This window comes from Panulirus ornatus, chromosome 19, assembly GCF_036320965.1.
Source record: "Panulirus ornatus isolate Po-2019 chromosome 19, ASM3632096v1, whole genome shotgun sequence".
Taxonomy (NCBI): Eukaryota; Metazoa; Arthropoda; class Malacostraca; order Decapoda; family Palinuridae; genus Panulirus; species Panulirus ornatus.
Window position 1 is genome coordinate 19,341,020 of NC_092242.1, and position 101,456 is coordinate 19,442,475.

At 40.7% G+C, this 101,456-nt stretch overlaps 1 protein-coding gene across 1 annotated transcript; it reads right to left on the bottom strand.

Annotated features, from left to right (window-relative positions):
* Positions 1-3,529: 3,529 nt before the first annotated feature.
* thoc5 (THO complex 5) lies at positions 3,530-95,110 on the bottom strand. The gene is given in 16 exon segments (XM_071673722.1): positions 3,530-10,331; positions 10,457-10,653; positions 25,933-26,048; positions 43,742-43,929; positions 55,843-56,021; positions 57,339-57,564; positions 60,770-60,872; positions 68,942-68,981; positions 68,983-69,069; positions 72,692-72,838; positions 76,690-76,797; positions 89,327-89,512; positions 90,448-90,657; positions 91,192-91,272; positions 91,808-91,945; positions 94,831-95,110. Coding segments are annotated over 16 exon segments (2,265 nt in total). The 5' UTR covers positions 95,026-95,110; the 3' UTR covers positions 3,530-10,267.
* Positions 95,111-101,456: the final 6,346 nt, after the last annotated feature.

Genomic DNA, 101,456 nt, shown 5'->3' on the forward strand with positions numbered 1-101,456 from the left:
GGAAAAGTTGATGTCAAAATTTATTGCAGCATTATTATGATATTTTTTAGGTTTTATTCCATTCAGTGAGGTAAACCAATTTAAGACTAATTTAGAAGAGGTTGACCACATGCAAATTATGAAACATACCATCAAACCCTCCTCATGCTGTTACTTCCATCTCCCAGTATTGTTGAGAAGAAATAGAATATCTAGCAAGTGTTGAAACTTCTGTATTACCACCTAACAAAAGGAATAGGAGAAAGAGCTAAGCAAGGATTTGTCCTCAAAGGCTCAGGTTAGAGTGCCTACATGTGCATGGATATAACCAGGATTCTAAGTATGGTCAGAGAAATGTGGACGTCTTAGTTCTATGCAAAATGAAGGGAAAGGAGGATGAATGGTTTGGGAATGTTCAGGGGAGTAAAGATCAAAGTTAGCACAACAGTAAGAGAAGAAGAGAGGTGACACACCAGATGAAAACATGGGTGCAAAACTGGACTGAAGAGTGTAAGGGAGTTCAAGACTGACATGAATTAGAAAGAAAGTAGACTTTGAAATGTAGGTGATTTTTATTGCTTATGGACAAGATAGTGAGAAAGTAGCAGTTTTGATGCAGGTATGAAAGCATGGACCAAGGAAATCTGAATGGTGGAGCTGATGTGGCGATTAAAGGTATAATTGGAGGGCAGGGAGTTTCTGGTGTAAACATAATTGGGAAATGCTTGTGGAGCCATGCACTGAAAGAGGAATGGTGATTGGTAATATTTTGAATACAATATATATATATATATATATATATATATATATATATATATATATATATATATATTCTTTTTTTCTTTCATACTATTCGCCATTTCCCGCATCAGCGAGGTAGCGTTAAGAACAGATGACTGGACCTTTGAGGGAATATCCTCACCTGGCCCCCTTCTCTGTTCCTTCTTTTGGAAAATTAAAAAAAAAATATATATATATATATATATATATATATATATATATATATATATATATATATATATATATATATATATATATATATTGGTGAGTGGGATCAACAGGTTTCCCTGGTTTTTGATGCTAAGGTAATTGATGGGAGTATTAAGGGTAGGATGTTGGATATGAACATGCTGAGAGAGGCAGTATGTGCAATGTCTGATTATTCCTTGTTGGAAGCAAATGAAGAAAGTCTGTAGGGGTTTAAGAAAGCAATGACATGAAAGTGGTGAAAGTGAGCAACCTTGGAGGAGGCCTGTGAGCAGAGATACCATGAGAGACTGGGTGAAAAATGGCATAGGTTTAGAATAAATGAAATGAGGTCAATTGAAGGTATTTAAGTGTAAGCAGTGCTCATATGTCTGGGTGAAGTGTGTGGCACGTAGAAAGTTGGATGTGGAAGTGTGAGGAGTAGGGACTGGTTGAATGGGGAAACAGAAATTGGAAGTTTATGGACAACATTTAGGGAGGAGTCTGGTTGATTGGTATGATTGCAAGACTGCAGCAAAAGGTGTTGAGAATGATGAAAGAGCTGGAAAAAGAGGGCAAATGAGAGATGAGGTATGAGAGTATCAATGATCTCTGGAGTGAATAAAAAAAAATGTTTTGGAATTAGGTGAAGAGTGTGAGGAGAACAAATAGGCTAGAAAAGAGGGCAAATGAGAGATGAGGTATGAGAGTATCAATGAGTGAATGGAGTGAATAAAAAGAGTTTTGGAATTAGGTGAAGAGTGTTCGGAGAACAAATAGGGTAGTGATTGTGGTGTGTTTTGAATGAGGTGGGATCTACGTAGTGTAAGAAATTCATGGAAAATGATATTGTGAAGAGAAAGGTGGTAGGAGCCTTGCATATGATGAACTGTGGAAAAGTGGCAGGTGTGTCTGGAAAAGCAGTTGTATTTCTAAAAAGGGTGTGACACTGTTCTTGATTGGTTAGTTATGCTCTTCATTGTTTATATGGCTTAGGTAAAATGTTTGAGGACTGGCAGAATGCATGTATAGGGTCTTTATATAAAGGCAAGGGTGACAAAAATGTGTATTTGAATTACAGTAACAGGTACCTCGAATATATTCAGTAAGATGTATGGAAGAGTGGTGACTTGGGAGGAGCTATGTTGCTTCAAGAGTTAGAGGGTGTGTATTTATGGATCTGGAGAAAGTGTACAATAGGGTTGTCTAAGAGGTATAGGGGAAGGTGCTCCACATACATGGGTCAAATATAAAGTTAGTAGGTGCAGTAATGAGTTTTACTAGGAAAGTTGAGCACATGGATGAGGAAAGGAGTGTGGGTTGTTCCAAATGAAGGTTGGTCTTTGTCAAGGATGTGTGATGTCACTTTGTCTAATCTGTATAAGGGCAGGATGGTGAGGGAGGTAAATGCAAGGGTTTTTGAGTGAGCATTGGGTTTGAGTATGCAGGAGGATAGTAGAAATGGTAGGTGAATTGGTTACTAAGTGCTGATGGCATAGCTGTGGCAGCAAACTCCAGTGAGAATTTCCAGTAGTTGGTAACTGGGTGTTTGGGAGTGTGTGATAAAGATGAGAGTAAATATATGCAAAAGTAAGGTAATTAGACAATGAGGGAAAGAAATGCTTCTTTATCCATAAATGTGAATGGGGAGGAAGTGAAGCGATTTAGATACATAGCAAAAGATGTGGCAGTAGATGGAACCATGGGGCCTGGAGTGAGTCAGTGAGTGGAAGAGGGAGCAAAGTTTCTGAGTGCACTGAGAGGCATGTTAAAGGAAAGGTCAGTGTCTCTGGGCAAAGATGGGTATATGTAAAGGTATGGTAGTTCTGCCAGTGTTGCATGAATGGGAGTCTTGGGTTTTGAATACAAAAGAAAGGAAAAGGGTGGTTATGATATTCTTGGATTCATCAAGTAAAGAATAACAGTGTGGTAATAAGCACAGGGTGTGCTTAAATGGTTTGGTCATATGTTGTGGATGAGTGGAAAAGGCTTGATTTAGATCTGCATGTCAGAAGTGAAGAGAGCAAGAGGGAATATCTGTAATGAGTTCGCTAACAAGGCAGGTGTAGTGCAAAGCTCTCACCATACATCTTGCTTGTTGAGTAATACTGTTTTTCTATACCATCTTGTTCTTCATTTAACTGTCAATCCAAGGTTCAATAGGGACTGACTCCAGCCATATATTTAATTTTCTTTTGAACATGTCTTTAACTGTTCTATGTGATTATTATTTCTCATGGTATTCCACTTAATAACCTTTTCAACATTTTATGCTGGAGAGACTTAGTAGACAGTAGGATGGAGTGAAAGGGGCTTTGGGATATCAGAACCTGAACATTTGGGAGGCGAGAGGTGTGCATGGGTTAGATTGAAAGAATCCATGTGGAATATGGGATGGCAGTGACTTGCTATCAGTGAGCTGAATCACAGCATATGAAATGATAAAAGTAAACCAGGGAGGAGTTAGTGCGGTTTGGCTGTAGATGGTAGGCAGCTAGAGTGTGTGTGTGTGCAAATGAAGCTACTATTCCTGAAACTACCTTGCTAAGGTGAGAAATTCAATTAGGTTAAAAAGAAAATGAAGCTTGATTGTAACCTTTATTTTGGATGTTTAGTACACCCTCATTTTTTTGGAGTTCATACTTTTCCACCAAATCAAAAATAATCAAGGCAAGGAAAACTTACACAGAAGCTGTGTTATCATCTTGCATTTTTAACTTGTGATGGGCTGTGTGCACTTTCCTTCCTTGCTTCATAATGCTCACATGATGAGCCAGTATTATGTAAGCCTGGTAAATTCTGACAGCCAAGTTGTAAGATTATCTAAACATGGTGAACTTATGATTAATTGGTTGTGTCACTGCCCTAAGTAAGGGGCAGTCGCTTTGTTTAAACAGTCAGTATTTCATTCAGTGGTTGTCTAAATGCTATTACATGAAGATCAGTACATGGATGTGTCTCCAAAGCTGGTTTTCATATCCAGATTAATAATGCATGAAAACTTTTCAATATGAGGGCTGAGTTCAATCACGAAGCAAATTTCAGAAACAAAATTACCTAAGCTTTAATTAAGAAGTAAATTTCAGATACAAAAAAGGAAAAAGAAAATTGTTGTCTACCTTATCCACTGCTTTCAGTAAAAAAAAAAAAAATCCCCTTTTTGAAAGTATGTAAGGAGATTGAATCAAAAAAGATCTGTAACCAACCTTAACTAAAACCTAATACACACCTAACAACAGTAGATTAACACAAACATTTTTCATTTAAACCTACTGTAACTGCCTTTTCCACTTTAGTGAGGTAGTGTCACATAAAATCAAACAATAACCTCATTTGCACATATTCGATCCCTAGCTACCGTGAAAAAGTAACTGAAACCAAATACTCCCACCTACAGCCACATAATACCTTGGCTGCTTCATATGTTCTAGTTCAGTCCAGTAACAGCACATTGTCACCCCATGATTTACACAGTTCCAATTCAATCAAACACTTTTCAGCCACCTGAATTTTCAGGCTCCAATGCCTCAAAGCTCCCTTGGTCTCCCCATCTCCATTCCTCCCTCTTCTTCTGGCAAAGTTTCTCTTTTTTCAGTATCTCTTCACTCGGTATTCTCCATATGCTTATGCTATCCCATTCTTCATAACTCCTGTACTCCAAGCACCATCTTATCCCAGACACATCACATCCACTTCCCTATTGTTTCACACAATTAAGAGTTTTTCAAAATACTCACTCCATCTCTCACTTACTTTTGAGCACCACTTCCCGAAAAGTTCTCCTTACTCTCACTGCATTTGTTCTACTCACATTATCAACCTTTTTTCAAATAATTTTCTTGGTCTCTCTTAAATTCATTGATATCATCTCTTCCCACCTCTCATTTGTCCCAGCAGATGCTGTCTTTATACTTTCCCTTTTTTTGTTTCACCATTGATTTAACTTTCTATTACATCACTCACCACCCTTTTTCAAGCCACACACTTCCATCTGCATATAAAAGTATCACTTCTCTAAATATCTTCCATTCCCCTCCTGGGATACAGGAGTAAGAATCTCCTTGTATCTCTTGCATGGTATTCTCTAAAATCAAGAACAGAGGGATGAGCCAAGCATGAATTTTTCCTTGAAGGTTCAGGCAGTATTGTCTAAATTTACTTGTCACAAAGGTATAAAGAACGGACATGTTTTGTTTGTTGATACCTGTTGTAGCTTTGTACAAAATAAGAAGGGTAAAGGGGTTTAGTGATTTGAGTATTTCAGCAAATATGCACTACAGTTGGTGAGAGAATAAGTGAAAAATAAAAGGGTGGCACTTCTGATAAAGAATGAGCAGTGGAATGATGTTAAAATTTTGAGTGCAAGGAAATGAGTTAGACTGAAAGTAGACAATTAGAGGTGGGTGACTGTTAGTGCTTATGTGCCTGGCAGTGAGAAAAATGAAGAAAGGAATGGATTTTGGGTGAAGCCAAATTAGTATTTTAGCAGTTTTGATGTAAGGGTGTAATTGACATAAGTAAAAATGGGGAAAAGTTTGCCAAAGGTTATGTGCAGACAATGGAATGGTGGTCAGATATACATAGTTTAAGAAAAAGTGCATAAAAAATGTGTGGTGAGTGGCAGTGGGGGTTATGGGTATTACTGGACTATGCAAACTGACAAGTGTGCAACAAAAAGATGTGAATGTGCTGAGAAGGGCAAATGGTGTAATGTCTGATCATTTTATGGAGGTTAGTGTGAAACTTGGTGGTGAATTTACAAAAAGAGGATATGCTACATGTGAAGGAAATAGTAAAAGTGATCATGGTTGGCAAAGTGGCCTGTATAATGAAAAGAGATTGAAGAATAACACTGGGTTAGAGTGAAGAACACAAAATACAGCAATGTAATTAGACTTAGCACTTGGACAATCCAGCTGTGATGAAGCACAACTGTAGTAGGCTTTTTAACATCCTGTCATGTGGGTCTAGCAATATCATACTGTTAACATCCAACGGCACGGTGAGAGGATGTGGGCTCTACATTTTATTAATTTTCTCCATTATTTTTTGAAAATCTAAATAATCATTAACCCAAGAGTAGCTAACAACCTACTAAAGGGATCTATGTAGAAAAAATATATAAAAATTACAATTTACAATATTATTTAAGACAATAAGTTTAAATTCCCTGCTTGCTAGCCATTCCACTCCTGTCACTCATTTTTTCTGTTATTATTGTGGATTATGTCATTAGTAATTAGCTTATGAGTTAGGTAACAACCTACATAAGAGAACATGCATAGAAAAATATATGAAAAATACAATTTACCTTATTATATCTCTACCTTACCCATTTTCTCCCTTATTTTTGTATATATCTAAATAATTATTAGCCCATGAATTAGGTAACAACCTAGTCAAGGGACCTGTGTATAAAAAATACATATAAAAAGGCATCCATTTTTGGCATACCTCTTTGCTATGATTTATGATCACTTTAAGACTGAACAGGTATAACATGGTTTGATATGAAATATGCATCCAGTACAATGGAGTGTTAACTGACAGTGTAAAAGTTACACATCATTCGGCAGTAAATGTACATGGAAACTGTGCAACCAAACCACTGTAGCTTGCAACACACGTTTCTGAAAAATATAGACAAAAAGCCACTCTAGCAATACAAAAGAAAGACAATTTGTGAGGAATTATCTTAAACTTGCATAATATCTTGCAATGAACATACTATCCTGCTACTGTCCTATGTTGAGGCATTAGTTTCAATTAATTCTTGTCCCTCTATAGTAAACCCTCAACTGACTAGACTGGAGAACTTCTAGTTAATGGAAAAGTGTAATTAAGGGATGTGTTTTATAATGCTACATTTACGACATCTAAAAACCATACATAAGTATAATACTAGAAAAATTTACATTTTAAAGCCACAAAAATTAAAGTATGCAGATAAAATATAAATAGTATTGCAACAGTTAATAACTACTTTACTTCTTTCAACCTGCACCCCCCCCCTTTTTTTGTACAGTAGCCAACTTGGCACAGGCAAAAGCATACCCCAATCATGGCCTTCTTGATGAAAGGTAAAGTAAAATGGCATAAGGGAAAAGAACAGGTTTTGCTGAACTCTGCCTGCTGGTGTTACCGTTATCCACCTGTTTGAGGTTACACCACAAGTGAAGAGTAACTCTTGGTGAGGTTGTATAATTGGGAGTACAGTCTTATCAAAGAACTCCTCATTCCAAAAGAGTCTGCATTAAACAAACTGGAAGCAGCACAGCCTTGGGCTGCAGGAGCCTTTAGAAATATCTTGGGTAACACCAGAACTCTTTCACAGCCATTGGTTCCTGGGGTCATTATAAATAATAAAATATAGCAAAGAAAACAGTAAAGGAGGAATTAATTTGAGCTCCTCAAGTATGTGCAGACCCTTCTCTTAAGGTGGAAAGCTTATTGGAAAAGGGGAAGAGAATTACATAGCTTTGCTCTAAAAGAAAACAAGGTGTCACAATGGTCAGTCCACATGTTACTGGTCTCCAAACAGAAGCAATAGGATGCAGCAACCAGGTGCATGCTGCAGGTCCAGTTCACTATGGTTTGGACACATAAAAACCTTATGAGAACAATGGTTAAAATAATACCTGTAGAACAGAGGGAGGAATTCAACATCACAGCCGATGTAGAAGGATGGGAAGAAAAGTGATGCAAGGAAAATATATAAGGCATTTAATACCATTTTGGTTGAGAGAGAAGTGGAAGAAGAGCCACCTCAGACATGCAGGCAGTACTCCATACTACAGTGAATGAGACTCAGGTAAATACGAATAGTTCCTTGCAATAAAAATAACTACTATAGCAATTATATAAAAAAAAAAAAACTTTCAGGAAGCATATTTAGCAATGTTCATTATGTAAGGTTTCCAAGACAGAGTGGAGGATATGGTTATACCTAACATCTTTGTGACGTAACATCTTTATGATGTGAATAGTAAGGAACGAATGACATTTAGAAAGAGAAAGATGTAGGTATTTCATTTTGATACTGACAAGGTAGCTATCTTTTCTTTCTGCCTAATTAACATGTGTACTACTGGCATTCTGTCCACAAACATACAATCTCTCCATATCATATAAGACACTTGATAACACTTAACTAACACAGCTCACTTTTCATAACTGTAGATTTTCCTGCAATGAGCGCTATGCGCTAGCCCTGCCTTTTGGCAAAATGGTAAGAGCAGTAGACAGGAGTAGGTAGGAACATTTAGGCAAAAGCATTAGGTAGAAACATTAGGTAGTAGTAGTAGGCAGGAACATTAGATAGTTGTCATTAGAAACATTAGGTAGGAGCTTCTGCAAACACTGTGCTAGAGTTGTCCTCTGCCAGTGGCCTGTTAAGTGTGAGGCACTAAAAGCTGAGAAGTGTCAATGGAGTTCTTTAGTCAAGGACACTGTTGCTGTGGCCATCTCTTTGAGGATGTTCCAACTGGAATAGGCATCAGAGATAGATAGATAGATAATGTTGAATTTAACCAGATTATTGCTCCCCCCCATTCCATGATGTTGCACAGGTCTGAATTAGAGATGAAATATATTCAATGCAAGTAAAAGAATAGTTATCCGATTAAGGAGGTGAGTGAAAATACCACGTAGTGCATATAGTGTATAGAAGGGAATTAATGACATAATATACCAGGAAGGTATATCATCAGTATTAACTGCCTGTGTATCGGGAGGGTTTGAGACCTGCTTAAAAAGCTAGCATTTCAGTGGTTGTCAAGTTGCACTCCTCTGATCCAGGTAGCTGTTTTTCCCAACCCCACTAACATGTGAGCTACTGGCATTCTGTCCACAAACATACAAGCTCTCCGTGTCATACATAACACCTGACAACACTTAACTCACACAGCTCATTCTTGGTAACTCTAGACTTTCCCATGGTGAGCACCATATGCTAGCCCTGCCTTTTGGCAAAACCTTAACAGTAGGCAGTACCATTAGGTAGAAGAAGCAGGTAAGAGCAATAAATAGAAGTAGTTATTAGGAACTTTAGGTAGGAGCCTCTGCAAACACTGCACTAGAATTGCCATTGGCCAGTGTCCTGTTAAGGGTGAGGCACTAAAGGTTAAGAAGCAACAATGGAGATCTTTAGTTATGGAGACTTTGTTGCTGTGGCCACCCCTCTGAGGGAATTCCAACTGGAACAGGCATCAGAGATATAGATAGATAAATTGATAAAAAGAAGAGTAGATAGGGTTGGAGGTTGAATGATCATTTATAGAGAGAAGAAAAAAGGTAGACGAATGGAGGAAATCCTGAGAGAAGTAAGAGGGAGATGCTGCTTCATCAGTGACTACCATAATGGAACAACCAGAATGATAACTATGCATAAGAAAAGAAAAAAAAGCAAAATGGCCAAAAGGTTTAGTAAGCAAAGACATGCCATTTCCATGAAAATGCATTAGAGGTGATAAGGACCACAACAAAAGTTTCTTCTAAACCCTAAGAATGGAAAATGAAATGCAGTTACAAGGGAGAGATTATGAGTAGAACTTGCACTGTGAAAGGCATATTGGCGACCTAAAAGACTGAAATACGATTGTAAGTGTTTTACGAAAGTAAGAGTTGAAAATTTCAAAAACTTAAGAGATGAGAAATCTGATAACAGTAATAGTTAAGTAAAGGTTGATGTAAAGAATGCTTCCCAGAGGGGATTGTTTGAGTTTAGGCACAGACAAAATAGGTGAGCAAAGATCAGACCAATTACATTTGCACACTCATTTAGAACATAACGAGGTATGGCATGCAGTCCATAAGCCTGTGATTGGGAGACAAACTGGAAGATTGTGCATAAGAAAAATATGGGAGGGGCATAGGTTCAGGATGAATCAAGTAGTGGGAAGACTAGAAGTGTAATCATCCAAAGTAGAGTTACATAAACATAAGGAGTAACTTTGTCAACTGGAGAGTTAGCTATAGATTCACCAGGTAATAAAAGAAGAGGGAAGGTTGAACTATAGCTATTGGAGATATTCTTGGTTAAAGTCAAGAAACTATCATTTGAATAGATCACACCAGCGAACCTTCTTCTGAGGACATGCATGTTTACCATATTTCAATAAATATTCATTTTATCTCATTATCAGCTCCATTTCCATTTAAAAGGTATGGATCAAGTGCATACAGTCTTATTTCTCCATCTGTTAAATACTGTCCTTGGTTAGGGATGTCGACTAATTGATTTCTGAATAAAATTATTATTAAATATAACAAAAAATTCCATTTACAGCTTAAGAACATTGTATCAAATACGTGTAACATTCCTTCAACGCTGTGAGAAGACACCAAGTTTTGGGTGGTACTTGAAGGGAAAAGCTCTGTCTGGACCTCTGAAAAGAGAAATTTAGTATATGGTATTTATCTTTTGAAAGTAATTAATACAAAAAAAATATGAATAAACACAGTGTTAAAGAATTTTTATCTCGTTCACTCATAAACTTCACTTCCAAATTACCTGGCAGGTCTGAAAAATATCTTCTCCTTATGGAACTGTGCATCTGGCCCACGAGCATCTGCATGAGCACTGTAGGCCTCTGTGTAAACATCTAAACATACTGCCAAACGATACAACAGCAGTGGGAGGAGGTGGAGGCGTTCACTACGAGTTGATACTAGTTCATCCCAGTGTACATTTACCTCTTTTTCCATTTGCTGTAAATATATGTATTCAATTAGCAATCTCTTACTGTCTGGAAGGTTATCACACACAGTCACCTCCTTGCATCACCATATTTCCACAACTCCATATACTCTTCCTATCTTATACCCCTTCCATCCACATCTTTAATTTCTTCATCTTCCTTTTGCTTTTCTCATTCCTGAAACAATTTTTACTTTCCTCATTCTTGTAACCATGCCCCGCTGTACCTACTTATGAAAACAGAAGACATGGTGGCACCCTCTCTGACTTACCTTTATAACAATTACAGGTTGAGTATCCCTTATCTGAAATCACTGGGACCAGAACTGTTTCGATTCTTTTGGGGGGAATGGGGAGGATTTTGGAATAACTGCATATACATTATGAGAAATCTTGAGGATGGGACCCAAGTTTAAACACAAAATTCATTTACGTTTCATACACACCTAAACACAGCCTGAAGGTAATTCATAAAATATTTTTAATAATGTTGCACATGAAACAAAGTTTGTATAACAATGAACCATCAGAAAGCTAAGGTATCACAACCTCAGCCACCCATGTGAACATTCTGAGACTGTTTGGCATCACATTCATTCCTGACTGAATTTATATGCTACTGATAAGCAATCATTTTCTCAAACTTATTCACACATACATACTTAACAGATCCATAAATGCTACATACAAATCCATTTGCTTTTCTAAGTATTTCTCACATACATTCTTCAAAGCAAACACCTGATCCACACATCCTCTACCACTTCTGAAACCACACTGCTCTTCCCCAATCTGATGCTCTGTACATGCCTTCACCCTCTCAATCAATACCCTCCCATACAATTTGCCAGGAATACTCAACAAACTTATACCTCTGTAATTTGAGCACTCACTCTTATCCCCTTTGCCTTTGTACAATGGCACTATGCACGCATTCCGCCAATCCTCAGGCACCTCACCATGAGTCATACATACATTAAATAACCTTACCAACCAGTCAACAATACAGTCACCCCCTTTTTATGATAGAGTTGATAGAGATGCTCTGTGGAAGGTATTAAGAATATATGGTGTGGGAGGCAAGTTGTTAGAAGCAGTGAAAAGTTTTTATCGAAGATGTAAGGCATGTGTACGCGTAGGAAGAGAGGAAAGTGATTGGTTCTCAGTGAATGTAGGTTTGCGGCAGGGGTGTGTGATGTCTCCATGGTTGTTTAATTTGTTTATGGATGAGGTTGTTAGGGAGGTGAATGCAAGAGTTTTGGAAAGAGGGGCAAGGATGAAGTCTGTTGGGGATGAGAGAGCTTGGGAAGTGAGTCAGTTGTTGTTCGCTGATGATACAGCGCTGGTGGCTGATTCATGTGAGAAACTGCAGAAGCTGGTGACTGAGTTTGGTAAAGTGTGTGAAAGAAGAAAGTTAAGAATAAATGTGAATAAGAGCAAGGTTATTAGGTACAGTAGGGTTGAGGGTCAAGTCAATTGGGAGGTGAGTTTGAATGGAGAAAAACTGGAGGAAGTGAAGTGTTTTAGATATCTGGGAGTGAATCTGGCAGCGGATGGAAACATGGAAGCGGAAGTGGATCATAGGGTGGGGGAGGGGGCGAAAATTCTGGGAGCCTTGAAGAATGTGTGGAAGTCGAGAACATTATCTCGGAAAGCAAAAATGGGTATGTTTGAAGGAATAGTGGTTCCAACAATGTTGTATGGTTGCGAGGCGTGGACTATGGATAGAGTTGTGCGCAGGAGGATGGATGTGCTGGAAATGAGATGTTTGAGGACAATGTGTGGTGTGAGGTGGTTTGATCGAGTAAGTAACGTAAGGGTAAGAGAGATGTGTGGAAATAAAAAGAGCGTGGTTGAGAGAGCAGAAGAGGGTGTTTTGAAATGGTTTGGTCACATGGAGAGAATGAGTGAGGAAAGATTGACCAAGAGGATATATGTGTCGGAGGTGGAAGGAACGAGGAGAAGAGGGAGACCAAATTGGAGGTGGAAAGATGGAGTGAAAAAGATTTTGTGTGATCGGGGCCTGAACATGCAGGAGGGTGAAAGGAGGGCAAGGAATAGAGTGAATTGGAGCGATGCGGTATACCGGGGTTGACGTGCTGTCAGTGGATTGAATCAAGGCATGTGAAGCGTCTGGGGTAATCCATGGAAAGCTGTGTAGGTATGTATATTTGCGTGTGTGGACGTATGTATATACATGTGTATGGGGGTGGGTTGGGCCATTTCTTTCATCTGTTTCCTTGCGCTACCTCGCAAACGCGGGAGACAGCGACAAAAAAAAAAAAAAAAAAAAACATACTTAACAGTACAAAAATATGAAATACCATTAATACAATGAAAAAATCCCTTTCACCCCTATCCCTGGGGATAGGGGTGAAAGAATACTTCCCACGCATTCCTCGAGTGTCGTAGAAGGTGAGTAATGTGGCAGTTGAGGGAATAATTGTTATACATGGGGTGTTCAGTGTTGTAAGTGGAAATGGTGAAGAGCTTGTAGATTTATGTGCTGAAAAAGGACTGGTGATTGGGAATACCTGGTTTAAAAAGCGAGATATACATAAGTATACGTATGTAAGTAGGAGAGATGGCCAGAGAGTGTTATTGGATTACGTGTTAATTGACAGGCGCGCGAAAGAGAGACTTTTGGATGTTAATGTGCTGAGAGGTGCAATTGGAGGGATGTCTGATCATTATCTTGTGGAGGCTAAGGTGAAGATTTGTAGGGGTTTTCAGAAAAGAAGAGTGAATGTTGGGGTGAAGAGGGTAGTGAGAGTAAGTGAGCTTGGGAAGGAGACTTGTGTGAGGAAGTACCAAGAGAGACTGAGTACAGAATGGAAAAAGGTGAGAACAATGGAAGTAAGGGGAGTGGGGGAGGAATGGGATGTATTTAGGGAATCAGTGATGGATTGTGCAAAAGATGCTTGTGGCATGAGAAGAGTGGGAGGTGGGTTGATTAGAAAGGGTAGTGAGTGGTGGGATGAAGAAGTAAGATTACTAGTGAAAGAGAAGAGAGAGGCATTTGGACGATTTTTGCAGGGAAAAAATGCAATTGAGTGAGAGATGTATAAAAGAAAGAGACAGGAGTTCAAGAGAAAGGTGCAAGAGGTGAAAAAGAGGGCAAATGAGAGTTGAGGTGAGAGAGTATCATTAAATTTTAGGGAGAATAAAAAGATGTTCTAGATGGAGGTAAATAAAGTGCGTAAGACAAGGGAGCAAATGGGAACTTCAGTGAAGGGCGCAAATGAGGAGGTGATAACAAGTAGTGGTGTTGTGAGAAGGAGATGGAGTGAGTATTTTGAAGGTTTGTTGAATGTGTTTGATGATAGAGTGGCAGATATAGGGTGTTTTGGTCGAGGTGGTGTGCAAAGTGAGAGGGTTAGGGAAAATGATTTGGTAAACAGAGAAGAGGTAGTAAAAGCTTTGCGGAAGATGAAAGCCGGCAAGGCAGCAGGTTTGGATGGTATTGCAGTGGAATTTATTAAAAAAGGGGGTGACTGTATTATTGACTGGTTGGTGAGGTTATTTAATGTATGTATGACTCATGGTGAGGTGCCTGAGGATTGGCAGAATGCGTGCATAGTGCCATTGTACAAAGGCAAAGGGGATAAGAGTGAGTGCTCAAATTATAGATATAAGTTTGTTGAGTATTCCTGGTAAATTATATGGGAGGGTATTGATTGAGAGGGTGAAGGCATGTACAGAGCATCAGATTGGGGAAGAGCAGTGTGGTTTCAGAAGTGGTAGAGGATGTGTGGATCAGGTGTTTTGCTCTGAAGAATGTATGTGAGAAATACTTAGAAAAGCAAATGGATTTGTATGTAGCATTTATGGATCTGGAGAAGGCATATGATAGAGTTGATAGAGATGCTCTGTGGAAGGTATTAAGAATATATGGTGTGGGAGGCAAGTTGTTAGAAGCAGTGAAAAGTTTTTATCGAGGATGTAAGGCATGTGTACGTGTAGGAAGAGAGGAAAGTGATTGGTTCTCAGTGAATGTCTGTTTGTGGCAGGGGTGTGTGATGTCTCCATGGTTGTTTAATTTGTTTATGGATGGGGTTGTTAGGGAGGTGAATGCAAGAGTTTTGGAAAGAGGGGCAAGTATGATGTCTGTTGGGGATGAGAGAGCTTGGGAAGTGAGTCAGTTGTTGTTCGCTGATGATACAGCACTGGTGGCTGATTCATGTGAGAAACTGCAGAAGCTGGTGACTGAGTCTGGTAAAGTGTGTGAAAGAAGAAAGTTAAGAGTAAATGTGAATAAGAGCAAGGTAATTAGGTACAGTAGGGTTGAGGGTCAAGTCAATTGGGAGGTAAGTTTGAATGGAGAAAAACTGGAGGAAGTAAAGTGTTTTAGATATCTGGGAGTGGATCTGGCAGCAGATGGAACCATGGAAGCAGAAGTGGATCATAGGGTGGGGGAAGGGGTGAAAATCCTGGGAGCCTTGAAGAATGTGTGGAGGTCGAGAACATTATCTCGGAAAGCAAAAATGGGTATGTTTGAAGGAATAGTGGTTCCAACAATGTTGTATGGTTGCGAGGCGTGGGCTATGGATAGAGTTGTGCGCAGGAGGATGGATGTGCTGGAAATGAGATGTTTGAGGACAATGTGTGGTGTGAGGTGGTTTGATCGAGTAAGTAACGTAAGGGTAAGAGAGATGTGTGGAAATAAAAAGAGCGTGGTTGAGAGAGCAGAAGAGGGTGTTTTGAAATGGTTTGGGCACATGGAGAGAATGAGTGAGGAAAGATTGACCAAGAGGATATATGTGTTGGAGGTGGAGGGAACGAGGAGAAGTGGGAGACCAAATTGGAGGTGGAAAGATGGAGTGAAAAAGATTTTGGGTGATCGGGGCCTGAACATGCAGGAGGGTGAAAGGAGGGCAAGGAATTGAGTGAATTGGATCGATGTGGTATACCGGGGTTGACGTGCTGTCAGTGGATTGAATCAGGGCATGTGAAGCATCTGGGGTAAACCATGGAAAGCTGTGTAGGTATGTATATTTGCGTGTGTGGACCTATGTATATACATGTGTATGGGGGTGGGTTGGGCCATTTCTTTCGTCTGTTTCCTTGTGCTACCTCACAAACGTGGGAGACAGCAACAAAAAGAAAAAAAAAAAAATAATAATGTGTATTGGATAACTAAGCAGCACAACAGCATAACAGATTACCTGTATCGGCTGTTAAATAATACCAACAAACAATTGCAGGTTTTCAGTTTCCATTTACAATTCTGTGTTTGATTAAAAGGTTTTAGTACACAGCATTTTGATTTTTAGATTTTATTTGATAGGGGAGAAAGAATACGTCCCATGCATTCCTCACGTGTCGTAGAAGGCGACTAAAGGGGACGGGAGTGGGGGCTGGAAACCCTACCCTCCTTGTATTTCAACCTTCTAAAGAGGGAAACAGAAGAAGGAGTCACGCGGGGAGTGCTCATCCTCCTCAAAGGCTCAGATTGGGGTGTCTAAATGTGTGTGGATGTAACCAAGATGAAAAAAAAGGAGAGATAGGTAGTATGTTTGAGGAAAGGAACCTGGATGTTTTGGCTCTTGAGTGAAATGAAGCTCAAGGGTAAAAGGGAAGAGTGGTTTGGGAATGTCTTGGGAGTAAAGTCAGGGGTTAGTGAGAGGACAAGAGCAAGGGAAGGAGTAGCATTACTCCTGAAACAGGAGTTGTGGGAGTATGGGATAGAGTGTAAGAAAGTAAACTCTAGATTGATATGGGTAAAACTGAAAGTGGATGGAGAGAGATGGGTGATTATTGGTGCATATGCACCTGGGCATGAGAAGAAAGATCATGAGAGGCAAGTGTTTTGGGAGCAGCTGAATGAGTGTGTTAGTAGTTTTGATGCACAAGGCTGGGTTATAGTGATGGGTGATTTGAATGCAAAGGTGAGTAATGTGCCAGTTGAGGGAATAATTGGTGTACATGGGGTGTTCAGTGTTGTAAATGGAAATGGTGAAGAGCTTGTAGATTTATGTGCTGAAAAAGGACTGGTGATTGGGAATACCTGGTTTAAAAAGAGAGATGTACATAAGTATACGTATGTAAGTAAGAGAGATGGCCAGAGAGCATTATTAGATTACATGTTAATTGATAGGCACGCGAAAAAGAGATTTTGGATGTTAATGTGCTGAGAGGTGCAACTAGAGGGATGTCTGATTATTATCTTGGGGAGGCGAAGGTGAAGATTTGTAGAAGTTTTCAGAAAAGAAAAGAGGATGTTGGGGTGAAGAGAGTGGTGAGAGTAAGTGAGCTTGGGAAGGAGACTTCTTTGAGGAAGTACCAGGAGCGAATGAGTACAGAATGGAAAAAGGTGAGAACAAAGGACATAAGGGGAGTGGGGGAGGAATGGGATGTATTCAGGGAAGCAGTGATGGCTTGCGCAAAAGATGCTTGTGGCATAAGAAGTGTGGGAGGTGGGTAGATCAGAAAGGGTAGTGAGTGGTGGGATGAAGAAGTAAGATTGTTAGTGAAAGGGAAAAGAGAGAGGCATTTGGACAATTTTTGCAGGGAAATAATGCAAATGAGTGGGAGATGTATAAAAGAAAGAGGCAGGAGGTCAAGAGAAAGGTGCAAGAGGTGAAAAAGAGGGCAAATGAGAGTTGGGGTGAGAGAGTATCATTAAATTTTAGGTAGAATAAAAAGATGTTTTGGAAGGAAGCAAATAATGTACGTAAGACAAGGAAAACAATGGGAACTTCAGTGAAGAGGGCTAATGGGGAGGTGATAACAAGTAGTGGTGATGTGAGAAGGAGATGGAGGGGGTATTTTGAAGGTTTGTTGAATGTGTTTGATGACAGAGTGGCAGGTATAGGGTGTCTTGGTCGAGGTGGTGTGCAAAGTAAGAGGGTTAGAGAGAATGATTTGGTAAACATAGAAGAGGTAGTAAAAGCTTTGCAGAAGATGAAAGCCAGCAAGGCAGTGGGTTTGGATGGTATTGCAGTAGAATTTATTAAAAAAGGGGGTCACTGTATTGTTGACTGGTTGGTAAGGTTATTTAATGTATGTATGACTCATGGTGAGGTGCTTGAGGATTGGCAGAATGCTTGCATAGTGCCACTGTACAAAGGCAAAGGGGATAAAAGTGAGTGCTCAAATTACAGAGGTATAAGTTTGTTGAGTATTCCTGGGAAATTATATGGGAGGGTATTGATTGAGAGGGTGAAGGCATGTACAGAGCATCAGATTGGGGAAGAGCAGTGTGGTTTCAGAGGTGGTAGAGGATGTGTGGATCAGGTGTTTGCTTTGAAGAATGTATGCGAGAAATACTTAGAAAAACAAATGGATTTGTATGTAGCATTTATGGATGTGGAGAAAGCATATGATAGAGTTGATAGAGATGCTCTGTGGAAGGTATTAAGAATATATGGTGTGGGAGGCAAGTTGTTAGAAGCAGTGAAAAGTTTTATCGAGGATGTAAGGCATGTGTAAGTGTAGGAAGAGAGGAAAGTGATTGGTTCTCAGTGAATGTAGGTTTGCGGCAGGGGTGTGTGATGTCTCCATGGTTGTTTAATTTGCTTATGGATGGGGTTGTTAGGAGGTGAATGCAAGAGTTTTGGAAAGAGGGGCAAGTATGCAGTCTGCTGTGGATTAGAGAGCTTGGGAGTGAGTCAGTTGTTGTTCACTGATGATACAGCGCTGGTGGCTGATTCCTGTGAGAAACTGTAGAAGCTGGTGACTGAGTTTGGTAAAGTTAGTGAAAGAAGAAAGCTGAGAGTAAATGTGAATAAAAGTAAGGTTATTAGGTTCAGTAGAGTTGAGGGACAAGTCAACTGGAAGGTAAGTTTGAATGTAGAAAAACTGGAGGAAGTGAAGTGTTTTAGATATCTGAGAGTGGATTTGGCAGCGGATGGAACCATGGAAGCGGAAGTGAATCATATGGTGGGGGAGGGGGCGAAAGTTCTGGGAGCGTTGAAGAATATGTGGAAGTCGAGAACATTATCTCTGAAAGCAAAAATGGGTATGTTTGAAGGAATACTGGTTCCAACAATGTTATATGGTTGCGAGGCATGGGCTATAGATAGAGTTGTGCGCAGGAGGGTGGATGTGCTGGAAATGAGATGTTTGAGGACAATACGTGGTGTGAGGTGGTTTGATCAAGTAAGTAATAATAGGGTAAGAGAGATGTGTGGTAATAAAAAGAGTGTGGTTGAGAGAGCAGAAGAGGGGGTTTTGAAATGGTTTGGTCACATGGAGAGAATGAGTGAGGAAAGATTGACCAAGAGGATATATGTGTCAGAGGTGGAGGGAACGAGGAGAAGTAGGAGACCTAATTGGAGGTGGAAAGATGGAGTGGAAAAGATTTTGAGTGATCGGGGCCTGAACATGCAGGAGAGTGAAAGGCTTGCAAGGAATAGAGTGAATTGGAATGATGAGGTATACTGGGGTCAACGTGCTGTCAATGGATTGAACCAGGGCATGTGAAGTGTCTAGGGTAAAACATGGAAATTTCTGTGGGGCTTGGATGTGGAAAGGGAGCTGTGGTTTCGGTGCATTATTACATGACAGCTAGAGACTGAGTGTGAATGAATGTGGCCTTTGTTGTCATTTCCTAGCGCTACCTCGCACACATGAGGGGGGAGGGGGTTTTTATTTCATTTGTGGCGGTGTGGCGACGGGAATGAATAAAGGCAGCCAGTATGAATTATGTACATGTGTATATATGTATATGTCTGTGTGTGTATATATATATGTATACGTTGAGATGTGTAGGTATGTATATTTGAATGCGGACGTGTATGTATATGCATGTGTATGTGGGTGGGTCGGGCCATTCTTTCATCTGTTTCCTTGCGCTACCTCGCTAACGCGGAAGACAGCAACAAAGCAAAATAAATAAATAAATAAATATAAAAACAAATAAGCTTTCAATTTATGATCATTACAGATAGCTGTAAATGTAATGAAAACTAACCGCAAGAAAATTTCAACACAATTATCTTGCTGGTCATGTTATGCTCAAACGTGGCATTTTAGGTGATGAAATTCAGATTTCACATGAAAATAATGTTTTGCACTTACCTAAAATAACTTGATCTCTGCTTACAATAGAAGATAAATGCAGCAACAAATACTAGAACTACATATGGCCTGAAAAACTTGAGGGGGAGGGTACATCACAGTTGACATCAACGTGAGAAGGAGCATCAAAAAAAGTTGAGGGATCAGGAAGTGGGTTCTCCAGGGATGAGAAGGTATTCTGCTGAATGGCTTTTTAAATGTTTCCTCCACAGTTAACTGCCTCATTAACAAATGATTTTTGTCTTAGATCTCTCTCTCTCTGGTTTCATAAACTGACATGATTTCTTGTTATGAATGCACACTGCTCTAGTCCTTCAATAAGTCATCACACATTTTCACCATGTCACCTATAGGCACTTTTTCTGCAGTGTTAACAAAGTCATCTTCATTGTCTCTATTACCTTGATCACCTTGACTCAGAACCATTTCAGCTATTTCACAATTGGTCAGTGAAAGAACAACTGGAGCCTCATTATCAAAGTAAAAAACTTCTTAAAATCCACTTCTTCCAGCTTACTGACAGACATTGGAGGACTTTTTGACATTTTCAACAATATCTTTGTACCACAGAGCAGAGAATAAGCAAAATGCACATTAAGTAATGCATATAAATCTGGTGGTGATGATGGTTTGTAACAATTTAGCGTTAACAAAGCGTTAGAGCCCAGCACTGACAAGTGAGGTCAAGTGTGGAATTTTCCACTTATACATCATGTCGCCATTCAAAAAGTTTTGGATTTTGGTGCATTTCAGATTTCAGATTAGTGATGTCTAATCTGTACTTAATGAGGGTATATTTCCTGGGCAATACCTGGTTTAAAAAGAGATATACATAAGTATACGTATGCAAGTAGGAGAGATGGCCAGAGAGCAGTATTGGATTATGTGTTGATTGATAAGTGCGTGAAAGAGAGACTTTTGGATATTAATGTGCTGAGAGGGGCAACTGGAGGGATGTCTGATTATCATCTTGAGGAGGCAAAGGTGAAGATTTGCAGAGGTTTTCAGAAAAGAAGAGAGAATGTTGGGGTGATGAGAATGTTGAAAGTGAGCTTGGAAAGGAGACTTGTGTGAGGGAGTAACATGAGAGTTTGAGTGCAGAATAGAAAAAGGTGAGAGCAAATGATGTAAAGGGAGTGGAGGAGGAATGGGATGTATTTAGGGAAGCAGTGATGGCTTGCACAAAAGATGCCTGTGGCATGAGAAAGATGGGAGGTGGGTTGATTAGAAAAGGTAGTGGGTGGTGAGATGAAGTGGTAAGATTGTTAGTGAAAGGGAAGAGATGCATTTGGACGATTTTTGCAGGGAAACAGTGCAAATGACTGGGAAATGTATAAAAGAAAGAGGCAGGAGGTCAACAGAAAGGTGCAGGAGGTGAAAAAGAGGGCAAATGAGAGTTGGGATGAGAGAGTATTGTTAAATTTTAGGGAGAATAAAAAGATGTTTTGGAAGGAGGTAAATATTGTGCGTAAGACAAGAGAACAAATGGGAACATCTGTGAAGGGGGGTAATGGGGAGGTAAAAACAAGTAGTGAAGAAGTGAGAAGGAGATGGAGAGTATTTTGAAGGTTTGTTGAATGTGTTAGATGATAGAGTGGCAGATATAGGGTGTTTTGGGAGGTGGTGTGCAAAGTGAGGGGGTCAGGGACAATGGTTTGGTAAACAGTGAAGAGGTAGTGAAAGCTTTGCAGAAGATGAAAGCCAGTAAGGCGGCAGGTTTGGATGGTATTGCAGTGGAATTTATCAAAAAAAGGGGGTGACTGTGTTACTGACTGGTTGGTGAGGATATTCAATGTATGTATGGTTCATGGTGAAGTGCCTGAGGATTGGCAGAATGCATGCATAGTGCCACTGTACATAGGCAAAGGGGGATAAAGGTGAGTGTTCAAATTACAGAGGTATAAGTTTGTTGAGTATTCCTGGGATATTATATGAGAGGGTATTGACTGAGAGGGTGAAGACATGTACAGAGCATCAGATTGGGGAAGAGCAGTGTGTTTTCAGAAGTGATAGAGGACGTTTAATTTGTTTATGGATGGGGTTGTTAGGGAGGTGAATGCAAGAGTTTTGGAGAGAGGGGCAAGTATGCAGTTTGCTGCCAATGAGAGGGCTTGGGAAGTGAGTAAGTTGTTGTTTGCTGATGATACAACGCTGGTGGCTGATTCGGGTGAGAAACTGCAGAAGCTGGTGACTGAGTTTGGTAAACTGCGAGAAAGTTGAGAGTAAATGTAAATAAGAGCATGGTTATTAGGTTCAGTAGGGTTGAGGGACAAGTCAATTGGGAGGTAAGTTTGAATGGAGAAAAACTGGAGGAAGTGAAGTGTTTTAGATACCTTGGAGTGGATTTAACAGCAGATGGAACCATGAAGTGGAACTGAGTCACAGGGTGGGGGAGGGGCAAAGATTCTGGGAGAGTTGAAGAATGTGTGGAAGGTGAGAACGTTATCTCGGAGAGCAAAAATGGGCATGTTTGAAGGAATAGTGGTTCCAACAATGTTATATAGTTGCAAGGTGTGGGCTATAGTTAGGGTTGTGCAGAGGAGGGTGGGTGTGTGGGAAATGAGGTGGTTTGATTGAGTAAGTAATGAAAGGGTAAGAGAGAGGTGTGGTAATAAAAAAAGTGTGGTTGAGAAAGCAGAAGAGGGTGTATTGAAATAGTTTGGTCACATGGAGAGAATGAGAGAGGAAAGATTGACAAAGAGGATATATGTGTCAGAGATGGAGGGAACGAGAAGTGGGAGACCAAATTGGAGGTGGAAGAATGTGAAAGAGTTTTTGAGCAATCGGGGCCTGAACATACAGGAGGGTGAAAGGCGTGCAAGGAATAGAGTGAATTGGAACAATGTGGTATACCAGGGTTGATGTGCTGTCAATGAATTGAACCAGGGCATTGAAGCATCTGGAGTAAACCATGGAAAGGTTTGTGGGGCCTGGATGTGGAAAGGGAGCTGTGGTTTCAGTGCATTACACATGACAGCTAGAGACTGAGTGTGAACGAATGTGGCCTTTGTTGTCTTTTGCTAGTGCTTCCTCATGCACGCAGGGGGGAGGGGGTTGCCATTTCATGTGGGGCAGGGTGGTGACACGAATGGATGAAGGCAGCAAGTATGAATATGTACATGTGTATATATGTATATGTCTCTGAACGTATATGCATGTATAAGTTGAAATGTATAGGTATGTATATGTGCGTGTGTGGGTGTCTATGTATAGACATGTGTATGTGGGTGGGTTGGGTCATTCTTTCGTCTGTTTCCTTGTGCTACCTCACTAATGCAGGAGACAGCGACAAAGTATAATAACAGAAAAAACCTCATGAAGAACCTTTACCATAATTTTTTTGTTTCTTCACCATTTCCTGCAATCACTAACATCCACTCTCTAGCTGTCATGTGTAATTCACCAAAATTACAGCCCCTTGTGCAAACCTTTCTGTGGTTTCCCCTTGCTGCTCCATATGCCCTGGTTCAGTCCCCTGACAGCATGTCATCCCCCATATACCACAATGCTTTAATTCACTCTATCCCATTCAAGCATGTTGTAGGTAGAAGTTGGTAAGCAGCCAACAACCAGGGAGTTATATTACCAGTTCTATCTGCATTAGTATCAGGATGATCAGTGACATCTGCTCAGTAAGCCAACACTTTGGTGGTTGTCAAGTTGCACTCCTCTGACCCAAGAAGCTGTTTTTTCTTTCTCCCACACTAATATGTGGACCACTGGCATTCTCTTCACAAGCATACAAATATGGGTGAGGCATAAAGGCTAAGAAGCCACACTGGAGTTATTCAGTTATGGAAACTCTGCTGCTAAGGCCACCCCTCTGAAGGAAATTCAATTGGATCAGGCATCAGAGATATAGATATACAGATAGATATATCCCAAGCATGCCTTACACCCTCCTGAATGTACAGGCCCTGAGTTCTCAAAACCTTATTCACACCATCCTTCCATCTCCAAGTTGGTCTCCTTTTTCTCCTTGTCCCCTCACTTTTGACAACTACACTCTCTTTGTCAGTATCTCCTCACTCATTCTCTCATATTCACCCTATTCCATTCACTCTCACTGTAAAGCCTAAATGGTACATCCATGCAACACCATCAGGACTGGTATACCTTCAAGCATGCCCCTAAGCACTCCCAAGACCTTTGCCCCCTCATCCAACCAATGACTCATTTCAACTCTCATAGTTCCATTCACTGCTATGTCCACTCCTAGGCATCTAAAACACTTCACTTCCTCAAGTTTTCTCCATTCAAACTCACACCCCAACTAACAAATCTCTCTCCACTGCTAAACCTAACAACCTTGCTTTTATTCAAATTTACTCTCACCTTTCTTCTTTTACACACTCTCCTATTCTCAGACACCAGTTTCTGCTGTGTCTATTTTGAGTATGCCACCAGTGTCTTGTCATAAGTAAACAAATGACTCACTCAGGCAATGCGCACCCCCAACAAACTGCATACCTGCCCCTCAGCATTCACCTACCTTTAACATGGAATGCCTATATCTCTCGTCACTCTTCCCTACAGCCTTAGTTGCTTTTTTCAACACTGGTTTATGCCCCTCTTTTAATCACTTCAATAATCCCAGCTTGTTGCAACAATGCTTTACTTGCTTTTTATTTCTGTTAATGCCATTTTCCCTTCTTTACTTCAACATACTATTCCTCTCCTGTTACAGAATTCCTCTAATGTATTCAAAATGCCACCTTATGAACATTCCTTTCTTCCACATCCAGAGATTTCGTAACTTGATTCAGTGTCCCTTGGTACAAATTTACCTTCTCACTCAGCCTATGACTATTGATAATATCCTCTACAAAGCTTGCTCCCTAACTTTTCTTACACCAGTCATGTAGTACTCTTGAAGTGCTATGGTATATGGCATCTTATTTTCTGTTGGGGATGAGAGAGCTTGGGAAGTGAGTCAGTTGTTGTTCGCTGATGATACAGTGCTGGTGGCTGATTCATGTGAGAAACTGCAGAAGCTGGTGACTGAGTTTGGTAAAGTGTGTGGAAGAAGAAAGTTAAGAGTAAATGTGAATAAGAGCAAGGTTATTAGGTACAGTAGGGTTGAGGGTCAAGTCAATTGGGAGGTGAGTTTGAATGGAGAAAAACTGGAGGAAGTGAAGTGTTTTAGATATCTGGGAGTGGATCTGGCAGCAGATGGAACCATGGAAGCGGAAGTGGATCATAGGGTGGGGGAGGGGGCGAAAATTCTGGGGGCCTTGAAGAATGTGTGGAAATCGAGAACATTATCTCGGAAAGTAAAAATGGGTATGTTTGAAGGAATAGTGGTTCCAACAATGTTGTATGGTTGCGAGGCGTGGGCTATGGATAGAGTTGTGCGCAGGAGGATGGATGTGCTGGAAATGACATGTTTGAGGACAATGTGTGGTGTGAGGTGGTTTGATCGAGTGAGTAACGTAAGGGTAAGAGAGATGTGTGGAAATAAAAAGAGCGTGGTTGAGAGAGCAGAAGAGGGTGTTTTGAAGTGGTTTGGGCACATGGAGAGAATGAGTGAGGAAAGACTGACCAAGAGGATATATGTGTCGGAGGTGGAGGGAACGAGGAGAAGAGGGAGACCAAATTGGAGGTGGAAAGATGGAGTGAAAAAGATTTTGTGTGATCGGGGCCTGAACATGCAGGAGGGTGAAAGGAGGGCAAGGAATAGAGTGAATTGGAGCGATGTGGTATACCGGGGTTGACGTGCTGTCAGTGGATTGAATCAAGGCATGTGAAGCGTCTGGGGTAAACCATGGAAAGCTGTGTAGGTATGTATATTTGCGTGTGTGGACGTATGTATATACATGTGTATGGGGGGGGGTTGGGCCATTTCTTTCGTCTGTTTCCTTGCGCTACCTCGCAAACGCGGGAGACAGCGACAAAGTATAAAAAAAAAAGAAAAAAAAAAAAATTTCTTTTTCATACTTGCTCACTTTTCCAGCCTTTAGGTAACATCAGGAACAGATGACTGCACCAGTGAGGAAAAATCCTCTCATGGCTCCTCCTAGTGTTTCTTACTTAGAAAGTTGATACAAGAGAGGAGGATTTCAAACCCCTTGCTCCAATTCCTCTTAGCTGCCTTCTATGACATGTATGAAGTATGTGGGTAGTGTTCTTTCTCTTTCGATTCAATATATAATCGAATTGTAATCAATACAAATGAAAAAAATATTAATAAATCATGTGTTATATGAATAGAAATTGAAATAGTGATAAGATATGTTAGTACTCTAGCATCAGCTGAAGAAGACACAGACCCTAAGTTGTGGGTTGTTTGCAGCCTGGTAGTGACCCTCCCAGTGAAGAGACAGTGACACCACAGGAACAGTATTTGGATGGTCAGGAGAGACTGCCACCAAGGCTTCCAGACGAACTGTAAGATAAAACTTAAGTAAATAAAGAAAACAAGCTAAAAACTGGCAAGTTAGACTGACATGAATGCATCCTAGTACATATATACATGGTATCTAGTGATACAGAACTATTGTACTGTAAATGTGGCAACAAGCTGCTGTACTCAAGAGCATGTACCTTCAAAAAATCAATTTTGTAGAAAAATATTTATGGCCATTGTAATGCCACAGTTACATCTTCAGTACCTATGTAACACATTTGCAAGGTTTCAATCTACTCTGAAGACAGGTAACTGAGGATGATTACATATGTTTTTGGTAAGTGCAAGGTTTTCCAAATTAACAAGGTGGCATCAGTAACTTACCCTATGAGAAAATATCCTCATATTCCTCCTCCTATTTCTGAATTTAAAAACATATATTACTATACAGGAGAGAAGTGTTTCAGATATCTGGGAGTGGACCTGACAGCAAATGGAGCCATGGAAGCAGAAATGAGTCACAGAGTTGGGGAGAGGGTGAAGGTTCTGGAAGCGATGGAGAAAGAGTGGAAAAAAGAACAGTATCTTGAAAGGCATAAATGGGTGTGTTTGAAGGAGGTGTAGTTCCAATAATGATATATGGCTGCAAGGCATGGGCTATAGATAGGGTTGTGCAGAGGTGGGAGAATGTGTTGGAAATAAAGTGTTTGAGAGCAATATGAGGTGTGAGGTAGTTTGATCAAGTAAGTAATGAAAGGATAAGAGAGATGTGCAGCTGAGAGAACAGAAGGTGTGTTGAAATGGTTTGGACATATGGAAAGAATGAGTGAGGAAAGGTTGACAAAGAAGATATATGTGTCAGAAACTGAGGGAACAAGGACAACTGGGAGACCAGACTGGAGATGGAGAGACAGAGTGAAAAAGTTTTGACCAATCAGGGCCACGCTATTCAGGAGGGTAAATGGTGTGCACAGAACACAGTGAATTGCAACAATGTGGTATAATGGGGTCAACATGCCATCAATGGACTGAACCAAGGCATGTGAAACCTTTGGGGTAAACCACAGAAAGGTATTTTGGTCCTGGATGTGGATAGGGAACTATGGTTTTGATGCATTACACATGCCAGCTAGAGACTGAGTGTGATCAGATGTGGCCTTTCTCCATCTGTTTTCTGGCACTACCTCGCTAACTCAGGGTGTGGGGATCAGGTGTGGGGAAGAAGAGAATGTACATGTTACCTTTATTTCTTTTCATTCATGCATTATCTTTATTTCTTTTCATTCATGCATCTATGCTGTTTCCTGTGGGGCATGGTGGTGTTGGGAAAGGATGAAGGCAACCAAGTATGAACATATATGTGTATATATGCTGATAACCAAACGGAAAATGAAACACAATAAGTTTCCAAGTGCCCTTTCGTGTAATGATTATATCGTCAACAGAGAAACAAGAATATGATAGATGGGTTAGAACAATCGGTTGATATACAGAAAAAAGGTAAAAGTAAGAAGACATTGGTAAACAACAGTTTCTGGTTGGTGGTGTTCAGGTCTGGCACCATGCCAGATCATGTGCACCACTGTCAACTATTGTAAAGTGTATATGTATGTATGTACGTATGTGTAAATATGTATATCTATGTGTATATGCATATATTTACTTATCATTTATTATTATATTTAACTGCTGTTTCCCGTATCAGAGAGCTAGGACCAGGAAACAGACAAAGAGTGGCTCATCCACTCATATACACATATATTCATACATAAACTCCAATGCACGCACATATACATATATATCTTATTTATATTTATTCATTTTGCTTTGTCGCTGTCTCCCGCGTTAGCGAGGTAGCACAAGGAAACAGACGAAAGAATGGCCCAACCCAACCACACACACATGTACGTATATACACATCCACAAACGCAAATATACATACCTATACACCTCAACGTATACATATATATATACACACACAGACATATACATATATACACACGTACATAATTCATACTGTCTGCCTTTATTCATTCCCATCGCCACCCTGCCACATATGAAATGACAACCCCCTCCCCCTTCATGTGCATGAGGTAGCACTTGGAAAAGACAACAAAGGCCACATTCACTCACATTCAGCCTCTAGCTGTCATGTAATAATGCACCGAAACCACAGCTCCCTTTCCACATAGAGGCCCCACAGAACTTTCCATGGTTTACCCTAGACACTTCACATGCCCTGGTTGAATCCATTGACAGCATGTCGACCCCGGTATACCACATCGTTCCAATTCACTCTATTCCTTGCACGCCTTTCACGCTCCTGTATATTCAGGCCCCGATCACGCAAAATCTTTTTCACTCCATCTTTCCACCTCCAATTTGGTCTCCCACTCCTCCTTGTTCCCTCCACCTCTGACACATATATCCTCTTGGTCAATCTTTCCTCACTCATTCTCTCCATGTGACCAAACCATTTCAAAACACCCTCTTCTGCTCTCTCAACCACACTCTTTTTATTACCACACATCTCTCTTACCCTATTATTACTTACTCGATCAAACCATCTCACACCACATATTGTCCTCAAACATCTCATTTCCAGCACATCCACCCTCCTCCGCACAACTCTATCCATAGCCCACGCCTCGCAACCATATAACATTGCTGGAACCACTATTCCTTCAAACATACCCATTTATATTTTCCGAGATACTGTTCTCGACTTACACACATTCTTCAACGCTCCCAGAACTTTTGCCCCCTCCCCCACCCTATGATCACTTCCGCTTCCATGGTTCCATCCGCTGCCAAATCCACTTCCAGATATCTAAAACACTTCACTTCCTCCAGTTTTTCTCCATTCAAACTTATCTCCCAATTGACTAGACCCTCAACCCTACTGTACCTAATAACCTTGCTCTTATTCACATTTACTCTCAGCTTTCTTCTTTCACACACTTTACCACACTCAGCCACCAGCTTCTGCAGTTTCTCACATGAATCATCCACCAGCGCTGTATCATCAGCGAACAACAACTGACTCACTTCCCAAGCTCTCTCATCCCCAACAGACTTCATACTTGCCCCTCTTTCCAAAACTCTTGCATTCACCTCCCTAACAACCCCATCCATAAATACATTAAACAACCATGGAGACATCACACTCCCCTGCCACAAACCTACATTCACTGAGAACCAATCACTTTCCTCTCTTCCTACATGCACACATGCCTTACATCCTCGATAAAAACTTTTCACTGCTTCTAACAACTTGCCTCCCACACCATATATTCTTAATACCTTCCACAGAGCATCTCTATCAACTCTATCATATGCCTTCTCCAGATCCATAAATGCTACATACAAATCCATTTGCTTTTCTAAGTATTTCTCACATACATTCTTCAAAGTTAAGAAGAAAGTTAAGAGTAAATGTGAATAAGAGCAAGGTTATTAGGTACAGTAGGGTTGAGGGTCAAGTCAATTGGGAGGTGAGTTTGAATGGAGAAAAACTGGAGGAAGTAAAGTGTTTTCGATATCTGGGAGTGGATCTGGCAGCGGATGGAACCATGGAAGCGGAAGTGGATCATAGGGTGGGGGAGGGGGCGAAAATTCTGGGAGCCTTGAAGAATGTGTGGAAGTCGAGAACAGTATCTCGAAAAGCAAAAATGGGTATGTTTGAAGGAATAGTGGTTCCAACAATGTTGTATGGTTGCGAGGCGTGGGCTATGGATAGAGTTGTGCGCAGGAGGATGGATGTGCTGGAAATGAGATGTTTGAGGACAATGTGTGGTGTGAGGTGGTTTGATCGAGTAAGTAACGTAAGGGTAAGAGAGATGTGTGGAAATAAAAAGAGCGTGGTTGAGAGAGCAGAAGAGGGTGTTTTGAAATGGTTTGGGCACATGGAGAGAATGAGTGAGGAAAGAATGACCAAGAGGATATATGTGTCGGAGGTGGAGGGAACGAGGAGAAGAGGGAGACCAAATTGGAGGTGGAAAGATGGAGTGAAAAAGATTTTGTGTGATCGGGGCCTGAACATGCAGGAGGGTGAAAGGAGGGCAAGGAATAGAGTGAATTGGAGCGATGTGGTATACCGGGGTTGACGTGCTGTCAGTGGATTAAATCAAGGCATGTGAAGCGTCTGGGGTAAACCATGGAAAGCTGTGTAGGTATGTATATTTGCGTGTGTGGACGTATGTATATACATGTGTATGGGGGTGGGTTGGGCCATTTCTTTCGTCTGTTTCCTTGCGCTACCTCGCAAACGCGGGAGACAGCGGCAAAAAAAAAAAAAAAAAAAAAATTCTTCAAAGCAAACACCTGATCCACACATCCTCCTCCACTTCTGAAACCACACTGCTCTTCCCCAATCTGATATTCTGTACATGCCTCTTCACCCTCTCAATCAATACCCTCCCATATAATTTCCCAGGAATACTCAACAAACTTATACCACTGTAATTTGAGCATTCACTCTTATCCCCTTTGCCTTTGTACAATGGTACTATGCAAGCATTCCACCAATCCTCAGCCACCTCACCATGAGACATACATACATTAAATAACCTTACTAACCAGTCAACAATACAGTCACCCCCTTTTTCAATAAATTCTACTGCAATACCATCCAGACCCGCTGCCTTGCCGGCTTTCATCTTCCGCAAAGCTTTTACTATATCTTCTCTGTTTACCAAATCATTTTTACCTAACCCTCTCACTTTGCACACCACCTCAATCAAAACACCCTACATCTGCCACTCTATCATCAAACACATTCAACAAACCTTCAAAATACTCACTCCATCTCCTTCTCACATCACCACTACTTGTTATCACCTCCCCATTAGCCCCCTTCACTAAAGTTCCAATTTGTTCCCTTGTCTTACGCACTTTACTCACCTCCTTCCAAAGTATTTATTATTATTCTATTTTGCTTTGTCGCTGTCTCCCGTATTAGCAAGGTAGCGCAAGGAAACAGACGAAAGAATGGCCCAACCCACCCACATATACACGTATATATATACACATCCACACACGCAAATATACATACCTATACATCTCAATGTACACATATATATACAACACAGACATATACATATACACACATGTACATAATTCATACTGTCTGCCTTTATTTATTCCCATTGCCACCTCGCCACACATTCAATAACAACTCCCTCCCCCCTCATGTGTGCTAGGTAGTGCTAGGAAAAGACAACAAAGGCCACATTCGTTCACACTCAGTCTCTAGCTGTCATGTAATAATGCACCGAAACCACAGCTCCCTTTCCACATCCAGGCCCCACAGAACTTTCCATGGTTTACCCCACACGCTTCACATGCCCTGGTTGAATCCATTGACAGCATGTCGACCCCGGTATACCACATCGTTCCAATTCGCTCTATTCCTTGCACGCCTTTCACCCTCCTGCATGTTCAGGCCCTGATCACTCAAAATCTTTTTCACTCCATCTTTCCACCTCTAATTTGGTCTCCCACTTCTCCTCGTTCCCTCCACCTCTGACACATATATCCTCTTGGTCAATCTTTCCTCACTCATTCTCTCCATGTGACCAAACCATTTCAAAACACCCTCTTCTGCTCTCTCAACCACACTCATTTTTTTTCCACACATCTCTCTTATCCTTACATTACTTACTCGATCAAACCACCTCACACCACATATTGTCCTCAAACATCTCATTTCCAGCACATCCACCCTCATGCGCACAACTCTATCCATAGCCCACGCCTCGCAACCATACAACATTGTTGGAACCACTATTCCTTCAAACATACCCATTTTTGCTTTCCGAGATAATGTTCTCGACTTCCACATATTCTTCAACGTTCCCAGAACTTTCGCCCCCTCCCCTACCCTATGATTCACTTCCGCTTCCATGGTTCCATCCGCTGCCAGATCCACTCCCAGATATCTAAAACACTTCACTTCCTCCAGTTTTTCTCCATTCAAACTTACCTCCCAATTGACTTGACCCTCAACCCTACTGTACCTAATAACCTTGCTCTTATTCACATTTACTCTTAACTTTCTTCTTTCACACACTTTACCAAACTTAGTCACCAGCTTCTGCAGTTTCTCACATGAATCAGCCACCAGCGCTGTATCATCAGCGAACAACAACTGACTCACTTCCCAAGCTCTCTCATCCACAACAGACTTCATACTTGCCCCTCTTTCCAAAACTCTTGCATTCACCTCCCTAACAACCCCATCCATAAACAAATTAAACAACCATGGAGACATCACACACCCCTGCCGCAAACCTACATTCACTGAGAACCAATCACTTTCCTCTCTTCCTACACGTACACATGCCTTACATCCTCAATAAAAACTTTTCACTGCTTCTAACAACTCGCTTCCCACACCATATATTCTTAATACCTTCCACAGAGCATCTCTATCAACTCTATCATATGCCTTCTCCAGATCCATAAATGCCACATACAAATCCATTTACTTTTCTAAGTATTTCTCACATACATTCTTCAAAGCAAACACCTGATCCACACATCCTCTACCACTTCTGAAACCACACTGCTCTTCCCCAATCTGATGCTCTGTACATGCCTTCACCCTCTCAATCAATACCCTCCATATAATTTACCAGGAATACTCAACAAACTTATACCTCTGAAATTTGAGCACTCACTCTTATCCCCTTTGCCTTTGTACAATGGCACTATGCACGCATTCCGCCAATCCTCAGGCACCTCACCATGAGTCATACATACATTAAATAACCTTACCAACCAGTCAATAATACAGTCACCCCCTTTTTTAATAAATTCCACTGCAATACCATCCAAACCTGCTGCCTTGCCGGCTTTCATCTTCCGCAAAGCTTTTACTACCTCTTCTCAGTTTACCAAATCATTTTCCCTAACCCTCTCACTTTGCACACCACCTCGACCAAAACACCCTATATCTGCCACTCTATCATCAAACACATTCAACAAACCTTCAAAATACTCACTCCATCTCCTTCTCACATCATCAACACTTGTTATCACCTCCCCATTTACGCCCTTCACTAAAGTTCCCATTTGCTCCCTTGTCTTACGCACTTTATTTACCTCCTTCCAGAACATCTTTTTATTCTTCCTAAAATTTAATGATACTCTCTCACCCCAACTCTCATTTGCCCTCTTTTTCACCTCTTGCACCTTTCTCTTGACCTCCTGTCTCTTTCTTTTATACATCTCCCACTCAATTGCATTTTTTCCCTGCAAAAAGCGTCCAAATATATATATATATATATATATATATATATATATATATATATATATATATATATATATATATATATATATATATATATATATATATAAATTTGTTTATGGATGGGGTTGTTAGGGAGGTGAATGCAAGAGTTTTGGAAAGAGGGGCAAGTATGAAGTCTGTTGGGGATGAGTGAGCTTGGGAAGTGAGTCAGTTGTTGTTCGCTGATGATACAGCGCTGGTGGCTGATTCATGTGAGAAACTGCAGAAGCTGGTGACTGAGTTTGGTAAAGTGTGTGAAAGAAGAAAGTTAAGAGTAAATGTGAATAAGAGCAAGGTAATTAGGTACAGTAGGGTTGAGGGTCAAGTCAATTGGGAGGTGAGTTTGAATGGAGAAAAACTGGAGGAAGTGAAGTGTTTTAGATATCTGGGAGTGGATCTGGCAGCGGATGGAACCATGGAAGAGGAAGTGGATCATAGGGTGGGGGAGGGGGCGAAAATTCTGGGAGCCTTGAAGAATGTGTGGAAGTCGAGAACATTATCTCGGAAAGCAAAAATGGGTATGTTTGAAGGAATAGTGGTTCCAACAATGTTGTATGGTTGCGAGGCGTGGGCTATGGATAGAGTTGTGCGCAGGAGGATGGATGTGCTGGAAATGAGATGTTTGAGGACAATGTGTGGTGTGAGGTGGTTTGATCGAGTAAGTAACGTAAGGGTAAGAGAGATGTGTGGAAATAAAAAGAGCGTGGTTGAGAGAGCAGAAGAGGGTGTTTTGAAATGGTTTGGGCACATGGAGAGAATGAGTGAGGAAAGATTGACCAAGAGGATATATGTGTCAGAAACTGAGGGAACAAGGAGAACTGGGAGACCAGACTGGAGATGGAGAGACAGAGTGAAAAAGTTTTGACCAATCAGGGCCACGCTATTCAGGAGGGTTAATGGTGTGCACAGAACACAGTGAATTGCAACAATGTGGTAATAATGGGGTCAACATGCCATCAATGGACTGAACCAAGGGCATGTGAAACCTTTGGGGTAAACCACAGAAAGGTATTTTGGTCCTGGATGTGGATAGGGAACTATGTTTTGAGGGCATTACACATGCCAGCTAGAGACTGAGTGTGATCAGATGTGGCCTTTCTCCATCTTTTTTCTGGCACTACCTCGCTAACTCAGGGGGTGGGGATCAGGTGTGGGGAAGAAGAGAATGTACATGTTACCTTTATTTCTTTTCATTCATGCATTATCTTTATTTCTTTTTCATGCATCTATGCTGTTTCCTGTGGGGATGGTGGTTTTGGGGAAAAAGGGATGAAGCAACCAAGTATGAACATATTTGTGTATATATGCTGATAACAAACGGAAAATGAAACACAATAATTTCCAAGTCCCCTTTCGTGTAATGATTATATCGTCAACAGAGAAACAAGAATATGATAGATGGGTTAGAACAATCGGTTTTGATATACAGAAAAAAGGTAAAAGTAAGAAGACTTTGGGTAAACAACATTTCGGGTTTGGTGGTTTTCAGGTCTGGCCCATGCCAGATCATGTGCACCACTGTCAACTATTGTAAAGTGTATATGTATGTTGTACGTATGTGTAAATATGTATATCTATGTGTATATGCTATATTTACTTATCATTTATTATTATATTTAACTGCTGTTTCCCGTATCAGAGAGCTAGGACCGGGAAACAGACAAAGAGTGGTTTCACCACCAAATATTAAATATTCATACATAAACTCCAAGCACGCACATATACATATAAAATCTTATTTTATATTTATTCATTTTTCTTTGTCGCTGTCCCCGGGTTTGCGAGGTTAGCACAAGGAAACAGACGAAAGAATGGCCCAAAACCCAACCACACACACATGTACGTATAATACACATCCCACCCAAAACCCAAAAATACAACCTTACACCTCAACGTATACATATATATATACAAAACAGACATATACATATATACACCGTACATAATTCATACTGTCTGCCTTTATTCATTCCATCGCCACCCTGCCCCATAGAAATGACAACCCCCTCCCCTTCATGTGCATGAGGTGCACTTGGAAAGCAAAAAAGGCCACATTCACTCACATTCAGCCTCTAGCTGTCATGTAATAATGCACCGAAACCACAGCTCCCTTTCCACATAGAGGCCCCCCCAGAACTTTCCCTGGTTTACCCTAGACCTTCACATGCCGGTTGAATCCATTGACAGCATGTCGACCCCGGTATACCACATTTCCAATTCACTCTATTCCTTGACGCCTTCACGCTCCTGTATATTCAGGCCCGAAAAAAAAAAAAATTCACGCAAATTCTTTTTCACCCATTTTCCACCTCCAATTTGGTCCCCACTCCTCCTTGTTCCCCCCACTCTGACACATATATCCTCTTGGTCATCTTCCTCACTATTCTCTCCATGTGACCAAAACCCTTTCAAAAAAACCCTCTTCTGCTTTTTCAACCCCTCTTTTTATTACCACACATCTCTCTTACCCTTATTATTACTTACTCGATCAAACCAATCTCACACCACATATTGTCCTCAAACATCTCATTTCCAGCCATCCACCCTCCTCCGCACAACTCTTATCCATAGCCCACGCCTCGCAACCATATAACATTGCTGGACCACTATTCCTTCAAACATAAACCCCTTTATATTTTTCCGAGATACTGTTCTCGACTTCCCCACATTCTTCAACGCTCCCAGAACTTTTGCCCCCTCCCCCCCTATGATTCCCCTTTCCCCTTCCATGGTTCCATCCCCTGCCAAATCCACTTCCAGAATATCTAAAACACTTCACTCCTCCAGTTTTTCTCCATTCAAACTTATCTCCCAATTGACTAGACCTCAACCCTACTGTACTAATAACTTGCTCTTATTCACATTTACTCTCAGCTTTCTTCTTTCACACACTTTACCACACTCAGCCACCAGCTTCTGCAGTTTCTCACATGAATCAGCCACCAGCGCTGTATCATCAGCGAACAACAACTGACTCACTTCCCAAGCTCTCTCATCCCCAACAGACTTCATACTTGCCCCTCTTTCCAAAACTCTTGCATTCACCTCCCTAACAACCCCATCCATAAATACATTAAACAACCATGGAGACATCACACTCCCCTGCCACAAACCTACATTCACTGAGAACCAATCACTTTCCTCTCTTCCTACATGCACACATGCCTTACATCCTCGATAAAAACTTTTCACTGCTTCTAACAACTTGCCTCCCACACCATATATTCTTAATACCTTCCACAGAGCATCTCTATCAACTCTATCATATGCCTTCTCCAGATCCATAAATGCTACATACAAATCCATTTGCTTTTCTAAGTATTTCTCACATACATTCTTCAAAGTTAAGAAGAAAGTTAAGAGTAAATGTGAATAAGAGCAAGGTTATTAGGTACAGTAGGGTTGAGGGTCAAGTCAATTGGGAGGTGAGTTTGAATGGAGAAAAACTGGAGGAAGTAAAGTGTTTTCGATATCTGGGAGTGGATCTGGCAGCGGATGGAACCATGGAAGCGGAAGTGGATCATAGGGTGGGGGAGGGGGCGAAAATTCTGGGAGCCTTGAAGAATGTGTGGAAGTCGAGAACAGTATCTCGAAAAGCAAAAATGGGTATGTTTGAAGGAATAGTGGTTCCAACAATGTTGTATGGTTGCGAGGCGTGGGCTATGGATAGAGTTGTGCGCAGGAGGATGGATGTGCTGGAAATGAGATGTTTGAGGACAATGTGTGGTGTGAGGTGGTTTGATCGAGTAAGTAACGTAAGGGTAAGAGAGATGTGTGGAAATAAAAAGAGCGTGGTTGAGAGAGCAGAAGAGGGTGTTTTGAAATGGTTTGGGCACATGGAGAGAATGAGTGAGGAAAGATTGACCAAGAGGATATATGTGTCAGAGGTGGAGGGAACGAGGAGAAGAGGGAGACCAAATTGGAGGTGGAAAGATGGAGTGAAAAAGATTTTGTGTGATCGGGGCCTGAACATGCAGGAGGGTGAAAGGAGGGCAAGGAATAGAGTGAATTGGAGCGATGTGGTATACCGGGGTTGACGTGCTGTCAGTGGATTAAATCAAGGCATGTGAAGCGTCTGGGGTAAACCATGGAAAGCTGTGTAGGTATGTATATTTGCGTGTGTGGACGTATGTATATACATGTGTATGGGGGTGGGTTGGGCCATTTCTTTCGTCTGTTTCCTTGCGCTACCTCGCAAACGCGGGAGACAGCGGCAAAAAAAAAAAAAAAAAAAAAATTCTTCAAAGCAAACACCTGATCCACACATCCTCCTCCACTTCTGAAACCACACTGCTCTTCCCCAATCTGATATTCTGTACATGCCTTCACCCTCTCAATCAATACCCTCCCATATAATTTCCCAGGAATACTCAACAAACTTATACCACTGTAATTTGAGCATTCACTCTTATCCCCTTTGCCTTTGTACAATGGTACTATGCAAGCATTCCACCAATCCTCAGCCACCTCACCATGAGACATACATACATTAAATAACCTTACTAACCAGTCAACAATACAGTCACCCCCTTTTTCAATAAATTCTACTGCAATACCATCCAAACCCGCTGCCTTGCCGGCTTTCATCTTCCGCAAAGCTTTTACTATATCTTCTCTGTTTACCAAATCATTTTTACCTAACCCTCTCACTTTGCACACCACCTCAATCAAAACACCCTACATCTGCCACTCTATCATCAAACACATTCAACAAACCTTCAAAATACTCACTCCATCTCCTTCTCACATCACCACTACTTGTTATCACCTCCCCATTAGCCCCCTTCACTAAAGTTCCAATTTGTTCCCTTGTCTTACGCACTTTACTCACCTCCTTCCAAAGTATTTATTATTATTCTATTTTGCTTTGTTGCTGTCTCCCGTATTAGCAAGGTAGCACAAGGAAACAGACGAAAGAATGGCCCAACCCACCCACATATACATGTATATATATACACGTCCACACACGCAAATATACATACCTATACATCTCAATGTACACATATATATACAACACAGACATATACATATACACACATGTACATAATTCATACTGTCTGCCTTTATTTATTCCCATTGCCACCTCGCCACACATTCAATAACAACTCCCTCCCCCCTCATGTGTGCTAGGTAGTGCTAGGAAAAGACAACAAAGGCCACATTCGTTCACACTCAGTCTCTAGCTGTCATGTAATAATGCACCAAAACCACAGCTCCCTTTCCACATCCAGGCCCCACAGAACTTTCCATGGTTTACCCCACACGCTTCACATGCCCTGGTTGAATCCATTGACAGCATGTCGACCCCGGTATACCACATCGTTCCAATTCGCTCTATTCCTTGCACGCCTTTCACCCTCCTGCATGTTCAGGCCCCGATCACTCAAAATCTTTTTCACTCCATCTTTCCACCTCTAATTTGGTCTCCCACTTCTCCTCGTTCCCTCCACCTCTGACACATATATCCTCTTGGTCAATCTTTCCTCACTCATTCTCTCCATGTGACCAAACCATTTCAAAACACCCTCTTCTGCTCTCTCAACCACACTCATTTTTTTTCCACACATCTCTCTTATCCTTACATTACTTACTCGATCAAACCACCTCACACCACATATTGTCCTCAAACATCTCATTTCCAGCACATCCACCCTCATGCGCACAACTCTATCCATAGCCCACGCCTCGCAACCATACAACATTGTTGGAACCACTATTCCTTCAAACATACCCATTTTTGCTTTCCGAGATAATGTTCTCGACTTCCACATACTCTTCAACGTTCCCAGAACTTTCGCCCCCTCCCCTACCCTATGATTCACTTCCGCTTCCATGGTTCCATCCGCTGCCAGATCCACTCCCAGATATCTAAAACACTTTACTTCCTCCAGTTTTTCTCCATTCAAACTTACCTCCCAATTGACTTGACCCTCAACCCTACTGTACCTAATAACCTTGCTCTTATTCACATTTACTCTTAACTTTCTTCTTTCACACACTTTACCAAACTTAGTAACCAGCTTCTGCAGTTTCTCACATGAATCAGCCACCAGCGCTGTATCATCAGCGAACAACAACTGACTCACTTCCCAAGCTCTCTCATCCACAACAGACTTCATACTTGCCCCTCTTTCCAAAAACTCTTGCATTCACCTCCCTAACAACCCCATCCATAAACAAATTAAACAACCATGGAGACATCACACACCCCTGCCGCAAACCTACATTCACTGAGAACCAATCACTTTCCTCTCTTCCTACACGTACACATGCCTTACATCCTCAATAAAAACTTTTCACTGCTTCTAACAACTCGCTTCCCACACCATATATTCTTAATACCTTCCACAGAGCATCTCTATCAACTCTATCATATGCCTTCTCCAGATCCATAAATGCTACATACAAATCCATTTGCTTTTCTAAGTATTTCTCACATACATTCTTCAAAGCAAACACCTGATCCACACATCCTCTACCACTTCTGAAACCACACTGCTCTTCCCCAATCTGATGCTCTGTACATGCCTTCACCCTCTCAATCAATACCCTCCATATAATTTACCAGGAATACTCAACAAACTTATACCTCTGAAATTTGAGCACTCACTCTTATCCCCTTTGCCTTTGTACAATGGCACTATGCACGCATTCCGCCAATCCTCAGGCACCTCACCATGAGTCATACATACATTAGATAACCTTACCAACCAGTCAATAATACAGTCACCCCCTTTTTTAATAAATTCCACCGCAATACCATCCAAACCTGCTGCCTTGCCGGCTTTCATCTTCCGCAAAGCTTTTACTACCTCTTCTCTGTTTACCAAATCATTTTCCCTAATCCTCTCACTTTGCACACCACCTCGACCAAAACACCCTATATCTGCCACTCTATCATCAAACACATTCAACAAACCTTCAAAATACTCACTCCATCTCCTTCTCACATCATCAACACTTGTTATCACCTCCCCATTTACGCCCTTCACTAAAGTTCCCATTTGCTCCCTTGTCTTACGCACTTTATTTACCTCCTTCCAGAACATCTTTTTATTCTCCCTAAAATTTAATGATACTCTCTCGCCCCAACTCTCATTTGCCCTCTTTTTCACCTCTTGCACCTTTCTCTTGACCTCCTGTCTCTTTCTTTTATACATCTCCCACTCAATTGCATTTTTTCCCTGCAAAAAGCGTCCAAATATATATATATATATATATATATATATATATATATATATATATATATATATATATACATATATATATATATATATATATATATATATATATATATATAAAATTTGTTTATGGATGGGGTTGTTAGGGAGGTGAATGCAAGAGTTTTGGAAAGAGGGGCAAGTATGAAGTCTGTTGGGGATGAGTGAGCTTGGGAAGTGAGTCAGTTGTTGTTCGCTGATGATACAGCGCTGGTGGCTGATTCATGTGAGAAACTGCAGAAGCTGGTGACTGAGTTTGGTAAAGTGTGTGAAAGAAGAAAGTTAAGAGTAAATGTGAATAAGAGCAAGGTTATTAGGTACAGTAGGGTTGAGGGTCAAGTCAATTGGGAGGTGAGTTTGAATGGAGAAAAACTGGAGGAAGTGAAGTGTTTTAGATATCTGGGAGTGGATCTGGCAGCGGATGGAACCATGGAAGCGGAAGTGGATCATAGGGTGGGGGAGGGGGCGAAAATTCTGGGAGCCTTGAAGAATGTGTGGAAGTCGAGAACATTATCTCGGAAAGCAAAAATGGGTATGTTTGAAGGAATAGTGGTTCCAACAATGTTGTATGGTTGCGAGGCGTGGGCTATGGATAGAGTTGTGCGCAGGAGGATGGATGTGCTGGAAATGAGATGTTTGAGGACAATGTGTGGTGTGAGGTGGTTTGATCGAGTAAGTAACGTAAGGGTAAGAGAGATGTGTGGAAATAAAAAGAGCGTGGTTGAGAGAGCAGAAGAGGGGTTTTGAAATGGTTTGGGCACATGGAGAGAATGAGTGAGGAAAGATTGACCAAGAGATATATGTGGGCGGAGGTGGAGGGAACCCAGGAGAGAGGGAAAACCAAATTGGGGGGTGGAAAGATGGAGTGAAAAAGATTTTGTGTGATCGGGGCCTGAACATGCAGGAGGGTGAAAGGAGGCCCAAGGGAAAAGAGTGAATTGGAGCGATGTGGTATACCGGGGTTGACGTGCTGTCAGTGGATTGAAACGGGCATGTGAAGCGTGTGGGGTAAACCATGGAAAGCTGTGTAGGTTATGTATATTTTGCGTGTGTGGACGTATTTTATATACATGTGTATGGGGGTGGGTGGGCCATTTCTTTCGTCTGTTTCCTGCGCACCCCGCAAACGCGGAGACAGCAAAAAAAAAAAAAAAAAAAAAAAAAAAAGGAATAGAGTGAATTGGAGCGTTTTTGGTATCCAGGATTGAGTGCTGTCGGGATTGAATCAAGGCATGTGAAGCGTCTGGGGTAAACCATGGAAAGCTGTGTAGGTATGTATATTTGTGTGTGTGGACGTATGTATATACATGTGTATGGGGGGGGGTTGGGCCATTTCTTTCGTCTGTTTCCTTGCGCTACCTCGCAAACGCGGGAGACAGCGACAAAGTATAATAAATAAATAAATATATATATATATATATATATACATATATATATATATATATATGGAGCGGGGGGGCTGGAAATCCTCCCCTCTCTTTCTTTTTTAATTTTCCAAAAGAAGGAACAGAGGGGGCCAGGTGAGGATATTCCAAAAAAGGCCCAGTCCTCTGTTCTTAACGCTACCTCGCTAACGCGGGAAATGGCAAATAGTTAAAAGAAGAAGAATATATATATATATATATATATATATATATATATATATATATATATACTTCTTTTCAAAAGAAGGAACAGAGAAGGGGCCAGGTGAGGATATTCCCTCAAAGGCCCAGTCCTCTGTTCTTAACGCTACCTCGCTATCGCGGGAAATGGCGAGTAGTATGAAAAAAAATATATATACATATATGTATATTGGAAAGGATCACAATTTTGCGCATGATCAAGTATGTTTCTAAGAGTCCACAGGGAAAATGAAAATGATAAGTTCCCAAGTGCACTTTCATGTAAAAATCACATCATCAGGGGAGACACAAGAGAAAAATATAACAGTTAGTTGATATACAATGAAGAGACATAGCTAGGACACCATTTGGTAAACATGCGTGTGAAAGAAGAAAGCTGACAGTAAATGTGAATAAGAGCAAGGTTATTAGGTACAGTAGGGTTGAGGGACGAGTGAAATGAGAGGTAAGTTTGAATGGAGAAAAACTGGAGGAAGTGAAGTGTTTTAGATATCTGGGAGTGGATTTGGCAGCAGATGGAACCATAGAAGCAGAAGTGAGCCACAGGGTGGGGGAGGGGGCAAAAGTTCTGGGAGCGTTGAAAAATGTGTGGAAGGCGAGAACTTTATTTCAGAAAGCAAAAATGGGTATGTACGAAGGAATAGCGGTTCCAACAATGTTATATGGGCTATAGACAGAGTTGTGCGGAGGAGGGTGGATGCGTTGGAAATGAGATGTTTGAGGACAATATGTGGTGTGAGGTGGTTTGATCGAGTAAGTAATGAAAGGGTAAGAGAGATGTGTGGTAATAAAAAGAGTGTGGTTGAGAGAGCAGAAGAGGGTGTTCTGAAATGATTTGGTCACATGAAGAGAATGAGAGAGGAAAGATTGACCAAGAGGATATATGTGTCAGACGTGGAGGGAACGAGGAGAAGTGGGAGACCAAATTGGAGGTGGAAAGATGGAGTGAAAAAGATTTTTAGTGATCGGGGCCTGAACATACAGGAGGGTGAAAGGCATGCAAGGAATAGAGTGAATTGGAATGATGTGGTATACCAGGGTCGACATGCTGTCAATGGATTAAACCAGGGTATGTAAAGCATCAGGGAAAGTTCGGTGGGGCCTGGATGTGGAAAGGGAGCTGTGGTTTCAGTACATTGTACATATCAGCTTGAGATCGAGTGTGAATGAATGTGGCCTTTGTTGTCTTTTCCTAGCGCTACCTCGCACGCATGCGGGAGGAGGGGGTTGTCATTTCATGTGTGGCGGGGTGGCAATGGAAATGAATAAAGGCAGCAAGTATGAATTATGCACATGTGTATATATGTATATGTCTGTGTATGTATATATATATGTATACTCTGAAATGTATAGGTATGTATATGTGCATGTGTGGACGTGTATGTATATTCATGTGTACGTGAGTGGGTTGGGCCATTTCTTTCATCTGTTTTTTGTCTGAATTTTCTCCATCAAAGTGTGTAAAGTAACAAGAAGGATATAAATCATCCTGAACTTCATCAAACACAGAAAGCCACATATCTAGTAAATCAAAACATTAAACATATTGTATTGCACCTATCACATAAAAGATAATCAACAAAATTAAAAACCTACCATGCTTGCGATCAAATACTGCCATGAATAATAAACTTTGTGGCGTGACTACTTGAGCCTCTCGCAATAACTGAGTAGATGGAGTTGCCTCATAATCTGCCCAAGTTACTGGACACCAAGACTTCAAGTCAGAGCACACCTTCCCTGGGAAGTGCTGACGTAGTAGCTCAGCAGGGATTGCAATTGAGCTGGTGGTAGAAGAGTATCTTAGTTAGGGACAGAGAGCCAGAGTTTTCAAAGTAAAGTAATGTTGGTATTTTCCATTAAAATCATACCATAAGTAACGTAAGTCTATTGTTCACCTTGGATGTGCAAACAGTGACATTTCATGAAAATCTACATTTCTTATAATACTTATTTGCTGTTTCCTACATAAGAGAGGTAGATCAAGAAAATAGAAAAAGACAAACCCATCCACTCATATACACCATATAGACATACACACACATACACATAGATATACATACATTTACATATTAACACAGACATACACATCTCTACGAAATACATATATACACATGTACACATTCATACTTGCTCGCCTACATCCATTCCTGGGGCCACCATGTCCAACAGGAAACAGCATCATCACCCCTGCATCAGCAAGGTAGAGCCAGGAAACAAAGCAAGAATACATCTGCTCAAATTTATTCATTCTTTAGCCGTCATGTGTAATGCACCAAAACCACAGCTCCTTATCCACATCCAGGAACCACAGACCTTCCTATGGTTTACCCCGGATGTTTCACATGTCCTGGTTCAGTCCACTGACAGTACATCGACCCCAGATACCACATCATTCCAGTGCACTCTATTCCATGCATGCTTTTCAGGCCCTAATCACTCAAAATCTTTTTCACTCCATCCTTCCAACTCCAATTTGGTCTCTTACTTTTCCTTGTTCCCTCCACCTTTGACACATAAATCCTCTTTGTCTACCTTTCCTCACTCATTCTTTCTATAAGTCCAAACCATTTTAACACACCCTCTTTTGCTCTCTCAATCCCACTCTTTATCACTACAAATCTCTCTTACCCTTTCATTACTTACTCGATCAAACCACCTCACACCAGACACCGTCATCAAACATTTCATTCCCAACACATCCCCCCCTCCTCGGCACAACCCTATCTATAGCCCATGCATCACAGCCATAAAATATTGTTGAAACTAATATTCCTTCCATCACATTCATTTTGGCTCTCCGAGATAACAGTCTCTCTTTCCACACATTCTTCATCTCTCCCAGAATCTTTGCCTCCTCGCTCACCCTATGACTCACTTCCAGTTCCATGGCTCTATTTGCTGCTACATCCACTCCCAGATACCTTAAACACTTCACTTCTTCCAATTTTTCTTCATTCAAACTTACATCCCAAATAACTTGTCCCTCAACACTACTTAACCTAATAACCTTGCTCTTCACAATTACTCTCAACTTTCTCCAACACACTTTTCCAAACTCAGTCACCAACTTCTGCAGTTTCTCACTTTAATCAGCCACCAGTGCTGTATCACTGACAAACAACAACTGACTCACTTCCCAGGCCCTCTCATCCCCAATAGACTACATACTTGCCCCTCTCTCCAAAATTCTTGCCTTTACTTCCCTCATCACCCCATCCCATCCATAAACAAATTAAACAACCATGGGGACAGCACATACCCCTGTCACAGAACGACCTTCACTGGGAACCAATTACTCTCCTCTCTTCCCACTCGTACACATACTTACACTCCTGATAAAAACTTCTCACTGCTTCTAGCAACTTACCTCCCACACCACATATTCTTAACACCTTCCTCAAAGCATCTCTATCAACCCTATCATATGCCTTCTCCAGATCCATAAATGCCACATACAAAGCCATCTATTTTCTAAGTATTTCTCATTCACATTCTTCAAAGCAAATACTTGATCCACACATCCTCTACCACTTCTGAAACCACACTGCTCTGCCCAGTCTGACGCTCTGTAACATGCCTTCATCCTCTCAATCAATACCTTCCTATAATTTTTCCAGGTATACTCAACAAACGTATGCCTGCGTAGCTTGAACACTCAGCTTTATCTCCTTTGCCTTTAAAAAATGGCACTATACATGCATTCTGCCAATCCTCTGATTATCCTTACCAACCAATCAACAACACAGCCACCCCCTTTCTTAATAAATTCAACTGCAATACCATCCAAACCTGCCGCCTTGCCAAACTTAATCTTCTGCAAGGCTTTCGCCACCTCCTCTCTTCACCAAATCACTCTCCCTGACTCTTTCACTTCACACATCACCCCAACCAAAAGTAGGACATCTGTCACCATCATCAAACACATCAAACAAACCTTCAAAATAATCACTCCATCTCCTCCTCACTTCATCACTATCTGTTATCACTTTCCCGCTTGCCCCCTTCACCGATGTTCCCTTTGTTCTCTTGCCTTATGCACATTATTTACCTCCTTCCAAAACATCTTTATCTTCTCTCTAAAGTTTAATGATATTCTCTAAACCCAACTCTCATTTGCTCTCTTTTTCAACCCATGCACCTTCCTGTTGACCTGTCACTTTTTCTTATACATTTCCCAGTCATTTTCACTCCTTCCTTGCAAATACTGTCCAAACGCCTCTCTTTTCTCTTTCACTTAAACTTTACTTTTTCATTCCACCGCTCACTACCCTTTCTAATCTGCCCATCTCCTACCTTTCTCATGCCAAATGCATCTCTTGCACATGCCATCACTGCTTCCCTTAATATATCCCATTTCTAACTCACTCCCTTCATGTCATTTGCTCTCAACTTTTGCCATTCTACACTCAATCTCCCTTGGTCCTTCCTCACAAAAGTCTCCTTTCCAAGCTCACTTACTTTCACCACTCTCTTCTCCCCAACATTCTCTCTTTATGTGTATCTTATATATGTATATAACTCTGGTCACAGGAGTATGAGGTACAAGTATAGGACTGAAAGGGTTAAGTAATCTGTTTGCTTTCATAATCTTACCACAATAATCTCTACATTTCTGATCTTTTCCATTATCACAGTCCCAAAAAAACAATAGTCTGTTGCTATTTGTATTCCTTTGTAAGTCTGATTAGTTGAAACAAAGTCCATCTGATGCATATCTGGCCTTCAGATACACAGCCCACTGTAAGAGGGAACATGTAAGGACAAGTACTACAGTTAATCTGATTTCCCTTATTCACATACACTATTCTAAAAGAATTCACTGAAAAACTTTCATTTACTTACATCACTTACATTCCCCTTAGTTTTACAAAACGAGAACCTGGGTATCTATCTCTCTACTGTCCTTAACTCAATTGCCATATACACTAGGTGGATCAAGAGCATACAACTTATCAGTTAATTTACATAAAACTTCATGTTTAAAGTACGTACGTGAACAGTGACTAAAGTACTACAAGTGCTTCTTAATACAGGTAGATTATCAAAAATATTTGATCCAAGAGATCAAGCAATATTAACATTTTGGAATATCATGGGTCTTAACAATACATGGGCCACACACTAAGGTCTGAACATAATCTTAAAAGAGTGGTTTATATAACTAATACAGGTTTGAATGATATTTGATTGTAATATACATTTTTTTTTTTTTTTTGCTTTGTCGCTGTCTCCCGCGTTTGCGAGGTAGTGCAAGGAAACAGACGAAAGAGATGGCACAACTCACCCCCATACACATGTATATACATACATCCACACACGCAAATATACATACCTCCACAGCTTTCCACGGTTTACCCCAAACGCTTCACATGCCTTGATTCAATCCACTGACAGCACGTCAACCCCGGTATACCACATCGCTCCAATTCACTCTATTCCTTGCCCTCCTTTCACCCTCCTGCATGTTCAGGCCCCGATCACACAAAATCTTTTTCACTCCATCTTTCCACCTCCAATTTGGTCTCCCTCTTCTCCTCGTTCCCTCCACCTCCGACATATATATCCTCTTGGTCAATCTTTCCTCACTCATTCTCTCCATGTGCCCAAACCATTTCAAAACACCCTCTTCTGCTCTCTCAACCACGCTCTTTTTATTTCCACACATCACTCTTACCCTTACGTTACTTACTCGATCAAACCACCTCACACCACACATTGTCCTCAAACATCTCATTTCCAGCACATCCATCCTCCTGCGCACAACTCTATCCATAGCCCACGCCTCGCAACCATACAACATTGTTGGAACCACTATTCCTTCAAACATACCCATTTTTGCTTTCCGAGATAATGCTCTCGACTTCCACACATTCTTCAAGGCTCCCAGAATTTTCGCCCCCTCCCCCACCCTATGATCCACTTCCGCTTCCATGGTTCCATCCGCTGCCAGATCCACTCCCAGATATCTAAAACACTTCACTTCCTCCAGTTTTTCTCCATTCAAACTTACCTCCCAATTGACTTGACCCTCAACCCTACTCTACCAAATAACCTTGCTCTTATTCACATTTACTCTTAACTTTCTTCTTCCACACACTTTGCCAAACTCAGTCACCAGCTTCTACAGTTTCTCACATGAATCAGCCACCAGCGTTGTATCATCAGCGAACAACAACTGACTCACTTCCCAAGCTCTCTCATCCCCAACAGACTTCATACTTGCCCCTCTTTCCAAAACTCTTGCATTCACCTCCCTAACAACCCCATCCATAAACAAATTAAACAACCATGGAGACATCACACACCCCTGCCGCAAACCTACATTCACTGAGAACCAGTCACTTTCCTCTCTTCCTACACGTACACATGCCTTACATCCTCGATAAAAACTTTTCACTGCTTCTAACAACTTGCCTCCCACACCATATATTCTTAATACCTTCCACAGAGCATCTCTATCAACTCTATCATATGCCTTCTCCAGATCCATAAATGCTACATACAAATCCATTTGCTTTTCTAAGTATTTCTCACATACATTCTTCAAAGCAAACACCTGATCCACACATCCTCTACCACTTCTGAAACCACACTGCTCTTCCCCAATCTGATGCTCTGTACATGCCTTCACCCTCTCAATCAATACCCTCCCATATAATTTACCAGGAATACTCAACAAACTTATACCTCTGTAATTTGAGCACTCACTCTTATCCCCTTTGCCTTTGTACAATGGCACTATGCACGCATTCCGCCAATCCTCAGGCACCTCACCATGAGTCATACATACATTAAATAACCTTACCAACCAGTCAACAATACAGTCACCCCCTTTTTTAATAAATTCCACTGCAATACCATCCAAACCTGCTGCCTTCACGGCCCTCATCTTCCGCAAAGCTTTTACCACCTCTTCTCTGTTTACCAAATCATTTTCCCTAACCCTATCACTTTGCACGCCACCTCGACCAAAACACCCTATATCTGCCACTCTATCATCAAACACATTCAACAAACCTTCAAAATACTCACTCCATCTCCTTCTCACATCATCAACACTTGTTATCACCTCCCCATTTGCGCCCTTCACTAAAGTTCCCATTTGCTCCCTTGTCTTACGCACTTTATTTACCTCCTTCCAGAACATCTTTTTATTCTCCCTAAAATTTAATGATACTCTCTCACCCCAACTCTCATTTGCCCTTTTTTTCACCTCTTGCACCTTTCTCTTGTAATATACATAATATACATAATATACATAAATCAATACTATAAAAAGCATTATCAGTCATTCACTGCAAACCTATGCTTGAAATTGGTGGTAATCATCAATGTGAAGGACTATGGATTCTGGAAACTTTTTTTTTTTTTTTTATTATACTTTGTCGCTGTCTCCCGCGTTTGCGAGGTAGCGCAAGGAAACAGACGAAAGAAATGGCCCAACCCCCCCCCCATACACATGTATATACATACGTCCACACACGCAAATATACATACCTACACAGCTTTCCATGGTTTACCCCAGACACTTCACATGCCTTGATTCAATCCACTGACAGCACGTCAACCCCGGTATACCACATCGCTCCAATTCACTCTATTCCTTGCCCTCCTTTCACCCTCCTGCATGTTCAGGCCCCGATCACCCAAAATCTTTTTCACTCCATCTTTCCACCTCCAATTTGGTCTCCCTCTTCTCCTCATTCCCTCCACCTCCGACACATATATCCTCTTGGTCAATCTTTCCTCACTCATTCTCTCCATGTGCCCAAACCACTTCAAAACACCCTCTTCTGCTCTCTCAACCACGCTCTTTTTATTTCCACACATCTCTCTTACCCTTACGTTACTTACTCGATCAAACCACCTCACACCACACATTGTCCTCAAACATCTCATTTCCAGCACATCCATCCTCCTGCGCACAACTCTATCCATAGCCCACGCCTCGCAACCATAAAACATTGTTGGAACCACTATTCCTTCAAACATACCCATTTTTGCTTTCCGAGATAATGTTCTCGACTTCCACACATTCTTCAAGGCCCCCAGAATTTTCGTCCCCTCCCCCACCCTATGATCCACTTCCGCTTCCATGGTTCCATCCGCTGCCAGATCCACTCCCAGATATCTAAAACACTTCACTTCCTCCAGTTTTTCTCCATTCAAACTCACCTCCCAATTGACTTGACCCTCAAACCTACTGTACCTAATAACCTTGCTCTTATTCACATTTACTCTTAACTTTCTTCTTCCACACACTTTACCAAACTCAGTCACCAGCTTCTGCAGTTTCTCACATGAATCAGCCACCAGCGCTGTATCATCAGCGAACAACAACTGACTCACTTCCCAAGCGCTCTCATCCCCAACAGACTTCATACTTGCCCCTCTTTCCAAAACTCTTGCATTTACCTCCCTAACAACCCCATCCATAAACAAATTAAACAACCATGGAGACATCACACACCCCTGCCGCAAACCTACATTCACTGAGAACCAATCACTTTCCTCTCTTCCTACACGTACACATGCCTTACATCCTCGATAAAAACTTTTCACTGCTTCTAACAACTTTCCTCCCACACCATATATTCTTAATACCTTCCACAGAGCATCTCTATCAACTCTATCATATGCCTTCTCCAGATCCATAAATGCTACATACAAATCCATTTGCTTTTCTAAGTATTTCTCACATACATTCTTCAAAGCAAACACCTGATCCACACATCCTCTACCACTTCTGAAACCACACTGCTCTTCCCCAATCTGATGCTCTGTACATGCCTTCACCCTCTCAATCAATACCCTCCCATATAATTTACCAGGAATACTCAACAAACTTATACCTCTGTAATTTGAGCACTCACTCTTATCCCCTTTGCCTTTGTACAATGGCACTATGCACGCATTCCGCCAATCCTCAGGCACCTCACCATGAGTCATACATACATTAAATAACCTTACCAACCAGTCAACAATACAGTCACCCCCTTTTTTAATAAATTCCACTGCAATACCATCCAAACCTGCTGCCTTGCCGGCTTTCATCTTCCGCAAAGCTTTCACCACCTCTTCTCTGTTTACCAAATCATTTTCCCTAATCCTCTCACTTTGCACACCACCTCGACCAAAACACCCTATATCTGCCACTCTATCATCAAACACATTCAACAAACCTTCAAGATACTCACTCCATCTCCTTCTCACATCACCACTACTTGTTATCACCTCCCCATTTGCGCCCTTCACTAAAGTTCCCATTTGCTCCCTTGTCTTACGCACTTTATTTACCTCCTTCCAGAACATCTTTTTATTCTCCCTAAAATTTAATGATACTCTCTCACCCCAACTCTCATTTGCCCTTTTTTTCACCTCTTGCACCTTTCTCTTGACCTCCTGTCTCTTTCTTTTATACATCTCCCACTCAATTGCATTTTTTCCCTGCAAAAATCGTCCAAATGCCTCTCTCTTCTCTTTCACTAATACTCTTACTTCTTCATCCCACCACTCACTACCCTTTCTAATCAACCCACCTCCCACTCTTCTCATGCCACAAGCATCTTTTGCGCAATCCATCACTGATTCCCTAAATACATCCCATTCCTCCCCCACTCCCCTTACTTCCATTGTTCTCACCTTTTTCCATTCTGTACTCAGTCTCTCCTGGTACTTCCTCACACAGGTCTCCTTCCCAAGCTCACTTACTCTCACCACCCTCTTCACCCCAACATTCACTCTTCTTTTCTGAAAACCCATACAAATCTTTACCTTAGCCTCCACAAGATAATGATCAGACATCCCTCCAGTTGCACCTCTCAGCACATTAACATCCAAAAGTCTCTCTTTCGCACGCCTGTCAATTAACACGTAATCCAATAACGCTCTCTGGCCATCTCTCCTACTTACATAAGTATACTTATGTATATCTCGCTTTTTAAACCAGGTATTCCCAATCATCAGTCCTTTTTCAGCACATAAATCTACAAGCTCTTCACCATTTCCATTTACAACACTGAACACCCCATGTATACCAATTATTCCCTCAACTGCCACATTACTCACCTTTGCATTCAAATCACCCATCACTATAACCCGGTCTCGTGCATCAAAACCACTAACACACTCATTCAGCTGCTCCCAAAACACTTGCCTCTCATGATCTTTCTTCTCATGCCCGGGTGCATATGCACCAATAATCACCCACCTCTCTCCATCAACTTTCAGTTTTACCCATATTAATCGAGAATTTACTTTCTTACATTCTATCACATACTCCCACAACTCCTGTTTCAGGAGTATTGCTACTCCTTCCCTTGCTCTTGTCCTCTCACTAACCCCTGACTTTACTCCCAAGACATTCCCAAACCACTCTTCCCCTTTACCCTTGAGCTTCGTTTCACTCAGAGCCAAAACATCCAGGTTCCTTTCCTCAAACATACTACCTATCTCTCCTTTTTTCACATCTTGGTTACATCCACACACATTTAGGCACCCCACTCTGAGCCTTCGAGGAGGATGAGCACTCCCCGCGTGACTCCTTCTTCTGTTTCCCATTTTAGAAAGTTAATAAAGGAGGGGAGGATTTCTGGCCCCCCGCTCCCGTCCCCTCTAGTCGCTTTCTACGACACGCGAGGAATACGTGGGAAGTATTCTTTCACCCCTATCCCCAGGGATAATATACATATATATATACATATACACATACACACACATACACATACATACGCACATATACACACACACACACACACACATACATATATATACATATGAAAAATGTAAGAAACAATTTAGAAAACTGAAACTTCTAGCTTGAAATGAAACTTATGCACTTTAAAATTATGGAATTTAGAAATTCTACATAAAATTATGGATTTCTGAGATTCTACTAACATTTTACTTGGCAAACTAAACTGGTTAATCATCTGAAGCCCATTTTCATTCATGTCACCTGAAGGGTAGAAAACCTACTAACATATAAAAATCATTTATCTATTTATTCATCTATTCATTTTTTATACTTAATCGCTGCTTCCTATGTCAGCGAGGTAGTGCCAGGAAACAGATGAAGCATGGCCCATCCACTCATATACACGTGCTGTAAATGGACTGAACACCCATACACGCACATGTACGGCGCTGGTGGCTGATTCAGGTGAGAAACTGCAGAAGTTGGTGACTGAATTTGGTAAAGTGTGTGAAAGAAGAAAGCTAAGAGCAAATGTGAATAAGAGCAAGGTTATTTGGTTCAGTAGGGTTGAGGGACAAGTTAATTGGGATGTAAGTTTGAATGGAGAAAAACTGGTGGAAGTGAAGTGTTTTAAATATCTGGGAGTGGACTTAACAGCAGAGGGAACCATGGAAGCATAAGTGAATCACAGGGTGGGGGAGGGGGGGCGAAGGTTCTGGGAGCATTGAAGAATGAGTGGAAGGCGAGAACGTTATCTCGGAGAGCAAAAATGGGTATGTTTGAAGGAATAATGGTTCCAACAATGTTGCATGGTTGCAAGGTGTGGGCTATAGATAGGGTTGTGCGGAGGAGGGTAGATGTGTTAGAAATGAAATGTTTGAGGACAATATGTGGTGTGAGGTGGTTTGATCGGGTAAGTAATGAAAAGGTAAGAGAGATGTGTGGTAATAAAAAGAAAGTGGTTGAGAGAGCAGAAGAGGGTGTATTAAAATGGTCTGGTCACATGGAGAAAATGAGCGAGGAAAGATTGACAATGAGGATATATGTGTCAGAGGTGGAGGGAACGAGGAGAAGTGGGAGACCAAATTGGAGGTGGAAGGATGGAGTGAATAAGATTTTGAGTGACTGAGGCCTGAACATACAGGAGGGTGAAAGGCATTCAAGGAATAGAGTGAATTGGAACAATGTGGTATACCAGGGTTGACGTGCTGTCAATGGATTGAACCAGGGCATGTGAAGCGTCTGGGGTAAACCATGGAAAGTTTTGTGGGGCCTGAATGTGGAAAGGGAGCTGCGGTTTCAGTGCATTACATATGACAGCTAGAGAATGACTGTGAATGAATGTAGCCTTTGTTGTCTTTTCCTAGCACTACCTCAGGCACATGCAGGGGCAGGGGGGGGTGTCATTTCATATGTGGCGGGGTGGTGACAGGAAGGATGAAGGCAGCAAGTGTTGATATGTACAGGTGTATATATGTGTATGTCTGTGTATGTATATGTATGAATTCACTGAAATGTATAAGTATGTACATGTGCGTGTGTGGGCGTTTATGTATATACATGTGTATGTGGGTGGGTTGGGCCATTCTTTCGTCTGTTTCCTTGTGCTACCTCATTAACGTGGGAGACAGTGACTAAGTATAATAAAAGAAAATAATACCATAACATATACACATTTTTTTTTTTTTTTTGCTTTGTTGCTGTCTTCCGAATTTGCGAGGTAGCGCAAGGAAACAGACGAAAGAAATGGCCCAACCCACCCCCATACACATGTATATACATACGTCCACACACGCAAATATACAGACCTACACAGCTTTCTATGGTTTACCCCAGACGCTTCACATGCCCTGATTCAACCCACTGACAGCACGTCAACCCCGGTATACCACATCGATCCAATTCACTCTATTCCTTGCCCTCCTTTCACCCTCCTGCATGTTCAGGCCCCGATCACACAAAATCTTTTTCGCTCCATCTTTCCACCTCCAATTTGGTCTCCCACTTCTCCTCGTTCCCTCCACCTCCGACACATATATCTTCTTGGTCAATCTTTCCTCACTCATTCTCTCCATGTGCCCAAATCATTTCAAAACACCCTCTTCTGCTCTCTCAACCACGCTCTTTTTATTTCCACACATCTCTCTTACCCTTACGTTACTTACTCGATCAAACCACCTCACACCACACATTGTTCTCAAACATCTCATTTCCAGCACATCCATCCTTCTGCGCACAACTCTATCCATAGCCCACGCCTCGCAACCATACAACATTGTTGGAACCACTATTCCTTCAAACATACCCATTTTTGCTTTCCAAGATAATGTTCTCGACTTCCATACATTCTTCAAGGCTCCCAGAATTTTCGCCCCCTCCCCCACCCTATGATCCACTTCCGCTTCCATGGTTCCATCCGCTGCCAGATCCACTCCCAGATATCTAAAACACTTTACTTCCTCCAGTTTTTCTCCATTCAAACTTACCTCCCAATTGACTGGACCCTCAACCCTACTGTACCTAATAACCTTGCTCTTATTCACATTTACTCTTAACTTTCTTCTTTCACACACTTTACCAAACTCAGTCACCAGCTTCTGCAGTTTCTCACATGAATCAGCCACCAGCGCTGTATCATCAGCGAACAACAACTGACTCATATACACATATACATAAATATACATACACATACAGACATATACATACATACATATGTAAATATTCATACATGCTTGTCTCAATCCATTTCTGGCACTACCCCGCCCTACAGGAAACAGTATTGCTACCCCCTTAAGGGAATTTCAACAACTTCACATACAAAAATTTTTGTACATCATACAAAGAAAAAAATAGAGATGATCAATGGAATATCCAAAACCTAGCCCACTACTACAATGAACAGAGTAAATGGAGAGGACTCTAGCTTTGTTTTCGAAAATTCAGATATCTTTTCCATTTTTCTTTATTCTATAAAAATACAGGCAACTGCATTACATACCTAGTTGAAGTTGCAGTCTCAAGGTTCACCAGTTGTGCATGTAGAGCCAATCTAGCAAGCAGTCTGCGACGAATAGCCAGAATTGTATTCGGCATCTGCTCAGCACTATCCTGCCACACAACCACCTCATTATCATTAGGGGGAACAGCTGTCAACGATGAGTTTCCAGTTCCTATTGACTTAGAAGTCAAAGCAAGAGCAAGAGATTAGAAGTGTGAATACCCACCAGGTTATATATGTTCAAGGTGGCAGATTGATTTCTTTGTTTACCAGTGAATCATGCTAGAAACTGAAGAAAATTACCAACCCTAAAGAACTTTCATTTGTAAGACAAGGCAATGAATTTCATGTTGCCATTCCTGCAGAATTATTAGTATATAAAACCATATGCATAAAACTAAATAGAAAAATCAGTTATTTCTCTAACCCACCTCTATCTCTTCCTACATGACCTCCCACCACCTACTGCAGATCACAGTGTGAAGTCCCCTCATACACAGATGACCTTACAATTTATTACAACACAATGACCCTACTCAAGCAACAACAGCAATGTAATATCATATCACACAATTATAAAACTGGCTCAGTGAAACATAATTCTGCATTCCCAGATTGAAAAAAAAATTGAGAGTCCCAAGGAGTAACTGACCATGGAATCAATAATCTACATAGCCTACGACAACATGGTTTCAGGATGGGAAAACCTCACTGACCTCAGTTACTTGACCATTATGATAACAGAGACACTAGGATTCAAAACAAAACAAAAACAAAATACAAAGAAGCTACAAACATACTTTGCAAAGGTATTTGTTAAAAGTGACCAGGTTGTCACAGCTTACACCATGCATAAGATGATAATAACTTGGAAAACTGGGAAATGGATATACAACTACCTAATTCACTGTTTCCCACATAGGGAAGTAGGGCAAGGACAGATGAAGCCCACTTGCTCACATCTACTATCAAACTGCCAATTATGATACATCAAAACCAGAGCACCCTATCACCTGCAAAGCCCTGCAGACCTTTTCATGGTTGCCCCTGACCACTTCATAAAGCCCTGGTTCAGCTCTTATTCAGCACATTGCCCCCTGCATGCCATGTCGCTCTAATTTGCCCTATCCCATACACATCTCTCACACTCAAGCCCTGATAACTCAAAATGCCTTTCATTCCAACCTTCTAGTTCCTTCTTGGTCTACCCCTCCCCCTGCTCCCTCCACTTCTGACACATTGTCCATCTCTATTCTCATCCTCTCCATATATCCAAACCATTTAAGCACACCATATTCAACTCTCTCATGTCACACTCAGCTTCCTACCATCCCTGCAAAAGATTTAAGGCAATAACAAGAACATTTTGTAAATATCAAAGCTCACCTCATGGAAATTTATGCACATAAGTAGTTTCCTACAGAAACTAACAAAATCAAAAGTTTATCAATATCAAAAGAGCTAATGAAACAATGCGTGAAGTAATTTCATCTTACCATATCCTGTAGGTCTTCTCCATTAACAACTGGTTGCTTAGAACTTGAAAATGACAAACCAGCCAAAGTCTGAGCCCATCTATAAGGTCGACCAGTTGTGCTCAGATGATCTGAGAGATTTATCCGAAGACGGTTCAGCTGGTAAAAGTTTGCTGGGTTTGGTGAAGTTTGTCCATCATCATCAGGGAAGAGACAATTTAGAAGTGTATCCCCATTGATCACATCTCTGAAAATCACAATTTGCTTTAAAGTCATATCAAAAACCTAGTAACACTATAAACATCTGCCCAGAGTCAGCATGAAGCTCCCGTTGAGAATCCCTTCCCTTATCATCCCGAGTATACTATTTATCCTGAGATAACTCATGTGGAGTTCCAGATACATTTTTCATAATACCCAGTAGATGAGACCATAGTGGGTGTTGTTCTCTCAACAGATGGCACTACAAGCATTTATCTAAATGTAAAATAATAGTCTGGTAAGGCATCTCTCAAAAGAGGTGCAAGCTTCTTGCTTACATTTACCTTGCCACTGTGATTTTAACCCCAATATGCTGATTGATGATGAATATGACAATGACAATTATGCTAAAACACAAACAGAGATAAGATTTCATGTAATGAGGAGACAAGCTCCAACTTGGACAGTCCAGATGATGCTATAAGGTAGATGAAAAAAAAGTCATCCATACCTCTTATTGCACCTGCCTAACCATTTGCTTTCGCTGATAATAACACTGTCACTTATACATTTGACAAGTTTCAGAATATGTTGCAGTACTTCCACAGTTTCCTTGATACAGTAATGAACTAGCTAATGTGACAGCAAGAGATAAGCAGGTATGCTGAGCAAAGACTGACAACAGTACTATGGGATAATGGAAGTAATAAACAGTACCACATTATGAATAACGAAGTAAGAGGAATTATGCATTTCTTTTAAAAGTTACCATGCTTCTTAAAATTCTTTAAAGCCCTTACTGTCTGAAAACATGGTTTTACACTCTTAGCATAGCTACCATACTTTTATGTATTCTCCCTTTGCACCCACAATCCAATTCAAAGACACACTATTTTGGTCATTAGCAACTTTAATGATTAGAAGCTTTATTCATTGATTTATGCTACTTGCTGTGCATGCTCAAGCTCAGCAAATTAGTGATAATGACTTTCTCTATGCTCTAGCTCAGCAAATTAAAGACTGTCTCTGGGGAGCTAATGATAGTGATACTGACTTGATGGATACTGAGCATGATTTTGATGATAATACAAAAGTGGTCTTTATAGTAATACAGAAGAATAAATGTGGAATTTTATAGAAAGAATGAATAATCAAACTTTGTATAAAACTGTTATCAACAAATATGTAGATAAGACCATAGTGGGTGTTGTTCTCTCAACAGATGGCACCACAAGCATCTATCTAAATGTAAAATAATAGCCTGGTAAGGCATCTCTCAGAAGAGGTACAAGCTTCATGCTTACATTTACCTCGCCACTGTGAGTTTAACCCCAATATGCTGATTGATGATGAATATGACCATGACAATTATGTCAAGACACAAATGAAGATAACACTTCATGTAATGAAGAGACAAGCTCCAATTTGGACAGTCCAGATAGTTTTCTGGTTATTTTCTATCAAATGAAGGAAAAAACATCTTTTTGAATTTTTGATAAATTCTCACATTGGGAATCCCTAAATTTTCAAGGTACTGTAATTCAAGGGTAAATGTCTTTTTACAATCTAAGTTCATAAATATACATTCTCTATTTTTCACAATTATTTGTATATTCACAGAGATTACCCAGATTCACAGTAATTATGCATTTCATTCTGTAATATATTCTTAAAATAATTTCTTTTCTTTCTTTCGTACTATTCGCCATTTCCCGCATTAGCGAGGTAGCGTTAAGAACAGAGGACTGGGCCTTTGAGGAAATATCCTCACCTGGCCCCCTTCTCTGTTCCTTCTTTTGGAAAATTAAAAAAAAATGAGAGGGGAGGATTTCCAGCCCCCTGCTCCCTTCCCTTATAGTCGCCTTCTACGACACGCAGGGAATACATGGGAAGTATTCTTTCTCCCCTATCCCCAGGGATATTTCAAATAAAATGTTTTGCATTTTGCTTGGTCTAAAAGTACATATTTCAAAACTGAATATAAAACTGATGACTTACTGGAATACTAAAAAAATAAGGGTAAGGGAAGGGGTTACACAAATAATGAATAAGCACAATGTACATTATGAACACATTTTTCTAGTTCTCCCTTCATTACCTCATTCAATATACATCTCTGCAGAGTCATGTGTAATCAAACCAAAAGAACAGTCTACTACAAGCACGCCTATTCTTGCACAGTTCTACATTTCTCTCATTAATTATTTCCCTCATTTCATCCTTAACAATCATTTTTTGAATTCATTCTACATACAATAATTCTTGTAATTCTCCCTGCATCCACAGTTCCATCTTTCAGCACAATCTCAGTGGTTCATCTTCAGTATTCAACCACTTCTCCATTTCATATCATTAGTGAATTCTTAGTTCTCATTTGAATTACTTTTCACCCCAAATAAAAGATTTAAAAATTCCACTTCTGTTGACTTAACCCTTATTGTCTTTCTATCTATCTATATATCTCTGTCACCCGTTCCTTAAAGGGGTAGCCACAGCAAAAGTCTCCATAATGGTTAAACTCCACTTCCACTTCTTAGTCTTTAGTGCCTCACCCCTAACAGGCCACTGGCAGAAAGCAACACTAGCATAGTGTTTTCAGAGGCTCCACCCTAATATTCCTACCAACTACTTCTACCTAATGTGTCATTCCTCTCCTGGAAACATAAATATTGCTGTTACTCATAACAGCTGGCTCAACTCTGGTTTCCACTGAAAACAAGTGAACCTGGCAATTAACTCCTTCATGACTTCCCCAAAAACAAAAATGACCCAACTGCTTCAAAAGCTCTTTGTCCAGTTCTCTATGCTCATTAAGAAATGCTCCTAGGTTCATAAAATTATCAATTCCTCCAAATCACCCATATTTCATCTTGATATTTTTACCAGTTATCAGCTTTTACTTTTGCCCTCCTTCACTACTATTAACTTCCTTACAAGCCCAAATCTCTCACTTTTGTTAAATTTTTGTAAAAACTACTAGATTCTACTGTAGGTATCTTTCAATGCTACATGCAGCTTTCTATCCCACTGTATATAATCCACTGTATAAAATATTTAGCTACGATGAAAGTATATTTTCTTAAGTACTGATTTGCTGTAAATAAAAACACTGGTTTAGACTTTTTTAACAGTACATCTTACCAATAACTAAATAACTATGAACTTAGAATTCATGAATTCTAGTCCTTTAAAAGATCTAGATTTACATATTGCAAGTACAGTTCCAATGATAAACTCATAAATATTCATACGTAAGTGCAGACTTTGTTTTCTCCTGAAGATGCACAGAACACTTTGCTGTCACTATGCGCAGGGTCTGCATGTAATAGAATGTGATGACTATGCTGTTACCCTCTGAAAACAAGAATAGAGCTGCTGTAGAAACATATTATACAATTCCATCAAACAACATTCATTACTACATGTATCACTAATAAAAGCATATAGTAGCCATATCAAAAGTGAAAGTCACTGATTGAAGTATAAACTTGTAAGACATGATGGGAACACTGAAAAATGAAAGTAGAGTGTCTATTAGGAGTATTGTATGTTTGAGTACTTCTTCAGGTTAAACTTGTATTAGATACGATGTCACCAACTCTATGACAGTAGCAGAATAATCTGGCATAATCTATGAAAAATACTAATGATCCCAGACAAAAACTGCAAAAGAGTCTCTTGTAACTGTGTCCTGGACAGAAGCAACCAATGGGAAAAGTGAATTTTGAAGAATAAAAAACCTTTGCTCAATAATGGTGTTCTGTGAGCTACAAAAGAATATTCATGATCTCTGGGAAAAACTTCTAAACCAAGAGAAAAGATGAGCACATTAGTGATTCTCTGCCTTGCCAGAAAAGTTTTGTATCACATGCAAATGACAAGGTAAGTGACAATCAGAAATCTTAATCATGAATACATGTTTAAAGAAAATGTGCACAAGAAAATATAAAAAAAATCAGCAGGGTTTGGGGATCAATGGAAGTTAACGGATTTGATAACTGACAGTTGCACAATGGAGATGCTATTTCGATGTTATTGTGCTGAGAGTAGCAGTTGATGGGATGACCAATCCTTCCCTCGTGGAGGGAGGACTGAAAGCTGATGTGGGTTAAAAGGAAAAGAAAATGACATACACAGAAAAAAGTGATAAAACAGCAAACTTAAAATACTGGCCTTCAAGCACAGATACCAGGAGAGACTGAATACAAAATGGCATGGTAAGAGACCACATGAGTCTCTAGGAGTGAGCATGAATTACAGGATACTTAAGATACATAATGATTAGATGGAAACAAGGGGAGTGAAAGATGAGTGGAAGGTACTTCAGCAGCAAGACGTGTGTGTGTGTGTGAAGTCCGTTATTTGTAAAAGGTGGACTTTGGATGCTTTACAGGTCATGAGTGGTGGAATAATGAACCTAAAATGCTAAGGAAAAACAAAAGGGATGTTTATCTTAAGTATATGCAATGAAGCTAGTGCATATGATCAGGAGTAAAAAAAGATGATGGTGTGAGAGCTAAAAAAGAGAAAATGAAAGGTAATAAGTGAGTATCAATGAACTTCAAAGAAAATGTTTTGGAGGGAGGCAAACAGTATGATGAGAACAAGAAGATGAGTGGGGATGAGAGACAAGAGTCAATGAGAAAGTGGTTACAACCATGCAAGAGATGAAATGGAGATGAAGTGAGCATTTTCTATGACTACCAAATGTGTTATGAGGAGGCTGATGTAATGTGCCTGGAACAAAGTGGGATGACAAGTGAGATAGCTATGGCAACTGGGATGATGAAAAAGTTAGAGGAAGAGGAAGCTTTGTACACGATGAAATTTTGTAAAACTTCAAGCATGGGTGGGAATGCAGGTGAATTTCTCAAAAAAGGGGATATAATGTTGCTGACAGGTTATTCAGTCTCTTCCATGCACTCTTGGCCCAATGTGAAGCACCTGAATTGATGAAGCCTTGAAGAATGGTAAATTATATGGGAGGGTATTGATTGAGAGGGTGAAGGCATGTACAGAGCATCAGATTGGGGAAGAGCAGTGTGGTTTCAGAAGTGGTAGAGGATGTGTGGATCAGGTGTTTGCTTTGAAGAATGTATGTGAGAAATACTTAGAAAAGCAAATGGATTTGTATGTAGCATTTATGGATCTGGAGAAGGCATATGATAGAGTTGATAGAGATGCTCTGTGGAAGGTATTAAGAATATATGGTGTGGGAGGCAAGTTGTTAGAAGCAGTGAAAAGTTTTTATCGAGGATGTAAGGCATGTGTACATGTAGGAAGAGAGGAAAGTGACTGGTTCTCAGTGAATGTAGGTTTGCGGCAGGGGTGTGTGATGTCTCCATGGTTGTTTAATTTGTTTATGGATGGGGTTGTTAGGGAGGTGAATGCAAGAGTTTTGGAAAGAGGGGCAAGTATGAAGTCTGTTGGGGATGAGAGAGCTTGGGAGTGAGTCAGTTGTTGTTCGCTGATGATACAGCGCTGGTGGCTGATTCATGTGAGAAACTGCAGAAGCTGGTGACTGAGTTTGGTAAAGTGTGTGAAAGAAGAAAGTTAAGAGTAAATGTGAATAAGAGCAAGGTTATTAGGTACAGTAGGGTTGAGGGTCAAGTCAATTGGGAGGTAAGTTTGAATGGAGAAAAACTGGAGGAAGTAAAGTGTTTTAGATATCTGGGAGTGGATCTGGCAGCGGATGGAACCATGGAAGCGGAAGTGGATCATAGGGTGGGGGAGGGGGCGAAAATTCTGGGAGCCTTGAAGAATGTGTGGAAGTCGAGAACATTATCTCGGAAAGCAAAAATGGGTATGTCTGAAGGAATAGTGGTTCCAACAATGTTGTATGGTTGCGAAGCGAGGGCTATGGATAGAGTTGTGCGCAGGAGGATGGATGTGCTGGAAATGAGATGTTTGAGGACAATGTGTGGTGTGAGGTGGTTTGATCGAGTAAGTAACGTAAGGGTAAGAGAGATGTGTGGAAATAAAAAGAGCGTGGTTGAGAGAGCATAAGAGGGTGTTTTGAAATGGTTTGGGCACATGGAGAGAATGAGTGAGGAAAGATTGACCAAGAGGATATATGTGTCGGAGGTGGAGGGAACGAGAAGTGGGAGACCAAATTGGAGGTGGAAAGATGGAGTGAAAAAGATTTTGTGTGATCGGGGCCTGAACATGCAGGAGGGTGAAAGGAGGGCAAGGAATAGAGTGAATTGGATCTATGTGGTATACCGGGGTTGACGTGCTGTCAGTGGATTGAATCAGGACATGTGAAGCGTCTGGGGTAAACCATGGAAAGCTGTGTAGGTATGTATATTTGCGTGTGTGGACGTATGTATATACATGTGTATGGGGGTGGGTTGGGCCATTTCTTTCGTCTGTTTCCTTGCGCTACCTCGCAAACGCGAGAGACCGGCAAAAAAAAAAAAAAAAAGTAAAGAAGAGGAGGAAAAACGGCTTGAAATGAAGGGAGGTCTGTGTCAGGATATACAATGTCATCACGACTGCTTAATATACCTATAGACAGGGTAGTGAAGGAGGTAAATGTGAGGGTCTTGGAGCAACAATAGGTCCACAGTATACAGATGGTGGGTCAGTGGGCAAGGGAAGTAAATCAGCAGCTAGCTGTGGATGATACAGCTCTGGTGTTTGAATCCAAATGGAAACTCCAGAGGTTGGTGAAAGAGCACAGAAGAGTGTAAAACGAGAAAGATGACAGTTTAAGTAAAAAAGTAAGAACACAAGGTACAGTAGAGAAAAGCATGAGACATAAGAGTTTGAAAATGAATGAAAGGGCAGAAGCAAATGGAGCACTCAGGTATCTGGGAGTGGACACAGCAGTAGGTGGAACCATGGAGGCTGAAGTGAGTCACAGATATGAAGGGGGATTAAGATCCTGGGCATGCTTGTGAGTGTGTGGAAGGGAAAGTCACTGTCCATAAGGGAATAGATGAGTATGGGTATAGAGTATGGGTACAGAGCATGGGTATAGAGGCCTTTTGAGCTCCATTGATCTGGACGAGGCTCGAGATGTGGCTGCTCAAGATTTTGTGGAGCAGTCGGACTACGGCACAAGAGAACGGTAATCCAACGAAGGGCCAACATTCTTGTGACTTGAGTCTTAAGAAATGTATGCAAACGAAAGTTAGACGTTGGATATAACAGAATTAAGTAAATCAGGATGATGTTTGGAATGAGATGCACTGATAATGTAAGAAATGATACAGAGATAAGAGGTGTGGTAGTGAGCCAGCACTTGAGTGGTTGTCAAGCTGCACTCCTCTGACCCCATGTGATATTTATAGTTTCATTTCTTGTTTGATACTGCTGCATTTTCATAGTTTGACAGAGTTGCTTTTCATACTCTACTTGTATTTACACAGTGGGAGCCTTTGAGGTGATGGCAATGCTACAGTCATGTGAGTTAATTTACTTTATGTTAAGAATGTTAGGTTGTATATTTACCTATTACATATTAAGTAATACTTTACTGTAGCTAAGAAGTGTTATGTTCTTGTTTCTTGTCTGTACCATAGATTTAAACTGAGTAAAGGTTGGAAACCAGCAGCCAAGTGTTTCTACATCATAACACCCAGGTAGCTGTCTTTTCTTTCCACTTCACCCACACATGAACTACTGGCATTCTGTCTACAAACATACAATCTCTCCTTGTTACACATAACATATGAAAACACTTAAATCACACAACTCATTCTTCATAAATAGATTTTCCTGCGGTAAGTGCTATGTGCTCGCCCTGTCTTTTGGTAAAATGGTAAGAACAACAGATAGGAGTAGTAGGTCGAAACATTAAACAGAAGTGTTAGGTAGAAGTAGTAAGTAGGAATAATAATGTGTCAGCATTAGGTAGAAGTAGCAGGTTGGAACATCAGGCAGAAGTACTCATTAGGAACATTAAGTAGAAGCTCTGGAAATACTGCACTAGTGTTGCCCTCTGACAGTGGCCTGTCAAGGGTGAGGCACTAAAAAGCTAAGAAGCAGCACAAGTTCTCCAGTTATGGAGACTCTTTTGCCATGGCCATCCCTTTGATGGAGTTCCAAAAGGGAACAGGCATCAGGGATATAGATAGATTAGATAAACAGGTGTGGTAGTGAGCATAGCCTGAGAAAGCTAACCATGGTGTAATGAAATGGTGTGGGATTATGATGAGAATGAGCGAAGAAAGATTTACAAAAAGGATTTACTTACCAACAGCCAAGGAAATTAAGGGAGAAAGTGACCAAGGAAATGGAGTACAGTAGGCCTGTGAACTAAACAATCAGAAGGGGATGAGGCATTCACTGGATAAAAAGATATGGAGTAAGGTGACATATAGAGACAAAATACTCTTACTGGGCTGAACCAGGGCACATGAACCGGTTTAGTGAGTCACAGAGTATGCTGTGGAACTTGTCTTTAGATGACAGACTATGGATTTATTTACCAACAGCCAAGGAAATTAAGGGAGAAAGTGACCAAGGAAATGGAGTACCGTAGGCCTGTGAACTAAACAATCAGAAGGGGACGAGGCATTCACTGGATAAAAAGATATGGAGTAAGGTGACATATAGAGACAAAATACTGTTACTGGGCTGAACCAGGGCACATGAACTGGTTTAGTGAGTCACAGAGTATGCTGTGGAACTTGTCTTTAGATGACAGACTATGGTTTTGGTAAAAATGTATCATATCTAATGATGATTTGTACAAATGAGGTCAATGTTCAACCTCATTAAGGTGGGGGAAGCAGAGGGGAATTCTACCTTTTTTTAAGTTGGAGGCTTCAAACAGGGGCAAAAGTCCACACCAAGATTAGGCCTTAAATGAAATACACACAGAATTATGAAATATACACAGAATTAAGAAAGGGAAAAAGACAAAGGAGAGTATCTGCAAATTTTGGAGGAAGTGAAAAACCTGTTTTAAAATGTGCAAGTTCATAGCTAATATTGGGAAAGACATGAGAAGAAGGAGATTTCTAAAGCTTCAATGTGCACGGAAAGAAACAGTTATCAAAATGGACCATCCTTCATTTGCCAACTGCCACACAGTAATCATGTGATGCAGTAGCTTGCCGAGCACTATCTGGTCTACCTAGTGGTGGGAGCACACAAGTAGAGAGCTCTTGGGAGCAAAAACCAAAGTAATACCTACAGAGGAGGGAAAGTGAGCCAACAGTGCAGCATGGGGTCAGCCAGTTAAGTTCTGAAGCAAGCCCGGGATAGTTTATAAACTCAACTCTGTTAAGTAAAGATGCAGAGTGAAAGCCACCTCAGATGTGACAGCAGTACTCCATACAAGGATGGATCAATCCTTTGTATAAACAGAGCAACTGTTGAAAAGAAAAGAAATTTCAACATAAAAACAGGACTCCCAGTTTCTCAAGAGGCAGAATCAGCTATTTCCAAATGTGTGGTTTCCAAGACAGAGTGGATATTACAGTAATACCAAGTATGTTCACTGAATCAAGAGATGGAATCACAAAACTGGCAAAGGCAAGAGGAAGATTGTGAGGGATTTTTGACAGAAAAATTGTCTACCCCACTGAGACATTCTGTCAAAGTCTGAGTTTATCGAGGTAGTTGTGTCAAAATGAGAAGCAGATTGAGTGAAAGAAGGCACAGAACTGAAGGATGTGGATGAATAGTGTTGAGCTGTCAGCATATCAGTGCATTTGGTCATTTATGGGAGAAAAAAATCATTGATATAAAATAAAAAGCTGTAAGAGATGGCAGAACCTCAAGGGACACTGCTGTTGTTTTGGAGAAAGGGTTAGAGGCTAATCCATCAATAACTACAGAGATAAATGGCACAGAGAGGAGGCTAGATATGAGGGAGCAAAGTGAGGGAGGGAAGTTAAATGAGGGAGCTTCAAGATGAGACCCCTATGCGACATCCTGACAAAAGCTTAGGATGTCAGGGGTAACTATACAGGATTCCCAAAAATCTTTCATGTATGATGGCCAGACATTAGCAAGATAGGAAAAATATCACCATTGGATCTTATCCTACAGAAGCCATATACATGATCAGAGAGAAGACTATGAGATTCAAGATGTCTGAAGATATGGAAGTTGAGGATGGACTGAAAGACTGGAACTGGTAGATGTCAAAGCAACAGGATAACAGTTAGAGGGGTAAAAAAGTCACCCTTCTTAGGGATGGGATGTAGCAACACATATTTCCAAGAAGGATGAAAAGTTCTGGTATCTAAACAAAAAACTGAACACATAAGCAAGCTCATGTGCTTGTTCAGAGGCACCCCCTTTCAGTACATGGGGATGGATACATTCAGGACCAAAAGCCTTGTCTGTGTCCAAAGAAAGGAGTGCTTTTCAGACAGTTCCAAAAGAGATCACAGGATGGGGCATAAGACTATTAAGGGGAGCATCAGGGAGCAAAGGAATGTTAGAGTCATCAAAGGTAGAGTTACTTGAGAAACAGGAACCAAAAGAGAGTTTTATTTGCTTTGTCTACAGGAGAAACAGCTACAGTACCATCAGCATGGAAAAGTGAGGGAAAGGCAGAGCAACAGAAGTCGTTTGTGATGCCCTTAGCTAAAGACCAGAAAGACCCATCAGTGGATGACAAGCTGAGGTTATTGCACTTCCCCTGAGTAAAGGAACACTTTGCCTTATGGATAACATACTTGCAATGATTATGGGTACTGACAAATGTTGAGTGAGTCACTCCTTACATATTACAAGCACTTCAACAAGGTGTAATATATATACCAAAATACTTGTAAGCAGTAAGTTAGGAAGTTACAGGAACTCTACACAAAATCAAGTAAAGTGAAAAAATGAGTTTGTGTTTCTCAGCTCATTCAAAAGCATAATTCTACAGAAGTGAAACACGTGTTTGTAAGACATTATGACAAAATAGTGTAAGCTGTGATGAATTTTCTAAGAATGGGATGTGAAGCATGAGGACTGGACATTACTCGAGTGTGGATGCTACACTGAGATTACAAATGAGGAAAATTTTGTAAATTTGTGAATGTTGAGTACTAAAAATGGTATGGATGTGTGGGGATGATAAATGTAAAGAGATGACTAAGAGAAAAAGAGTGTGTGTGTGAGTGAAATGAGAGCAAAACACAAAAGAGAAAAACCAAGAGTGAGAATACACAATAAAATAAAAAGAAATTGTGATGCAGGATTATCAGCAAAAATTAGTCTGAAGCTGTGCCTGTGCAAGGACAAGAATACTAATTAATGAAATTGCATGAGAAATCCCATTACACACTGGGAAACACCATAATGGATAGAGATAGCCAGATGTATCTTTAAACCCTTCCAGTAATCCCTAATCTAATACATACTTCAGGATATTAAAAGAACAAATGGGAATTGAAGAATGTAAATTACAAAAATATGATCAAACATTATTGTGTGATCACTAATATATAAAAACTCTAAGACTGTCTTACCCTTTGCATTAACATGAATCTTTACAAAGAGTGGATGCAAGTCCTAAAATCTGCTTAACACCATCATCCATATCATCTGCATCCAATTTCTGGGACTTTCGGCTGCGTTTCTTGCGAGGCAGATTCTCCTTATGAAAAAATTTTAAACATTAGATTTGTGCTGAATTGGTTTGAACTTATGGAGAGAGCAAGTGAGGAAAGTTGACTGAGAGGATATATTTGTCAGAAGTGGGGGGAACTAGGAGAATGGGGAAACCAAACTGGAAATTGGAGGATGGAGCGAAAAGGATTTTGAGCGATCAGGGCCTAAATATGCAAAACAGTAAAGGGCATGCAAGTAACAGAAAGAATTGGAACAACGTAGTATATATGGATCAATGTGCTGCCAATAGACTGAACCAGGGCATGTGAAGTGTTCAGGGTAAACCATGAAAAGGTCTGTGGGGCCTGGTTGTGCATTACAAAACAGCTAGAGAATGGATGTAAGCACATGCCTCCTTTCTTTGTCTGTTCCTAGCACCACCATGCTTGCCCAGGAAATGGCGATTCAAGTATGAAAAAAAAAATTGATTTTCAGTAAACAAATCAAAATAACTAGTATGTGAATAACAAATCACTGAAGCAACAGTCTCTCTAAACCTGCAGAAATCAAAAAAAAAATCCTGAGATGCTGTTAATGAAGATATTTACTTTCTAGCGCTGCTGAAGAACTAACAAGTTCCCGGAGCTCTAAGAAAAGAAACAAAACAAAATTACAAAACCTGAATGGAAAGGAATAATGTATGCTGTATAGTTTATCACAATGCATGCATGTGAAACAGGTGTCCGTAAAAGGAAGATGAACATAAGCCTGTTTCTGGTTTAATCCCAGAGGGGTTCTAAGGTACTAAGAATACAAAATAAAATGAGAGAGCACATGCCTAAAAAAATAAAAGGAAGGGAAATAATGACAATCACTGAAAAATCTTCTACAAGCAGCAGTTTAGTGAGACATGGTGCATCAGCTGCCAAAACCTTAAAACACCATGCAATTTGAGAATTTACCCTTTAACATAAAAGAACTATTATCCTGCAGTGCTAAATTTTCACCTCTTGAAGATGCATAAAAGAAACAAGTTACTGAGAGAAAATTCAGGGGCTGTATACCAGTAAACTAAGTCAAGGCAAATGGTTTGGTGTACAGAGACGAGGTGGTAAAAGCCTCATACAAGATGAAGTGTGGGAAAGCAGCTGAGCTGATGGGATTGCAGTTGAACTATTCAATAAAGAGTGAGAATGTTTCTCACTGTTGGTCAGAACTTTCAATGCGTGTATGGCTCAAGGTAAGGAGCCTGAGAACTAGAGGAATGCCTGTATGTTGCCATTACATAAATGCAAGGGGAACAAAAGAAAATGCTCAAATTACAATGGTATAAGTCTGTTGAGTATACCTAGTAAGCTGCATAGGAAAGCAGTGATTGACAGGGTGGTGTTCTGCATAGATCAGACTGGGTAGGACCAATGTGAAATTGAGAGTAACAGAAGTTATGTGGACTATGAGTTTGCTTTGATGAATTTCTATGAAAAAAGCTTTGAGAAAGAAATGGGTTCGTACGTGGAAATTTATCAATCAGGAGAAAGTGAGATTCCTTGTGAAGCATGCTATATCTGGTGTGTGGAGAAAGCTACAAGCAGTGAGGAGCTTTTACTGAGAAGGGAAAGCATATGCACAAATAGAAGGGGAGGAGGATGAGTAGTTCCAGGTGAAGGGGGATCTGCATCAAGGCTATGTGATATTACCAAGACAATTTACTCTGTTTATGGACATGCTGGTGAGGGAGGTAAATGCAAGGATCTTGAGGAGAAGGGTGGAACTACAGTTTTCTGAAGTGAGGGGGGCCTAAGAAGTGAGTCAGTCACTATGTGTAAATGACACAGCTCTGGTGGCAGAGTAGAGTAAGAAAGAACAGAAGCTAGAGTCAGGGGCCAGAAGAATTAATGTGGATGAAATTAAAGTAATGAGAAGTAGCAGGGAGGGATAGAAGTTGGTTTGAGCCTAAGTATAAATGGAGAGAACCTGGAAGAATTGGTGTTTCAGATACTTGAGAGTAGACATGGCAGGAGATGAGACTTTAGGAGCTGAAGTGAATCAGTGGGCAGGTGAGGAAGCAAAAGTCCTGGGTGCAGTGAGAAATGTTTGAGAATGTTTGGTGGTATAGAAGTTATGGATGAGGGTGGATTTCCTGGATATGAAATAATTCAGAACACATTGCAGTGTAAGGGATGAATATAAGAGTGTGGTACTAAACTGAGTATGACTGAAAAAGGTGAACAGGATGTGATGAAATGACTTGGACATAAACTGAGGATGCATGAAGAGAGACTGCCTAAGAAGACATGTTAGTCTGAAGAGGTGAGAAAAAGAGGGAAGAGGGAGACTGTGAGAGAGATGGTAGGATGGAGTGAAAGAGGCTCTGAGTTACTGGTACCAGAACATACAAAAGGATGAGAAATATGCATGGCATACATCAAAATGGAACAATGTGGTATACAAGGGGGTGACAAGCTGTAAATGGGCTGAACCAGGGCGTATAAAGTGGTCAAAAGGATATCATGGAAAAGTCCGTGGGGCATGGCTGTGAACAAGGCTCTGGTTTCAATGCATTATACATGAGAGCTAGAGAATGGATGTCAACAAATGAGTCCAATCTCTGTGTTTCTGGCACTACCCGAATACAGAGGAAACAGTAAACCACATGAAAAAAATACTATCTGGAATTTAAGCAGTAATTTTACAGTAAGCAATGTAATTAAAGGGTGCAACTTGCTCGCAATGGGCTGAACCAGGAGATATAAAGTGGTCACGAAAAACCACAGAAAGGTCTGTAGGGGTTTGTTGTGGATAGAGGGAACTGGTCTTGGTGCACTGTACATGACAGCTAGAGAGTGGATGTAAGTAAATGATGATGTTCTTACCTGGCTCCTAGCACTACCTTAGTATATGAAAAATGGCAGTCTAGTACAAAAGGAAAGAATATCTTTATTCTAAAGCTAAATATCCATTAGCTGTTATCAATCAATGGGGAGAAAGTGGGAGCTTGTGTAATATACAGTACATCTTTTATGATGCATTACACGAAACAGCTAGAGAATGGATGTGAGCGGATGTGGCCTTTCTTCATTTATTCCTACCACTTCCTTGCTAATGCGGGAAATGGCAATCAGATATTAAAAAAATCTTTTATTATATTACATATGGATGACTGAGACATGTGACAATCCTTGCAACTATGGCAGAAGAATGATAATGACATCTATGGATAAGCGGTGGAATCAAACACAAGATGTTAATCCAAATGAAGGTGAACCCTTTTTATGGCAGATGAAGGCTCAAAAAATGAGACATTTGATCACATTTCAAGGCACAAAATCTATAATCTGAAAGTAATATTCAGAAAAGGGAAAAATGGCAAGGGTTATGTAAAATCAGAGTGTATTGTTCTCAAACAATGGAAACAATATACCCAGAGCTCACCTTAATACATTTTGTATGGCGAGCTTAAGCAATGAGAATGAAGAGGATATGAAAGTAACACTTGTAAATGCAAGTAAACGCGATAAAGGGAAATAAACTAAAATCTTCTGATGCTACAAGTTTAACCAAGTGTGTTTACAGCTATTCAAGTGACATTCTTTAACCAATATTGCTAGAACCTCATCACATAAATGGCCAATTATTGTTAAACTGTAAGACTATTTATAATCACTAACCTCCTGTTGATCTTGGTCATTATCTGATTCAGACAAATTTTCAGTTCGAGAATCTTCTTCTTTTGCGATGAGTTTTTTGGCAGCATCAACATCTCCAAAGACTTCAACCTTAATGCTGGGATCAAATGCTTCCCCATATGCAGATGCCTGTGAAAATCATGATACAAACAATTTAATTAATAAAAGTCAAAATCTATAAGCATTTTGCATTATGTCAAGAATATTATTGGACAGACCTAGGGGACCCCTCCTGTACTTATTTAATGGGAGAAACTTGGTCAAAAGGGGATTCATCTTTGTGCTAAAAAAATATCTATGGGGAATGCATTCCAGGAAAAAATGCATGCTCAATAAAGCTGTGCAAATATTACACCTAAGAGTGTATGGAAAAAATAGACATAGTCCAATATCTAAAGTTTTCAATAATGCCACAGAAAAACTAAAAGGGTGTTCCATGAAACACTTGTGTTGTCTGGAGTGCAGTAAAGTTATTGGAAGAGAAGTGAAACAAGAATAAGTAAGAATACCATTTGGAAAATATCAAAAACACCTGTAAGAAGTATTATGGCCAAATGTGGAATTCTGAGTTGCAGCCAATGACCAGGGAGGTATATTACCAGTACTACCTGCCTGGATATCAGGAGGGTTATTAACAGTTGTATAGTGAGCCAGCACTTCAGTGGTTGTCAAGTTGCACACATCTAGCCCAGGTAACTGTCTTTTCTTTCTACCCCACACACACATGGACTACTGGCATTTTGTCTACAACACACAATCTCTCCTTGTCATGCATATCACTTTACAACACTTAACTCACACAGCTTATTCTTTGCAATTGTAGATTTTCCTGCAGTGAGCATAATGTGCAAGCCCTGCCTTTTGGTAAAATAGTAGGAACTACAAACAGAAGTAGCAGGCAGGAACATTAGGCAGGAGCATCAAGCAGAAGTAGTAGGTAGGAGCATTTGGTAGAAGTTGTCAGAAGGAACATAAGGTAGGAACCTCTGCAAAACCGGCACTAGAGCTGCCCTCTGTTATAGGTGAGGCACACATGGCAAAGAAGCGGCACTGGAGTTCAGCAGTAATGGCCACTCTACTGCTGTGGCCAACACCATGGAGTTCCAGTTGGAACAGGCATCAGAGACATATATAGATAGACACACAGGACTGACTAAACCTTGTATGGAGTACTGTTCTCACATCTGGGGTGGTTCTAGCTCTGCATCCTTACTTGACAAAGTTGAAAGCAGCCCAACATATAAACTGTCCCAGGCTAACTTCCAAACCTGACTCCTTACGCCGCAACATTGGTTCACTTTCCCTCTTCTATATGTATTACTTTAGTTTTTGTTCCTGAGAGCTACCTGCTTTTGTGCCCCCACCACCAGCTAGATCATGCAAAACTCGGCAAAGCTACTGCATCACATGATTACTGTATGGCCATCAGCAACTTAAAGATGGGCTGTTTTGATAACTGTTTCTCCCTTACACATCAAAGTTTTGGAACACTATACCTTCTCATGTCTTTCCCAATAACTATGACCCAGGACATTTCAAAAGACTGGTTTTTCACTTCCTCCAATATTCATAAATACTTTCCCTTGTCTTTTCTTTTTCCCTTTCAAAATTCTCTATATTTCAGTTCGGGCCCCACTTTGACGTTGACTTTTGTCCCCGACTGGAGCCTTTAACATAAAAAATAGAAGACTGAGTTGAGAGGAGAGTCACCTAATGCCTATTGAGCCAACAGTGTGTATAAATTTTGTACATGTGGATATGGTTACTGAAGTGTGCAGCTGAGGTAAACCTTTTTCTAAATGTGGATCAATGGTTGGCATTTCTTTATTAAATGCAATTATTTTTCATTTGTGGTCATTATATGGGAGGTATTGATTGAGAAGGTGAAGGTATATATAGAGCATCAGATTGGGGAAGAGCAGTGTGGTTTCAGAAGTGGTAGAGGATGTGTGGATCAGGTGTTTGCTTTGAAGAATGTATGTGAGAAATACTTAGAAAAGCAAATGGATTTGTATGTAGCATTTATGGATCTGGAGAAGGCATATGATAAGAGTTGATAGAGATGCTCTGCGGAAGGGATTAAGAATATATGGTGTGGGAGGCAAGTTGTTAAAAGCAGTGAAAAGTTTTTATCAAGGATGTAAGGCATGTGTACATGTAGGAAGAGAGGAAAGTGATTGGTTCTCAGTGAATGTAGGTTTGCGGCAGGGGTGTGTGATGTCTCCATGGTTGTTTAATTTGTTTATGGATGGGGTTGTTAGGGAGGTGAATGCAAGAGTTTTGGAAAGAGGGGCAAGTATGCAGTCTGTTGTGGATGAGAGCTTGGAAAATGAGTAAGTTGTTTTTCACTGATGATACAGCGCTGGTGGCTGATTCATGTGAGAAACTGCAGAAGCTGGTGACGGAGTTTAGTAAAGTGTGTGAAAAAAGAAAGTTGAGAGGAAATGTGAATAAGAGCAAGGTTATTAGGTACAGTAGGGCTGAGGGTCAAGTCAATTGGGAGGTAAGTTTGAATAGAGAAAAACTGGAGGAAGTGAAGTGTTTTAGATATCTGGGAGTGGATCTGGCAGCGGATGGAACCATGGAAGTGGAAGTGAATCATAGGGTGGGGGAGGGGGCAAAAATTCTGGGAGCCTTGAAGAATGTGTGGAAGTCGAGAACATTATCTCGGAAAGCAAAAATGGGTATGTTTGAAGGAATAGTGGTTCCAACAATGTTGTATGGTTGCGAGGCATGGGCTATGGATAGAATTGTGCACAAGAGGGTGGATGTGCTGGAAATGAGATGTTTGAGGACAATATGCGGTGTGAGGTGGTTTGATCGAGTAAGTAATAATAGGGTAAGAGAGATGTGTGGTAATAAAAAGAGTGTGGTTGAGAGAGCAGAAGAGGGTGTTTTGAAATGGTTTGGTCACATGGAGAGAATGAGTGAGGAAAGATTGACAAAGAGGATATATGTGTCAGAGATGGAGGGAACGAGGAGAAGTGGGAGACCAAATTGGAGGTGGAAAGATGGAGTGAAAAAGATTTTGAGTGATCGAGGCCTGAACATGCAGGAGGGTGAAAGGCGTGCAAGGAATAGAGTGAATTGGAACGATGTGGTATACCAGGGTCGACGTGCTGTCATTGGATTGAACCAGGGCATGTGAAGTGTCTGGGGTAAACCATGGAAAGTTCTGTGGGGCCTAGATGTGGAAAGGGAGCTGTGGTTTCGGTGCATTATTACATGACAGCTTAAGACTGAGTGTGAACGAATGGGGCCTTTGTTGTCTTTTTCTAGCGCTACCTCGCACACGTGAGGGGGGGAGGGGGTTGTTATTTCATGTGTGGCGAGGTGGCGATGGGAATGAATAAAGGCAGACAGTATGAATTATGTACATTTGTATATATGTATTATGTCTGTGTGTATATATACGTATATGTTGAGCTGTATAGGTATGTATATTTGTGCGTGTGGATGTGTATATATAAACATGTGTATGTGGGTGGGTTGGGCCATTCTTTCATCTGTTTCCTTGCGCTACCTCGCTAACGTGGGAGACAGCAACAAAGCATAATAAATAAATAAATACCATCTAAACTGAGTCATCACAGAATACGGTACATAAATGGTAAGCTAAGCTGCTTCAGGTGTAGTCCATCCATACGGACTAGATTGGGAAAATTTATGCTCAAGAACATAACCCCCATTCATATGGGTTTCAACAACTAAATTTATGATAGTTTTGACTTGAAAGAGATTATCCTAAACATTAGCCCACTGCGAGCTGAGATGTTGGCTTAATCACAAAAACTATACAAAAGTCTACAAAAATTTTACCTGAGTGACTGAAAATACAAAAGCAACTTGCATAGTAACAAGAAAAGCTGAGAACAAGAAAACAAAGTGATATTTTCACTGCTCATAAAAAATTAGTGACAATCAAATGATAATTTTCATTTCATCATTCTCAACCTGAAGCAGCTCCTTGCTCTACTAACCTGAACCCAGAGTGTGTAGAGAGGACTAGGTAATAGCTGCACTATTCTCTGTTGCTCCCTCTTAGCATCTATGGGCAAGTCCAAGGCATCTTGAAGAGGACGAGTTGCCTGAGGGAATTTGTAGCAAAATGAAGCTTAAAAAGAAATTATTGTAGATTATAGCAGGTATAAAACAGAATAATGCATGTTCAATTTCATAATCAGAATAAAAAATGATCCACAGCTTTTGCAAAACATTCTAAGCCCAAAATACAAAATTGTTGTCCTAAAGCAAGACTACCTTAGGGAACTGAGCATCCCTGCCCTTTTGTCAGCTTGTAGGAGTGAAGCGGGATACCTCAGTTCTACAAGTATTTCCAAAAAAGGTGCATGTGGCCTCAGATGAGACCATCATGCCTGCAACTACATTGGAAAAGAGATGCAAGTTCATATGGGTGAATGGAAGGAGAGGAATAATGATAAATATAAGAAGCTGGAAGTAGCATACACCTTGAGAGACAAAATCAGACATGATAGACTTTTAAGAGACATGGTTGAGAGGTAGTGGGACCTTTGAGTAAAATGAAGAGGCTGTGAGATTATACCAGCAAGAAGAAACAAGAAAGTTATAAATAAAGATGATGAAATGTTGATGAAGGATGAATGCTTTCATGAGATGTTTAAATACAAGTGTGCCACCTTAAGATTACTAGTTGCAAATTCAAATGATCAGAATGATTAACATTACTGCATGCTGTTAATACTAATATACATCCCCAGGATCCCTTTTCTGGAGCTCCTGCAACTTCAAGGCTGCATTCCATATAGGAGCATGGAAAGAATAGACTCCTTCGGAGTGAGAAAGTATATAAATACATACAGGAATGAAAGTGTAAACCTTACCTTCCAGGGGAAGTTCAATGAGTAGCCAAGAGGATTTAAAACGGTATCAAGTGAAGGCAATGTAATGTGGATGCTGTCTAAGGAGGCACTATAAAAGGATGCCATGGAGGCAAGTTGTGGAAAGATAGAGTATCATGTAATGTAAATTGAAAAAATCTGGATGAGGAAAACAAGAAATGTAAATCTAAGAATCTGGATGAAGACAGCAAAAAAGTTTAGAAGTTGAATCTACCACAGAATAGTGATGAGAGATGGATGAAGACTATAGAACATAGTCCTGAATAAAGAAATAGAAAAATATACAAGTTCAGAAAACTGAAAAACTTTTAATCTGAGGTGGTGTCCCACAAGCATGAGATATATTTCCTGAAAATATACATGTCAGGATTTTTTTTCTATCCTCAGAGTACATTTAGCAGGCACCAGCCTTCAACTCACCCTTAATGAGTTTGCAACAGCTTCCTCATCAAACATGTCCACCTTTGGCAAATCAGCAACTACCACAAGACTACATCATCTACCCATCCCCTACCACTTACTAAGAGCTTACAATTTACAGTTAGTGGGCACCAACCCAAGCTGGTCAAAAAATTGTTATCCAAAAAGTAAGAAAGGCCAGGCAGGATGAGAAAAGGAAAAAAATTACCTGCTGGACACTGCCTAAGACAAAAAATGTTTTTCAAAATTTAAAACTCACATTTCTCTCCCCTACAGTGTCAGGCAAGATATACGAATACCCACATAAAGCACGAAGGTTAGAGATAAAAACTTTCATGACTAGCTTCAAGGCAAAACTAATAACCTTCAGTGAAGAATAAGAACTCTGAAAAATTATTCTCTTGAAGGAAGAAACCTATGTCATATAGGGTAGACCCAAAAGATGGAAATGTGTGTGCATACATGCGTGCGTGCATGTGTGTGCGTATGGTGTGTGTGTGTGTGCGTATGGTGTGTGTGTGTGTGCGTATGGTGTGTGTGTGTGTGTGTGTGTGTGTGTGTGTGTGTGTGTGTGTGTAAGTAAAAGTCAGAGTTATTTATCATTTCTTTTGCTTTGTCGCTGTCTCCCGCGTTAGCGAGGTAGCGCAAGGAAACAGGCGAAAGAATGGCCCAACCCACCCACATACACATGTATATACATACATTTCCACACATGCAAATATACATTGCTTTACATCTCAATGTACACATATATATAAACACACAGACATATACATATATACACATGTACATAATTCATACTGTCTGCCTTTATTGATTCCCATCGCCAACCCGCCACACATGGAATAACAACCCCCTCCCCCCTCATGTGTGTGAGGTAGCGCTAAGAAAAGACAACAAAGGCCCCATTTGTTCACACTCAGTCTCTAGCTGTCATGTAATAATGCACCGAAACCACAGCTCCCTTTCCACATCCAGGCACCACAGAACTTTCCATGGTTTACCCCAGATGCTTCACATGCCCTGGTTCAATCCATTGACAGCACATCGACCCCAGAATACCACATCGTTCCAATTGACTCTATTCCTTGCACGCCTTTCACCCTCCTGCAAGTTCAGGCCTCGATCACACAAAATCTTTTTCACTCCATCTTTCCACCTCCAATTTGGTCTCCCACTTCTCCTCGTTCCCTCCACCTCTGACACATATATCCTCTTGGTCAATCTTTCCTCACTCATTCTCTCCATTTGACCAAACCATTTCAAAACACCCTCTTCTGCTCTCTCAACCACGCTCTTTTTATTTCCACACATCTCTCTTACCCGTACATTACTTACTCGATCAAACCACCTCACACCACATATTGTCCTCAAACATCTCATTTCCAGCACATCCACCCTCCTCCGCACAACTCCATCCATAGCCCATGCCTCACAACCATACAACATTGTTGGAACCACTATTCCTTCAAACACACCCATTTTAGCTTTCCGAGATAATGTTCTCGACTTCCACATATTCTTCAATGCTCCCAGAATTTTCGCCCCCTCCCCCACCCTATGATTCACTTCTGCTTCCATGGTTCCATCCACTGCCAGGTCCACTCCCAGATATCTAAAACACTTTACTTCCTCCACGTTTTTCTCCATTCAAACTTACCTCCCAATTGACTTGACCCTCAACCCTACTGTACCTAATAACCTTGCTCTTATTCACATTCACTCTCAGCTTTCTTCTTTCACACACTTTACCAAACTCAGTCACCAGCTTCTGCAGTTTCTCACATGAATCAGCCACCAGCGCTGTATCATCAGCGAACAACAACTGACTCACTTCCCAAGCTTTCTCATCCACAATGGATTGCATACTTGCCCCTCTTTCCAAAACTCTTGCATTCACCTCCCTAACAACCCCATCCAAAACAAATTAAACAACCATGGAGACATCACACACCCCTGCCGCAAACCTACATTCACTGAGAACCAATCACTTTCCTCTCTTCCTACACATACACATGCCTTACATCCTCAATAAAAACTTTTCACTGCTTCTAACAACTTGCCTCCCACACCATATATTCTTAATACCTTCCACAGAGCATCTCTATCAACTCTACCATATGCCTTCTCCAGATCCATAAATGCTACATACAAATCCATTTGCTTTTCTAAGTATTTCTCACATACATTTTTCAAAGCAAACATCTGATCCACACATCCTCTACCACTTCTGAAACCACACTGCTCTTCCCCGATCTGATGCTCTGTACATGCCTTCACCCTCTCAATCAGTACCCTTCCATATAATTTACCAGGAATACTCAACAAACTTATACCTCTGTAATTTGAGCACTCACTCTTATCCCCTTTGCCTATGTACAATGGCACTATGCAAGCATTCCGCCAATTCTCAGGCACCTCATTATTAATCATACATATATTAAATAACCTTACCAACCAGTCAACAATACAGTCACCCCCTTTTTTAATAAATTCCACTGCAATACCATCCAAACCTGCTGCCTTGCCGGCTTTCATCTTCCACAAAGTTAGAGTATATATACATATTCATTATTCATTTTGCTTTGTAGCTGTCTCCTGCGTTAGTGAGGTAGCGCAAGGAAACAGACAAAAGAATGGCCCAACCCACCCACATACACATTCATATACATACATGTCCACACACGCAAATATACATACATATACATCTCAACGAATACATATATATACAACACAGACATATACATATATACACATGTACATAATTCATACTGTCTGCCTTTATTCATTCCCATCGCCACCCCGCCACACATGATATAACAACCCCCTCCCCCCTCACGTGCGCGAGGTAGCACTAGGAAAAGACAACAAAGGCCACATTCGTTCACACTCAGTCTCTAGCTGTCATGTAATAATGCACCGAAATCACAGCTCCCTTTCCACATCTAGGCACCACAGAACTTTCCATGGTTTACCCCACACGCTTCACATGCCCTGGTTCAATCCATTGACAGCACGTCGACCCCGGAATGCCACATCGTTCCAATTCACTCTATTCCTTGCACACCTTTCACACTCCTGCATGTTCAAGTCTCGATCACTTAAAATCTTTTTCACTCCATCTTTCCACCTCCAATTTGGTCTACCACTTCTCCTCGTTCCCTCCACCTCTGACACATAAACCCTCTTGGTCAATCTTTCCTCACTCATTCTCTCCATGTGACCAAACCATTTCAAAACACCCTCTTCTGCTCTCTCAACCACACTCTTTTTATTTCCACACATCTCTCTTACCCGTACATTACTTACTCGATCAAACCACCTCACACCACATACTGTCCTCAAGCATCTCATTTCCAGCACATCCACCCTCCTCCGCACAACTCTATCCATAGCCCCACCTCGCAACCATATAACGATGTTGGAACCACTATTCCTTCACACACACCCATTTGTGCTTTCTGAGATAATGTTCTCGACTTCTACACATTCTTCAATGCTCCCAGAATTTTCACCCCCTCCCCCACCCTATGATTCACTTCCGCTTCCATGGTTCCAACCACTGCCAAATCCACTCCCAGATATCTAAAACACTTCACTTCCTCCAGTTTTTCTCCATTCAAACTTACCTCCCAACTGACTTGACCCCCAACCCTACTGTACCTAATGACCTTGCTCTTATTCACATTTACTTTCAGCTTTCTTCTTTCACACACTTTACCAAACTCAGTCACCAGTTCTGCAGTTTCTCACATGAGTCAGCCACCAGTGCCGTATCATCAGCGAACAACAACTGACTCACTTCCCAAGCTTTCTCATCCACAATGGATTGCATACTTGCCCCTCTTTCCAAAACTCTTGCATTCACCTCCCTAACAACCCCATCCATAAACAAATTAAACAACCATGGAGACATCACACACCCCTGCCGCAAACCTACATTCACTGAGAACCAATCACTTTCCTCTCTTCCTACACATACACATGCATACATCCTAAATAAAAACTTTTCACTGTTTCTAACAACTTGCCTCCCACACCATATATTCTTAATACCTTCCACAGAGCATCTCTATCAGCTCTATCATATGCCTTCTCCAGATCCATAAATGCTACATACAAGTCCATTTACTTTTCTTAGTATTTCTCACATACATTCTTCAAAGCAAACACCTGATCCACACATCCTCTACCACTTCTGAAACCACACTGCTCTTCCCCAATCTGATGCTCTGTACATGCCTTCACCCTCTCAATCAACACCCTCCCATATAATTTACCAGGAATACTCAACAAACTTATACCTCTGCAATTTGAGCACTCACTCTTATCCCCTTTGCCTTTGTACAATGGCACTATGCACGCATTCCACCAATCCTGAGGCACCTCACCATGAATCATACATACATTAAATAACCTTACCAACCAGTCAATAATACAGTCACCCCCTTTTTTAATAAATTCCACTGCAATACCATCCAAACCTGCTGCCTTGCCGGCTTTCATCTTCCGCAAAGCTTTTACTACCTCTTCTCTGTTTACCACATCATTTTCCCTAACCCTCTCACTTTGCACACCACCTTGACCAAAACACCCTATATCTGCCACTCTATCATCAAACACATTCAACAAACCTTCAAAATACTCACTCCATCTCCTTCTCACATCACCACTACTTGTTATCACCTCCCCATTAGCGCCCTTCACTGAAGTTCCCATCTGTTCCCTTGTCTTACACACTTTAATTACCTCCTTCCAAAACATTTTTTTATTCGCCCTAAAATTTAATGATACTCTCTCGCCCCAACTCTCATTTGCCATCTTTTTCACCTCTTGCACCTTTCTCTTGATCTCCTGCCTCTTTCTTTTACACATCTCCCACTCATTTGCATTTTTTCCCTGCAAAACTCATCCAAATGCCTCTCTCTTCTCTTTCACTAATAATCTTACTTCTTCATCCTACCACTCACTACCCTTTCTAATCTGCCCACCTCCCACGCTTCTCATGCCACAAGCATCTTTTGCGCAAGCCATCACTGCTTCCCTAAATACATCCCATTCCTCCCCCACTCCCCTTACCTCCTTTTTTCTCACCTTTTTCCATTCTGTACTCAGTCTCTCCTGGTACTTCCTCACACAAGTCTCCTTCCCAAGCTCACTTACTCTCACCACTCTTTTCACCCATACATTCTCTCTTCTTTTCTGAAAACCTCTACAAATCTTCACCTTCGCCTTCACAAGATAATGATCCAACATCCCTCCAGTTGCACCTCTCAGCACATTAACATCCAAAAATCTCTCTTTCGCGCACCTAATCAATTAACACGTAATCCAATAATGCTCTCTGGCCATCTCTCCTACTTACATATGTATACTTATGTATATCGCTCTTTCTAAACCAGGTATTCCCAATCACCAGTCCTTTTTCAGCACATAAATCTACAAGCTCTTTACCATTTCCATTTACAACACTGAACACCCCATGTACACCAATTATTCCCTCAACTGCCACATTAGTCACCTTTGCATTCAAATCACCCATCACTATAACCCGGTCTCGCGCATCAAAACTACCAACACACTCATTCAGCTGCTCCCAAAACACTTGCCTCTCATGATCTTTCTTCTCATGCCCAGGTGCACATGCAACAATAATCACCCATCTCTCTCCATCAACTTTGCAGTTTTACCCATATCAACCTAGAGTTTATTTTCTTACACTCTATCACATACTCCCACCACTCCTGTTTTATTTATCTATTTATTCATTTATTTTGCTTTGTCGCTGTCTCCTGCGTTAGCGAGGTAGCGCAAGGAAACAGACAAAAGAATGGCCCAACCCACCAACATACACATGTATATACATACACGTCCACACACGCAAATATACATACTTATACATCTCAACGTATAAATATATATACACACACAGTCATATACATATATACACATGTACATAATTCATACTGTATGCCTTATTTATTCCCATCACCACCCCACCACACATGAAAAAACAACCCCCTCCCCCCAAATGTACATGAGGTGGCGCTAGGAAAAGACAACAAAGGCCACTTTCGTTTACACTCAGTCTCTAGCTGTCATGTAATAATGCACCGAAACCACAGCTCCCTTTGCACATCCAGGCACCACAGGACTTTCCATGGTTAACCCCAGACACTTCACATGCCCTGGTTCAATCCAATGACAGCACGTCGACCCCGGTATACCACATTGTTCCAATTCACTCTATTCCTTGCACGCCTTTCACCCTCCTGCATGTTCAGGCCCCGATCACTCAAAATCTTTTTCACTCCATCTTTCCACCTCCAATTTAGTCTACCACTTCTCCTCGTTCCCCCCACCTCTGACAGATATATCCTCTTGGTCAATCTTTCCTCACTCATTCTCTCCATGTGACCAAACCATTTCAAAACACCCTCTTATGCTCTCTCAACCACACTCTTTTTATTACCACCCATCTCTCTTACCCTATTATTACTTAATCAATCAAACCACTTCACACTACATATTGTCCTCAAGCTTCTCTTTTCCAGCACATCCACTCTCCTCTGCACAACTCTATCCATAGCCCATGCCTTGCAACCATATAACATTGATGGAACCTCTATTCCTTCAAACATACCCATACTTGCACGCCTTTCATCCTCTGGCATGTTCAGGCCCCGATCACTCAAAATCTTTTTCACTCCATCTTTCCACCTCCAATTTAGTCTACCACTTCTCCTCATTCCCCCCACCTCTGACAGATATATCCTCTTGGTCAATCTTTCCTCACTCATTCTCTCCATGTGACCAAACCAATTCAAAACACCCTCTTCTGCTCTCTCAACCACACTCTTTTTATTACCACCCATTTCTCTTACCCTATTATTACTTACTCAATCAAACCACTTCACACTACATATTGTCCTCAAACTTCTCTTTTCCAGCACATCCACCCTCCTCTGCACAACTCTATCCGTAGCCCACGCCTCGCAACCATATAACATTGTTGGAACCTCTATTCCTTCAAACATACCCATTTTTGCTTTCCGAGATAATGTTCTTGACTTCCACACATTCTTCAATGCTCCCAGAACTTTCGCCCCCTCCCCCACCCTATGATTCACTTCCGCTTCCATGGTTCCATCCACTGCCAAATCCACTCCCAGATATCTAAAACACTTCACTTCCTCCAGTTTTTCTCCATTCAAACTTATCTCCAAATTGACTTGTCCCTCAACCTTACTGTACCTAATAACCTTGCTCTTATTCACATTTACTCTCAGCTTTCTTCTTTTACACACTTTACCAAACTTAGTCACCAGCTTCTGCAGTTTCTCACACGAACCAGCCACCAGCGCTGTATCATCAGCAAACACAAACTGACTCACTTCCCAAGCTCTCTCATTCACAACAGACTGCATACTTGCCCCCTTTTCCAAAACTCTTGCATTCACCTCCCTAACAACCCCATCCATAGACAAATTAAACAACCATGGAGACATCACACACCCCTGCCGTAAACCTACATTCACTGAGAACCAATCACTTTCCTCTCTTCCTACACGTACACATGCCTTACATCCTAAATAAAAACTTTTCACTGCTTCTAACAACTTGCCTCCCACACCATATATTCTTACTACCTTCCACAGAGCTTCTCTATCAACTCTATCATATGCCTTCTCCAGATCCATAAATGCTACATACAAATCCATTTACTTTTCTAAGTATTTCTCATATACATTCTTCAAAGCAAACACCTGATCCACACATCCTCTACCACTTCTGAAACCACACTACTCTTCCCCAATCTGATGCTCTGTATATGCCTTCACCCTCTCAATCAATACCCTCCCATATAATTTCCCAGAAATACTCAACAAACTTTTTTTTTTTTTTGCTGTCTCCCGCATTTGCGAGGTAGCGCAAGGAAACAGACGAAGGAAATGGCCCAACCCACCCCCATACACATGTATATACATACGTCCACACATGCAAATATACATACCTACACAGCTTTCCATGGTTTACCCCAGACGCTTCACATGCCTTGATTCAATCCACTGACAGCACGTCAACCCCGGTATACCACATCGCTCCAATTCACTCTATTCCTTGCCCTCCTTTCACCCTCCTGCATGTTCAGGCCCCAATCACACAAAATCTTTTTCACTCCATCTTTCCACCTCCAATTTGGTCTCCCTCTTCTCCTCGTTCCCTCCACCTCCGACACATATATCCTCTTGGTCAATCTTTCCTCACTCATTCTCTCCATGTGCCCAAACCATTTCAAAACACCCTCTTCTGCTCTCTCAACCACGCTCTTTTTATTTCCACACATCTCTCTTACCGTAAGCTTACGTTACTTACTCGATCAAACCACCTCACACCACACATTGTCCTCAAACATCTCATTTCCAGCACATCCATCCTCCTGCGCACAACTCTATCCATAGCCCACGCCTCGCAACCATACAACATTGTTGGAACCACTATTCCTTCAAACATACCCATTTTTGCTTTCCGAGATAATGTTCTTGACTTCCACACATTCTTCAAGGCTCCCAGAATTTTCGCCCCCTCCCCCACTCTATGATCCACTTCCGCTTCCATGGTTCCATCCGCTGCCAGATCCACTCCCAGATATCTAAAACACTTCACTTCCTCCAGTTTTTCTCCATTCAAACTTACCTCCCAATTGACTTGACCCTCAACCCTACTGTACCTAATAACCTTGCTCTTATTCACATTTACTCTTAACTTTCTTCTTTCACACACTTTACCAAACTCAGTCACCAGCTTCTGCAGTTTCTCACATGAATCAGCCACCAGCGCTGTATCATCAGCGAACAACAACTGACTCACTTCCCAAGCTCTCTCATCCCCAACAGACTTCATACTTGCCCCTCTTTCAAAAACTCTTGCATTCACCTCCCTAACAACCCCATCCAGAAACAAATTAAACAACCATGGAGACATCACACACCCCTGCCGCAAACCTACATTCACTGAGAACCAATCACTTTCCTCTCTTCCTACACATACACATGCCTTACATCCTCGATAAAAACTTTTCACTGCTTCTAACAACTTGCCTCCCACACCATATATTCTTAATACCTTCCACAGAGCATCTCTATCAACTCTATCATATGCCTTCTCCAGATCCATAAATGCTACATACAAATCCATTTGCTTTTCTAAGCATTTCTCACATACATTCTTCAAAGCAAACACCTGATCCACACATCCTCTACCACTTCTGAAACCACACTGCTCTTCCCCAATCTGATGCTCTGTACATGCCTTCACCCTCTCAATCAACAAACTTATACCTCTGTAATTTGAGCACTCACTTTTATCCCCTTTGACTTTGTACAATGGCACTATGCATGCATTCCACCAATCCTCAGGCACCTCACCATGAGTCATACATACATTAAATAACCTTACCAACCAGTCAACAACACAGTCAACCCCTTTTTAATAAATTCCACTGCAATACCATCCAAACCAGCTGCCTTGCCGGCTTTCATCTTCCGCAAAGCTTTTACGACCTCTTCCCTGTTTACCAAATTATTTTCCCTGACCCTCTCACTTATATAAAAGGTTAATACAAAGCAACATGAGTGTAAAACTCCCTCCCCATACAACACAAATTTTAATCCATTCTCCCATGTCACAGTTTCCTGTGATATCAATACCAAATATACAGAATTCAAATGATATTACATTACGATGAAGGCATGACAAAAATAGCATAATACATATATAATCTACAATTGCAAGGTTCACAATCTCGTTACACAGAAACACCCTTATTTGTTTGTTTTATTAGTTTCTAATGCTTCTTTGGGAGCTAAACCTCAGTAATTTTACTTATGTCATTTACCCACTGGTTAAAGCATGTTCTTTCTGAACAAGATTCTTTTTACAAAGGCTTCTTAATGTTGTTATTTTGACATTGTTTTTCTTGAATACCACAGTCACTTATCATCAGCTAATCAAAGAATTCCCTTACATACTTGTAACATTTAATGACAAAATACGATACTATTGGCAACAATAACATCATATGTTCTAGATAATTTCAAAAATGCTGAAGGAACTTTGGTTGAAAAGTGTCTCCATCATTTTTGTTTCTATCACTTAGATATAAATACATTCAGCTGTGTTCTAAGGCTACTTCATATACATGAGTATATAAAGTTTCACTAAACCACACAAATACTCATATATCCAAGATTTATTGTACCTATCTATCTATATCTCTGATGCCCGTTCCCTTCTGGAACTCCCTCTAGGGGGTGGCCACAGCAATAGAGTCTCCATAACTAGTGAACTCCAGTTCCACTTCTAAGCCTTTAGTGCCTCACCCTCAATAGGCCATAGGCAAAGGGCAACTCTAGCACAGTGTTTGCAGGGACTCCTACCTAATGTTCCTACCAACTAAATCTATCCAATGCTCCTGCCTAATGTTCCTACCAACTACTTCTACCTGATATTTCTACCTAAAGCTCCTACCTAAATGTTCCTACCTGTTACTTTTATTTACTGCTCCTACCATTTCACCAAAAGGCAGTGCTAGCACATACAGCTCACAACAGGAAAATCTGGAGTTACGAAGAAAGAGCTGTGTGAGTTAAGTGTTGTCAAGTGCTATGTGTGACACGGAGAGAGATATTGTGTGTTTGTGGACAGAATGCCCCTAGTCCAGATGTGGATGAGGCAGAAAGAAAAGATAGCTACCTGGGTCAGAGGAGTGCAACCTGACAACCACTGTGGCTCACTACACAACCATACTAACCCTCATGATACCCAGGTGGGTAGTATTAGTAATATGCCTCCCTGGTCATTGGCTGCCTACCAACTACCACCTACTTTCTCAAAATAAGAGAATGCTTATTCACTTGCTAGAGAATCATAAAATCATTCAATAAATGTCTGCATTTATTTTTGCTATTACTATTTAAGTTCAGCTGTGTTCTAAGGCAAATGCTAATAAACGAGCATATATAATTTCAGTGAGCCACAAAGATATTTGTAAATCCATGATCTACTATACCTACTTTCTTAAAGTATAAAGAATGCTTAATTATTTGCTAGATAATCCTGACAAAAAATATCTCAATGACACTACTGAAAATAAGACTTATGCATGTGAAGGCAGAAAATGACTGCAGCTCTGAGGAAGATTATGTAGATACCAGCTTACATGAAAGATGAATATCAAAGACAAATATACATTACATCAAAAATCTTAACATCACAATTAATCTGCCAAATGCCAATTTGAATCTTTCATACTTACTTCTAGAATTGAATTAATTCTTGGAGCTAATGAGGCAAGTTTACGTTCTTGTTCATTTATAGTTTCTGCTACAGCTTCTTTCTCCTGAGTGAGTTTGTCAAACAGTTGCGTCTGATCACGGCGCTGTTCTAGTTCCCAATGCAGACGAGCCAAACGTTGCTCATGTGGGTCTTCCACAGTATCAGTCTTAAGAAGAATAATGTAAAAGAAATTAGCACAACAAAAATTCCTGTTTCACAATTTTGCCTATATAATTTCTTCTACATCCCTACCTCTACTTTTCTGGTTATGGAAACTTACTAAAAAAACAAGTGACATATACTACATTGAAATTTTTCAAGTGTTGCTGTTACATCACTAACACTTGAGACATGATGGGAAGTGCCTGAGTACATCTAACAGGAGCATATATGTAGCAACACCAAGAACAAAGAAAATGGTTTCATTCACTCACAGCCAATAAATAGCTATTATGTATAATGAACCTAAACTAAGGCCCCTGTCCACAACCAGGCACCAAGAATCTTTCTGAGATTCCCCTGACCACTTCATGTGCCCTGATTCAGCCCATTGACAAAACATCATTCCCCATATACATCACTACAATTCGTTCTTTTGTTTCCCGCATTCCTTCTTTCCTTCCATTTCCAACATGTACATTTACTATATTAGTCGTTTGCTCCTAAAACATCAACTTCATATGACCATACCATTTCAGCAGGTCCTCTTTAGCTCTCTCAACTATACTCCTCTTATTATCACACCTCTCATTTCTTACTTCATCAACCCTCTTAACACCACAAATTGTCCTCAAACATTTCACTTCTATCACATCCTTCCTAGTCTCTAAATTCTCATCTAAGGCCCATGCCTTATATCCAAAGAACATAAATAAGACTACTATGCAGTCAACTGTACCTATCTTCACCCTTAAAGAGAGTGACCTTTCTTTCCATGCATTCCTCAATATGCCCAGACCCTTTGCCCCCCCCTCACCCACCCTATGGCTCACTTCAGCTTACATGGTTCAATTTGCTGCCAAATCCACTCCCAGCTATTTAAAACACTCTACTTTCACCAAAATACTTCAAAAGAATTAAGTCTCAAGCCCTGGAACTTACTGGTCGGCTGATATATTCTGGTGCCTCGAGGTAGAATTGTTCTACTGGCACAAGATCAATTTCCTGGTCAGCCGATTGAAAATCTAAACAACGCCTAACTTCTTTCTTCAAATGGGCCACTTCATAAAGGAGGTTCTGCAACTGCAAAGTCACCCCATCAACACTCTGCCGAGCTTCAGCTGTTTTTTCACGTGAATCACGTACACGAACCTGTTGAAATGAAGCAGTGCATGAGAAAGCAAAGCACTGCACACAATAGTTACAAAAATAGAGCTAGAACTATTGTTATAATGTGCTAGATATTGTTATAATGTGCCTTCTGGATACAATAATTCGACGAAAATAATCACATGATGAATGACCAAACAAAACTCTCCTTATCTATGTATGAAACTGACATTAGGAAAAAAGAAAAATAACTAGTACACTGTTACACAATGACAAGAAATTATGGTGTGGAGAATGTCAGTGAAAACCACAAACAGGAACTAATAAAAGACAAAGTAATTAGGAATATCAGGACAGCATCAAACAAAAAAAAAAAAAATGATATATACAGAAATAAGAAAACAAAGTTGTGGGTGAAAAAGTAAAGCAAACAAACAAAGCCTGAATATACAAGCAAATTACTGATGGACTACAATGAAGAGGAAATATAAATGAAAAGTGTTTGGTGAGTCAAAGGACTAATATATCATGTAAAAAGAGTTAGCAATACACAAAAGTAATTTTCCAACTCCTTACCTTTTGTACTCGACTGAGACGACGAAGTGACAACATCAACATGAGAACTTGAATACGCCGTTCATCCACCTCATTTGACCACTGAAACCCAGTTTAGTAATCAATCAGGCAGTTACATGCAGATAGGTTTAATAAACATATCTAATCCTAATCTTTTTTCAAACATATTTGCCATTTCCTGCTTCAGCAAGGTAGTGTTAAGAACAGAGGACTGAGCCTAAGAGGGAATATCCTCACTTGGCCCCCTTCTCTGTTCCTTCTTTCAGAAAAAGTAAAATGGGAGGGGAGGATTTCCAGCCCCCCTCCCTTCCCTTTTAGTCACCCCCTACGACACTCAGGGAATATGTGGGAAGTATTCTTTCTCCCCTATCCCCTAATCAATCCAATATAATTATACAACCAAATAGTTTAACCATGTGCCCAACCCCTGGAATCAATACAAATACATGAGACTGTGGCTGGATTCAGTACATGCAGTCAGGCAACAAAACCTTTCAAATGCAAAACAATTTTCATAATACAGTGCTATATAAGACACTAAAATGTACTTCACTGTATCAAAAACTTAAGTAATCATATCTACCAACCATTTACAATGTCTTTCCAAGATGCTTACCTGATCAGGTTTTTCTAATTTCAGCTTGAGAATCTCTTTCATAAGAGTGCGAATGTGACGAATGATGGAGGCTACAAGCTCTTGGTCTTCCTCCTCCATCCTATCCTGCGCCTCAAGACATTCATGATCCAAGCTTGCCTAAAAGAAAATAAAAAATAATTGCTTCAAATTTCTTAATAGAAACCTTAAAGACTGAAAATCAAATCTGTGATATCTAATACTGTACATTACCTAATCTCTTAATTCTCAATGCTTTAATAGAGAAAAATAATGCCTCTGCTATGAATTAATAAGGTTTTCATAGTAAAATTAATCTGGATACTTAGGTTCCATATCTTTTTTTTCTCATTTTTTACGTTGGAGGCTCCAGTTACAGATGAAAGTCCACATCAAGGCTGGGCTCTAATTGAAATATAGGGAGGTTAATGAAGGGGAAAAGGAGGAAAAGGGAAAGTATCATGAATTTTGAAGGAAATGAAAAACCTATCTTTTATAATGTGCCCAGTCATAGTTACTGGCAAAAGCATTTATAATGACCCCAGGTTCTTTTCCTGAAAGGGTCCCAGTGTGACTCTAAGATGCCTTTTCCAGGAACTCCTGCAGGTCCAAGGCTGCACTCACTTCTAAAAGCAGGAAAATGAAGGACTTTGGGGGGAGAGGTTTTTCAACAAGACTGCTCCCTTTTGTCAAGACAATGACACAGTCACTGAAGGTGACTTTTCACTCATAGTGTAACCAGGGGTAAGCAGATTCCAATAACACAATGGGTCTCATTTATAACAGTAAATCCATATTTCACATCATCTATGTTCAGAAGCATCATTAAGAATTCTGTGTGACCAGGGGTAAGCAGATTCCAATAACACAATAGGTCTCATCTATAACAGTAAATCCATATTTTACATCATCTGTTTTCAGATTCACCATTAAAAATTCCATCTTCAATAATTTACAAGTAATATTAAAAGGAAATATACACTAAACAAATGTAAATCCTATAATTAGATTTTCAAGATACTGATGAGCTTCTAGAATATGAGGCCACAGCATACACCTGTTATCACTGAAATAGTGTTTGGATCTCTTATGCCAACTAATCAGCATTGGTGAGCTAAAAGTTATTTTGCATACTAGTAAACAAAATAGCTTTTGAACCATTAATGCTGACTACTTGGTATCAGTGAGTCTAAGATTATTATACAGATTAGTAAGCATAATAACCACTATGTTTTACTTAAAAGAATAATATGGCAATAGTGGCAGGTCTACGATGATCAAGGAAAATACAAGGTAATGTAATGTAAAATGATGTAATGTATTTGTAGAAATAAGGACAACTTATGAAAATCTCACCAGACTGACATTTACCTTAATTTCAATGTTATTTGAATCTGTGAGTATAGAGCCACCTCAAAAATAACTCATCTTGATAAATCATTATGAAGGTTCCTTATGAACAAAGAAATGAAGGGGTGTATGAAAAATGTGGTATGGCAGAAAAACGTACTATTCTGAGGCAGTCTGGGCATGTGGAGAGAATGCAAGAATAGGAGTCTACAAGGAAACTCTGAGGTAGTCTGGGCATGTGGAGAGAATGCAAGAATAGGAGTTTACAAGGAAAATGTACGATAGTACAATTAAAGGGGTTACTGTGAAAGGAAGACCAACTGTGACATGGGGAAATAGAGTGGAAGAATACTAGAGGGAGAGAGATGGTGGAAGAATGCGAGGAAAGCATGTAAGGACAGGGATACATGGAGACTTTTGATGTGGCCACCCTTTTGATGGGAGTTCCCAGAGGCAATGGGTGTGAGAGATATACATAAATGGACAGATACTCATAATCAATTGGGTAATTTAGATATGGAGAGTGTCTTTTACACCATTAATCTTCATCTTACTAAAATAAATATGTGATAGAGGGAATGGCTGTGATTTTAAGGAAAATACGCGGTTAAAAGAAAAGAACTTTCTTGTAATCTACAAAAGCATCCCCAATCTTAATAGGGAACAAGTCCGTGACTCTGACATTTTTTTATCACCATATGTTTGCAGGGAACAAGTCCGTAACGCTGACGTTCTTTACCACCATATGTTTGCAATGTCAAATTGTTCAACAGATGCTAACAAAACATGTATATGGTTTTGAAAAAAAAATTGCTTCTTAACCAAGAAAAAAGTGTATAGTTCATTTCATTCTTTACAATCTTAAAGTGTTCTTGATAAATTATGATCATTCTCTCTAGATGTACATTCATATTTTGTGGTGTTAATGCATGTAACTTAAGTATAAAGGTTCTCATACAACAATTCAAAGAAACTTTGGATGAGATTTAACCTTGACAACACTGTGTCTCTGCTGCAGCAGGTAATTTTCCAAACTTTTATGGTTTAGCTATCACGAAAAAATCATCAATGAAAGACAGCAACTTTAACAAGATAAAATCTATTTCATCAGATAATCAATACTATATCAAAAATCAATATTTCATTGTAGGTAAAATAATAATAAAACATGCACAATGGTAACTCAACTGACACTTGGGCTGTTCTCATACTTTTTAGTGTTTTTTGTGCTGAGACATGCATAAAATTTCTACATGTTAGCGCAGTGAAAGCAGTGGGCGAAAAATCATTCTAAAGAGATTTTTATCAATCGTTCAAAGAAGACATTCAACAATTACTTTAAGATGTAACAGGCCTTGCTCCTGTTCTAACTGACAGAATTTAACAAATGATACAAGGCAAATCTTTATACTCTGATTATACTCTGATATCAGAGTTCGCATACAATGCTTTTGTGTCATTATTTCAAATTCAGTGACCTACCCACTTTATGAGGACTTAATTTTGTGGGAGTAGGATCTATAGATATATCAACTCGACCGTGTAAGGAAACCACTACTTAAGTCATTCTTTACCACACATACCAAGTGCATTCTCTGTCTGATAAAATACCCATACCATTATCTAACCATAGTCTCAACCCGTCTCTCAGACCAATTAGGCCACGGCGGACGCACCTGATAAGTATCTGCAATTGTCGTGGTCTTCTCCTTGCTAGGGGTGCGGGACTGAACAGTGGCCGCCACCGTGGTAGATGATGATGCCACCGAGTTGTCACTCTCTCCAATCTTCTTAGCCACCTCAGTTCCACCCTTACGCCGCCGCTTCGACTCTCGAGACCCTGTGTCTCCATCATCATCCTCTCGACCCATTCTAACTTATACAAACACTTAATTAATAAGATGAACCTCGGGCGATTCCTTTACCACAGAGAAGTTTGTTTATCAGAGGGACCTCCTATGTAAAAGAGAAAATCTTCAAGAATGTTTGTCAACATTTCTGTTTTAACAGAATTTTTAAATAATAAAGAAAAACAGCTGCATATGAATATCCATAAATTAAACATTCCATGATATATTATAGTTTCAATCTCTATCAATGTAAAGCGATTACTTCTCTGTAATTTGATGCATACCATCTTCAAAATATCTCGGAAACTAAATAAAGTTTTGATTTATTGTAGTATGTCTGGTGAATATTTCTTCACAAATCACGAAGGACTGTCCCTTACTCCTACAGAAGTCCTTCTCTGCTTTCTGAGTTACGCTGGACCGCAGTCTTAATCATCGAAGAGGCTTTCCTTCGCCTGGTACTCAATCAAATACTTGTTCATGATGTCTCACTGGTGTTCAGCTGCTTACTGGCAGTGGATCTTAACATTCAGCTAGATTTGGTTTGGTATTATTCTGGCATTACCTCTAATCAACCTATACAGTCTAAAACATTCATCTACTCTAGATGTCAACGAAAGTAGCCATTAATAATAATGATAATAATAATGATAACGATAATAATAATAATAATAATAATAATAATAATAATGATAATGATAATAATAATAATAATAATAATAATAATAATAATAATAATAATAATATCAGAAGAAGAAGGAAGAGGAGAACTAGGTTAATGAACTTAAACCTTACACGTGTAGCAGAAAAGAAATTACGAATTAAGGCAATAATGATAAGCAATTTTGATCGCTATCAGTCATAATGAAAACAATAATAATGATGCTCCTATTCATAATCATGATAGAGATTATGATGACGCTATGATGATGAGAGTCATTATAATCACGATAATAGAGAAACTGTGAAAAGTGGTGAGAAAGATCTTGAAAATATTGCCATTGAAGTAGATGTGAAGGAAAAGGATAAAAACAGATTCTATTTACCTCAGAAAATCAGAAACTATCCACTTATCGAAAAACTCGACCAACACCCGAGTGTGTACAGAGCCTCTGTATTACATGATTTCCTATCGACAATATGCTATGATATGCTACACTTACGTGGATAATAAGCATCTTTCGATAGGTACGATTATTTCATTGGCTGATCTTTCAACTCGATGTCAGTGCCTTAGATGAATACCATTTTCTTAGATATCACAATCCTTTCCTGTGGAAGTATATTTTACTAACATTCTTTCGTGTTGTTATGATGAAACGTGTAAAATCTGCATGTATGCATTACGCGGAGCATTATTGTTAGCGGATTCTACACGTGGGATGGTTTTCAAGGGTGGCACGAATGAACACCAGCTGCGGTCAATATTCTGACCGGAATTATCGAACGCAATCGGCAGGCGAGAGCAACGAAACGCGGGTGGAAATAATCCCAGTCTACTATCTGTAGGACTGTGAGGCCTCTGAGAAGAGCACAGACTCATGGACACCACGATGATATGTGTATCATAATGCAGAGATGTAACTGGTTTTGCTATGACCCATGGTACTGCTAGAGGAGGGAGGGAAGCGGGAGCGGCGCAAGCCAATACAGGCCCTGCAGCGTGCAAAGTTTTGGTTCTCCTTTGAAAGATGGGGGTTGGACGGGATGTCTCTCTCTCTCTCTCTCTCTCTCTCTCTCTCTCTCTCTCTCTCTCTCTCTCTCTCTCTCTCTCTCTCTCTCTCTCAGACCCAGACTCCTCGACAGCGCCCGGACCCCGAATCAGAGAACCCAGCTTGCTATCTCTCTTCTCTCTCAATCCTTCCTTTCTTATCGGGCCTGGCAGGAAAGAGATAAGGCGATGGTAAAATGCCATGGACCTGTTGCGGGAAGGAGGAGGAGGCTTGCTGACGTCCCATTTTGCCGCTGCAGAAAAACAGAGAGCATTGCCGACGACTCCTTTTTTTCGCTGCTGTAGGAAGGAAAAGGTGTTGTGTGGGCGGGCTCGTGGGCTTACTCCAGATAAAAGAGGCGTTCGTATTATTCCCTCTAGTATACCTATCCCCACATCTCTCGAGACACTGTTCATTCCTCCGCCTTCCATCTCACTGTGTCATGAACTCGCTTCAAAGAACTCTAAGGGTTGTTTGTTCTTAGGTCGCCCCTCCATCTTCTCTCTACCAAAGTGGGCAAATTTAAGATCGCTCTACTTACCTCATAACTCAGCTCTCTTAATTCCGATACCATCTATGTTGCCCTCCTCTAGACCTTCTCTATTAGTTCTTTGTGCATCTTCAGTTGCGGTGGCCAAACTTTTTTGAAAAGCCTTATGCAGGATGCAGACAGCTTCCTGAATACTTCCCTATCCATGAACATGAAAGCAATTCTAACCTTCGCCAGTAGACAGTTGGTCTCCTTAGCTATTATCCCGAGGTTAAGGATAATGTCAACTCCCAAGGCATTCTCTCACACAGATTCTTGCAGTTTATCTCCTGCCAGATGATAATCATATCGAGGCCTTCTTTCGCTGTGACCCATCCTCATTACCGTACATGGACGTGGGCTGAACTCCATCAACCATGTATCAGACGAACTTTGGATGACTGTCCAGGTCTGCACGTCAGCTGACGCAATCTTCCGTGCACTTCACTTCCCTCACGATGTTTGCATCATCTGCCAACAGATTCAGGTTGGGTCTGTATCTTCTGACAGGTCATTCACGTTCCTCAAGAAGAGCATTGGTCCCAGAACAGATCCTTGTGGCACTCTGCTGCTGACCTCAACCCACTTCGGAAAAAGCTCGGATGACATGCGTCCTTTGTTCTCTTCCACTGAAGATAAGCTTCTATCCAGTAAGTAGTCTCTCCTTTATTCCAGCCAGGTGATCCAGCTTCTTAATCAGTCTCCCATGCTGTACAGTGTCAAATGCTTTCAAACATTCTGAAATGGAAATAGTCCACCCAGTCTTCCGCTTCTGTTTCAGACACACTCAATCTCGCAAGAATCTAAGTTGTTCATAATGCTTAACTTCCTTTCCCTAAAAGCCATGTTGTCTCTCAGGTCATTTCTCCTCTGTAGAAAGTCATCCATATCCTTTATGATCATCTTTTCCAGAACCTGACAGACTTCACTTTTCAGGGAAAGTGGTCTGTATGTACTTTAGGGCCTTTTCTCGGTCTCCTTTTTTTTTTTTATATATATAGGTATGACGTTTGCCATTTTCCACTAATGTTTTACTTTGCTCTTTAACCAACAACATCTTGAACAGTGTTTTAAGAGGTTTGTCCAATGTATCAGTGCACACATCTTCAGCATACATGGGTGAAATTTCATACAGGACCATGAGCCCTGTATGGGTCAAAAACTTTCAGTATTCTGCTAATGTCTATTTCTAGAAGTCTCAGTGTTTTCCCAAAACCTCCTCCGCCTTCCATCTCTCTGGTGATGGGGGCTATTGTGTCTTCCACTGTAAGAACACTTCTGAACTCTTCGTTTCCTAACATCTTCAACTCTGGCCTCTGAATCCCATAGTCTGATCAAATACTCTTTGCCAGATAAATCATTCCTGATTGACGTCATGGAATAGTTCTGGATTATCCTCTGAAATGTTCTTTTCAAAGTTTCATTGTTCCTCATTTCTTATCCCGCCAGACTCATTCCTTTGTCTCTTAAATCTTGCAAGTGAAGGAGTCCCTCCCAATACATTCCACACGAAGTTCTCCTTTGCTTTTTGACATCTTTTATTGAACCATTCCTTCCCTCTTTCTTAACCTTCTCTCCATACTTGAGACTAGAAATACCTATGTTCCTACTCCTTCCCTCCAGCTTCGCAGACTTTTAGAGCTATGCCCCTTTCCTCGCTGCCGAACTCCACTTCCCAGTCTAAGTCACTATAGAAATTGTTGAGTTCTCTTTAGTTTCCACGTCTATTATGTACTCTTTGATTCCTTTTTATCTCTGCTCTTCTTAACTTCGTTACTTATCATATAATTACACAAAAGCATCACAATGATCTACTTTTCCAGTTGGCGTATCATATATGATAGTCTCAATGTCTCACTATCTACGCTAGTTGCAATAGTTCACAATTGGGGGGCTTGATCTAGTACTTACTGATAACCACGAGGAAAGTGAAACACGATAAGTTCCCTTAAGGACAGAAACATGTTTAAGAATAGCATATACAGAAAACCCACCAATACTTGTTCATATTTTCATTATTACTCAACACATTCATTATTACTCAACTCAACATAACAGAGCCAAACTATTATCATTCTAGTCGATTTTCCTCAGGGCATTACGTATATGCAGTTCGAAATCAATTGATGATGAGATTAGGAAGATATATTCGATTGGATCCACGTTAAAGCATCCGAGACCTTGTAGTGATAAATGTCTTAATTTACCACGAGAAATAATGAATCATCTATTATTGAATACACAAAGAATTGTAACATTGATATTAGTGAGGTTCTATAAAACTGGATACCTTTGTCGGAAGCGAAATTTGTAAACAGTTCCATTTTCTGTCCACATAAAATTTTGTCAGGCATATTGTCAGACCCGAACACCACCAACCCGAACACCACCATCCAGTAATGCTTGGTTACCAATGGCGTCTTAGCTACGTCTCTTCCTTGTATATCAACTGACTGTTCTACGTCTTCTGTCTCATTCTTGTATTTCCATTGACGATGTGATCATTACACGAAAGTGCACTTGGGAACTTATCGTGTTTCATTTTCCTCGTAGTTATCGGCAAAAATTCACGCTAGCATTTGTGAAGGTAAGGTCTAGTAATGATGGTGTATCAGTCTCTCTCATCCTAGTTGTTACCTGACATGCTGGTGTACAAAATTTTCTTGCATACACTCTAGGAAACTGCGTCTCCATGATTCCATGTCATTATGAGAAGTCCACTCTCTCTCTCTCTCTCTCTCTCTCTCTCTCTCTCTCTCTCTCTCTCTCTCTCTCTCTCTCTCTCTCTCTCTCTCTCTCTCTCTCTCTCTCTCTCTCTCTCTCTCTCTCGACTATGGCAATGCCCATGGCAATGCCCCATTATTAGCACTTCACCTTCTCTGAGAGGGGCACCACTGGCTCCTTTATGCACCAACCTGATTGTTCTTTCACTGTTACCATTATACATTTATTGTGGATCATTGGAATCCTTTGAAGGATTATTTAGTATTGACTCCACTTTGCACTTCTTTTCCAGTTGCTCGACTCCACTATTTGACCTAATCGTTGTGGGTCAATTGCCATCCTCACAACACAATCACCCTCAATACATCCTCGACATCCATTGGCCTTGGGCCTGACCTTTGTTGATAAGATCCTATGCATCTTCGCTACATCCTAGACGCGCTGAAAATTGGCTTTGCCCCCACCCTCCTCATAATTTAGGTCAGAGGTCATCTAAACCACACCCTCATTTTCACCGCACCAAAGGCACCGCTGCCTGTGATCTGACTATGGCAATTCAGATGCAGTGGATTTTCACTACACCCTAAACATCCTAAACAGATACATGTTCAGTACACCACGACACCGTCAAATTTTCCTGGGTGGCATCAGACGATTCTACTGGCGTTTGATGCGGCCCTAGTTGGTAAAAAGGCCCTCACCCTCACTACACCTTCAACACTACTGACTTTCGATTTGACCCTTAAGGGGCAGGTCAATGGCATATGTAATCACTCCACCCTCGCGACACCATTAGCCATATGGGTAAGGTCAAAAGCTTACCTTCACTACATTCTTATCTTACCTACACTGTCCACACCACACTCCTTTGACCTGAATCTTTATTCGCCAGGTAAATGACCACTTGCGCTAAGACCTCACCTTTATCTTTCCTTTAATACCATTGACCCGGGGTGATTTCAAACACCTATTCTGTATATTCCTGACACCGGTGACATTTGACCCGACTCATGGGGTGAAGTCAAACGCATCTATATCATAACATGACCAGAAGCGCCAATGTTTTCCTCCACACTATCACTTACTTTAGTTCACTGCGAAGAGAGACACCATCAGTCTCATCTTCACTACACCTTCAGCAATCTTATACTCACTTCACCTTCGCTCAACGCACCTTCCCTTTATCCAACACAATCGTACCTTCACTTCGCCTCTGTGAAATATATCTTCAGTTCACCCTCGACAAATGCATCTTCACTACAGTGCATCGACTCTTCTGACCTTTGACCATCTCCATTATGCCTTCATCTTCACTACACGCTTGACACCCTTATCTTCACTACATGCATGACACCACCGGTCATCACGCACACTATCGATAACCATTGCGTGCACTCACCGCTATCTATACTATTAACAATATAAATTGTATGATGAGTGATATATAAATAATATAGTTCAAGTTTTCAACATCGTTCTGTCATTTC